Here is a 144,179-nt window from a genome sequence, read left to right as displayed (position 1 = left end):
TAGGTAAATGAGTCATCTGTTTGGATAAGGGAATTGTAAATATAAATGACACTTGTTTTACAAATGTATTAAGAGCGTGCATTTAGCCACACCTGCAGAGTGCGTTACGCGACTGAATAAGGTAAGTCTGAATACCAAATACTGAGTAGTGCGTAAGAAAGCCATACATTCCTATGTCGGAATCGGGCCCTTATTTAGAAATTGAACAAACAATGTTATTTAAAAAAAAATCTTATGGAGAACATCTCAGACGGTGGTTTATCCAGCAAGAGATTTACCTTTTCAGTTATCGTTTCAATGACCTGCTTTCCAAATGCAAATACTATTTTCTACATCGCAATAATCTTCAGTATGAAAGGGTGAGTCTTTATATTGTTGTTGGGAGGGAAATACACATTTTACTCGCAAATGTGAGCAAAACACCTCTGACACCAATATAATGACGGGAATTGGCATAACCAAGCAATTGCAACAAGTGTTTGCGCTTGTGCAAAATTGATTTGATTTGTATTCAAAAACATTTAAAAAGTAACAGGTGTAAACTTTGCTAAGTGTACATTCTCAGTAAATCGGGGGTATATATTCATTAGTCCAATATAAACTCTGGATTTCGCTTGGAGTAAACAGTTTCTGAAGCAAAACGTTTTGCAACAGAATCCGAATAATGAATACACCCTTGGTCATGACGCTGTTTGGACATTCTATATTTATGGTATTGTTTCAGACCTGCCAGCAGATGGTGCTGTCAGCTCGCAATAGTATACCTGTCTGAAATTGTCTGCTGTGAGGGGGGTTGTTTTTGCAATGAGTCTGTTTGAAGTGTAATCTCATTATTTTACTTCAAAGGTGCATTTCACAAGATTTGTTGCAGCTAATTGCGATAAATTAATACTTGTAAAAGATAAATCAATTGAACTTGAATGGGATGAATTTACAGTAGTGTATAGAACATTTTAGTTTTCGTTTTATTTGACAGGACCATTGAGTGAACACTGTTTTTAGTAATGCAATAAGGCAACGAGGGAGGTGACCTCCACCCACCCCAATTACTCTTGGCGGTTAGTTGTCAACTAAAATAGATTTTTGCACTGTGAAAGGCCAGGAGAAGGGGTTGATCACCTGCATGCCCAGAAGGACATCGGTAAAACATTTTCCCAAACAGTCCCTGGATACAATTATTTGAGTGGCAGGTGGTGAAGCGTTTGTTATGGCCGCAGGTTCTACATAGCTGGCAGCCGTTCTTTGTTAACGGTTATGACTTGGAGCTGGGCGGCAGGGTTCTAACTGTCTACCCTTAAGGTTAACTGTGTTTACCTCTAATTAGTGTTAACACCTGATGTTCTGTGATTTATAAAGGCTCTGATGCATTCCGGGTCTTCAGTGTAAGATATCCCACAATGGTCAAAACTGACTGAACCTGGGAGGGACTAATGAGTATGACCCAGTTCTTCACAATCACTCACCTTACCATGTGTTTACACCTTACTTTATTGATTTAGACACATACCAGTCAGATAGGTCATCGACAGACCAGGGACACCTACCCGTCAGACAGTGTGCCCCCAGTCTGTCGATGATCTACAATGTCTTTCATTTGTTTAGGCCTAAGAGGACACGATTGATGGGCAAGTGTACTGTACAGTCTTCATCTCACTTCTGCGAATGCAACAACATTACATTGTTAGCGATACAGTCAAGTGTCTATGTGTCTTTCTGTCAATGAATGCCTACCACCTTTTTTCTAATGTCTAGATGAGTGTTGAGGAGAAGAAGAACCTGATGGACAAACTCATTAACTCAAGCTTTGCTATCAGCACGATCACGCTTGAAGACCAAGACTTCTACAAAGTGAGTTATACATTTTTTTTTTGTATTATTTTCTACATTTTCTATTTTCTTTTTTTAATGCCAAATAATGGGAAACCGTATGAAAGAACTACTACATGGCATGTAACCTGTATGTAATGTGAGGACTATGGCATGTAATGTGAGGACTATGACATGTAACCTGTATGTAATGTGAGGACTATGACATGTAACCTGTATGTAATGTGAGGACTATGGCATGTAACCTGTATGTAATGTGAGGACTATGGCATGTAACCTGTATGTAATGTGAGGACTATGGCATGTAACCTGTATGTAATGTGAGGACTATGGCATGTAACCTGTATGTAATGTGAGGACTATGACATGTAACCTGTATGTAATGTGAATGACTATGGCATGTAACCTGTATGTAATGTGAGGACTATGACATGTAACCTGTATGTAATGTGAGGACTATGGCATGTAACCTGTATGTAATGTGAGGACTATGGCATGTAACCTGTATGTAATGTGAGGACTATGGCATGTAACCTGTATGTAATGTGAGGACTATGGCATGTAACCTGTATGTAATGTGAGGACTATGGCATGTAACCTGTATGTAATGTGAGGACTATGACATGTAACCTGTATTTAATGTGAGGACTATGACATGTAACCTGTATGTAATGTGAGGACTATGGCATGTAACCTGTATGTAATGTGAGGACTATGGCATGTAATGTGAGGACTATGACATGTAACCTGTATCTAATGTGAGGACTATGGCATGTAACCTGTATGTAATGTGAGGACTATGGCATGTCATGTGAGGACTATGACATGTAACCTGTATGTAATGTGATGACTATGGCATGTAACCTGTATGTAATGTGAGGACTATGGCATGTAATGTGAGGACTATGACATGTAACCTGTATGTAATGTGAGGACTATGGCATGTAACCTGTATGTAATGTGAGGACTATGACATGTAACCTGTATGTAATGTGATGACTATGGCATGTAACCTGTATGTAATGTGAGGACTATGACATGTAACCTGTATGTAATGTGAGGACTATGGCATGTAACCTGTATGTAATGTGAGGACTATGGCATGTAACCTGTATGTAATGTGAGGACTATGGCATGTAACCTGTATGTAATGTGAGGACTATGGCATGTAACCTGTATGTAATGTGAGGACTATGGCATGTAACCTGTATATAATGTGAGGACTATGGCATGTAACTTGTATGTAATGTGAGGACTATGACATGTAACCTGTATGTAATGTGAGGACTATGGCATGTAACCTGTACGTAATGTGAGGACTATGACATGTAACCTGTATGTAATGTGAGGACTATGACATGTAACTTGTATGTAATGTGAGGACTATGACATGTAACCTGTATGTAATGTGAGGACTATGGCATGTAACCTGTATGTAATGTGAGGACTATGACATGTAATGTGCGGACTATGACATGTAACCTGTATGTAATGTGCGGACTATGACATGTAACCTGTATGTAATGTGAGGACTATGGCATGTAATGTGAGGACTATGACATGTAACCTGTATGTAATGTGAGGACTATGGCATGTAACTTGTATGTAATGTGAGGACTATGGCATGTAATGTGAGGACTATGACATGTAACCTGTATGTAATGTGAGGACTATGGTATGTAACCTGTATGTAATGTGAGGACTATGACATGTAACCTGTATGTAATGTGAGGACTATGGCATGTAACCTGTATGTAATGTGAGGACTATGGCATGTAATGTGAGGACTATGACATGTAACCTGTATGTAATGTGAGGACTATGGCATGTAACTTGTATGTAATGTGAGGACTATGGCATGTAATGTGAGGACTATGACATTTAACCTGTATGTAATGTGAGGACTATGGTATGTAACCTGTATGTAATGTGAGGACTATGACATGTAACCTGTATGTAATGTGAGGACTATGGCATGTAACCTGTATATAATGTGAGGACTATGGCATGTAACATGTATGTAATGTGAGGACAATGACATGTAACCTGTATATAATGTGAGGACTATGGCATGTAACCTGTATGTAATGTGAGGACTATGACATGTAACCTGTATATAATGTGAGGACTATGGCATGTAACCTGTATGTAATGTGAGGACTATGGCATGTAATGTGAGGACTATGGCATGTAACCTGTATGTAATGTGAGGACTATGGCATGTAACCTGTATGTAATGTGAGGACTATGGCATGTAACCTGTATATAATGTGAGGACTATGGCATGTAACATGTATGTAATGTGAGGACTATGGTATGTAATGTGAGGACTATGGCATGTAACCTGTATGTAATGTGAGGACTATGGCATGTAACTTGTATGTAATGTGAGGACTATGACATGTAACCTGTATATAATGTGAGGACTATGACATGTAACCTGTATGTAATGTGAGGACTATGGCATGTAACCTGTATGTAATGTGAGGACTATGGCATGTCATGTGAGGACTATGACATGTAACCTGTATGTAATGTGAGGACTATGGCATGTAACCTGTATGTAATGTGAGGACTATGGCATGTCATGTGAGGACTATGACATGTAACCTGTATGTAATGTGATGACTATGGCATGTAACCTGTATGTAATGTGAGGACTATGGCATGTAATGTGAGGACTATGACATGTAACCTGTATGTAATGTGAGGACTATGGCATGTAACCTGTATGTAATGTGAGGAGTATGGCATGTAATGTGAGGACTATGACATGTAACCTGTATGTAATGTGATGACTATGGCATGTAACCTGTATGTAATGTGAGGACTATGACATGTAACCTGTATGTAATGTGAGGACTATGGCAAGTAACCTGTATGTAATGTGAGGACTATGGCATGTAACCTGTATGTAATGTGAGGACTATGACATGTAACCTGTATGTAATGTGAGGACTATGGCATGTAACCTGTATGTAATGTGAGGACTATGGCATGTAACCTGTATGTAATGTGAGGACTATGGCATGTAACCTGTATGTAATGTGAGGACTATGGCATGTAACTTGTATGTAATGTGAGGACTATGACATGTAACCTGTATGTAATGTGAGGACTATGACATGTAACCTGTATGTAATGTGATGACTATGGCATGTAACCTGTATGTAATGTGAGGACTATGACATGTAACCTGTATGTAATGTGAGGACTATGGCATGTAACCTGTATGTAATGTGAGGACTATGACATGTAACCTGTATGTAATGTGATGACTATGGCATGTAACCTGTATGTAATGTGAGGACTATGACATGTAACCTGTATGTAATGTGAGGACTATGGCATGTAACCTGTATGTAATGTGAGGACTATGGCATGTAACCTGTATGTAATGTGAGGACTATGGCATGTAACCTGTATGTAATGTGAGGACTATGGCATGTAACCTGTATGTAATGTGAGGACTATGGCATGTAACCTGTATATAATGTGAGGACTATGGCATGTAACTTGTATGTAATGTGAGGACTATGACATGTAACCTGTATGTAATGTGAGGACTATGGCATGTAACCTGTACGTAATGTGAGGACTATGACATGTAACCTGTATGTAATGTGAGGACTATGACATGTAACTTGTATGTAATGTGAGGACTATGACATGTAACCTGTATGTAATGTGAGGACTATGGCATGTAACCTGTATGTAATGTGAGGACTATGACATGTAATGTGCGGACTATGACATGTAACCTGTATGTAATGTGCGGACTATGACATGTAACCTGTATGTAATGTGAGGACTATGGCATGTAATGTGAGGACTATGACATGTAACCTGTATGTAATGTGAGGACTATGGCATGTAACTTGTATGTAATGTGAGGACTATGGCATGTAATGTGAGGACTATGACATGTAACCTGTATGTAATGTGAGGACTATGGTATGTAACCTGTATGTAATGTGAGGACTATGACATGTAACCTGTATGTAATGTGAGGACTATGGCATGTAACCTGTATGTAATGTGAGGACTATGGCATGTAATGTGAGGACTATGACATGTAACCTGTATGTAATGTGAGGACTATGGCATGTAACTTGTATGTAATGTGAGGACTATGGCATGTAATGTGAGGACTATGACATTTAACCTGTATGTAATGTGAGGACTATGGTATGTAACCTGTATGTAATGTGAGGACTATGACATGTAACCTGTATGTAATGTGAGGACTATGGCATGTAACCTGTATATAATGTGAGGACTATGGCATGTAACATGTATGTAATGTGAGGACAATGACATGTAACCTGTATATAATGTGAGGACTATGGCATGTAACCTGTATGTAATGTGAGGACTATGACATGTAACCTGTATATAATGTGAGGACTATGGCATGTAACCTGTATGTAATGTGAGGACTATGGCATGTAATGTGAGGACTATGGCATGTAACCTGTATGTAATGTGAGGACTATGGCATGTAACCTGTATGTAATGTGAGGACTATGGCATGTAACCTGTATATAATGTGAGGACTATGGCATGTAACATGTATGTAATGTGAGGACTATGGTATGTAATGTGAGGACTATGGCATGTAACCTGTATGTAATGTGAGGACTATGGCATGTAACTTGTATGTAATGTGAGGACTATGACATGTAACCTGTATATAATGTGAGGACTATGACATGTAACCTGTATGTAATGTGAGGACTATGGCATGTAACCTGTATGTAATGTGAGGACTATGGCATGTCATGTGAGGACTATGACATGTAACCTGTATGTAATGTGAGGACTATGGCATGTAACCTGTATGTAATGTGAGGACTATGGCATGTCATGTGAGGACTATGACATGTAACCTGTATGTAATGTGATGACTATGGCATGTAACCTGTATGTAATGTGAGGACTATGGCATGTAATGTGAGGACTATGACATGTAACCTGTATGTAATGTGAGGACTATGGCATGTAACCTGTATGTAATGTGAGGAGTATGGCATGTAATGTGAGGACTATGACATGTAACCTGTATGTAATGTGATGACTATGGCATGTAACCTGTATGTAATGTGAGGACTATGACATGTAACCTGTATGTAATGTGAGGACTATGGCAAGTAACCTGTATGTAATGTGAGGACTATGGCATGTAACCTGTATGTAATGTGAGGACTATGACATGTAACCTGTATGTAATGTGAGGACTATGGCATGTAACCTGTATGTAATGTGAGGACTATGGCATGTAACCTGTATGTAATGTGAGGACTATGGCATGTAACCTGTATGTAATGTGAGGACTATGGCATGTAACTTGTATGTAATGTGAGGACTATGACATGTAACCTGTATGTAATGTGAGGACTATGGCATGTAACCTGTACGTAATGTGAGGACTATGACATGTAACCTGTATGTAATGTGAGGACTATGACATGTAACTTGTATGTAATGTGAGGACTATGACATGTAACCTGTATGTAATGTGAGGACTATGGCATGTAACATGTATGTAATGTGAGGACTATGGTATGTAATGTGAGGACTATGGCATGTAACCTGTATGTAATGTGAGGACTATGGCATGTAACCTGTATGTAATGTGAGGACTATGGCATGTAACCTGTATATAATGTGAGGACTATGGCATGTAACTTGTATGTAATGTGAGGACTATGACATGTAACCTGTATGTAATGTGAGGACTATGGCATGTAACCTGTATGTAATGTGAGGACTATGACATGTAACTTGTATGTAATGTGAGGACTATGACATGTAACCTGTATGTAATGTGCGGACTATGACATGTAACCTGTATGTAATGTGAGGACTATGGCATGTAATGTGAGGACTATGACATGTAACCTGTATGTAATGTGAGGACTATGGCATGTAATGTGAGGACTATGACATGTAACCTGTATGTAATGTGAGGACTATGGTATGTAACCGGTATGTAATGTGAGGACTATGACATGTAACCTGTATGTAATGTGAGGACTATGGCATGTAACCTGTATGTAATGTGAGGACTATGGCATGTAACTTGTATGTAATGTGAGGACTATGACATGTAACCTGTATATAATGTGAGGACTATGACATGTAACCTGTATGTAATGTGAGGACTATGGCATGTAACCTGTATGTAATGTGAGGACTATGGCATGTCATGTGAGGACTATGACATGTAACCTGTATGTAATGTGAGGACTATGGCATGTAACCTGTATGTAATGTGAGGACTATGGCATGTCATGTGAGGACTATGACATGTAACCTGTATGTAATGTGATGACTATGGCATGTAACCTGTATGTAATGTGAGGACTATGGCATGTAATGTGAGGACTATGACATGTAACCTGTATGTAATGTGAGGACTATGGCATGTAACCTGTATGTAATGTGAGGAGTATGGCATGTAATGTGAGGACTATGACATGTAACCTGTATGTAATGTGATGACTATGGCATGTAACCTGTATGTAATGTGAGGACTATGACATGTAACCTGTATGTAATGTGAGGACTATGGCAAGTAACCTGTATGTAATGTGAGGACTATGGCATGTAACCTGTATGTAATGTGAGGACTATGACATGTAACCTGTATGTAATGTGAGGACTATGGCATGTAACCTGTATGTAATGTGAGGACTATGGCATGTAACCTGTATGTAATGTGAGGACTATGGCATGTAACCTGTATGTAATGTGAGGACTATGGCATGTAACTTGTATGTAATGTGAGGACTATGACATGTAACCTGTATGTAATGTGAGGACTATGGCATGTAACCTGTACGTAATGTGAGGACTATGACATGTAACCTGTATGTAATGTGAGGACTATGACATGTAACTTGTATGTAATGTGAGGACTATGACATGTAACCTGTATGTAATGTGAGGACTATGGCATGTAACATGTATGTAATGTGAGGACTATGGTATGTAATGTGAGGACTATGGCATGTAACCTGTATGTAATGTGAGGACTATGGCATGTAACCTGTATGTAATGTGAGGACTATGGCATGTAACCTGTATATAATGTGAGGACTATGGCATGTAACTTGTATGTAATGTGAGGACTATGACATGTAACCTGTATGTAATGTGAGGACTATGGCATGTAACCTGTATGTAATGTGAGGACTATGACATGTAACTTGTATGTAATGTGAGGACTATGACATGTAACCTGTATGTAATGTGCGGACTATGACATGTAACCTGTATGTAATGTGAGGACTATGGCATGTAATGTGAGGACTATGACATGTAACCTGTATGTAATGTGAGGACTATGGCATGTAATGTGAGGACTATGACATGTAACCTGTATGTAATGTGAGGACTATGGTATGTAACCGGTATGTAATGTGAGGACTATGACATGTAACCTGTATGTAATGTGAGGACTATGGCATGTAACCTGTATGTAATGTGAGGACTATGACATGTAATGTGCGGACTATGGCATGTAACCTGTATGTAATGTGAGGACTATGGCATGTAACCTGTATGTAATGTGAGGACTATGGCATGTAACCTGTATATAATGTGAGGACTATGGCATGTAACATGTATGTAATGTGAGGACAATGACATGTAACCTGTATATAATGTGAGGACTATGGCATGTAACCTGTATGTAATGTGAGGACTATGACATGTAACCTGTATATAATGTGAGGACTATGGCATGTAACCTGTATGTAATGTGAGGACTATGGCATGTAATGTGAGGACTATGGCATGTAACCTGTATGTAATGTGAGGACTATGGCATGTAACCTGTATGTAATGTGAGGACTATGGCATGTAACCTGTATATAATGTGAGGACTATGGCATGTAACATGTATGTAATGTGAGGACTATGGTATGTAATGTGAGGACTATGGCATGTAACCTGTATGTAATGTGAGGACTATGGCATGTAACTTGTATGTAATGTGAGGACTATGACATGTAACCTGTATATAATGTGAGGACTATGACATGTAACCTGTATGTAATGTGAGGACTATGGCATGTAACCTGTATGTAATGTGAGGACTATGGCATGTCATGTGAGGACTATGACATGTAACCTGTATGTAATGTGAGGACTATGGCATGTAACCTGTATGTAATGTGAGGACTATGGCATGTCATGTGAGGACTATGACATGTAACCTGTATGTAATGTGATGACTATGGCATGTAACCTGTATGTAATGTGAGGACTATGGCATGTAATGTGAGGACTATGACATGTAACCTGTATGTAATGTGAGGACTATGGCATGTAACCTGTATGTAATGTGAGGAGTATGGCATGTAATGTGAGGACTATGACATGTAACCTGTATGTAATGTGATGACTATGGCATGTAACCTGTATGTAATGTGAGGACTATGACATGTAACCTGTATGTAATGTGAGGACTATGGCAAGTAACCTGTATGTAATGTGAGGACTATGGCATGTAACCTGTATGTAATGTGAGGACTATGACATGTAACCTGTATGTAATGTGAGGACTATGGCATGTAACCTGTATGTAATGTGAGGACTATGGCATGTAACCTGTATGTAATGTGAGGACTATGGCATGTAACTTGTATGTAATGTGAGGACTATGACATGTAACCTGTATGTAATGTGAGGACTATGGCATGTAACCTGTACGTAATGTGAGGACTATGACATGTAACCTGTATGTAATGTGAGGACTATGACATGTAACTTGTATGTAATGTGAGGACTATGACATGTAACCTGTATGTAATGTGAGGACTATGGCATGTAACATGTATGTAATGTGAGGACTATGGTATGTAATGTGAGGACTATGGCATGTAACCTGTATGTAATGTGAGGACTATGGCATGTAACCTGTATGTAATGTGAGGACTATGGCATGTAACCTGTATATAATGTGAGGACTATGGCATGTAACTTGTATGTAATGTGAGGACTATGACATGTAACCTGTATGTAATGTGAGGACTATGGCATGTAACCTGTATGTAATGTGAGGACTATGACATGTAACTTGTATGTAATGTGAGGACTATGACATGTAACCTGTATGTAATGTGCGGACTATGACATGTAACCTGTATGTAATGTGAGGACTATGGCATGTAATGTGAGGACTATGACATGTAACCTGTATGTAATGTGAGGACTATGGCATGTAATGTGAGGACTATGACATGTAACCTGTATGTAATGTGAGGACTATGGTATGTAACCGGTATGTAATGTGAGGACTATGACATGTAACCTGTATGTAATGTGAGGACTATGGCATGTAACCTGTATGTAATGTGAGGACTATGGCATGTAACTTGTATGTAATGTGAGGACTATGACATGTAACCTGTATATAATGTGAGGACTATGACATGTAACCTGTATGTAATGTGAGGACTATGGCATGTAACCTGTATGTAATGTGAGGACTATGGCATGTCATGTGAGGACTATGACATGTAACCTGTATGTAATGTGAGGACTATGGCATGTAACCTGTATGTAATGTGAGGACTATGGCATGTCATGTGAGGACTATGACATGTAACCTGTATGTAATGTGATGACTATGGCATGTAACCTGTATGTAATGTGAGGACTATGGCATGTAATGTGAGGACTATGACATGTAACCTGTATGTAATGTGAGGACTATGGCATGTAACCTGTATGTAATGTGAGGAGTATGGCATGTAATGTGAGGACTATGACATGTAACCTGTATGTAATGTGATGACTATGGCATGTAACCTGTATGTAATGTGAGGGACTATGACATGTAACCTGTATGTAATGTGAGGACTATGGCAAGTAACCTGTATGTAATGTGAGGACTATGGCATGTAACCTGTATGTAATGTGAGGACTATGACATGTAACTTGTATGTAATGTGAGGACTATGACATGTAACCTGTATGTAATGTGCGGACTATGACATGTAACCTGTATGTAATGTGAGGACTATGGCATGTAATGTGAGGACTATGACATGTAACCTGTATGTAATGTGAGGACTATGGCATGTAATGTGAGGACTATGACATGTAACCTGTATGTAATGTGAGGACTATGGTATGTAACCGGTATGTAATGTGAGGACTATGACATGTAACCTGTATGTAATGTGAGGACTATGGCATGTAACCTGTATGTAATGTGAGGACTATGACATGTAATGTGCGGACTATGGCATGTAACCTGTATGTAATGTGAGGACTATGGCATGTAACCTGTATGTAATGTGAGGACTATGGCATGTAACCTGTATATAATGTGAGGACTATGGCATGTAACATGTATGTAATGTGAGGACAATGACATGTAACCTGTATATAATGTGAGGACTATGGCATGTAACCTGTATGTAATGTGAGGACTATGACATGTAACCTGTATATAATGTGAGGACTATGGCATGTAACCTGTATGTAATGTGAGGACTATGGCATGTAATGTGAGGACTATGGCATGTAACCTGTATGTAATGTGAGGACTATGGCATGTAACCTGTATATAATGTGAGGACTATGGCATGTAACATGTATGTAATGTGAGGACTATGGTATGTAACATGTATGTAATGTGAGGACTATGGTATGTAATGTGAGGACTATGGCATGTAACCTGTATGTAATGTGAGGACTATGGCATGTAACCTGTATATAATGTGAGGACTATGGCATGTAACTTGTATGTAATGTGAGGACTATGACATGTAACCTGTATTTAATGTGAGGACTATGACATGTAACCTGTATGTAATGTGAGGACTATGGCATGTAACCTGTATGTAATGTGAGGACTATGGCATGTAATGTGAGGACTATGACATGTAACCTGTATGTAATGTGAGGACTATGGCATGTAACCTGTATGTAATGTGAGGACTATGGCATGTCATGTGAGGACTATGACATGTAACCTGTATGTAATGTGAGGACTATGGCATGTAACCTGTATGTAATGTGAGGACTATGGCATGTAACCTGTATGTAATGTGAGGACTATGGCATGTAACCTGTATGTAATGTGAGGACTATGACAAGTAACCTGTATGTAATGTGAGGACTATGGCATGTAACCTGTATGTAATGTGAGGACTATGGCATGTAACCTGTATGTAATGTGAGGACTATGGCATGTAACCTGCATGTAATGTGAGGACTATGACATGTAACCTGTATGTAATGTGAGGACTATGGCATGTAACCTGTATGTAATGTGAGGACTATGGCATGTAACCTGTATGTAATGTGAGGACTATGACATGTAACCTGTATGTAATGTGAGGACTATGGCATGTAACCTGTATGTAATGTGAGGACTATGGCATGTAACCTGTATGTAATGTGAGGACTATGACATGTAACCTGTATGTAATGTGAGGACTATGGCATGTAACCTGTATGTAATGTGAGGACTATGGCATGTAACCTGTATGTAATGTGAGGACTATGGCATGTAACCTGTATATAATGTGAGGACTATGGCATGTAACCTGTATGTAATGTGAGGACTATGGCATGTAACCTGTATATAATGTGAGGACTATGGCATGTAACATGTATGTAATGTGAGGACTATGGTATGTAATGTGAGGACTATGGCATGTAACCTGTATGTAATGTGAGGACTATGGCATGTAACCTGTATGTAATGTGAGGACTATGGCATGTAACCTGTATGTAATGTGAGGACTATGGCATGTAACCTGTATATAATGTGAGGACTATGGCATGTAACTTGTATGTAATGTGAGTTCTATGACATGTAACCTGTATGTAATGTGAGGACTATGGCATGTAACCTGTATGTAATGTGAGGACTATGACATGTAACCTGTATGTAATGTGAGGACTATGGCATGTAATGTGAGGACTATGACATGTAACCTGTATGTAATGTGAGGACTATGGCATGTAACCTGTATGTAATGTTAGGACTATGGCATGTAATGTGAGGACTATGACATGTAACCTGTATGTAATGTGAGGACTATGACATGTAATGTGCGGACTATGACATGTAACCTGTATGTAATGTGCGGACTATGACATGTAACCTGTATGTAATGTGCGGACTATGACATGTAACCTGTATGTAATGTGAGGACTATGGCATGTAATGTGAGGACTATGACATGTAACCTGTATGTAATGTGAGGACTATGGCATGTAACCTGTATGTAATGTGAGGACTATGGCATGTAATGTGAGGACTATGACATGTAACCTGTATGTAATGTGAGGACTATGGTATGTAACCTGTATGTAATGTGAGGACTATGACATGTAACCTGTATGTAATGTGAGGACTATGGCATGTAACCTGTATGTAATGTGAGGACTATGACATGTAATGTGCGGACTATGGCATGTAACCTGTATGTAATGTGAGGACTATGGCATGTAACCTGTATGTAATGTGAGGACTATGGCATGTAACCTGTATATAATGTGAGGACTATGGCATGTAACATGTATGTAATGTGAGGACAATGACATGTAACCTGTATATAATGTGAGGACTATGGCATGTAACCTGTATGTAATGTGAGGACTATGACATGTAACCTGTATATAATGTGAGGACTATGGCATGTAACCTGTATGTAATGTGAGGACTATGGCATGTAATGTGAGGACTATGGCATGTAACCTGTATGTAATGTGAGGACTATGGCATGTAACCTGTATGTAATGTGAGGACTATGGCATGTAACCTGTATATAATGTGAGGACTATGGCATGTAACATGTATGTAATGTGAGGACTATGGTATGTAATGTGAGGACTATGGCATGTAACCTGTATGTAATGTGAGGACTATGGCATGTAACCTGTATGTAATGTGAGGACTATGGCATGTAACCTGTATATAATGTGAGGACTATGGCATGTAACTTGTATGTAATGTGAGGACTATGACATGTAACCTGTATTTAATGTGAGGACTATGACATGTAACCTGTATGTAATGTGAGGACTATGGCATGTAACCTGTATGTAATGTGAGGACTATGGCATGTCATGTGAGGACTATGACATGTAACCTGTATGTAATGTGATGACTATGGCATGTAACCTGTATGTAATGTGAGGACTATGGCATGTAATGTGAGGACTATGACATGTAACCTGTATGTAATGTGAGGACTATGGCATGTAACCTGTATGTAATGTGAGGACTATGGCATGTAATATGAGGACTATGACATGTAACCTGTATGTAATGTGATGACTATGGCATGTAACCTGTATGTAATGTGAGGACTATGACATGTAACCTGTATGTAATGTGAGGACTATGGCATGTAACCTGTATGTAATGTGAGGACTATGGCATGTAACCTGTATGTAATGTGAGGACTATGGCATGTAACCTGTATGTAATGTGAGGACTATGGCATGTAACCTGTATGTAATGTGAGGACTATGACATGTAACCTGTATGTAATGTGAGGACTATGGCATGTAACCTGTATGTAATGTGAGGACTATGGCATGTAACCTGTATGTAATGTGAGGACTATGGCATGTAACCTGTATGTAATGTGAGGACTATGACATGTAACCTGTATGTAATGTGAGGACTATGGCATGTAACCTGTATGTAATGTGAGGACTATGACATGTAACCTGTATGTAATGTGAGGACTATGGCATGTAACCTGTATGTAATGTGAGGACTATGGCATGTAACCTGTATGTAATGTGAGGACTATGGCATGTAACCTGTATGTAATGTGAGGACTATGACATGTAACCTGTATGTAATGTGAGGACTATGGCATGTAACCTGTATGTAATGTGAGGACTATGGCATGTAACCTGTATGTAATGTGAGGACTATGACATGTAACCTGTATATAATGTGAGGACTAGGGCATGTAACCTGTATGTAATGTGAGGACTATGGCATGTAATGTGAGGACTATGGCATGTAACCTGTATGTAATGTGAGGACTATGGCATGTAACATGCATGTAATGTGAGGACTATGGCATGTAACATGTATGTAATGTGAGGACTATGGTATGTAATGTGAGGACTATGGCATGTAACCTGTATGTAATGTGAGGACTATGGCATGTAACCTGTATGTAATGTGAGGACTATGGCATGTAACCTGTATGTAATGTGAGGACTATGGCATGTAACCTGTATATAATGTGAGGACTATGCCATGTAACTTGTATGTAATGTGAGGACTATGACATGTAACCTGTATGTAATGTGAGGACTATGGCATGTAACCTGTACGTAATGTGAGGACTATGACATGTAACTTGTATGTAATGTGAGGACTATGACATGTAACATGTATGTAATGTGAGGACTATGGTATGTAATGTGAGGACTATGGCATGTAACCTGTATGTAATGTGAGGACTATGGCATGTAACCTGTATGTAATGTGAGGACTATGGCATGTAACCTGTATATAATGTGAGGACTATGGCATGTAACTTGTATGTAATGTGAGGACTATGACATGTAACCTGTATGTAATGTGAGGACTATGGCATGTAACCTGTACGTAATGTGAGGACTATGACATGTAACCTGTATGTAATGTGAGGACTATGACATGTAACTTGTATGTAATGTGAGGACTATGACATGTAACCTGTATGTAATGTGAGGACTATGGCATGTAACCTGTATGTAATGTGAGGACTATGACATGTAATGTGCGGACTATGACATGTAACCTGTATGTAATGTGCGGACTATGACATGTAACCTGTATGTAATGTGAGGACTATGACATGTAATGTGCGGACTATGACATGTAACCTGTATGTAATGTGCGGACTATGACATGTAACCTGTATGTAATGTGAGGACTATGGCATGTAATGTGAGGACTATGACATGTAACCTGTATGTAATGTGAGGACTATGGCATGTAACCTGTATGTAATGTGAGGACTATGGCATGTAATGTGAGGACTATGACATGTAACCTGTATGTAATGTGAGGACTATGGTATGTAACATGTATGTAATGTGAGGACTATGACATGTAACCTGTATGTAATGTGCGGACTATGGCATGTAACCTGTATGTAATGTGAGGACTATGACATGTAACCTGTATGTAATGTGAGGACTATGGCATGTAACCTGTATATAATGTGAGGACTATGGCATGTAACATGTATGTAATGTGAGGACAATGACATGTAACCTGTATATAATGTGAGGACTATGGCATGTAACCTGTTTGTAATGTGAGGACTATGACATGTAACCTGTATGTAATGTGAGGACTATGGCATGTAACCTGTATGTAATGTGAGGACTATGGCATGTAACCTGTATGTAATGTGAGGACTATGGCATGTAACCTGTATATAATGTGAGGACTATGGCATGTAACATGTATGTAATGTGAGGACTATGGCATGTAACCTGTATATAATGTGAGGACTATGGCATGTAACTTGTATGTAATGTGAGGACTATGACATGTAACCTGTATGTAATGTGAGGACTATGGCATGTAACCTGTACGTAATGTGAGGACTATGACATGTAACCTGTATGTAATGTGAGGACTATGACATGTAATTTGTATGTAATGTGAGGACTATGACATGTAACCTGTATGTAATGTGAGGACTATGGCATGTAACATGTATGTAATGTGAGGACTATGGTATGTAATGTGAGGACTATGGCATGTAACCTGTATGTAATATGAGGACTATGGCATGTAACCTGTATGTAATGTGAGGACTATGGCATGTAACCTGTATATAATGTGAGGACTATGGCATGTAACTTGTATGTAATGTGAGGACTATGGCATGTAACCTGTACGTAATGTGAGGACTATGACATGTAACCTGTATGTAATGTGAGGACTATGACATGTAACTTGTATGTAATGTGAGGACTATGACATGTAACCTGTATGTAATGTGAGGACTATGGCATGTAACCTGTATGTAATGTGAGGACTATGACATGTAATGTGCGGACTATGACATGTAACCTGTATGTAATGTGCGGACTATGACATGTAACCTGTATGTAATGTGAGGACTATGACATGTAATGTGCGGACTATGACATGTAACCTGTATGTAATGTGCGGACTATGACATGTAACCTGTATGTAATGTGAGGACTATGGCATGTAATGTGAGGACTATGACATGTAACCTGTATGTAATGTGAGGACTATGGCATGTAACCTGTATGTAATGTGAGGACTATGGCATGTAATGTGAGGACTATGACATGTAACCTGTATGTAATGTGAGGACTATGGTATGTAACCTGTATGTAATGTGAGGACTATGACATGTAACCTGTATGTAATGTGAGGACTATGGCATGTAACCTGTATGTAATGTGAGGACTATGACATGTAATGTGAGGACTATGGCATGTAACCTGTACGTAATGTGAGGACTATGACATGTAACCTGTATGTAATGTGAGGACTATGACATGTAACCTGTATGTAATGTGAGGACTATGGCATGTAACCTGTATGTAATGTGAGGACTATGGCATGTAACCTGTATGTAATGTGAGGACTATGGCATGTAACCTGTATGTAATGTGAGGACTATGGCATGTAACCTGTACGTAATGTGAGGACTATGACATGTAACCTGTATGTAATGTGAGGACTATGACATGTAATTTGTATGTAATGTGAGGACTATGACATGTAACCTGTATGTAATGTGAGGACTATGGCATGTAACATGTATGTAATGTGAGGACTATGGTATGTAATGTGAGGACTATGGCATGTAACCTGTATGTAATATGAGGACTATGGCATGTAACCTGTATGTAATGTGAGGACTATGGCATGTAACCTGTATATAATGTGAGGACTATGGCATGTAACTTGTATGTAATGTGAGGACTATGACATGTAACCTGTATGTAATGTGAGGACTATGGCATGTAACCTGTACGTAATGTGAGGACTATGACATGTAACCTGTATGTAATGTGAGGACTATGACATGTAACTTGTATGTAATGTGAGGACTATGACATGTAACCTGTATGTAATGTGAGGACTATGGCATGTAACCTGTATGTAATGTGAGGACTATGACATGTAATGTGCGGACTATGACATGTAACCTGTATGTAATGTGCGGACTATGACATGTAACCTGTATGTAATGTGAGGACTATGACATGTAATGTGCGGACTATGACATGTAACCTGTATGTAATGTGCGGACTATGACATGTAACCTGTATGTAATGTGAGGACTATGGCATGTAATGTGAGGACTATGACATGTAACCTGTATGTAATGTGAGGACTATGGCATGTAACCTGTATGTAATGTGAGGACTATGGCATGTAATGTGAGGACTATGACATGTAACCTGTATGTAATGTGAGGACTATGGTATGTAACCTGTATGTAATGTGAGGACTATGACATGTAACCTGTATGTAATGTGAGGACTATGGCATGTAACCTGTATGTAATGTGAGGACTATGACATGTAATGTGAGGACTATGGCATGTAACCTGTACGTAATGTGATTACTATGACATGTAACCTGTATGTAATGTGAGGACTATGGCATGTAACCTGTATGTAATGTGAGGACTATGGCATGTAACCTGTATGTAATGTGAGGACTATGACATGTAATGTGAGGACTATGGCATGTAACCTGTACGTAATGTGATTACTATGACATGTAACCTGTATGTAATGTGAGGACTATGACATGTAACCTGTATGTAATGTGAGGACTATGGCATGTAACCTGTATGTAATGTGAGGACTATGGCATGTAACCTGTATGTAATGTGAGGACTATGGCATGTAACCTGTATGTAATGTGAGGACTATGGCATGTAACCTGTATGTAATGTGAGGACTATGACATGTAAACTGTATGTAATGTGAGGACTATGGCATTTAACCTGTATGTAATGTGAGGACTATGGCATGTAACCTGTATGTCATGTGAGGACTATGGCATGTAACCTGTATGTAATGTGAGGACTATGACATGGGTTTAAACGTGTTCACATTACATCATTCCCAGCCTGACTCAAATTGTTCCTATAGGACTTCATGGAGGTAACTTCATATTATCCTTCATACTAGTAAGGACATATCTACTGATGGATATTCCTTCTCTGCAGGTGGAGGGCTCTAACAATGATACCAAAATCAATAGGAATAACACAGTAAATTAAACTGTGCATGTGTAGGTCTCACAATGCCATTATCACACTAGCTCACAGGGAAAAAGGGATCTCAAATGTGTGTATATCCACCAAAGCCCTGTGTTATGGAGCACATTGAAATGCCAATGCCTTCTCTGAATAGTAGAACATGAGTCTGAACAAAAGCTTTGGTTCAGTAAATATAAGCAGTTTATGAATGAAATGCATATTTAACATAGTATATTAGAAGATAATGGTCGGCGTGCTTTGGTTAAATGACCATTCATGCGTTTAGCTGTTATGTTGTAAGACAGGCCATATCAAACTAGCACGTCTTTGGAAAGCACCAGCATTAAACCCCCAGCCCTGACGAGAAAACTATGAATTCCATTGTCAAGGTCCATTGGTCAGACAGTCCGATCAGTCATACATACTTAAACAAGGCAATCTAAGATGTCTGCAGCTCATTGTGATTTGCCTGCAATGGAGTAATTACCTGCATGGATGTCAGTGAGCAATGAGTGGGATGTCTGATGAGATGATGGTGTGTATGTTGGGATGAGGTGGTTGTGTGAGAGATTGGAAGGCAGGGGGACTGGATTGCTTTTTCAGGCCGTTGACGGCAGTAGGTGGGAAAGATGATGGTTTCTTGAGGCCCGGCTGAGAACGGATGACAACGTACACTTGTGTAGGAGTTATAGATCATTCCTGCAAGCCTCCATCCTCCCCTCCACGGACCAGGCTGAGATTAAAACCAGGCTGGGATTAGAGAGATGTTCCAAGGTTGGCACTTGATGTTCCAAGGTTGAGAAAGCAGAAACACTGTGTTATAGGCTAGATAGCAAGGCTTTTCTCCCAAAGATTGGCCTAGGCCTCTTTGTTGGAGCCCCATTCTCCTTGGCCTATATCATTACATAATTGTTTATTGTGCTCCTTGTGTAGGCTACAGGTATAGTAGGACCTATTTGGCCATTTGTAAGTTTCCCTTGGAAAAAAATATTTGCTGTTGCGGTAATATGAATATGCCCCAGAGACTTCTGTGAGAGATGATTTATTAAATGGGAAAGTGACATGATTACTTACACCAACATGTGTTGATCTGAGCTCTGGCGATATACAACACTTTATATACGGCTATCTGGAGCTGAGAAATATTAACACCTGTCACCTGTGTTACCAGTAAGCTTCTTTGCTTTACGATACATCATGTAGGTTGGGCTGTTGCAATTAAAGACAGTCAGTGCTTAGAGCGGGTCTTTAGATACTGTCAAATATATACACTACCGTTCAAAAGTTTGGGGTCACTTAGACATTTCCTTGTTTTTGAAAGAAATGCACTTTTTTTGTCCATTAAAATAACATCAAATTGATCAGAAATACAGTGTGGACATTGTTAATGTTGTAAATGACTATTGTAGTTGGAAACGGATTCATTTCTAATGGAATATCTACATAGGGGTAAAGAGGCGCATTATCAGCAACTGTCACTCCTGTGTTCAAATGGCACGTTGTGTTAGCTAATCCAAGTTTATGTTAGCACAGCTGAAAACTGTTGTACTGATTTAAAGAATCAATAAAACTGGCCTTCTTTAGACTAGTTGAGTTTCTGGAGAATCAGCATTTGTGGGTTCGATTACAGGCTCAACATGGCCAGAAACAAAGAACTTGATTCTGAAATTAAGGCTATTCTATGTGAGAAATTGCCAAGAAACTGAATATCTCGTACAACGCTGTGTACTACTCCCTTCACAGAACAGCGCAAACTGGCTCTAACTAGAATAGAAAGAGGAGTGGGAGGCCCCAGTGCACAACTGGGCAAGAGGACAAGTACATTAGATGGACTAGTTTGAGAAACAGACGCCTCAAGTCTTCAACTGGCAGCTTCATTAAATAGTACCCACAAAACACGTCTCAACGGCAACAGTGAAGAGATGACTCCGGGAGTTCCTCTGTCCAGTGTCTGTTTTCTTTTGCCCATCTTAATATTTTCTTTTTATTGGCCAGTCTGAGATATGGCTTTTTCTTTGCAACTCTGCCTAGAAGGCCAGCATCCCGGAGTCGCCTTTACACTGTTGACGTTGTGACTGGTGTGATGGTTGATGATAATGGGCCTCTGTACACCTATGTAGATATTCCGTTCATCCCCCTTGGCATTTTTCCTATTTTGTTGCCTTACAATCTGGAATTAAAATGTTTTTTTGGGGGGGGGTTTGTATCATTTGATTTACACAACATGCCTACCACTTTGAAGATGCAAAATATTATTTTGTGAAATAAACAGGAAGTAAGACAAAAAAAAACAGAACTTGAGCGTGCTTAACTATTCACCCCCGCAAAGTCAATACTTTTTAGAGCCACCTTTTACAGCAATTACAGCTGTAAGTCTCTTGGGGTATGTCTCTATAAGCTTGGCACATCTAGCCACTGGGAGTTTTGCCCATGCTCCAGCTCCTTCAAGTTGGATGGGTTCCACTGGTGTACTGAAATCTTTAAGTCATACAACAGATTCTCAATTGGATTGAGGTCTGGGCTTTGACTAGGCCATTCCAAGACATTTAAATGTTCCCCCACTTGAATGTTGCTTTAGCAGTATGCTTAGTGTTATTGCCTTGCTGAAGATGAACCTCCGTCCCCGTCTCAAATCTCTGGAAGACTGAAATAGTTTTTCCTCAAGAATTTCCTTCAATTCTGACCAGTTTCCCAGTCCCTGCCGATGGAAAAACATCCCCACAGCATGATTTTGTCACCACCATGCTTCACTGTGAGGATGGTGTTCTCAGAGTGATAAGGTGTTGGGTTTGCACCAGACATAGCGTTTTCCTTGATGACCAAAAAGCTACATTTTAAGTCTCATCTCACCAGAGTACCTTCTTCCATATGTTTGGGGAATCTCCCACATGCCTTTTTGTGAACACCAAATGTGTTTGCTTTTTTGTTTGCTTACTTTTTTTCTGGCCACACTTCTGTGAAGCCCAGCTCTGTGGAGTGTATGGCTTGAAGTGGTCCTATGGACAGATACTCCCATCTCCGCTGTGGAGCTTTGCAGCTCCTTCAGGGTTATCTTTGGTCTCTTTGTTGACTCTCTGATTAATGCCTTCCTTGCCTGGTCCATGCTTTTTGGTGGGCGGCCCTCTCTTGGCAGGTTTGTTGTGGTGCCACATTCTTTCCATTTTTTAGTAATGGATTTAATGGTGCTCCGTGGGATGTTAAAAGTTGGTTTGGGATGAGTTGGACTGCAGAGTGAAGGAAAATAATCCAACAAGTGCTCAGCATATGTGGGAACTCCTTCAAGACTGTTGGAAAAGCATTCCAGGTGAAGCATGTTGAGAGTGCCAATAGTGTGCAAAGCTGTCATCCAGGCAAAGGGTGGCTACGTATATATTGATTTGTTTAACACTTTTTTTTGGTTACTACATGTTCCATATGTGTTATTTCATAGTTTTGATGTCTTTTATTCTACAATGTAAAAATAAAGAAGAAACCCTGGAATGAGTAGGTGTGTCCAAACTTTTGACTAGTACTGTATATAGAATAATATTATAGGAAGGTGTTCTTAATGTTTGTTATACTCAGTATGTATGACAAGTGCATTCGGAAAGTATTCAGACCAGTTGACTTTTTCTACATTTTATTATGTTAGTATTACTCTGATTTTTTTTTTTTAAGAATCCACATCAATCTACACACAAAAAAAACATTTTTGCAAACGTATTAAAAACAAACTGAAATGTCACATTCACGTAAGTGGTCAGACCATTTCATCAGAACTTTGCTGAAGCATCTTTGGCAGCGATGACAGCCTTGATTCTTCTTGAGTATGACGCTACAAGCTTGGCACACCTGTATTTGGGGAGTTTCTCCCATTTTTGTCTGCAGATCCTTTCAAGCTCTGTCAGGTTGGATGGGGAGCGTCGCTGCACAGTTATTTTTAGGTCTCTCCAGAGATGTTAGATTAGTTTCAAGTCCGGGTTCTGGCTGGGCCACTCAAGGACATTCAGAGACTTGTCCCGAAGCCATGCCTGCGTTGCCTTGGCTGTGTGCTTAGGGTCGTTGTCTTATTGGAAGGTGAGCCTTTGCCCCTGTGTGAGAACCTGTTCCAGAGCGCCCAGGACTTCACCAAGGATCTCTCTGTACTTTGCTCCGTTCATCTTTTCCTCGATCCTGACTAGTTTACCAGTCCCTGCCACTGAAAAACATCCCCAGAGAATATTGTTTCTCATGGTCTGGGAGTCCTTTAGGTACCTTTTGGCAAACTCATAGCGGGCTGTCATGTGCCTTTTTTTCTGAGGAGTGGCTTCCGTCTGGCCACTCCACCATAAAGGCCTGATTGGTGGAGTGCTGCAGAGATGGTGTTCTTTCTGGAAGGTTCTCCTATCTCCAAAGACAAACTCTGAAGCTCTGTTAGAGTGACCATCAGGTACTTGTTCACCTCCCTGACCAAGGCCCTTCTCCCCTTATTGCTCAGTTTGGCCAGGCAGACAGCTCTAGGAAGAGTCTTGGTGGTTTCAAACTTCTTCCATTTAAGAATGATGGAGGCCATTTTGTTCTTGGGGACCTTCAATGTTGCAGACATGTTTTGGTACCCTTCTCCAGATCTATGCCTCAACACAATCCTGTCTCGGAGCTCTACGGACAATTCCTTTGACCTCATGGCTTGGTTTTTGCTCTGACATGTACTGTCAACTGTGGGACCTTATATAAACAGGTGTGTGTCTTTCCAAATCATGTCCAATCAATTGAATTTACCACAAGTGGCCTCCAATCCAGTTGTAGAAACATCAAGGATGATCAATGGAAACAGGAGTCTCATAGCAAAGGGTCTGAATACTTATGTAAATAAGGAATTTCTGATATTTTATTTTAAATACATTTGCAAACATTTCTAAAAACAAAACAAAAAAAACTGTTTTTGCGTTGTCATTCTGGGGTAGTGTGTGTAGAAAGATGAGGAAAACTATTTATTTAATCCATTTTAGAATAAGGCTGTAACAGGTAACAAAATGTGGAAAAAGTCAAGGGGTCTGAATACTTTCAGTATGTGTGTGTGTGTGTGTATGCATGTAAAAACAAATACTGAGCTATATTGTATGCTCAAATAAAGATTGTTATAATACAATTGCTCAGAGAAAGAGCTTTTGTTTAACAAATAATAAAATATAATGTGTTTTGTTTATGAGACTATGCTTTTATTTTGGAATCCACAGCCCCTTATTGGAAAGTACACTGGAGTTGCACACATGTTATGTGTCTCTGTGTGAAACATGGCTCACGTTACGTGTCTCTGTGTGAAACATGGCTCACATGTTACATGTCTCTGTGTGAAACATGGCTCACGTTACGTGTCTCTGTGTGAAACATGACTCACATGTTACGTGTCTCTGTGTGAAACATGGCTCACGTTACGTGTCTCTGTGTGAAACATGACTCACATGTTACGTGTCTCTGTGTGAAACATGACTCACATGTTACGTGTCTCTGTGTGAAACATGACTCATGTTACGTGTCTCTGTGTGAAACATGACTCATGTTACGTGTCTCTGTGTGAAACATGACTCACATGTTACGTGTCTCTGTGTGAAACATGACTCACATGTTACGTGTCTCTGTGTGAAACATGACTCATGTTACGTGTCTCTGTGTGAAACATGACTCATGTTACGTGTCTCTGTGTGAAACATGACTCACATGTTACGTGTCTCTGTGTGAAACATGGCACACATGTTACGTGTCTCTGTGTGAAACATGACTCACATGTTACGTGTCTCTGTGTGAAACATGGCGCACATGTTACGTGTCTCTGTGTGAAACATGACTCACATGTTACGTGTCTCTGTGTGAAACATGACTCACATGTAACATGTCTCTGTGTGAAACATGGCGCACATGTTACGTGTCTCTGTGTGAAACATGACTCACATGTTACGTGTCTCTGTGTGAAACATGACTCACATGTTTATCTGGACTAATTTATTTCTATTCAACATACAAGTAGTTTGCATCTTGGTTTTAAAGGTTGGTTAGATTAAGGCTACATGACCAATTTTCCTTTCCAAGTTAGACAAGTTTGTCTCGCTATTACTACTTTCCTATTCTTGGCTTGCATTATTTATGTTTTCTATTTATGTACTCTGTACCATACCTCTCTCTATGTAATAGGGCGGTCCCCGACCAAAAAATTATTGGTCGACCAAGTCGTCTGTGATTACGACCAAACTTGTATTTTTCCATGTATAGACACATCATATGTGTTAATGAACTACATATATACACTGAGCTTGTCTGATTTTTAAAATTTATTTTTTAAGCAAACTGATTAAATAATTAAGACAAACGACTAGAGGGATTTCAAACCGCTACTGATTTCATTTTGTCGGGCCTGGCTTAGACATCACTTTTCAGTCAGAAATGGCTGAGAGAGACAGCAAGGGACTGTGTGACTAGCACCTGTTGTCTTTTTATATTTAGACTCTGCAAATAAAGAAACGTCCTCTCACTGTCAACTGCCTTTATTTTCAGCAAACTTAACATGTGTAAATATTTCTATGAACATAACAAGATTCAGCAACTGAGACATAAACTGAACAAGTTCCACAGACATGTGACTAACAGAAATGGAATAATGTGTCCCTGAAAAAAGGGGGGGGGGTCAAAATCAAAAGTAACAGTCAGTATCTGGTGTGGCCACCAGCTGCATTAAGTACTGCAGTGCATCTCCTCCTCATGAACTGCATCAGATTTGCCAGTTATTGCTGTGAGATGTTATCCCACTCTTCCACCAAGGCGCCCTAGCTCTCACCCTCTGATCCAACAGGTCCCAGACGTGCTCAATGGGATTGAGATCCTGGCTTTTTGCTGGCTATGGCAGAACACTAACATTCCTGTATTGCAGGAAATCACGCACAGAATGAGCAGTATGGCTGGTGGCATTGTCATGCTGGAGGGTCATGTCAGGATGAGCCTGGAGGAAGGGTACCACATGAGGGAGGAGGATGTCTTCCCTGTAACGCACAGCATTGAGATTGCCTGCAATGACAACAAGCTCAGTCTGATGATGCTGTGACACACCACCCCAGATCATGACGGACCACCTGCAAATCGATCCCGCTCCAGAGTACAGGCCTCGGTGTAACGCTCATTCCTTCGATGATAAATGCGAATCCGACCATCACCCCTGCCTGGTAGGACAAAACCGCGACACGTCAGTGAAGAGCACTTTTTGCCAGTCCTGTCTGGTCCCGCGACGGTGGGTTTGTGCCCATAGGCAACGTTGTTGTCGGTGATGTCTGGTGAGGACCTGCCTTACAACAGGCCTACAAGCTCTGTCCAGCCTCTCTCAGCCTATTGCAGACAGGTGGGGACTGATGGAGGGATTGTACATTCCTGGTGTAATTCGGGCAGTTGTTGTTGCCATCCTGTACCTGTCCTGCAGGTGTGATGTTCGAATGTACCGATCCTGTGCAGGTGTTGTTACACGTGGTCTGCCACTGCGAGGATGATCAGCTGTCCGTCCCGTCTCCCTGTAGCGCTGTCTTGGGTGTCTCACAGTATGGACATTGCAATTTATTGCCCTGGCCACATCTGCAGTCCTCACGCGTCCTTGCAGCATGCCAAAGGCATGTTCAGGCAGATGAGCAGGGACCCTGGGCATCTTTCTTTTTGTTTTTTTCATTGTCAGTAGAAAGACCTCTTTTAGTGTCCTAAGTTTTCATAACTGTGACCTTAATAGCCTACCATCTGTAAGCTGTTAGTGTCTTAACGACCGTTCCACAGGTGCATGTTTATTAATTGTTTATGGTTCATTGAACAAGCATGGGAAATATTGTTTAAACCCTTTACAATGAAGGTCTGTGAAGTTATTTGGATTTTTACTAATTATCTTTGAAAGACAGGGTCCTGAAAAATTGACGTTTCTTTTTTTGCTGAGCACCTGTTGTCTCTCTCTCTATTTTACCGAACTCCCTCATTTGTTTAATAAAAACATTCCCTATTCCCTCAACCCTCGTTCTTTTTACGTGACACATGTATGCATCGCATGCACATGACCAATAGGGCCTGACCTATAGAATATCACAATCACATCAATAAAACACCGTAACACAAGTGACAGCAAAATGGATGCAGAGGACATGACAAACTGGAAACGGGGGAATGTTTACTGGTTACACAGAAGGTAAAGGGAAAGTCAGATGTGTGGAATAAATGTGACTAGTTGTGGAAAATACTGGAGATCAAGAAAAAGAAGGTATGGCGCAAGCGCTGCATGCATATAATGTGTGCCAAACAGGTGCTGTTCTATTACAATAGAATTATTCTGATCGTTTGGAACAATGTAAACAACACTAAATAAATTAAGCATACAAGAGTAATTTTTTTGTTGTTCTTTTTGTTGTTGTTGTAAAGCCTTTATTACAGCAAAGACTAAAAACAGTTGCATTCATTGGTGAATGAACAGTTTAGGCCTGTTTATCATTAACGCTAATTATTCAATGGTTGCTTTTTTATTTTAAATCTAAAATGCTTGATTGCATTTCACATCATGAATGTCTTGTATGCTGTGTGACAGCATGAATGAATGAATGAAATCAATGTAGAAATATATCTCAATATAGAAATATAGGCCTAAGTTAGGGTATTAAGACTAAACAGGATGTGCTCTTAGTCCTACAGCTCGATGGTGGTTACACAAGGTTTCTATACTAAGCCTACTAATGACATTACTTATTATTATAGTGATGATTATCATAATAATAACAACAATAAAGAAATCAAGGAAAAGGGACGGTTATTATTATAAATATAATTTTTCTGACAGTTTGGAACAGTGTAAACGACACTATATAAATTTAAAAATAATGCCAGAGAGACTGGTATAACACAAAATAAGTCTACAGCCTATTACAGCATAGCAAAGATTTGAAGATTAGATTTCGTGAAATTGTTGTGTGAGGCTTGGTGCTCACAGAATCAGTAGGCTGTTAAACTAACACTCAAACAGGCAACAAAAGCAGGATCTGTCTTATTTCTGTAGTGTGTGTGTGTGTATGTACGTGTGTATATATATATATATATATATATATATATATATATATAGCTATATATATATATATATGGATGACTTATAAAGCCAGGCACAATTAAGTTAGGCTATTGATTATTGACTCAATTAAGTTGGTTTCTTCTCTCACTTTTCTTAGACAATTAAGGCAAGTGCTGTTGTCTCGTCTCCTAACTCTGCTGCTGCCTCCGCCACATTGTTCTCAACACCAATATGCTGGTTAACGTCGCTATTATGCACATAGCTAGGAAAAGGCACCAATTCAATAGCGCACTGTGTATCAGAACCACGGTCACCGACCGCTGTCCAACGTGGGAGAAAGCACGTTTGTTATAATATAATTTGTATTTGTGTTGCAGCATTGTTCTTACATAATGTAACCATATACAATTTCAGTAGCACAAGTCTTAGAGTGATGGCCTGTGCCATCCCAACGGCATCCACAATGGATCAGTCCACTCAGACAGGCGGGAATCTTGTACACCATGAATATTTTTGTATTTATTATTATTTAGCTTGCTACGGTTCGACTAAATGCATTTCAGTTGACCAACAGCCGACCAAACAATCGACCAGTCGACTAAATGTGCTCAGCCCTACTATCTAACTAGATTGGGCTATTGCCACTGCAGTATTAGGCCTAAATCACGAACCACTACACAGAAGGTCTTGGCAAGATTGTTGGAATCTGTATAATTATTATTATATATTTAATTGAACCTTTATTAAAAAATGTACCAGGCAAGTCAGTTAAGAACACATTCTTAATTACAATGACGGCCTAGGAACAGTGGGTTAACTGCCTTGTTCTGCCCCTGAACAACATACTTTTACCTTGTCAGCTCGGGGATTTGATCTAGCAACCTTTCGGTTACTGGCACAACGATCTGACCACTAGGCTACCTGCCACCCCAGGCAGGCAAGTCACTTAAGAACAAATTCTTATTTACAATGACGGCCAAACCCAGACGATGCTGGGCCAATTGTGCGCTGCCTTATGGGACTCCCAATCACGGCCGGATTCTAACCAGGGACTGTAGTGACGCCTCTTGCACTGAGATGCAGTGACTTATACCGATGCACCACTCAGAAGCACTTGAACTTATTGCCAGTAGCATACCACCTTGCATCCCACTGCTGGCTTGCTTATGAAGCTAAGCAGGGTTGGTCCCGGTCAGTCCCTGGATGGGAAACCAAATGCTGCTTGAAGTGTTGTTGGAGGGCCAGTAAGAGGCACCCTTTCCTTTGGTCTAAACAAATATCCCAATGCCCCAGGGCAGTGATTGGGGACATTGCTTTGTGTAGGGTGCTGTCTTTCGGATGGGACGTTAAACGAGTGTCCTGACTCTGTGGTCACTAAAGATCCCATGACACTTATCGTAAGAGTAGGGGTGCTAACCCCGGTGTCCAGGCTTAATTCTCAATCTGGTCTTCATACTGTATCATCATGGCCACCTAATCATCCCCATCTTACAATTGACTCATTCCTCTCCCCTGTAACTATTCCCCAGGTTGTTGCTGTAAATGAGTGTGTTTTCAGTCAACGTACCTGATAAAATGAGAGTTAAATAAAAAGTGCTTGTATGCCATCTGGCTCGTATATGTACATGCTTCAGTATACCCTTCACATTTCTCTTCAGATGTGCCATCATTGCACATGATCTTTTTCTTAACTGACTTGCCTAGTTAAATAAAGGTTAAATAAAAATGTGCAGCATGACATTTTTTCCCTGTGGCACATCCTCAATGAGATCTCACACCGTCTCTGGTGTTATTAGAGCCCAATGTCTCTGGTCTTATTAGAGCCCAAGGGGCCGTTTCCACTGGGAGTGACCATAAAAAGCCTATTGTAAGGAGTGTCCTGGTGTCATTTGATCTAGGGGATTATTCATGCAGAGACACGACACGGCCATTACTGTCTCCTTCCTCTCTAGTGGAGGAGAACAGAGGAGCTTGAGGCTGCTGCCATTGTGTGAAGTAACAAAAGCTGCCAAATCTGTCAAACAGAGGACCTGAGGTTTCATCTGGGAGAGGAACCTTTAGTTTGTGTGGAAATTACATTACATGTTCCCAACTGTATTTTTTAGATAGAGCTTCTACAGTACTCAACACATGGTCCTTTACACACTATCAGATCACATCATCTAATTTAAAGTGTAGGCTATGGAGTATGGATCTGCTCTTGAATACAAGCAACAAATGTTCTACAAATGTCAATTTACAAATTAAGAAGGAAACGGTAAATTAACTATTTAAATGATTACTGTAAATTGTGTTAAGTTTTACATTTAACTGTACATTGCAGCTGCAGCAAGTGTTCGCTTAGTTGGACATGTAGCTACCTCCTCATTATTATGCAAACGTTTAGATACGATGTGTGACTAAGTGTATGACATGGTGGGTTCTGTGGTGGTAATCTGTGGTAATTCAAGGTACAGTTTTATGACCTCTAAAATTCTAAATAGAAACTCTGTCATAGTAGACAATGTGGCAGAGGATTTAACTGCTGCTATAACCAGGGATATTAAAATGCGCGCATGATATGCAAAATAATAATAAATCTCATGGCTTTGGGAACAGAAAGTACTTTGTCCTGAAATTGCCCACCCAAAGCCTGATTAATTAAAAAGCTCAAAGTCTGGAAACAGTACTTAAAGTTTTCATCCAAAGTCAATCATCAGACAAAGTAGTAGCTGAGGTTTCGCTCAATTAGGATTTGCTGAGAGATTCAAAGGAAGTCGCTCTGTGTTCATTACTCAAAGGTTTTAGCTAGATGCAGTGCTGTTCAATGTCGGTCCTGGAGGGAAAGAAATGATTCTAGTTTTCATCCTCCCCCTCCAATAAAGCCAAAATTGCACAGAGACGCAGTCAACATTTGCATGCGAGAGTGTCAATTCACATTACACTACGTAGTGTATACCAACTTAATTGTCATGAGAATACATAATAAACAGTTGTATTTGTTATGTTTGCTTTGTATCCCTTGGGAATTATTGTTGTGTTCCTTTTGACTCACTTTATTTCCTACGGGAGCCACCATACCGGCCTGCGCTAAACAGTTATGTTAGTTTACGAATGTGAGGAGGGTTGTAGCTAGTGCACCCAAGCTGTATATAAAGAATTTAGCTAGTCTCATTCATCTACATAACAGGTATCTTGATATCAGAGTTCTTCGAGTCCCAGCCGTAGCCTACTTACATGATGACCAGACCGCACGCATGTTGATTTTGTCACCAACACCAGACGTGATCAGGACACGCAGGTTGAAATATCAAAACAAACTCTGAGCCAACTATATTCATTTGGGGACAGGTCGAAAAGCATTAGACATTAATGGCAATTTATCTAGCTAGCTTACTGTTGCTATATAATTTTGTCCCGGGATATAAATATTGAGTTGTTATTTTACCTGAAATGCACAAGGTCCTCTACTCCAACAATTAGTCCGCAGATAAAAGGGTAAAAGTTTGTTTCTAGTAATCTCTCCTCCTCCAGGCTTCTCCTTCTTCTTTGGACGTTATATGGCAGTTGGCAACCAACTTTAAGTTGCATTACCACTACCGACTGGACTGGAGTGTGGACCTCAGTTCATCTTTCAATCACCCACGTGGATATATGCTCCTAAAAACGAATGGGGAGATGGTAGAGGTGGGACTTGCGGCGCGTCAAGTGTCACAAATAGTACCAAGTTCTATTTTAGCGCCTGGCTATGCAGAAGTGTGCAAGTAGTGTGCAATGATTGCAATGATTGAATAACATGTGTAGCATGTTAGGCTGCGTAGCATGTTAGGCTATATGCCTATGATCGAAATCAACACCTGGACTACTGTTCAGTCGTGTAGTCAGGTGCCACAAAGAATGACTTAGCAAATAAAACATTTCCTCCGAACTTGGCAGCACGGCTGGCCCTTAAATGTATACGAAGAGCTAACAATGATATGCATGTCAATCTCTCATGGCTCAAAGTGGAGGAGAGATTGACTTCATCACTACTTGTTTTAGTAAGAAGTGTTGACAAGCCCGAATGCACCGGAAGTGTTTGTTTTCACAGCTCGGACACCTATGCATACCCAACAAGACATGTCACTAGAGGTCTCTTCACAGTCCCCAAGTTCAGAACAGACTATGGGAGGCACACAGTACTACATAGAGCCATGGCTACATGGCACTCTATTCCACAGTACTACATAGAGCCATGGCTACATGTAACTCTATTCCGCAGTACTACATAGAGCCATGGCTACATGTAACTCTATTCCGCAGTACTACATAGAGCCATGGCTACATGTAACTCTATTCCGCAGTACTACATAGAGCCATGGCTACATGTAACTCTATTCCGCAGTACTACATAGAGCCATGACTACATGGAACTCTATTCCACATTACTACATAGAGCCATGACTACATGGAACTCTATTCCACAGTACTACATAGAGCCATGGCTACATGTAACTCTATTCCGCAGTACTACATAGAGCCATGACTACATGGAACTCTATTCCACAGTACTACATAGAGCCATGACTACATGGAACTCTATTCCACATCAAGTAACTGATGCAAACAGTAGAATCAGATTGAAAACAAATGAAGATAAAAAATACACCTTATGGAACCGCGTGGACTGTGAAGAGACCCACAACCAGGTACAAACACACACATGCGGGCGCTAACATACGCACTCTACACAAACATACATGGTTGTATGGTATTGATGTGGATATGTAGTGTTGTATGATGTACTGTTTTATCTTTTGTTTTGAGTGTAATGTAAGTATATTGGTGTGTTTGGACACCAGGAAGAGTAGCTGCTGCCTAAAGGTAGGCTGCGATTGTTTTCAAATATGTAGCCTATTTGACTGATAAACCTTAGCTTATAGCCCAATACATTTTAAACTACATCTTTACTCTACTTAGCATAGGAAAGATCGTAAAAATTATTCTAATTCCTTTTCTACAAATGACCCACGCAATCTGCTTATTTTACCAGCATTGCTCCGCATAGACTTGCTTTCTAATTTGACGTGCTATGACACTGTTGAAGCTTGCGGCCCATCTGTTTTCGCAAGTTCACTCCTGTGCATTCTAATTCCAGCATGTACACAAAACTCTTCAGTGACTCATTCAGACCTGGGGCACCAGCTGAGTGCAATTAACTACCAGGTAGAAACAAAAACCAGAAATGTTTTGGTCCTCCAGGACCTTAATTGAACAGCCCTGATAGGACTAGGTCTCTCTCTTCCCAAACTGTAGTGCCCTCAAACTCAACTTTGGACCTCCAAAGCTTGTTCCACTTCTTTTCAATTGTTTTAGGGACTGATTTAGACCTGGGACACCAGGTGGGTGCAATTCATTATCAGGTAGAACAGAATACCAGCAGGCTCCGGACCTCGTAGGGTCAGAGTTGAACACCCCTGCTGTAGTGTAAACCTCTTTCTAAAATAAGACTTTATGAATCTGCCTAGTCTGTTAATTAAGGAGGCCTATGTCATATTTAAAGGTGCCTTTTGGTAGATGGCAAACCAGTATTTGCCTCTACCAGCCTCCATGTTACGCAAGCCTCGTTTGCATTCCTGCCAGACGTATTGTGACAGCTAAGGAATGAATTTCATTTCTGGACAGTATTCCTGCTCTTCTGTCAATCAAAGAAGTCATCTAAATGATTATTTCAGTAAACTAGTGTCTGCGGCGGACGGATACAGACATTGCCACTCAGGAATTGCCAGTCATGCAGTGCATCAAGAAGCTGTGTGCTGGCTGTATGAGGGATCACTGTAATCCATCTCTCCAAATGAAAACATATGCTGCCTGTACGTTGTCTATACGACGGCATTCAGAATATCGGCCACTGGAAGAAAAATGAAACGTGTCAATCTCCATATGGCAGAGACCCGGCCATAAATCAAACCCAGAATGAGACTTTTTATGAGACTCAATGGTTTTCCATAGAGTAATGTTGAAATCAATTGGCAGGTTAAATCGCACTAGACACTTGGGGTGAGTTTTTCCTCCCGTTATCGTCTCACTGTTTGATGGATGAAAATCATATTGGAAGAAGTGTCAGACAGTGAACTTGTACTGTGTAGATATCTGGAACAGCCCAAAGCAAGTGTGAAAAATAACACCTTGAGACCGTTCTCAGAAAAAGAGGTTCCTTAATTTAAAAAAATATAGATATAGAACAAAAATCTAAATGCAACATGTAAAGTGTTGGTCCCATGTTTCATGACCTGAAATAAAAGATCCCAGAAATGTTCCAAATGCACAAAAAGCTTTTTTCTCTCAAATTTTGTGCAAAAATGTGTTTACATCCCTGTTAGGGAGCATTTCTCAAGATAATCCATCCACCTGACAGGTGTGGCATATGACAGGTGTGGAATCAAGAAGCAGATTAAACAGCATGATCATTACACAGGCACACCTTGTACTGGGGAAAATAAAAGGCCACTCTAAAATGTCCAGTTTTGTCAAACAACACAATGCCACAGATGTCTCAAGTTTTGAGGGAGTGTGCAATTGGCATACTGACTGCAGGAATGTCCATCAGAGCTGTTGCCAGAGAATTGAATGTTCATTTCTCTACCATAAACTACTTCCAATGTAGTTTTAGAGAATTTAGCAGTATGTCCAACCGGCCTCACAATCGCAGACCACGTGTAACCACGCCAGCCCAGGACGGATCTCCCCAGTGGGTGGGTCTGGCTCCCCAGTGGGTGGGTCTGGCTCCCCAGTGGGTGGGTCTGCCTCCCCAGTGGGTGGGTCTGGCTCCCCAGTGGGTGGGTCTGCCTCCCCAGTGGGTGGGTCTGGCTCCCCAGTGGGTGGATCTGCCTCCCCAGTGGGTGGGTCTGGCTGCACTCCTGCCCAGTCATAGAAAATCCATAGAAAATCAATATATATAAAATATATAAAATCAATTTCATAAAATGTTAGGTTCACTCTAAGACCATGGTGATTGGAAGATTGGGTGATTGGTAGATTGGGTGATTGGTCGATTGGAAGATTGCGTGACTGGTAGATTGGTTGATTGGTAGATTGGTAGATTGATTGACTGGTTGATTGGTAGATTAGTAGATTGGAAGATTGTTTAATTGGTTGTTTGGTGGATTGGAAGTTTGGTGGGTTGATTGATTGATTGATTGATTGGTTGGTTGATTGGTAAATTGGAAGACTGAAATATTGACTGATCTGTTTGGAAGATTAGTTGATCGATAGATTGGATGATTGGTTGATTGATAGATTGATTGATTGGAAGATTGCTTAATTGGTAGATTAAACGATTGGTTTGTTGATTTATTGGTTGATTGGTAGGTTGATTGAATTATTAATTGAATGTTTAATTGATTGGATTTATCAATGCATTCATTTGAACATACATTTACAGCCATGTCACTTAGATATTACATCAGACATGTGATAAAGACAGTTCTTCCATTCTCAAAATATCCAATATAAAACCCAAATCAGCAACCATTTTGGTTCTCTAACTGGCAAAAAGGCCAAGGCCTAGTTCATTTACTTCAATTGGCTGATTTCCTTATATAAATTATAACTCAGTAAAATTGTTGCATGTTGCATTTATATTTTTGTTCAGGGTGTGTGTGTGTATATATATTTCCCAAAAATATAGCACATTTTTGGTATTGTCAGTCTTTCTTCACCATACTCTTCTTGGAGTATTTGGGGATTTTGAGGTGGTAGGAAGCCTAGTGGTGAGAGGCAAGGCAGCCACTGAAGGGTTGCCCATTCCAATCCTCAGTCTGATGGGAAAAAGCTGTCAAGAAGTGAGCTGGCAGCTGGATGGTTGCTGGTATCAAATCCTACATGCTGTTTCGCCCTTGAGCAAGGCACTTAACCCCCCACAATAACTGTTCCACGGGCACCCAGTGTGACAGCCCCCTGCTCTAACCTTTCCAACCTGTATATGTATCTAACAGCCCCCTGCTCTAACCTTTCCAACCTGTATATGTATCTAATAGCCCCCTGCTCTAACCTCTCCAACCTGTATATGTATCTAACCTTTCCAACCTGTATATGTATCTAACAGCCCCCTGGTCTAACCTTTCCAACCTGTATATGTATCTAACAGCCCCCTGCTCTAACCTTTCCAACCTGTATATGTATCTATCAGCCCCCTGCTCCAACCTCTCCAACCTGTATATGTATCTATCAGCCCCCTGCACCAACCTTTCTAACCTCTCCAACCTGTATATGTATCTAACAGCCCCCTGCTCTAACCTCTCCAACCTGTATATGTATCTAACCACCCCCTGCTCTAACCTTTCCAACCTGTATATGTATCTAACAGCCCCCTGCTCCAACCTCTCCAACCTGTATATGTATCTATCAGCCCCCTGCACCAACCTTTCTAACCTCTCCAACCTGTATATGTATCTATCAGCCCCCTGCTCTAACCTCTCCAACCTGTATATGTATCTAACAGTCCCCTGCTCTAACCTTTCTAACCTGTATATGTATCTATCAGCCCCCTGCACCAACCTTTCTAACCTCTCCAACCTGTATATGTATCTAACAGCCACCTGCTCTAAACTTTCTAACCTTTCTAACCTGTATATGTATCTATCAGCCCCCTGCTCTAACCTCTCCAACCTGTATATGTATCTAACAGCCCCCTGCTCCAACCTTTCTAACCTGTATATGTATCTAACAGCCCCCTGCTCTAACCTTTCTAACCTTTCTAACCTGTATATGTATCTAACCACCCCCTGCTCTAACCTCTCCAACCTGTATATGTATCTAACAGCCCCCTGCTCTAACCTCTCCAACCTGTATATGTATCTAACAGCCCCCTGCTCTAACCTCTCCAACCTGTATATGTATCTAACAGCCCCCTGCTCTAACCTCTCCAACCTGTATATGTATCTAACAGCCCCCTGCTCTAACCTTTCTAACCTGTATATGTATCTAACAGCCCCCTGCTCTAACCTTTCTAACCTGTATATGTATCTAACAGCCCCCTGCTCTAACCTCTCCAACCTGTATATGTATCTAACAGCCCCCTGCTCTAACCTCTCCAACCTGTATATGTATCTAACAGCCCCCTGCTCTAACCTCTCCAACCTGTATATGTATCAAACAGCCCCCTGCTCTAAACTCTCCAACCTGTATATGTATCTAACCGCCCCCTGCTCCAACCTCTCCAACCTGTATATGTATCTATCAGCCCCCTGCTCCAACCTCTCCAACCAGTATATGTATCTAACAGCCCCCTGCTCTAACCTCTCCAACCTGTATATGTATCAAACAGCCCCCTGCTCTAAACTCTCCAACCTGTATATGTATCTAACCGCCCCCTGCTCCAACCTCTCCAACCTGTATATGTATCTATCAGCCCCCTGCTCCAACCTCTCCAACCTGTATATGTATCTAACAGCCCCCTGCTCTAACCTCTCCAAACTGTATATGTATCTATCAGCCCCCTGCTCTAACCTTTCCAACCTGTATATGTATCTAACAGCCCCCTGCTCTAACCTCTCCATCTATATATGTATCGAACAGCCCCCTGCTCTAACCTTTCTAACCTTTCTAACCTGTATATGTATCTAACAGCCCCCTGCTCTAACCTCTCCAACCTGTATATGTATCTAACAGCCCCCTGCTCCAACCTTTCTAACCTGTATATGTATCTAACAGCCCCCTGCTCTAACCTCTCCAACCTGTATATGTATCTATCAGCCCCCTGCTCTAACCTTTCCAACCTGTATATGTATCTAACAGCCCCCTGCTCTAACCTTTCCAACCTGTATATGTATCTAACAGCCCCCTGCTCCAACCTCTCCAACCTGTATATGTATCTATCAGCCCCCTGCTCTAACCTCTCCAACCTGTATATGTATCTAACAGCCCCCTGCTCTAACCTTTCTAACCGGTATATGTATCTAACAGCCCCCTGCTCCAACCTTTCTAACCTGTATATGTATCTAACAGCCCCCTGCTCTAACCTTTCTAACCGGTATATGTATCTAACAGCCCCCTGCTCCAACCTTTCCAACCTGTATATGTATCTAACAGCCCCCTGCTCTAACCTCTCCAACCTGTATATGTATCTAACAGCCCCCTGCTCCAACCTCTCCAACCTGTATATGTATCTAACAGCCCCCTGCTCCAACCTCTCCAACCTGTATATGTATCTAACAGCCCCCTGCTCCAACCTCTCTAACCTGTATATGTATCAAACAGCCCCCTGCTCTAACCTCTCCAACCTGTATATGTATCTAACAGCCCCCTGCTCCAACCTCTCCAACCTGTATATGTATCAAACAGCCCCCTGCTCTAACCTCTCCAACCTGTATATGTATCTAACAGCCCCCTGCTCTAACCTCTCCAACCTGTATATGTATCTAACAGCCCCCTGCTCCAACCTCTCCAACCTGTATATGTATCTAACAGCCCCCTGCTCTAACCTCTCCAACCTGTATATGTATCTAACAGCCCCCTGCTCCAACCTCTCCAACCGGTATATGTATCTAACAGCCCCCTGCTCTAACCTTTCTAACCTCCCCAACCTGTATATGTATCTAACAGCCCCCTGCTCTAACCTTTCTAACCTCCCCAACCTGTATATGTATGTAACAGCCCCCTGCTCCAACCTTTCTAACCTGTATATGTATCTAACAGTCCCCTGCTCCAACCTCTCCAACCGGTATATGTATCTAACAGCCCCCTGCTCTAACCTTTCTAACCTCCCCAACCTGTATATGTATGTAACAGCCCCCTGCTCTAACCTCTCCAACCTGTATATGTATCTAACCGCCCCCTGCTCCAACCTCTCCAACCTGTATATGTATCTAACAGCCCCCTGCTCCAACCTCTCCAACCTGTATATGTATCTAACCGCCCCCTGCTCCAACCTCTCCAACCTGTATATGTATCTATCAGCCCCCTGCTCTAACCTTTCCAACCTGTATATGTATCTAACAGCCCCCTGCTCTAACCTTTCTAACCTCCCCAACCTGTATATGTATCTAACAGCCCCCTGCTCTAACCTCTCCAACCAGTATATGTATCTAACAGCCCCCTGCTCTAACCTCTCCAACCTGTATATGTATCTAACAGCCCCCTGCTCTAACCTCTCCAACCTGTATATGTATCAAACAGCCCCCTGCTCTAACCTTTCCAACCTGTATATGTATCAAACAGCCCCCTGCTCTAACCTTTCCAACCTGTATATGTATCTAACAGCCCCCTGCTCCAACCTCTCCAACCTGTATATGTATCAAACAGCCCCCTGCTCTAACCTTTCCAACCTGTATATGTATCTAACAGCCCCCTGCTCCAACCTCTCCAACCTGTATATGTATCTAACAGCCCCCTGCTCTAACCTCTCCAACCTGTATATGTATCTATCAGCCCCCTGCTCCAACCTCTCCAACCGGTATATGTATCTAACAGCCCCCTGCTCTAACCTCTCCAACCTGTATATGTATCTAACAGCCCCCTGCTCCAACCTCTCTAACCTGTATATGTATCAAACAGCCCCCTGCTCTAACCTTTCTAACCTGTATATGTATCTAACAGCCCCCTGCTCCAACCTCTCCAACCTGTATATGTATCTAACAGCCCCCTGCTCCAACCTCTCTAACCTGTATATGTATCAAACAGCCCCCTGCTCTAACCTTTCTAACCTGTATATGTATCAAACAGCCCCCTGCTCCAACCTCTCTAACCTGTATATGTATCAAACAGCCCCTGCTCTAACCTTTCTAACCTGTATATGTATCTAACAGCCCCCTGCTCTAACCTTTCTAACCTGTATATGTATCTAACAGCCCCCTGCTCTAACCTTTCCAACCTGTATATGTATCTAACAGCCCCCTGCTCTAACCTCTCCAACCTGTATATGTATCTAACAGCCCCCTGCTCCAACCTCTCCAACCTGTATATGTATCTAACAGCCCCCTGCTCTAACCTCTCCAACCTGTATATGTATCTAACAGCCCCCTGCTCTAACCTTTCTAACCTCTCCAACCTGTATATGTCATTGCTCATCCATTGACTAATAAAGTGGTCTTGATCTGAAAAGGAATTTTAACAAATTTAACTGCAAACATTTCCTGCACTGTCAATGTTTTTATTTGTGCACATCATGACCCTGCACTGTTCCCAGTTCTTCAGCTTCACTTTGAATGTTTTTACTCTCTTGAGTCTCTGAAGCCATAAACGATTTATCTTTGGATGTCTGTCAGAAGGTTCTGCACGGCACTGATCTGGACCTTTTTTTTCCCAAACTCATTGTTTTGTGCAGCCGTTTGGTTAGGGCACAGGCTGAAGTGTTTTCTTATGTAGCCTGTGACCCTGTGCTCTGTGGTGCAATGTGAGGAATTTCAATGAAGCCGGCTTGTTCAACACGAAGAGAAAAGAATGGAAGCAATACAACTTTGGAACCGAAACTTTACCCAATCAAACTTAAGTCCTGTTTCCTTTTCAGGGATGGCTGGAGGAACCCTGTGGCTTGTCTTGCTTGTTTTTCCTGCTCCCTGGCAAGTCAGACTTTGGGTTCAATTGATTCACATACTTGCCCACTGTAGGGTGCCAATTACTATGTGAAAGCACTGTTTCATCATTGGATTCCGGGTCATTCTATTGTGCACATTTATCAGAGGGTGGAATTTTGGATTTTGTCCTGTTGAACTTGTGCCCTTGATGAACAAATAGCCTATGAAAACGGACGTCCGTTTTCTTTTAAGAGATGGTGGTACTTCCATTAAGTTGTGTAATTCTCGGCTCTATTAGGCCCAGCTGATTAGACTATTCACTAAGGAGACATTTACCATTTTTCTGAAAATGACCATTGATTTGGTTTAGAGGAAATGAAACATTCCACAAGGCTTGTGCCAGCAGTGAGTATGGCTGTGTGTGTGATTGGTTGATACTGGATTGAGATCCATCAATACAAGTTGGTATTCATAGTCCCAGCATTAATTTTGATGAACCCCAGCTAACGTTGGCTCATAACAATGGTGTTGATCTGGATAATCATACTTTTTATCTGCCGCAATGCAAAGCGCATCAAGAGACAAATGGTGATGAGCACAAATCACTCTGACCTTATTAGTGTGCACCCTTTTCTTGTACAGTATAGATTGCTTGTGCTACTAGGAAATAATTATTTAATGTGTCAGGTTGAGCTAATGGCTGTATATATGAATGGACAAAACCATTGATCACGTGACACCATTCATTCCTATGTGAAGACTCAATAGTGCATTGAAGCCAAATGAAGTTGTATAAGATGGCGTCTCATGGCGACATAACGTACAGTTTGAGCTACTCCAGGACGTGACGTTCAAGGCTACCCCAGTGCTGTCCCAAGTCGAGGGCTGACCAGGGTACTGCAGTCTACCTACAGCAACGAAATTATCCTTAAAGGAAAACTCAACCCAAAAACTTTTGGTATTTGTTGCATCAGTCCATTGTTGACATAGTCCCAAAATTGTCAGCAATCAATTATTCAAGATATGCAACTTTCAAAATATAGAAATCATCCCCGTATGATTGGATGCAAAACGCAGCATCATTTCTGCATTTTGAAAGTTACATATCTTGAATACTTGATTGCTGACAAGCAAAATTGTTTCAAGGACATGCATCTGGTGTATTAGAACCAATTATTGGTACCATGATTGTCTTCTACATTTTTAAAATTTACATGAAGATTGACCACAAAGATTGCCATTTTTCCATTCACTATAATGGGGGATCCTGTTTTCTGCTAACAATGCCTGCAGTATCGCGGTCGACCTTGAACTTCTGTGGCTTCAATGATGGGGGCAGTCTTTCAACGCCTTGATTTGTGCCAGGTACACTTCAGACTGAAATCCTCTTCCACAGGAGGTAGCTGGAGAGAACATTACTAAATCATGTCGCTCTCCACTCGCATGGTGACGTGTTAATTCCTCACAAATGATGTGCAGTCACCGTCACGAGAGGCCAAAATATGCTACTTCAGCCAACACCTCTCAAGGGCTTAATGTAATGTTGTCATCTCTTAAAGCTATTGATTGGGCCTTACTACTGATGTCAAGCACCAACATGCCAAGCACCATTTAAAAGTTCCACTGGATTATCAAATGCAACTCATTTGTTCTCAGATTGTCTAGCTTTGTGCCACCTCTTCTTTGTACTGTTAGTGCTCTTGAATATTCCAACAAATATGTTTTGTGTTGCTTAGACTTTATGAAACAAGTATTATCAATTCTAAATATATGTACACTTACCTGGAATAGTTGTAGGATATCCGTTACCCTCACTAGTGAATGGCATGATCTTGAGGACAAGTTCCCCACACGGCCCCAGTTGTTTTATTATGTGGAAAAGTAGAAGCCTCATCGAAGAGCTTGGAAATGGGTAATGTGAAATTGGAACATGCATGACATGTTCAAGGCAGATTGATGAGTTTGATTCAAGTACTTGTGTTTTATTCTTTGGGAAAACCCATTCACACAAAAACCTACAGATATCTTTGCTGAATTTGACTTCTGTCTTCAGTGTTTTGTCCTTAGAACAATCACTTTAATACATTCTTCACAAACGTGATGCAAGTTAAAGGAAAATGTTCACCCATTTGGAATGTTATTGTTTTTGTGCATCTCTGAGTGGTGTTCTATGGATTCCCTGGGTCATTTCATGTCTTCAGTGTATCTAAGTTATTGGCGTTCAAGCAGGCAGAAATGTGATAAAGTTGCTCTCACTACACTGGAAGTTATTAATAGAAATACGACTTTTAGATTGTGAAAACGTCAATCATTACATGTCAGATTCTAATACTGGCCATAACTCAGAAAGATGTCTCCTCTCGAATGAGCCATTGATCATATTTTTGCAATATTCCTTGTGTAATTTAACTAGCACATATTTCCTATTTGTCTGCCTATTTAGTCCTGGGTGCATTGCATGGTGCCGTTGCCAGATATATTATAGAAAAGAGATAGGATTCCCATGAATGAAGGAACATAACGGCCCAACCAGCAGACTGTCGACCAATTGCGTTCACGTTGTCATGCTGCGTCACGCGATTCCAAAGCTAATCGTCACACAGTCCCTTCTCAAAGTGTGTAGCAAGATAGATTTGTAATGTTGTACTTCTTGTTGACGAAATTTGTGCTAATGTTGAGTTTTTGGCTAGTGCCCAATAGACTCCCATTCACTCCTTGAAGGAGAGCACTATTTGTCCTAGAGTCACCCAGAATGCAACGCGTGGGTCAAAGACAAAGCATGGGCAATGTTTCCCATCTCCTCTAAAGTATATCTGCTGTTGCAAATCTCAAATATTGATCTGCAGGTTGAATATAGTGAGATTTTAGACCCATGAAATTGATAGTGCAGTTTTTTTTGTGCCGATTTTACAGCTAACTAGCTACTTTACATGCTGATGTTGTCTTTGGTATTATTGTGTGTAGCTACGTTTGCTAGCCAGCCAGCCAGCCCATAGAGAGAGCATTGCATTGTGGATAACGCCAAAATGAAACGTTTGCTCACCAAAAATATTGTTCTGACACATTAGTGTTATTTAACACTGTAAATGAAAGGAATGTGTGGTTTTGGGTGTATTTTCTTTTAAATCTTGTGAATAATTAAAAGTGGCTAAAAACAAGTGAGGATTCCCTTCCCTCCATTCTTTGTGGTGTTCTGTTTGTCACAGTTGTAGCCTAGAGCTCACACAGAAACTGTAAAAAAAAAAAACAGTACAGATGTAGGATCTTAATTTAAAAAAGGTTTAAAAGGCTTCAAAAGTTTGTAATTAACAATAAAAAATGTCAGACTTGAGTTGCCCTAACAAAATATGTATCAACTCCTTCAAAAATGTATATTTAAAAATAATCCACACAATAACTCACATTTCTTGTTGCTGCAGGATTATCTTCCTGCTGTGGAGAAACTGGTCAAATTAAATACAACTATTTTCCCTAGATAAATGATTAGACTACTAAATATAGGCAATGTGGTGATGGGGAAATTAGAAAAGCCACATCACGTGATGTCTTGAATGAGACTTGTTAATTGTCTAGTAACACAACCTAGTTAAGCCATGTTAGTTTGTTATTCTGATTCACTACTACACCATACTCGCGTTCTCCTTTCTCAGAGCACTGTCATTTACACACTTTCTTTGTTCTTTCTCCATCACCCATCCACCTCCTGCAAGCATCCTCTTTGAACTGGCCTATTTAAAATGATGAAATTGTCTGATTTATCTTGCCTGGCTCCCGGCGAAGGTGACCTTGAGCTGCTCCACAGTGGGGAGTTAGTTTAACGGGCATCCTGTGGAGACATGGATATAAAGTATCACTGAGTCTATTATCGCTGCCCACCGTCCGGGCAGCCCTAACCACTTATTCCAGTGCATTTGAATATTTAGTCAAGCTTTGGTTTTGGGAGCTGCTGAAAGTCAAATGTATTTGTGTGAAGAAGTTGGCCTGGTACTGGGTTTATGGCCAGAAATATGCAATGAAGATATTAGACTAGAGGGAGGCTTGAGTTGACACCCTACTTGTATTTGAATCAGTCTCAAATCCTATGTAAAGCTTCTATATCTAGGCCTATTCACTGTTCTTTCATCGATAAGTGGCATGCCACAATATGAGACTTACTCTTATGTTCTCAGTGAAGCTAATCAAATTCCTCTCATTTTACAAACCATATATACAAAAACAGTTATGTTTTTGTTTTGTACATTTAAAGTATTCCGTTAAAGCACACCTAGGAGTCAACAACAATTTAATTGAATGTCACCATTGGGAGGGGGGAAATGTTTCCAGTTTTTTTCGTTTAAAGTTCCAACAATCCAATTTGACCTGTCAGTCCAGATTCCAATTTAAGATGCACTGACTCTTGTGTTGACGCCTCTGCTTGGGGCACGGAGCTGGAGGGTGCTAGGATGGATGTTTCACGATGGAGACTGAAGATAGATTCTCCATCAGGGTTGCCCCTCTTTGACAGCGAGAGAAAAGCCATCCTGAGAAGTTGAAGGTTTATTTTACTCGCTGTTTGTGTGATTAATGGGTTTGCATCTGTGACGTGGCTGTATGTCTAGGCGTCAAGAGGGTACCCGTTGGTGACAGGCCAGTAAGAAGGCAAATGTCATTTTAGCCAATGACAGCTCTCGTATTGCAGCGGTCACAAAGCCTGGGACAAACTCAACTGACAGGTTAACATGGCAGTCATTATTATAAAGGGGCAGTCAACGGTGTCCTGTCTGCAAACTCAACCGACAGATTAATATGACAGTCATTATTAGGGGCCAGTCAATATTGGGAGTCACTCAGTTAGTAAGCCTCTGATTTCATTGTGCTGTCAGGCACTGTATTTTGTGGTGGGGATGACTGTTTTATTGCACCATATAATAAAGCCTGGTGATGATGACAACCCTTCTTGTTTTTAGGCCTATGTTGTGACTAGGAGTGCTGAATAGGAGTTTAAATTTGAAGGTCTGATAAGATAGAATTTCCACGTTGTCTGTCCACTTGCCCATGAAGTAGCTAGCCTATATTAACGCATTATGTAGTGACAATTCAACATTACAAATGTTAGTCATGTAGCAGACGCTCTTTCCCAGAGCGACTTTGTGCATTCATCTAAAGATAGCTAGACGATGTAACCAGAAACATCCATGCAGGTTACTTAGGGACTATTCTCACTGAATATAGTTATCGGGCCCACATTTACATACAGTACCAGTCAAACGTTCAGACACACCTACTCATTCCAGGGTTTTTCTTTCCTTTTTATTATTTTCTACATTGTAGAATAATAGTGAAGACATCAAAACTATGAGATAACACATATGGAGTCACGTAGTAACCCCCAGGAAACAAAATGTTGACTTTCATATCCTACATTTTTTACTTACATACGGTTTAATCAGAAGTTTACATACACCTTACCCAAATACATTTAAACTGACATTTAATCCTAGTAAAAATTCCCTGTCTTAGGTCAGTTAGGATCACCACTTTATTTTAAGAATATGAAATGTCAGAATAATAGTGCTTCTACACCTGCATTGCTTGCTGTTTGGGGTTTTAGGCTGGGTTTCTGTACAGCACTTTGAGATATCAGCTGATGTACGAAGGGCTATATAAATACATTTGATTTGATTTGATTTGATTTGATTAGTAGAGAGAATGATTTATTTCAGCTTTTATTTCTTCCATCGCATTCCCAGTGGGTCAGAAGTTTACATACACTCAATTAGTATTTGGTAGCATTGCCTTTAAATGGTTTAACTTGGGATAAACATTTCTGGTAGCCTTCCACAAGCTTCCCACAATAAGTTGGGTGAATTTTGGCCCATTCCTCCTGACAGAGCTGGTGTAACTGAGTCAGGTTTGTTGGCCTCCTTGCTCAAACATGCTTTTTCACTTCTGCACACACAGATTTCTATGGGATTGAGGTCAGGACTTTGTGATGGCCACTCCAATACCTTAACGTTGTTGTCCTGTAGCCATTTTGCCGCAACTTTGGAAGTATGCTTGGGGTCATTGTCCATTTGGAAGACCCATTTGCGACCAAGCTTTAACTTCCTGACTGATGTCTTGAGATGTTGCTTCAATATATCCACATAATTTACCTACCTCATGATGCCATCTATTTTGTGAAGTGCACCAGACCCTCCTGCAGCAAAGCACCCCCACAACATGATGCTGCCACCCCCGTGCTTCACGGTTGGGATGGTGTTCTTTGGCTTGCAAGCCTCACCCCTTTCCCTCCCAACATAACAATGGTCATTATGGCCAAACAGTTCTATGTTTGGTTCATCAGACTGGAGGACATTTCTCCAAAAAGTACGATCTTTGTCCTCATGTGCAGTTGCAAACTATAGTCTGGCTATTTTATGGCGGTTTTGAGCAGTGGCTTCTTCCTTGCTGAGTGGCCTTTCAGGTTATGTCGATATAGGACTCGTTTTACTGTGGATATAGATACTTTTGTACCTGTTTCCTCCAGCATCTTCACAAGGTCCTTTGCTGTTGTTCTGGGATTGATTTGCCCTTTTCGCACCAAATAACGTTCATCTCTAGGAGACAGAATACTTCTCCTTCCTGACAAGTTTGACGGCTGCGTGGTCCCATGGTGTTTATACTTGCATACTATTGTTTGTACAGATGAACGTGGTACCTTCAGGCGTTTGGAAAATGCTCCCCTGGATGAACCAGACTTGTGGAGGTCAACAATTTTTTTTCCTGAGGTCTTGGCTAATTTTCTTTTGATTTTCCCATGATGTCAAGCAAAGAGGCACTGCATTTGAAGGTAGGCCTTGAAATACATCCACAGGTACACCTCCAATTGAGTCAAATGATATCAATTAGCCAATCAGAAGCTTCTAAAGCCATGACATAATTTCTTAGTGTATGTAAACTTCTGACCTACTGGAATTGTGATACAGTGAATTATAAGTGACATAAAGTCTCTAAACAATTGTTGGAAAAATTACTTGTGTCATGCATAAGGTAGATGTCCTATCCGACTTGCTAAAACTATAGTTTGTTAACAAGAAATTTGTGGAGTGGTTTAAAAACAAGTTTTAATAACTCCAACCTAAGTGTATGTAAACCTCCGACTTCAACTGTATGTCAACATTTTGAAATTAGTGTCGACATAAAAATGTATATACAGTGGTGCAAAAAAGTATTTAGTCAGCCACCAATTGTGCACGTTCTCCCACTTAAAAAGATGAGAGAGGCCTGTAATTTTCATCATAGGTACACTTCAACTATGACAGACAAAATGAGAAAAAAAATCCAGAAAATCACATTGTAGGATTTTTAATGAATTTATTTGCAAGTTATGGTGGAAAATAAGTATTTGGTCAATAACAAAATTTTATCTCAATACTTTGTTATATACCCTTTGTTGGCAATGACAGAGGTCAATCGTTTTCTGTAAGTCTTCACAAGGTTTTCACACACTGTTGCTGTTATTTTGGCCCATTCCTCCATGCAGATCTCCTCTAGAGCAATGATGTTTTGGAGCTGTTGCTGGGTAAAACGGACTTTCAACTCCCCCAAAGATTTTCTATGGGGTTGAGATCACCGTTCTTGTGATCATTTTGACCCCACTGGGTGAGATCTTGCGTGGAGCCCCAGATCGAGGGAGATTATCAGTGGTCTTGTATGTCTTCCATTTCCTAATAATTGCTCCCACAGTTGATTTCTTCAAACCAAGCTGCTTACCTATTGCAGATTCAGTCTTCCCAGCCTGGTGCAGGTCTACAATTTTGTTTCTGGTGTCCTTTGACAGCTCTTTGGTCTTGGCCATAGTGGAGTTTGGAGTGTGACTGTTTGATGTTGTGGACAGGTGTCTTTTATACTGATAACAAGTTCAAACAGGTGCCATTAATACAGGTAACGAGTGCAGGACAGAGGAGCATCTTAAAGAAGAAGTTACAGGTCTGTGAGAGACAGAAATCTTGCTTGTTTGTAGGTGACCAAATACTTATTTTCCACCATAATTTGCAAATAAATAAATAAAAAATCCTACAATGTGATTTTCTGGATTTTTTTTCTTCTAATTTTGTCTGTCATAGTTGAAGTGTACCTGATGGAAATTACAGGCCTCTCTCATCGTTTTAAGTGGGAGAACTTGCACAATTGGTGGCTGACTAAATACTTTTTTGCCCCACTGTATGGAGGCGGGAATGGACTTTAGTAGTTTCTGGCTCAGTGCATCTGGCAGGCGGCAGCTACTGCCACAATTTCACAATGTAACCAGCTGTTAATGCAATTTAATGTAACCTCAATAAATCCAGTCTCAAATATAAGGAAAATATCTGTACTTTTTCAGCTGTTTAAAAAAAAATGTGATCTGCCATTACGATTAGTACTGTAGGAGTGAGTTCAATGAGACAATTCTGTTTCCAGCGCTCTGTTGGGTGGGGGGGGGTGAACTCCAGAGGTAGAGCTCAAGACGTAATCATTTTGCAAGTTTACGCAACAGTGTTGTCTCTTCAATATATACCTCTCGAGAACCTCTCAAATGTCCCTTTGCTATCGTCAATGTGAAAACAGCCCTGGAAGCTCAATTTGAGTGAACATTATCACAGCCAAAGCTAAACTACTCACTTTGAGAATAATTGGGATTGTATGTCTCTAACGTACATGGCCGTCACTAGGATGTGTAACCTGAAATAATTACTATTAGAGATGATGGCAGGTTTGTAGTTATTTCAGGTGTATTTAAGGGTAGTCACCAATTGATTTGCAGCATCAAGGCTGTTACTTTCAGCCTGCTTCTGTTTCCTGATGTATGTTGAGTGAAGTAGCCTAGAGGACCTCCTTGAGGACCACTAGCAACAACAGGCGCTGATTCATTTGGCTCTACTCGCCAGGCATGCCACGCCAGGGATATAACACTCTGGCCCCGTCTAAACATTTATCAAGCCTCCTCTGCCATCTCTGCCTCCTATCCTTCCTCAGTGTCTGCTCACTCATTGAAATGCAGAACAACGATCGCTTTGTTCAAAAATAATTTGCCCATGCTCTTGTAAGAGGCATGCCTTGGGGGACATGGGGGTGAGAATGGTCTTTTCCGGTGTCTAAATGAATCGTCTTGATGTCTGCACTGGACAGGTAGTCATCAGTTTGGGTAATATACCCCTACAGAGTGTGAGATGGTGTTGATTAGGAGGAGACTGATGGTTTACGTGATATTTGTTGTGTTGTGGAAGTCCAGGCAGGGGCTAGGAATGCTGCACTGCTGCCTCATCGCAATTAACTGCAAGGTTATCATAGGCCTCAAATGTGAGTTGCTTTTTGACATTTGATATATAATGATGTACTTTGTTTGTGTTTTAATGATGGGACTGTTTCTAGGTGGTGTAAAAGGAACACTAAGTAACCCCCTACTGGGTTCTTATTCCAAAGTGAGGTCACCAGAAAGACTGCACTGGCCAGTCTGTGATACCCTATTCCAACTGCAAAAAATACCCCCTGGGCTGCGGCTGAAGACTAAGTTACTTGAATTTCATTTAGTAAATTTTTTTGTGAGCCCAAAGCGCCATCTCTCTAGAGAGAAATCAAATCATTCCAGAAAGAAATCCAGTGAAGAACTATGTGGGACGCTGGGCTGAAGGGCGATGTAGTTTTTATTGAGCAAATATTCAACATAGTTTAGTAGAGAAATGTGGTAATTAACTACAATGACCATAATCCACTGCACCATTTCCCCCCAGTTTAGACGGATCAGAGAGGAAGAGACGATGCGAGAGGTTTCACTCTCGCCAAAATCTGTCCAAACTAAGCCCAATAACGTTTCTATGGGCTTATTTTGGACCTAAGTTTGTCGCCTGCCTTCCCACATTTGGGGCAATGACTTCCATCATTAGGGGGAGGCGGGAGCATCTCATCAATATACAGTATACAGATCTCTGGACGGATACACTTGTACGCCTGCTACGTTAGGTTAGATACATATAGACAACATGAGAGAGGAATGTGCACAACGACGGGAGTGACAAAGACAGTTCGTGAAAGTATGCCTTATGTACTTTGAAGAAGTAGTAAAATGATTTTGTAAGACAACTCTGCAGCATACTGAGTAAGGCTAGCTAAATAGGATGACTAAAGACAGTACATGGAGAGTACATCATGTTAGATGGCCTAGCTGGCTGACTGCTACTGCCTGATCAGAGATGACATACAGTATATGTTTTATTATTTCATAGTCATTTCCTATTTGTCTATTAATGCCTACCCAATGTGGACCTGATCAGAGACCTAATGGAATATTTTCAATGTTTTGGCAATTGTATGTTCACTATTTTTGACTTTGGAATTCCCATTAAAAAGCTCCAAAATCATTGAAACTTCATTATTTCATATTGCATTACATGCTTAAAAAACATCATCCATCGAACCGACCTCAGAAAGCACTAATCACTCAGCGCTATTACACCTTGATAAGGGCTTTTGTGGACAGAAGCTACCCTGATAAATATTTCCAAATTCAAATGATTTGTGGTTAAGAGGGGATGTTTAAATATGAAAGGCTTGGTCTCCACTCCCAGAGCAGTGAGGGTGAAAATCTTCACAAAGAGAGGCTGTGTCACATGAACAAGCAGGTTCCGTTACGCCTTGGAGTCACTGTTATGGCATCCCATTACTCTTCTTCTCTCTTTAAGACAAATTGCTTATTGAACTTTTCAACGGTGTCCCATTTTTTTTTACTGTACATTAACCTCAGTGTACTTGTGTGAAGCGCCATGTTGCCAATGCGTAGCTTGTGTGCTTGTGCACAATGTACTTGGGGAAACATATTGGTTTGCAATTTTCAGATGTTGTGCTTCTCAATGTATTTTTTTTTGCAATTGACAAACTAGGCCCTGGAAGTAAGCATTTTTTTCTGAAATGGAATTGTTGTAGCGGTTTATTCAGTGTATAGGTACATACAGCTTGAATTAGGCTAAAGGGGATTTTTTGCGAGTAGCATGTACCAAATTATCAGGAATCAAGTTAAGACCCAAGTGCAGACTGTGTGAAGTAACAATGTTTATTGTAACCACAGGGGCAGGCAGGAGTCGATAATCCAGAGTAGAGGCCAAGGTACAGGACGGCAGGCTCAGTTCAGCCAGAGGTCGGTAATTCAGGGGTGGAGCAAAGGTACAGGACGGCAGGCAGGCTCAGAGGCAGGCAGTGGTCAGGGGGACGGGTACAGGGTCAGGACAGGCAAAGGTACAGGACGGCAGGCAGGCTCAGAGGCAGGCAGTGGTCAGGGGGGCGGGTACAGGGTCAGGACAGGCAAAGGTACAGGACGGCAGGCAGGCTCAGAGGCAGGCAGTGGTCAGGGGGGCGGGTACAGGGTCAGGACAGGCAAAGGTACAGGACGGCAGGCAGGCTCAGAGGCAGGCAGTAGTCAGGGGGGCGGGTACAGGGTCAGGACAGGCAAAGGTACAGGACGCAGGCAGGCTCAGAGGCAGGCAGTGGTCAGGGGACGGGTACAGGGTCAGGACAGGCAAAGGTACAGGACGGCAGGCAGGCTCAGAGGCAGGCAGTGGTCAGGGGACGGGTACAGGGTCAGGACAGGCAAAGGTACAGGACGGCAGGCAGGCTCAGAGGCAGGCAGTGGTCAGGGGGACGGGTACAGGGTCAGGACAGGCAAAGGACAAAAATCAGGAGGACAAGAAAAAGAGTGACTAGGGAAAACCAGGAGCTGAGACAAACTGCTGGTAGGCTTGAACAAACAAAACGACCTGGCAGCAGACAGAAAACACAGGTATAAATACACAGGGGAAAATGGGGAAGATGGATGACACCTGGAGGGAAGTGGAGACAAGCACAAAGACAGGTGAAACAGATCAGGGCGTGACACCATATGTGTTGGAGGGTTTAACACCCAAACAGAAACATTCAATTAATTGTATGTTATTGGTGTAGTTTATCCAAATATTAGGCCTAATTAATTTCTGGAAAGAAAATGTACGGCTGTCATTAAAGTTGCAATATGTAATTTTTTGGGCGACCCGACCACATTAAAGTGTGTATTTATAGATCTTTCGTTCTCATTGAAAGCAAGCAGTAGTTATATGTGCGCTATTTCTATGCTTCCCGTTCTTACGTTAAGTTTGTGCATCTTTTACTTTAGGTTTTGTACACCTGCTTCAAACAGCTGAAACTACAATATTTGTATTTATTTTATTTTACCTTTATTTAACTAGGCAAGTCAGTTAACCTTTTGTGACTAGGGGGCAGTATTTTCATTTTTGGAAAAAATAACGTTCCTGTAGTAAACAGGATATTTTGTCAGGACAAGATGCTAGAATATGCATATAATTGACAGCTTAGGATAGAAAACATTCTAAAGTTTCCAAAACTGTAAAAATATTGTCTGTGAGTATAACAGAACTGATGTTGCAGGCGAAAACCTGAGAAAAATCCAATCCGGAAGTGCCTCATGTTTTGAAAGCGCTGCGTTCCTATTGAGCAGTGAATGGGCTATCAACCAGATTACTTTTTCTCCGTAATCCCCAAGGTGTCTACAGCATTGTGACGTAGTTTTACGCATTTATGTTGAAGAATACCCGTAAGCGGCTACATTGCGCAAGTGGTCATCTGATGCTCCCAGAGTGATTCTCGCATAAAATACAGAGGTAGCCATTATTCCAATCGGTCCTACTGAAAAACGAATTGTCCTGGTGGATATATTATCGAATAGATATTTGAAAAACACCTTGAGGATTGATTATAAACAACGTTTGCCATGTTTCTGTCGATATTATGGAGCTAATTTGGAATATTTTTCGCCGTTTTCGTGACTGCAATTTCCGGGCGATTTCTCTGCCAAACGTGAAGAACAGAAGGAGCTATTTCGCCTACAAAAATAATATTTTTGGAAAAAAGGAACATTGGCTATCTAACTGGGAGTCTCGTGAGTGAAAACATCCGAAGCTAATCAAAGGTAAACGATTTAATTTGATTGCTTTTCTGATTTCCGTGACCAAGTTAGCTGCTGCTAGCTGGACAAAATGCTATGCTAGGCTATCGATAAACTTACACAAATGCTTGTCTAGCTTTGGCTATAAAGCATATTTTGAAAATCTGAGATGACAGGGTGATTAACAAAGGTGTGCGTGTCTCAATATATTTCACCTGTGATTTTCATGAATAGGAATATTTATGTCTTTGCGTTATGCTAATTAGTGTCAGTCGATGATTACGCTCCCTCATGCGGGATGGGGAGTCACTAATTAAGAACAAATTCTTAATTTCAACGACGGCCTAGAAACAGTGGGTTAACTGCCTTGTCAGGGGCAGAACTCCAGATGATTTTTACCTTGTCAGCTCAGGGGTTTGATCTTGCAACCTTCCAGTTATTTGTTCAATGCTCTAACCACTAGGCTACCTGCCGGAGCAATTTATGGAAAAGATATTTCAGTGGTTTAGATGGTACAATAATGCTCTACACTGTACTTGCTTGTTTTGTCACAAACTGAAATTAGGCAAACTATTTAGCAACCAAGAAAAAGCGGAGCGATTTCTGCGTAGTGCATCTTTAAATGTGGTTGATTTGAATAGACACTTATTGCATCGTTTTTTTATTGAAGTTTCTGTTGAAGATATAGCGTCATTACAGTCATTGTAATTTCCCAAAAATATTACAATTAATTTGGTGACCGGCCCATTTGTGTGCATTAGTGACTGTCTAAACAACTGAAACTGAGTTTAGGCCATACTTTACACTGATATGACAACAAATGATGGGTGTCCTTTGAAGCTTGTGGATGCAGAACTTCCAAAGCAATTCAGGCACTTTCAGTGACTGAATATCTTCCTGCTCTCAACCTCTTTCCCTAGAGCTCTCCAGGCCGTTAGCCTGTCCCCAGACCCACCAACATGTGGAAACAGCAGACCTCCATTATGAAGTGTTGAGAGGTCCCTATGCCCTCAGAGACATAACCTTCATTTGGCGTCAAATCACTATTCTCTGTGCCTTGGCCTTCTCTTCGCTTTTATTGTTGTACTGCACATTGTCTCCCAGGCCACACCTTGCCTGTGTGTCTGACATGAAGTGCAAATGACATATAAAATGTGCATATATATATATATATATATATATATATATATATGTATATAATAATGTAATAGTGCACATTTTAGGCTGTCTATCGTTGGGGTGAAAATATGGAAACGCATTACTTTTCTTTGCCATTTGTCCTTCAAGATATGAAATGTTTTTTTTGTTTTTTTAAAATCTATTTTTCAGCACTTTTAGTACAGCACTTTGTAGATGGGAGTACTGTCGCAACCTGACATGGCATTTTGTCAGTGTGTTAAGGCCTCTTGCTGGTCGTTAGAAGCAGGAGAGGTGTGTTTGGAGGCAGACCGTTTTTTCCCTTCTAAGATAGGTGACCTTCAACTCACTGTTGATCGAGGGAAGAAAGTGCTTCTGTGATATTTCTGGCTGAAAAAATAAAGGATTGTTTTATAATTATCCCCTACTACTTCTTTCTCGGCTGAGTTCTAACAATCTGTTAAATGCACTATACAGACTTTTTGTAGGGTGACTGTAATTCAATAATGTGATTTGGGTTTATATAGACTTGAAATGGTATTGAAGGGCTTGTTTTTTGCTGATATGCATTTTTACTGTGAGAAATGAGTGAAATTAAAATAAGTATTGAATGATTGAATTCCTTATTGTTCTCAATGGTAAATGCATGTAGATGAGAGGTGACACTTTGGAATGACTTCAAATGCTAACCTTTTGTACAGTTCGTACATAATGGTGTTTGTAAACAAAACAATTAGCTGCCCTTTTCTATTTCCAGGAGTGAAAGACAATCTAAGACATGCATACAGTACCAGTCAAAAGTTTGGACACATCTACTCACTTAAAGGGTTTTTCTTTATTTTGACTGTTTTCTACATTGTAGGATAATAGTGAAGACATCAAAACTATGTAATAACACACGTGCAAAGCTGTCATCAAAGCAAAGGGTGACTACTTTGAAGAATCTCAAACATAAAATATATTTTGATTTGTTTAACACTTTTTTTGGCTACTGTATGATTCCATATGTGTTATTTCATAGTTTTGATGTCTTCACTATTATTCTACAATGTAGAAAATAGTACAAATAAAGAACAACCCTGGAATGAGTAGGTGTCCACATTTTTGACTTGTACTGTAGATGTTCTGATTCCATGTCCACTTTCATACCTTTTGGGTAGATGGTTGCATGAAAATCTCAGTAGATCTATTTGTTTAAGTGTTCAGACTTCAAAAAGGTCATGCAGCTCTCATCAATTCGTATGTCAGCTGTCTACATGATCTGTCTGACAAGCTTTAATGCCAACTCTGCACTTTCACTGCTGACTCCCTGAATTGGCATAAAATGAACATTTTCTGTAACTCTAACAAGACACCTGGTGTTCATTCAATCAGCTCCTGAAGTCTCCTTTGTTCTGAGTGCCATCATGGGGCTTTGTGGCTGAAATAAAATAAATAATTTCTCATGCAGCAGGCTTGTGACTGCTCACCAAGGCCACCATGTGATTCATAATGACAGTTATTTTCAATAGTCTGTGAAAGTAGGGAGCTGAAGACCCTTATTACTCCTGCTGTAGGTTGATTTAACTCCTTAATATCACCTGCTGGCAACACAACATATCTAACAACATTAATTGAGTTATTCACAATCCTGTTGGCAGTATTGTTGAGACTCCCGAAACGAATTAGTTTGCATTGTGTTAGGCATCCTGACCGAGTCTTTGTAGTAGAATAATTCCTCACCTGTATTAATTTTCCTCCAAGGTGGTAGTGTTGATGCTCATGGCTTGAAGTGAGCGTTTCTTAGCAACCACTGCTCAGCGCACCTGTCATTGCAGGCTTTAAACTAGTGCCCTCAGAGACCTATACCCCCAGATCTATTCTAAATGAATTGAATTTAGAATAGAGATCAGTGTCATTGTTAAATTAACAATGTCAGTTATTTGTACACAAACAATACATGTGTGACGCCGTCATTGTTGGGGTGTGTTTTTAAAGAGTTTGGTGTAATCATGCTACCGCAGGGCTCGATTAACCACTAACCCACATTGAGGTAGTCTCTATTCACTGATCATGAAAAACATTTCCCCATTCTATAAAACCAATTCTAAATTAACTTGATTGTCCAAAATATTTATTTGCTAGCTCTCTGATAACCATCAAAGCTGGTGAAATGAACGTGCACAGAAATAGCCAATATTGTTGATCTCTTGCAGTGGAGCAATTTCACAACACATCTACTCAATCTCTTTTGCCACAGGATCCATATCTTTGTTGGACAGACACACTTTGACGGTTCCAGATGGTTAATCTTGTTAAATTGACTCAATTTACGTATTACTGTTTGCTTATCGAGATTCTGATGTCTCTGTCAACAAGGGGAAGATGACTTTCCATCTTATATCCAGACCATTCTAATCCAATATCCAATAGAGAGTGACCTTTTGGGATTTGCAACAGCATTGGCAATCGTCCTGCTTACAGCATTTCTAGCCCCTAGAATTCAATAAGGTTAACGTCAAGTCTAGATTGATGTCACAAAACGATATGAAGTGTAAATACCTAAGATGATTCGATGGGGAGATATCAAACCGTGGGAATGTCTGTCCTGCTTGAGAATGAAATTATTCATAGATATCCCCAAGGTCTAAAATTCACTCTGGAGTTAGTGGCACATTTCGTTTGTTCTTGCATGTTATCAATGTCAGTTTTTCATTTTCTTTTTTTCCTTTAACGGACTGACCTTTAAGTTTGCCACACCATTTGCAAATTTTGCAACATGTAATTGCTAGAGCAGATAATTGGCTCATGTTGAATTGATTTGCATAATAATTAACACTTGTCTTTTGACCCTAATACTGTATTTTGGGGACCAGTACCCATCACTGTCCCATGTTCTTTGCCTGTCATTTTGCCAAACGAGTAAAGGTCCTCACTGAAGGTTTCTTGACTGAAAAATATATCTTTACTCCTCTCTTCCCAGATCTTCTGAGCCCAGATCTTCTCCAAAGGGATCTGGTGTTTCTTGTCTTGACACAGGTAACCATTTCTCTGCCATCGTAATATTTGAGAAATCTTTCAAACTTGCAGAACTGCTGACTCGGGAACCATTTTAGATGCATGCAAATGAGCCGTATGTGAATTTAATGTGATTCCAACCTTTGCCAACGTAGGCTGCTGGGATGTCACAAAGTTCCCTCAGACGCTCTTTATTGACCAACGTTAACTAGAACACTGACTGCCCCAACTCTCTCCCCTCCTCCTCACCCTCTCCTCCACATTCTCCCTCTCTTCTTCTTCTTCTCCAAGGCCTCCGCCTCCGCCTCCTCCCCTTTTCCTTCTCCACTCCTCCGCCTCCTCACCCATCTCCTCCGCCTCTTCCCTCTCTCCTCCGCTTCCTCCCCATCTCCTTTCCTCTCCTCTTCACCCCTCTCCTACATCTCCCGCTCTCCTTCTACTCTCATCTGCCTCCTCCCACTCACCCCTCTCCTCTGCCTCTGCCTCCTACCCCTCCCCCCTCTCCTCTGCCTCCTCCCCCTCTCCTCCTCCTCACCCCTCTCCTCTGCCTCTCCCCCTCTCCTCCTCCTCCTCACCCTTCTCTCCTACTGCCTTCTCCTCCCTCTCCTCTCCTCCTCCTCCTCCCCTTCTCTCCTCTTCCTCCTACCCCTCTCCTCCTCCTACACCCCTCTCCTCTGCCTCCTCCCCTCTCCTCCTCCTCACCCCTCTCCTCTGCCTTACTCCCCCTCTCCTCCTCCTCCTCACCCTTCTCTCCTCTGCCTAATCCCCCTCTCCTCCTCCTCCCCCTCACCCCTCTCCTCTGCCTCCTCCCCCTCTCCTCCTCCTCCTCCTCCTCCTCCTCCTCCTCCTCCTCCTCCTCCTCCTCCTCCTCCTCACCCCTCTCCTCTCCATACTCCCCCTCTCCACCTCCTCCTCCTCCTCACCCTTCTCTCCTCTGCCTACTCCCCCTCTCCTCCTCCTCCCCCTCACCCCTCTCCTCTGCCTCCTCCCCCTCTCCTCCTCCTCCTCCTCCTCACCCCTCTCCTCGGCCTACTCCCCCTCTCCTCCTCCTCCTCCTCCTCCTCCTCCTCCTCACCCTTCTCCTCTGCCTACTCCCCCTCTCCTCCTCCTCCTCCTCCTCCTCACGCTTCTCTCCTCTGCCTCCTTCCCCTCTCGCTACATGCTCAGGCTTGGCAAGGCATTTCCATGGAGCTCCAGTCCAAGGTATAATGACCCAGGCTGATGAAGACATGGAGCCAGGACTAGTGGTGGCTTCCTTATCTATGCAGCATGAAGTTTTTCACTGTGCCACTGAAGTGTCAACTTTGACATCACTGTGGTACTTCTTTATTTTCCTGTAGTGCTCTTGGCTGGTTTAGGAATCTCAGCAGTCAGCACCATAGGTCTGAGGATAGTTTAACTTCCCTCAGTGTTGCATTACGCTTTAATCACCATCTGGCCGTCTGTGCGTGAGCTCATTAAGATCTCCAACTGATTTTATTTGCTTTCAGATACATGACCCCAGTAAGTCTGAGAAGGACAACTGTTGGATTCTAGTTTGTATCAGGATGTCCATCAAATCAAATGTTATTGGTCACATACAGATGTTTAGCAGATATTATTGCGGGTTGTGCGAAATTGTGTTTCTAGCTCCAACAGTGCAGTACAATCTAGCAATGCACACAATACACACAAACCTAAAAGTAAAATAATGGAATTAAGGAAAATATAAATATCAGGATGAGCAATGTCAGAGTGGCATAGACTAAAATACAGTAGAATATAATACAGTATATACATGAGATAAGTAAAGCAAAAATATGTAAACATTATTAAAGTGACTAGTGTTCCATTATTAAAGTAGCCAGTGATTTCAAGTCTATGTACAGTGGGGAGAACAAGTATTTGATACATTGCCGATTTTGCAGGTTTTCCTACTTACCAAGCATGTAGAGGTCTGTCATTTTTATCATAGGTACACTTCAACTGTGAGAGGCAGAATCTAAAACAAAAATCCAGAAAATCACATTGTATGATTTTTAAGTCATTCATTTGCATTTTGGGAAGCAGCCTCTAAGGTGCAGGGTTACGTAACCGGGTCGAAGCTGCCTAGTGATGGCTATTTAACAGTCTAATGGCCTTGAGAGAGACTGAAAAACAGCTTCTTTCGGTCCCAGCTTTGATGCACCTGTGCTGACGTCACCTTCTGGATGATAGTAGGGTGAACAGGCAGTGGCTTGGGTCGTTGTTGTCCTTGATGATCTTTTTGGCCTTCCTGTGACATTGGGTGCTGTAGGTGTCCTGGAGGGCAGGTAGTTTCCCCCCGGTGTGTTGTGCAAACCGCACCACCATCTGGAGAGCCCTGTGGGTGGTGCAGTTGTCTTACCAGGCGGTGATACAGCCCGACAGAATGCTCTCAAATGTGCATCTTTAAAGGTTTGTGAGGGTTTTTGGTGCCAAAACAAATTTCTTCAGCCTCCTGTGTGGATGGACCATTTCAGATCGTCAGTGTTGTGTATGCCGAGGAACTTGAAGCTTTCCACCTGCTCCACTGCGGTTTCATCGGTGTGGATAGGGGCGTATTCCCTCTGCTGTTTCCTGAAGTCCACAATCAGCTCCTTTGTTTTGTCGACATTGAGTGAGAGGTTATTTTCCTGGCATCACACTCCCAGGGCCTTCACCTCCTCCCTGTAGGCTGTCATCATGGTTGGTAATCAGGCCTACTACTGTTGTGTCATCTGCAAACTTGATGATTGAGTTGGTTTGCTTGGTCACGCAGTCATAGGTGAACAGGGAGTACAGGAGGGGACTGAGCACGCACCCTTGTGGGGCTCCTGTGTTGAGGATCAGTGAAAGGGTGTTGTTTCCTACCTTCACCACCTGGGGGTGACCCATCAGGAAGTCCAATGGCACACTGGGGAACAGTTACTATGCTCAAGCATTGTGGTCTCTAATACTAATAGTCACCGACCACCATACTGAACTGGTGGACCACGGTCTGGATCCGGAACCAGAATGGTGTCAATATGGGTCCCGACTAGAAAAAAATTGGTCGGGCTTCAACTCCTTATCATATGAACACACAGAAGACATGGATAAATGTGTAGAGTTGAAGGAAATTAGCTTTTGCTTGTTGTTGGAGCTATTTTATTTGTACAGTTTGGCCTGTTGGTGGCGCTGTTTTATTTGTACAGTTTGGCCTGTTGGTGGAGCTGTTTTTATTCTACAGTTTGGCCTGTTGGTGGAGCTGTCTTTTCATTCTACAGTTTGGCCTGTTGGTGGAGCTGTTTTATTTATACAGTTTGGCCTGTTGGTGGAGCTGTTTTAATTTATACAGTTTGGCCTGTTGGTGGAGCTGTTTTAATTTATACAGTTTGGCCTGTTGGTGGAGCTGTTTTAATTTATACAGTTTGGCCTGTTGGTGGAGCTGTTTTATTTGTACAGTTTGGCCTGTTGGTGGAGCTGTTTTATGTGTACAGTTTGGCCTGTTGGTGGCACTGTCTTTACATTCTACAGTTTGGCCTGTTGGTGGAGCTGTCTTTTCATTCTACAGTTTGGCCTGTTGGTGGAGCTGTCTTTTTATTCTACAGTTTGGCTTGTTGGTGGAGCTGTCTTATTTATACAGTTTGGCCTGTTGGTGGAGCTGTTTTATTTATACAGTTTGGCCTGTTGGTGGAGCTGTTTTATTCTACAGTTTGGCCTGTTGGTGGAGCTGTCTTTATTCTACAGTTTGGCCTGTTGGTGGAGCTGTCTTTATTCTACAGTTTGGCCTGTTGGTGGAGCTGTCTTTTCATTCTACAGTTTGGCCTGTTGGTGGAGCTGTCTTTTCATTCTACAGTTTGCCCTGTTGGTGGAGCTGTCTTTTCATTCTACAGTTTGGCCTGTTGGTGGAGCTGTCTTTATTCTACAGTTTGGCCTGTTGGTGGAGCTGTCTTTTCATTCTACAGTTTGGCCTGTTGGTGGAGCTGTCTTTATTATACAGTTTGGCCTGTTGGTGGAGCTGTCTTTTCATTCTACAGTTTGGCCTGTTGGTGGAGCTGTCTTTATTCTACAGTTTGGCCTGTTGATTCGAGCTGTCTTTTCATTCTACAGTTTGGCCTGTTGGTGGAGCTGTCTTTTCATTCTACAGTTTGGCCTGTTGGTGGAGCTGTCTTTTCATCCTACAGTTTGGCCTGTTGGTGGAGCTGTCTTTTCATTCTACAGTTTGGCCTGTTGGTGGAGCTGTCTTTATTCTACAGTTTGGCCTGTTGGTGGAGCTGTCTTTATTCTACAGTTTGGCCTGTTGGTGGAGCTGTCTTTTCATTCTACAGTTTGGCCTGTTGGTGGAGCTGTCTTTTCATTCTACAGTTTGGCCTGTTGGTAGAGCTGTCTTTTCATTCTACAGTTTGGCCTGTTGGTGGAGCTGTCTTTTCATTCTACAGTTTGGCCTGTTGGTGGAGCTGTCTTTTCAGTATGCAGTCCATTTTCTTTCCAGTGAAACATGTTCATTTGTGAAAGGCATTTTCTCACATGTTCTCTCTCACGTACTTATAAACTTCCGAAAGCAACCTATTTACCCCAATTAAAGTGAGTGATTATAGATGATGAAATGTAGAAACAAGATGTTCCATGTGTTTTTCTTCATTTTGCTGAGGTTATTATGACCTGACCTTTTTACAAAGACTGAAATGTTTTCCATGAAACAGTCAATACAATTACAATTCAGTTACTAACAGTCTAGGCAGCAGGAAGAAAGACTGATAATAGTTTTTATTTTCCACATTTTTTACATTGGATGCACTGAAAAGACATGGTCATTTAATAGTCTCTGAGTCATATAATAACTATTGTGAGCCACAGGAAGGGGGCCGCCAGGGATTTTGGGCCCCATGAAAGATATCACTTTGGGCACCACCACCACCACAGGCCACACCAACCCTGCGCAATTGCTGTAACCACACACCTCCAGAACCCAATCGACCCATTCAAAGCTTTAAATAACTCTACCTTTGCAGGCTTGCAACTCTCTTGTAGTCCAATATTTACTGTACGATATTTACTGACAGTGAGCTGTGAAACTATAACTCTGTGCAACATTCTGCATACAGTGGAATATTAAATGGCAAAATTATTGAATGGAAAATCTCTTAACATTAATGAATAACTTAAAATAAATATACCTTAAATATACATTAACCTCTTCGATTAAAATAAATGAACATTATCATCTATAGAATGATATAACAAACAAAATAATAAAATCAGCAGCAGATTTTTGAACTAAGTATACACACCAACTAGACAATAAGCAGCTGTAAAAGTGAAAATGGAAATGAAAAGGCCTGATGGTGGCGCTAGAGGAAAGGTCAAGAGGTCACCAAATCAATCGGTTTCTTCCACTTGGGGTCTTGATTGTGCACAACCAATTTTATGGCAATCCAGCCATTACTTTGGAAGATATCTTGTTCTCAGTCTTGTTCTCAGCCTGTGGGCATCATGTGTGTAGTGATCCAATATCCACAGCCATGCCATTTAATAGTTATCACTGGCCCTTGCTCAGCCTTACTCACCAAGAGCCCAGCGCCGAGCCTTCTTACTAGCAAAGTCACTGATCAAGTCTTTGAAGTCCAGCTTTCTAGCTAACTGACTTTCAATGGACAGCATGGCAAGAATGCAAAGCCTGTCCTGGGATATAGTGGACCTCAAACTGTTTTTTTAATCAGTTTTAGCTTTCTGAAAGCTCTCTCACCACCAGCAACAGTCACAGGCATTGTGCAAAAATATACGTAAAGCAATGCACACTTCTACAAAAATACTTTGCAGCTTCGTCTTACAAATTGCATTCAGGAGAGGGGACAAGTTAGGGGGGAAAGTGGCAGCATATACAGTGTTCAGGTGTCAGGAGACCGAGAGGGGACAAGTTAGGGGGGAAAGTGGCAGCATATACAGTGTTCAGGTGTCAGGAGACCAAGAGGGGACAAGTTAGGGGGGAAAGTGGCAGCATATACAGTGTTCAGGTGTCAGGAGACCAAGAGGGGACAAGTTAGGGAGGGAAGTAGCAGCATATACAGTGTTCAGGTGTCAGGAGACCAAGAGGGGACAAGTTAGGGAGGGAAGTAGCAGCATATACAGTGTTCAGGTGTTTTACTTCATGTTGAAACTCAGGTGTCAGATCTCTGGAATACTCCATGATCAGTGGTTGGCACACAGAAGGGACTTTATCCCCACTAATCTGCCCAACTTTCAGAACAGCAGAAAATTCTTCTTCTTTTTTTGCAGTGTTGAGGAACCTAGTGTCCAAGTCACTTATGATGTTGTCCATAGCAGTAAAAAACACTGTGTTCTGAAACACCGTTGCTGCGGTATTAAATTAGGATTGGCTTGTGGGGGGAGGGGGGACGTGTCAAATCTCAGAAGGACGGACCCATGTATAGGGACTAAATGGCTGTCTGGGAAGACTGTGGGAAACATCAGTGCAACATGCTATAGTCCTGAAGAACTCTGTATTGTCACTAACAACACAGAGAGGCATATGAATTGGTGTGCGTTAGAAGTGAGTTGCCAAATGTTCTTAAAGGCTCACCACAGTTATTTGCCAGTAATGTGTAAACATGCACCATAAAGTGCTCTTGTGATGTGCAAACCAAATGTATGTTTTTTTATTTGATTATTATTCATGTGATTTCCTTCCCCCCATCATTTTCTGCCAATAGGATGCAGGAACCTTTCATATTGGTATGAAACTTCTATGTTAAGATTCTCTTCAAGTTTAAGACTACGTTAAACAGATAGAATACTGAAATACTCTGGTTGTCCTCTTTCCTTTATGCAAATTGCTCACCTAGTGTTGTTGTTCTCCACTTGTAGATTTGGGATATTCACACTTTACAGAAATTGTCATTGTTACACAGCCAAGTCCTCTTCCACTTTGGCTTCATGAAGATGTCTATTTTGTAAATATGAAGTGTCAGGGAGGCTTTGCAAAAAAAGAGATCAGAATCCAATCCAGTATCCAATCAGGATCAAATAGCCATATGAAGCCAGTACAGCAGAAAGTGATTGCCATGGTAATGAAGTTGGGGAGGGAGGACACTCACTGGCCTCAGGTCAGCCTATGAGATTTCTCAATATGTCTGGCTCCTCCACAACGGGACAGGCTGACCCCACTCTGCTAGACTTCCAAAAGCATTCGTCGTCCACCTATTTCATGGCAATTATCCGGATCACCAACCGCTGGAATGGAGAATTGGCCCTTTTCATTCTACCCCTATAAGTGCGCCATTGTGGCTGTTGTGTGCTATTATAATGGCGATTCTCTTTCGTCGAGGTCAGTGAGGAGACATCACAGGAAGTGTAATTTAAAGAGCGTGAAATTCAAAGCTGCTTCCCCATCGGACTAGATTTCCCCACTCTGGAATTTTGATGTCTAGAGACAAATATTTACCTTCCTGTTATCAGTTGGTCATTTTCCACTCTTGCATCTGCAGATGTTAGGATGAAGTAACACTGTCTGGCATCAACGCATGGCTGAGGTTTCAAACAGGCCCAATTGTTATGTTCTGATAAGCCTTTTGGATCGAGAAAATAATGAGCTGAAAAAAATAATGAGATTTAAAAAAAAATGGCTAACTAAACTTTACCCGTTTTTTTTTACTATAGTCTTTGTTGATTGCAGAAACCCCATATGATGGTTGAATTAGTAATATATGCTTAAACTGTACCTGCACAACAAGGCCTAAGTTTAAATGCTTATAATTAATGCCAGCATGCAGGTGATCAATAAACATGAAAAATTAGGCAATCAATGGGTCGAGCAGCTGTTGTAGCTAGAGGGAGGGAGGGGAACACCGACTCAGAACAGAGGGAGGGGAACACCGACTCAGAACAGAGGGAGGGGAACACCGACCCAGAACAGAGGGATGGGAACACCGACCCAGAACAGAGGGAGGGGAACACCGACCCAGAACAGAGGGAGGGGAACACCGACCCAGAACAGAGGGAGGGGAACACCGACCCAGAACAAAGGGATGGGAACACCGACCCAGAACAGAGGGAGGGGAACACCGACCCAGAACAGAGGGAGGGGAACACCGACCCAGAACAGAGGGAGGGGAACACCGACCCAGAACAGAGGGATGGGAACACCGACTCAGAACAGAGGGAGGGGAACACCGACCCAGAACAGAGGGAGGGGAACACCGACCCAGAACAGAGGGAGGGGAACACCGACCCAGAACAGAGGGATGGGAACACCGACCCAGAACAGAGGGAGGGGAACACCGACTCAGAACAGCGGGAGGGGAACACCGACCCAGAACAGAGGGAGGGGAACACCGACTCAGAACAGCGGGAGGGGAACACCGACTCAGAACAGCGGGAGGGGAACACCGACTCAGAACAGAGGGAGGGGAACACCGACCCAGAACAGAGGGAGGGGAACACCGACTCAGAACAGAGGGAGGGGAATACCGACTCAGAACAGAGGGAGGGGAACACCGACCCAGAACAGAGGGAGGGGAACACCGACTCAGAACAGAGGGAGGAGAACACCGACTCTTGTGTCAGTAAATCTGGCTCTAGCTCCATGAGACAAGACATCATTTACAGTTTTTCAGCATCGGGATTTTTTGGACGTCTGGCTCTTAATTTCTGAAAGGTGTTCTGATCTGGGTGGCGATGAAAAGTGCACAGTGGTCTGGCCACAATATCCAATTTGTTGTCGCTTCAAAAGCTCCCAAAGCCACATCTCTTTAAAAGAATGGGTCTTTCTATAAATAATGGAGCCAATGTGTGACATTGGGATCAAAATTTAAAATGGTTTTAAATAAAAAGGATTTTCATGCAATTCCACATGTGTACTTAGAGGAATTAAAGTGAATACATGCAAACTGGCCCATAATTCCACCTCTACAACAACATCCTTTACGCAGGGTTCATACAGACATTGGCTAGTCACATTCAAACACTTAATTGTAATTGTCAAGGACCTCAGTGTTATACAATAGTATAATTTATATAATTGTGTATATGTAGGGCCTAATATAGAGCCCCCCCCCCCGAAAAAAAGTATGCAACAACTGTCCAAAAAAAGTAGCCCATTTACCACTTCAAGAATAATACATTTTGTAGGCCTTGCCAATGCAATGATATATAAGGAAATATGTAACAATAATGTGGACATGGTGACTAAGTAGATTGGGTGCATGGAGATTTTTCTGTACCCTATGTGGCTGACGCAGGCACACATGATAAAGCCAGGAATCTCACCATCACTGTTTTTATAATGAGAAAGTGACCAAACACCATGTTCCTTTTTTAATGGAAGGATTTGTATGGAAAGCCAAGTTGAAGCCAGCATTAGATGTTGTCATCTTCATAATAACCGCACATGGTTTTACTGCAGCAGAGTAGCACAACACCCTTCAATTGAAGCTGCGGAAAACAAACGAAAGTGGCCACATCTGTCACAAAAACAGATAAAAAATGAAATCACGGATAATTATAAGGGAGCAGGAGAACTTGTAATTTTTGCAGCCAATTTATAATAACTTTTCAAGCACCAAATTGAGGAAATGTCCGATTTTCAAGGTAGGCCTATTCAACTACTTGAATTTCTGAGCTTCAAATTCAAGTAGGCTATTTCAAGCCCCTTGTAGTATTGTTTAAAATTGCAAGTGTGACATGGAAAACAAAATGTATTTGTCATGTTATATCATTACCAGATGATGTTTTGAATAAGACCACTGGGCTATGTAATTTGTCATTCTATCCAGAATAATCAATAGGAATTGGGTTGGGTGCTGTTGTCACGTTCTGACCTTAGTTCCTTTGTTTTGTCTTTGTTTTAGTATGGTCAGGGCGTGAGTTGGGGTGGGCAGTCTGTTTGTTTTTCTATGTTGGTTTATGTGTTCGGCCTAGTATGGTTCTCAATCAGAGGCAGGTGTCGTTAGTTGTCTCTGATGGAGAATCATACTTAGGTAGCCTTTTTCCACCTGGGTTTCGTGGGTGTTTATTTTCTGTTCAGTGTTTTTCAGGCACCATTCAGGACTGTTTGTTTGTCGTTTTCGTTATTGTTTCAGTGTTCAATTACTTTATTAAAGAATATGGACACTTACCACGCTGCACCTTGGTCCTCACCTCCTTCCACCTACGACGATGCTCGTTACAGTTGTGCAATAGTCTATTTTACACAATTGTGCACAATAGGACAGAGTCTGAGGAACAAAATCATCTGAAAACATGAACTCATTACTTTGATGCTTTCTCTGTTAAATCTAATGAGACCCTGTTGTAAAATCAAGCAGAAAACAACAGATCAGCGTCAATTCGCTATGGATATTAGATCCAACATGGATCCAGGTACAACTGTCTTCACCAGAGACACCAACATATTCTGGACATTCCTCGGAAACACCTTTTTTCCAGCATTTGTTGCATCCGATGTGCTATCACAGCAACTATTTGTCGCTTGACTGTCATTCGGGTGAAATTCCTTCCTGGATCAGATGAGGATGATGTGAAAATATCAGGGCGTAACTAATCAGCTGAACACCAAATGCACATCAACAAGTATTATGCATAATTATTGAAGCACCACATTTAATGACAGTATGAATTTAGGTTTTAAGTGTCAAGGTGAGGTGACTCTTCCGGTTCAAGCATTTTATTTTGCAATGCATACATTATTTTGGATTTGTGTGTCCATAAACTGTTTTCACCCTGTAACATAAGGAGACATGATGTTGCACTGCATTTCTGAGACCTCTATACAACCATGGTCTGATAGATCCAGGATTCTTACAAGGTTCCAGTTCAGTATCTAATTTAACTGATTAATGCTTAATACATGATATAGTAACTTACACTACCATATAAAAACTTACATGGTTTAATTTCACACACTTTTGTTAATGCAGATCTGTCAAGACATTAACCAGGATAAAAGGTTAAAAGGGTTTTAAATCAACCTGTGAATTTGATTGAATATAGCTATGATCCCTTATATCTTAATGTAATGACATGACCATTTTTGGCTGATTTATTATCAATGACTTATCAACAGCTGTAACAAGTTGTCAAGTGTAGGAAATCCTCACTGGTGCCCTAGTTTATAGAATGACCCATATCCTGTCATGCTGGCTTTAGCATGATGTCCCTTGAAAGATCCTCATCAAATCAAGCTTTTATTTATACAGCACATTTCAGACATGGATTGCAACACAATGTGATTAACAGGAAAAAACAAATACAAGTAATGGAAATAATATTTACTACACAACAAACATAAGAGGATAAAAACAAAAGAATAACAATAAAAACGAAACTTCTAATAATCACCCTAAGGAAAAGCAAAGCTAAAAAGGTGTGTTTTAAGATCTCTTTTAAATATGTCCACAGTTTCGGCCCCCCTCAGGTTCTCTGGCAGGCTATTCCAGAGGCTGGGGGCATAATAACTAAAGGCTGCCTCTCCATGCCTCTTGGTCTTAAGCTTTGGGATAGTTAAAAGGCCAGTGCCAGAGGTCCTGAGGGACCTACTGGGTACATAAATTACCTTTTAAAAGCATGTTTGACCATGTATTGGAGTGCACAATCATGGATTGATTTAAAAACCAATAGAAGAATCTGAAAATGAATTCTAAACTCACAGGCAGCCAGTGCAGAGACTTTAAAACCGCTGTAATGTGTGCTGTCTGTCTGGTCTTGGTCAGTACCTGTGCTGCAGTATTCTATATGTTTTGCAGTTGACCAATGGCTTTCTTGGGTAGACCAGGCAGGAGAGTGTTACAGTAGTCATGCCTGCCTGTAGTAAAAGCATGGATGAGTCTCTGTATCAGCCTGAGAGAGAAATGGCTGTACCTTGGCAAAGCTCCTCTCGTGGTTAAAAAGCTTCTCATGTGCTTTAATTGCTTCAGTGGCCATTTTGGACCTCAAGTCAGATCCATATATATCTCAAAAGTTTAGAATCTCTGCATCTTTTCTGACAGCCTGGGGAATTTTCAGACTTTCTTGGGATTTCTTTCATGTTAAATTTTACAAACACAATTTAACAATGACTGAATCGTGTTAGAGCTTGGGGGGCGGAAACGTCCAAGTGGAAGCTTCCCCAAGTCAGATGCTTATTGGATATTCGTAAAAGAAATTAGAGGCTGTGAATTGTGGAATTTGTGCAGACAGGAATAAAAGGCTCTTCACGGTTGAGTTTAATAACATCTCTTGTGTAAAACATTAATCACATAGCTGGGTTGGCGTACCATTTCTTCCAACTGGCAAAGATAAGAAAAACACTAACTCTCCATAAGCCACCAAGTGACATCATTTCAATGAGGATGTTCAACTTTGTAAGACCTCAGCCAGCCTGTGTCCTATGCTTTTAGGTTGCAGTATTGTTACAGTAACATTGAATTATTTCTGAAACTTTCAGCAAAGTTCACTGATTCTTTCTTAACCAGTTGATGTGCTGCTGTAGCTTGGACCTCTTTACCGCTTTTGTCACACCCTGATCTGTTCACATGTCTTTGTGGCTGTCTCCACCCTTTGTGGCTGTTTTTTTAGTCCTTCCCAGTTTTGACCGTTCTGCCTGCCCTGACCCTGAGCCTGCCATTCTATACCTTGCCCCACCTCACAGGATTATTGACCCCTGCCTGCCCTGACCCTGAGACTGCCTGCCGTTCTGGACCCTTTGCATCCTCTCTGTATTATTGACCCCATTTGACCTGTCCTTTGCCCGCCTCTATATTAGAAATAAACTTTTGTTTATTCGACACTGTCTGCATCTTTGTCATACCTGAAACCTGATAGTCTGAACGGGCCATGACTGACCCAGCAGACTCGGACTAGCTCCGCAACACCCTCTCCTCCCAAGGAGCCACCATTGTCTCATAGAAGGGTTCCAGACCTTAGCCAAACGCCATAACCAAGCGTTTAACACATTTCTGGAGCAATTCCGTGGGTCGTCTGTTTGGCAGTCTACCACAATGGTGATCTCCTAGCGTACCACAGTGTCCTGAGAACCCTGCTTACCTCCTCCGGAGCGCTATGCTGGAGATTCCAGAACCTGCCGGGCTTTTCTCTCCCAGTGCTCCCTCATTTTCAAGCTGCAGCCTACTTCATTCCCCGCGGGCCGCTCGAGGATAATGTACATCATAACATTGATGTCCAGGAAGGCACTCGCCTTGGCCACGGCGGTGTGGGAGCAACAATCTGCCGTCTGCCTCAGTCTGGAGGAGATCGTGGAGGAGGTTCGGAAGGTGTTTGACTCTCTGTTGTTCGCAAGCTGCTCCAGCTACGTCAAAACTCCCATAGTGTGGCAGGCTATGCAGTGGATTTCCACACGTTGGCAGCGGAGAGTGCTTGGAACACGGAAGGGCTGTTCGACATGTTACTACACAGAATATCAGAAGAAGTAAAGGACGAGTTTGTAGCCCGGAACTACCGACGGATCTTGACTCATTCATCGACCATTCGGATCGATGGGCGACTATGGGAACGAAGGAAGGAGAGGAGATTCCACCTCACCTCCGATGTATCCCGGAAGTCCCCAACGGCTCCATTGCCGAGAGAACCCGAGGCTACCAGAGTTCCCCGAGAGCCTCCAAAGACTGCCGATTTACCTCTTCCCGAGCCCCTATAACTAGGCAGAGCATGGCTGTCTCCAGCTGAACGGCTATACATGCTTCACACTAAGAGCATCCTGTATTGCGGGACTGCTGGTCATTTCATCTCCACATGTCCACTAAAAGACCAGGCTCACCGGTAGGTGCTAGTACTCTGGTGGGCCATACAGAGAACCTTTCCTTTCCCCTTACTCACATCCCTTTTCATGCCATGTTGCTGTGGGAGAACCAGTAAAAATCTCTCCGGGTACTCATTGACTCTGGGACAGATGAGAGCTTTATGGACGCTACCCTGGCTACCGAGCTGGATATCCTCACTCAGCCCTTCTCCATTCCCATGGACGTTAGAGCACTGGACGAGCGCTCTATAGGCTGGGTCATCCACAATACCACCCCCATCAAACTACGTGTCAGGGAACCACAGCGATACGATCTAGTTCCTGCTCATTAAGTCTCCTCAGGTTCCCGTGGTATTGGGATTCACCTGGCTCCAGCGACACATTCCCCTCATTGACCGCTCTGCCACACCCATTGCCTGAAGTCAGCGCAGCCTGCCCCGAGACGTCTTCCTGGGGGCTCGGAAGTTGCCCCGTACCTCTCCGCCATTCCAGCAGAGTGCCAGAACGGTGTTCAGTAAGGCTCCGGCCACTTGGCTGCTGCCGTACCGACCTTATGACTATGGGATTGACCTTCTCCCAGGCACCATTACGCTCCGGGGATGACTGTACTCTCTGTCGGGTCCGGAGACCAAGGCTATGGAGACCTACATTGAGGACTTCAACCATCCTTCTACCTCCCCGCCCGGTGCAGGGTTCTTCTTTGTGGAGAAGGACAAAACCCTGCGCCCGTGCATCAACTACCGGGGTCTCAACAACATAACAATGAAGAACTGCTACCCGCTACCTCTCATCTCCTCTGTCTTCGAGCCACTCCAGGGAGCCACCGTGTTCTCCAAGCTGGGTATACGGAATGCCTACCACCTGGTGCGGATACTGGAAGGGGACATGTGGAAGAGTGCCTTCAACACTGCCAGCAGGCACTACGAGTACCTGGTCATGCCCTTCGGCCTTACCAACACCCCTGCTGTGTTCCAGGCTCTGGTTAATGATGTTCTCCGCGACATGTTGAACCAGTTCGTCTTCATCTACCTCGATGACATCCTCTTCTTCTCCCACTCCACCTAAGAACACATGCTCCACTTCCGACAGGTTCTCCAACACCTCCTGGAGAACCAGATTTTTGTAAAGCAGAGAAGTGCAAATTCCACCGCTCCACCTTCTCCTTTCTGGATTACATCATTGTTGCAGGGACCATACAGATGGATCCCGGGAAGGTGAGAGCGGTGGTGGTTTGGCCCCAGCCTACGTCCAGAGTACAACTGCAGCGTTTCCTGGGATTCACCAACTTTTATCACCTCTTTATCTGGGGCTACAGCACCCTGGCTTCCCCCTTGTCTGCACTCATCTCTCCCAAGGTTCCGTTCACGTGGTCCCCAGCTGCGTTCCGGTATCTCAAATACCGCTTCACCACAGCTCCCATGTTGGTTCATCCTGACCCGTCCCGTCAGTTCGTGGTGGAGGCCGATAGCATTTCCCATGTGCTGTCCTTTTTTTCAGCTGACAGCCCGCTCTCTACCGGCAGTGCAGTCTGATGAATGACTCCAACTTTTGCTTAACCACCTCAGGTAATTGGCATATTGATTCCTCTGCTGATGCTTTAGGTCATTCATTATGACAATATAGTCATTATGCACTCCCAAAAAATAATGCTTGTCAAAACCAACAGGCCATGTAGGAACCCAAGTGTAAGGGTACTGAAAGAACTGTGGTCTACATTCTGGGGTTTGATTGCAGGCTGTGTCACAGCTGGCTGTGACTAGGAGCCCTGCTTGGTGGTGCACAATTGGCCCAGCAACATCCGGGTTAGGAGAGGGTCTGGCCAGTGGGGCTTTCCTTTGCTTATCACGCTCTGGGGACTCCTTGTGGTGGGCTAGGTAACTGCAAGCTGACAACGGTCAGCAGTCTTACAATGTTTCCTCAGACACATTGGTACAGCTGACTTCTGGGTTAAGTGAGCAGTGTGTTAAGGAACAGCGCAGCTTGGCGGGTCATGTTTTGGAGGATCCCTCTCCCGAACCCGTTGGGAAGTTAAAGAGATGAGACAAGGTCGTAACTACCAATTTGATATCACGAGAATGGGATAAAAAATAGCTTGTGAATTCACACCTTGATTAGAGGTTCAAACAAATAGCAGTGAGAAACGCTCCTCAAACCATCAATGCAGATGTTTTTACATCAAATAATTTCTGCGTAACAATGAAGTACCTTTATGTAATTGATTTCCATGACAATTGGCAAAAATACATTTTTAGCAAAAAACTATTTCTCAAGCAAGAATTTTGCTTGGACTGTCCGGGAGTGGTTTGAGTGGGGATTTACCGAATCGCCCTCCCATGCAAACCTGCTGATTAAAAGGTCCTATGTAGATTGTATTTTCAACCAGCAACTATCAGGAAATAACACTGATCAAATGTTGTCACACTTTTACAGTGTTGGTTTCATCAGCTGTTGTACAATATGATATAAAACTGAGAAAACATCTTAAAGTCCCAGTGCAGTCAAAAATGTGATTGTCCTGTGTTTTTATATACGCTTCCACACTGAGGTTGAAATAATACTTTGAAAATGATGATAAATACCCTTTTAGAGTAAAAGCTGTTTAATAAAACAATTTGCCTGAGTTGTGGCCTGCCTCGTGACATTTACCAGGCGCTAAATTGGTTAATAGACCATAATAAAGAGTTCCAAACCTCTCTGCCAATAACAGCTAGTTTTCTTTTTTCCCTTCCCCACTCAGACCACTGCCAGACAGTCCTAGCAAGGTTCTTGCTTGAGAAAATACTCTTTGCTAAGAGCTATTTTTGTTACTTTGTTTTAAATTATAGTAGAAATGTTACCCAGGAATGATTTGATATTGAGATAAAAACAGTTCCATTGGACCTTTCAAAAAAAACATATTTTTAAGTACATTTCTAGGGCACATTTCACAAATGCTCCCAAATCCTCTTTGCGCCACTTTTCCCAGAAATGGCCTAACGTTCCAAACACCAGATTCCCTTTGAGAAAGTGTCTCCTCTGCCTCCAAACACTGTGATAATGGAACACAAACTCCAAACCTAATGTGTCAACTGGAAGCCAGAGCATTTATTTTTATAGCCAGGCCCCGAGAGCGCCCACCCACCCATGACCCACAGACTGCCTGAGCAAAATAAAGCCAAGGAAAGCCCTTTGTACCACCACGACCTCTCTGAAGATTACTTGACTCTACTCCTGGGGTAGGCAACTAGGTTCAGCCGCAGGCCGAATTTTGACGGAACAAATGGTAGGGGGGATGGAAAATAATAATAATAATTAGTACACTGCAAATTGACTACAACCTAAGCCTAAAAAGGGATTATATTTTAAAATAAAACTATTTAGTGGGATTGCTTGAACAGATTTCCTAAATGAAAGCCATTGTTAGCTGAATTCCTGGTGACTTTTGTATTTTGACACAAAACTAAAATCCTTAAAATCCCCCTCACTGTCTTACTCTTTAACCCCCCCGCCACGGTCTTACTCTTTAACCCCCCCCCCCCGCCACGGTCTTACACTTTAACCCCCCCCCCCCCCCCCCGACATGGTCTTACTCTAAACCCCCCCCCACCACTGTCTTACACTTTAACCCCCTCACTGTCTTACACTTTAACCCCCTCACTGTCTTACACTTTAACCCCCCGCCACGGTCTTGCTCTTTAACTCCTCCCCACTGTCTTACTCCACTACATCCCTCTCTCTACATTCTGCATTCTCTTTCTTCCTCTTTCGAACTCTTCTACACATGCTATCTTTCAATGGCTTTCTGAAATCGCCTCTGGCGTAGTCCCCTGCTCTGTGTTGGAATGATCCAACCTGGGCTCTACAAGTGTAAGCCTGTCCTGGCTTTCAGGAAAGGACCCACCAGGGAGTCCTGGTTTAGATTAAAGCCCCTCCACCTGCCTCTCACTGGCCATCTAGCCCTCCTGTTGCCTTCCTGCACCTGCCAATGATTGTAAAGGAGAGCTGAACAACGGAGGCTTTCCCCAAAGGCAACTCTACCAACCAGCTGTGTCTATTGGTTTTTAACGGAGCCCGATTGAGGCCTCTTTTAATTGGATGCGTCATTGCAGACATAGAGGTGTTTGACTGCAGAAAGGTTCCCACTGTGTTCCAATGAAAGGCTATGCATGCTGGGGCAGTCAGATAAGGTAGTGTCATGGGGCCAGCTTGTGCACTAGAAACAAACCTGTGTCCTCAAGCAAACCAGCTGTTGAATTGAAACGAATAAACAAGGGGACTTGGACGCAGAAGCGATAGCTGGCAGGGCAACACTCCATCAGAATTGAGCAGGCAACATAAGCCCAAAGCCCGTGCTTCAGTATTCAGTGGGCCGTCGGTCGCTAGGTCCCACAGCTGATTCCCTTTCACTTTGAGACTTTCTGTGGTAAATGCTAGATTACCAGTGAAGGGTCCGGTTTCATCCGCGGCCAAGGCTTAACAGATTTCAAAGGCAGCTTCTATAGTGTATCATTGATCCCCCTTTACAATATTTTGATCGTAATGTGCACCACCTCTCCTTTTGAATTGTAAGGCACACTAGGAAAACTCAATACATGAATAGAGCATATATATATATATATATATATATATACACACACAGTGGGGCAAAAAAGTATTTAGTCAGCCACCAATTGTGCAAGTTCTCCCACTTAAAAAGATGAGAGAGGCCTGTAATTTTCATCATAGGTACACTTCAACTATGACAGACAAAATGAGAAAAAAAATCCAGAAAATCACACTGTAGGATTTTAAATGAATTTATTTGCAAATTATGGTGCAAAATAAGTATTTGGTCAATAACAAAAGTTTATCTCAATACTTTGTTATATACCCTTTGTTGGCAATGACAGAGGTCAAACGTTTTCTGTAAGTCTTCACAAGGTTTTCACACACTGTTGCTGGTATTTTGGCCCATTCCTCCATGCATATCTCCTCTAGAGCAGTGATGTTTTGGAGCTGTTGCTGGGCAACACAGACTTTCAACTCCCTCCAAAGATTTTCTATGGGGTTGAGATCTGGAGACTGGCTAGGTCACTCCAGGACCTTGAAATGGTTCTTACGAAGCCACTCCTTCGTTGCCCGGGCGGTGTGTTTGGGATCATTGTCATGCTGAAAGACCCAGCCACGTTTCATCTTCAATGCCCTTGCCCTATCTCACGATACATGGCTCCATTCATTCTTTCCTTTACACGGATCAGTCGTCCTGGTCCCTTTGCAGAAAAACAGCCCCAAAGCATGATGTTTCCACCCCCATGCTTCACAGTAGGTATGGTGTTCTTTGGACGCAACTCAGCATTCTTTGTCCTCCAAACACGAGGAGTTGAGTTTTTACCAAAAAGTTATATTTTGGTTTCATCTGACCATATGACATTCTCCCAATCTTCTTCTGGATCATCCAAATGCTCTCTAGCAAACTTCAGATAGGCCCGGACATGTACTGGCTTAAGCAGGGGGACACGTCTGGCACTGCAGGATTTGAGTCCCTGGCGGCGTAGTGTGTTACTGATGGTAGGCTTTGTTACTTTGGTCCCAGCTCTCTGCAGGTCATTCACTAGGTCCCCCCGTGTGGTTCTGGGATTTTTGCTCACCGTTCTTGTGATCATTTTGACCCCACGGGGTGAGATCTTGCGTGGAGCCCCAGATCGAGGGAGATTATCAGTGGTCTTGTATGTCTTTCATTTCCTAATAATTTCTCCCACAGTTGATTTCTTCAAACCAAGCTGCTTACCTATTGCAAATTCAGTCTTCCCAGCCTGGTGGAGGTCTACAATTTTGTTTCTGGTGTCCTTTGATAGCTCTTTGGTCTTGGCCATAGTGGAGTTTGGAGTGTGACTCTTTGAGCTTGTGGACAGGTGTCTTTTATACTGATAACAAGTTCAAACAGGTGCCATTAATATAGGTAACGAGTGCAGGACAGAGGAGCCTCTTAAAGAAGAAGTTACAGGTCTGTGAGAGCCAGAAACCTTGCTTGTATGTAGGTGACCAAATATTTATTTTCCACCATAATTGTTACAACTTCTAACAATGGTGAGTGGAGGAGTCAGGCGCAGAGAGCAGGTAATTCAGTTCGTGGATATTTTATTCCATAGACTGAGGCGCCACGACATGCAAAACACCAGGGCGCATGAAACAACCCGTCCCAAAATACAACGGACTAAACTGTCCGGAAAAAATACTGAATACACTCATACACCAGATAACAGAAAACAAGCCCGCACAAATACCCAGCGGGCCTAGTGCCCTTAAATAGCCTACAAACAAACACTAACTCAAAACAGGTGTACCCAATTACCCAATAAACAGAAACAAACGGAAAGGGAATCGATGGCAGCTAATAGGCCGGCGACGACGACCGCCGAGCGCCGCCCGAACAGGAAGCGGCACCATCTTCGGCGAGATTCGTGACAATAATTTGCAAATAAATTCATAAAAAATCCTACAATGTGATTTTCTCTCATTTTGTCTGTCATAGTTGAAGTGTACCTATGATGAAAATTACAGGCCTCTCTCATCTTTTTAAGTGGGAGAACTTGCACAATTGGTGGCTGACTAAATACTTTTTTGCCCCACTGTATATGTTCTGAATGATTTCTGTATCATATTTTATTAAATATACAGTATTATAATTCACTATAATTTTCCATGAAGTGACAAAGCTATATAGATATTGGCCTAAGTCAACATGATAAATCAATGAGATTAAATGTCCTCATCTAAGTAGTGTGGCAATATGATTTGGAAGCTTGTGTTTGAGAGGCAATGGCACTGAGCTTTTAGCCCTACTCAGCTTTGCACTGTTTTAGTGATGCTTAAATGACCTTGTTTAATCACACTTTATTTCACTAGGCAAGTAATTTAAGAACAAATTCTTATTTACAATGACGGCCTATACCAGCCAAACCAGGACGACGCTGGACCAATTGAGTGCCACCCTATGGGACTTCCAATCACAGCCAGTTGTGATACAGCCTGGATTCAAACCACTGAGATGTAATGCCTTAGACCGCTGTGCCACTTGGGAGCCACTATGACCCAATATATTTTGTAATTGTTGCCTCATGAGCAATTAGGTGGTCAAGGCCTCTAATCAAAGTCACACAGGCTATGGTTTTAGAAACCTGATTAGCCTGTAACCTGGCTGTTTGTGCTCCATTACTCCAATGGCCTTTCAAATGGCATTTAGTCTAAATGTCTGGGTCACCTGGATTACTTCAGTGCCATAAGGTAAGGGCTGTGTGATCAAAGGGTGAGAAAATGCACCTGACATGTATAAAGCTTTGGGAGGATAATTATGATGTTGACCTTTACCCATCAATCCAAGAGGCCCAAATTAGGCCATGAGACATTGCAGAAAAAGCATTTTGCAGCAATATTTTGTGTGTAAATTTGAATATCTTCCAGCAGTTTTTAGCCAGTTAGGTAACCCCATTTGTTTTGTTGACAGAGTCCGATTTGAGCTTGTATACTGTTAGGGGACTGTCGGAGCATCTTCATTGGTCAGTTTATTCTTCGGTAAGGCACACTAACGTTGCACAAAGACAAGTCAGTTAATTTATGGAGGGCTCCTGCTCAAATGCTAGGCACTGAGAAAATCAATAACACAGACATCGATCAGTGGGATTGATCTTAACATTTTGCTGGGAGGGACAATAAAAATGGAAACAACTGGAAAACGTGCAGGATCAATGCTACATTTGATTTATTCCAGAAACCTGGTCACTGGTTTTTATTCAGTGGCACTTTAGCCACTTAAAACACATTAAAACATATTTGTCTTGCTCCCCGGTATGCACCACTTAAAACACATTAAAACATATTTGTCTTGCTCCCCGGTATGCACCACTTAAAACACATTAAAACATATTTGTCTTGCTCCCCGGTATGCACCACTTAAAACACATTAAAACATATTTGTCTTGCTCCCCGGTATGCACCACTTAAAACACATTAAAACATATTTGTCTTGCTCCCCGGTATGCACCCCTTAAAACACATTAAAACATATTTGTCTTGCTCCCCGGTATGCACCACTTAAAACACATTAAAATATATTTGTCTTGCTCCCCGGTATGCACCACTTAAAACACATTAAAACATATTTGTCTTGCTCCCCGGTATGCACCACTTAAAACACATTAAAACATATTTGTCTAGCTCCCCGGTATGCACCACTTAAAACACATTAAAACATATTAGTCTTGCTCCCCGGTATGCACCACTTAAAACACATTAAAACATATTTGTCTTGCTCCCCGGTATGCACCACTTAAAACACATTAAAACATATTTGTCTTGCTCCCCGGTATGCACCACTTAAAACACATTAAAACATATTTGTCTTGCTCCCCGGTATGCACCACTTAAAACACATTAAAACATATTTGTCTTGCTCCCCGGTATGCACCCCTTAAAACACATTAAAACATATTTGTCTTGCTCCCCGGTATGCACCACTTAAAACACATTAAAACATATTTGTCTTGCTCCCCGGTATGCACCACTTAAAACACATTAAAACATATTTGTCTTGCTCCCCGGTATGCACCACTTAAAACACATTAAAACATATTTGTCTTGCTCCCCGGTATGCACCACTTAAAACACATTAAAACATATTTGTCTAGCTCCCCGGTATGCACCACTTAAAACACATTAAAACATATTAGTCTTGCTCCCCGGTATGCACCACTTAAAACACATTAAAACATATTTGTCTTGCTCCCCGGTATGCACCACTTAAAACACATTAAAACATATTTGTCTTGCTCCCCGGTATGCACCACTTAAAACACATTAAAACATATTTGTCTTGCTCCCCGGTATGCACCCCTTAAAACACATTAAAACATATTTGTCTTGCTCCCCGGTATGCACCACTTAAAACACATTAAAACATATTTGTCTAGCTCCCCGGTATGCACCACTTAAAACACATTAAAACATATTAGTCTTGCTCCCCGGTATGCACCACTTAAAACACATTAAAACATATTTGTCTTGCTCCCCGGTATGCACCACTTAAAACACATTAAAACATATTAGTCTTGCTCCCCGGTATGCACCACTTAAAACACATTAAAACATATTTGTCTTGCTCCCCGGTATGCACCACTTAAAACACATTAAAACATATTTGTCTTGCTCCCCGGTATGCACCACTTAAAACACATTAAAATATATTTGTCTTGCTCCCCGGTATGCACCAAATCTACTTCTCTATAGAATATGTGCAAAAAGCTGCCATTCAATGAATATGTCAGACTGTATTTCTGTATAGTGCAACAATAGCTTTCTATGAGGCACAATTACCTTTCTGTATAATACAATTACATGTTTTGTACAAAGATTGTTGAGAGTAAGCTGTTATTATCATAGCCCCAGGTAATGGAGCCAGTGGACCCAAAGTCCTAAATGGACCCTGAGACCGAACCATGTCCTGCTGTAGCACTTTGTAGACTAATGATGACAATGTGTTCTTTCTCTGGAACTGTTGTGATAGACTGCTGTAATTTATTTTCTCTTTCTCTGCCTCTCTCTTGTTGGTCCATTGCTGTCCTTGTAGCCATGGCTACGTGGATCAGGACTACAGCATACAGAAGAGTATTGGGAACATGTCTTTGGAGCAGATCGATCCGGTGAGTATGCATTGAAACACAAAGGACACATTCATACTAGGGAGGACAAGGAAGATGTAGAGGACACTGGTTATATCAGAACAGAAATGTACAGTCAATGCAGCAGTTTTCTGTCCACCTATCTCAGTATTGGTTCATACTGTATGTTTCCATCAGTGGTGAAGTGGTAAATGTCTTCAGTGTCTTCAGTGTTCACAAGAATTACTGCTTGAAACTTAACTTTTGAGGCAATAGTCCTCGCATTTCATGCCCAATGTCTTGCCCAATGTCATGCCCAATGTCTTGCCCAATGTCATGCCCAATGTCATACCCAATGCGTTAGCGAGACAGAGTTCTCTACATTGACATTCAGAAGGGATTCCGAAGGGGTTTTAATGAACCATTGTGGTCTCTGTGAGGGGAATTAAACTGATCGAGGCCACAGCTCAGCTCAGACTCGCTGTGCATTCTTCACTTTCTCCATTTCAGAGACCACTGCTGTTCCAATTAAGTGGCCCGTCAGCAAATGCTAATTTCGTCCTTCAGATTTACCCACTCTCAAACAGAAGTCATGGATCCACTTGTAAATAGTAGCCCCTTTGAAGCAAGATCTGGCACATAAACAAGAACATTTCTGTTCAATCAAATGACTCTATCTCCAACAGGAAATGTCACCCACAATGATTTAAATGTTCACTTTTAGTATTTAGTACTCAATTTCTCAATATCACACAGCATTTTTTCTAAGTGTGTTGACGCAAGCAAGCCATGCTAGGAGTCGATCAGGGAAGCAGCTTTGTCGTCTCTACTGGCGAGACATTCCTCTACTACTTGGTCATGGGAGAACGAATGAGACCGAGAGGGCTTTAATTTGAGCTGTTTGTGATGTGGTGCTCAACAGATGGAAAAGGCTGGCTGTGGGTCTAGTTTTTTTCTCTCTCTCTCTATTCGGCACCTGTAGAGTTGGCTTTGGGCTCCGAGTGGCTAAACCAGAACCTTGTGATCACCAGACGACTGGGCTAGACGATCACCGCCATTCTCCTGCAGCTCTACTAAATAAGCTTTCCTCTTATGAGCCATTTAATAATGAGGTGTGTGTGTGTGTGTGTGTTTGTGTGTGTGTGCTTTACATGATATTGAGCTGTATTAACAGTACCACCACACCTTTAAATGATAAGGATGCCTGGCCTAGATAAAATCAGGAGGACATTTTAGCATAGTCTGGATTGTGATATTGCGGGCCATGTAACAAACTGACTGCATATCGATGCGTTCAGAGAGAAAATATGGAAATATGGAGTCATTGGTGGATGAAACGGATCATTCCATGCAGCTTTTTGATTGCATTGCTGCCATGGTAAAGTTAGGCAGTTGACTTTTGCCTGCATATCTAAATGTGTCCTCTCTTCCTTCAGCTATCTCTCAGCTCCACCGGTTGCTGAGAGAAAGCCACCACCTCCGCCGGTGGGAGCATGCAGTACAAACTGTTCCTCAAGGGCATAGGCCTCACTCTGGACCAGGCCCTGCAGTTCTGGAGGTCCGAGTTCGTCAAGGGCATAGGCCTCACTCTGGACCAGGCCCTGCAGTTCTGGAGGTTCGAGTTCGTCAAGGGCATAGGCCTCACTCTGGACCTGGCCCTGCAGTTCTGGAGGTCCGAGTTCGTCAAGGGCATAGGCCTCACTCTGGACCAGGCCCTGCAGTTCTGGAGGTCTGAGTTCGTCAAGGGCATAGGCCTCACTCTGGACCTGGCCCTGCAGTTCTGGAGGTCAGAGTTCGTCAAGGGCATAGGCCTCACTCTGGACCAGGCCCTGCAGTTCTGGAGGTCCGAGTTCGTCAAGGGCATAGGCCTCACTCTGGACCTGGTCCTGCAGTTCTGGAGGTCAGAGTTCGTCAAGGGCATAGGCCTCACTCTGGACCAGGCCCTGCAGTTCTGGAGGTCCGAGTTCCTCAAGGGCATAGGCCTCACTCTGGACCAGGTCCTGCAGTTCTGGAGGTCCGAGTTCATCAAGGGCAAAGTGGACGCAGCCAAGGTAAACTTCTTGGACGTGAATAATTGAAAGACATAGACAGCAGCTTGAGGGAGAGACAACAGTATAGTACATACAAGGACATTATTGAGGTGGTCCTCTTGGCTGGGCAACAATATTTCTATTTCAATTTCTATACTAGCTATATTTTGAAGTAGGAAGGCAATGACTCCTGACCTACATGACACAAGGTATTCATAAAGAAAGGCTCAGTTCCTCAGCGGTTGATTGTATGGCCTAGAGGTCTCCAGATATTTGTATTGATGGTGGAGTTGACCTTTCATTCCTCCAGGATCTTAATGATATAGTTGTGAGCGAATGCACCTCGGTTATGACTCCATCTTATTTTCATGTCTACGGTACGTTCAACAAGAAAATGACTGTCCTCAGCGGGACTAGTCTCTCCATGTCTCCACTTCTCTTTTCTGCATCTGAACGGTTGTTTCCAATTGATCCTCAATCACCAGAACCCTGATGAGGTTCCCATCTCTACCGGAGGGGAGGTGTCTGAAGGCTGAGACATTTGAATATAATCGCCTCTGTCAACAGATTCAAGTGCTCATTCACGCTGTTCAGTTGTAAATTCCTTTATCGTTCAAGTGGAATTTCACCTCGGTTAGGCTCAACTGGAGAATGACACAACCCCCCTCCACTCTCGTCTTGGCCACTCACCCAGATAGTGTTTCCCTTTGCTAGGACAAGTGTAGTGGTTTCTATGTTCTAGTTGCGTTATGGTCATAATGTTAGTGGCTATTTCAGGTAAGAACTTCAGTTTGCGGGACTATGGTAAGCGTGTTGAGTGGCTGATTGTGCAAACCTGTTATGTCATCAGTTATGGGTGGTAAGAAGAAGAAAGTAAAAGCAGCAGTTTTTAAGAACTTTGGAATTGTAGAATGACAAACGTAATTAGCATGTCTTTGAGAAAGTTTGCTCTGTCTCTTTAGACACTCATTTTCAGGAAGATAGTGAATTCATACCATGGGTGAGGGGTAGATTTTCAAATCTGCATTAACAACATGCATATGAGGATTCTGCCAAGTGTTATTCCCGGGGTTTATGCATTGTCTTGAATGTATCAACAGCACAGGCGTTATGCTGCAAGAGAAGCATCATTAATTTACAGGGACCTTTTGTTCATTCTATATATGTGCTTTAATATTCAGTAGAGCATGAATATGGAAAATGAATTTCTGGTTTAAGAAAACATGATTTGGTACATTGTCACAATGTAACACCTTTATTTCTAGGCATCCGTTGTTCAATATATTCTCTGCAGTCAAAGCACTTAAAAAGCATAAATAATTCATTTTGTGGTATATTCTTCTCATTTGCAAGATAACACAGGTCACGAAGAAACAAACACATAGCCTTCCAGAGGTATGCTATTGGTGGGGGATGGATAAGGTGTGTCTATATGCACCTCGGATAATGTAAAATGAGGTAAAACACAATGCTTTCCTTTCTACAGATACGGCATTTTTGCTGATTATTTTTTAAATGGTGTGTATTTTTCTGTGACAACAGCGCAGAGAAAATAGGTGCCTGTGCCACTTTCAAGGAAATAATATGTCACTTTGTAAGGGCAATAAATGAAGATATAGCAGAATAGTTTTCGGACAATAATTGTTTTGAAACACCACCTGACAAAATTAAAATTGACCACTGATTTCAGTTTCACAATATAAACTGACTGGCCCAACAAAGGTAGCTAGAATAAATGTAAATTTAATGTAAATGTAAATTTCGGTGTTCCTCAAGGTTCCGTTTTAGGACCACTATTGTTTTCACTATATATTTTACCTCTTGGGGATGTTATTCGAAAACATAATGTAAACTTTCACTGCTATGCGGATGACACACAGCTGTACATTTCAATGAAACATGGTGAAGCCCCAAAATTGCCCTCGCTAGAAGCATGTGTTTCAGACATAAGGAAGTGGATGGCTGCAAACTTTCTACTATTAAACTCGGACAAAACAGAGATGCTTGTTCTAGGTCCCAAGAAACAAAGAGATCTTCTGTTGAATCTGACAATTAATCTTAATGGTTGTACAGTCGTCTCAAATAAAACTGTGAAGGACCTCGGTGTTACTCTGGACCCTGATCTCTCTTTTGAAGAACATATCAAGACCATTTCGAGGACAGCTTTTTTCCATCTACGTAACATTGCAAAAATCAGAAACTTTCTGTCCAAAAATGATGCAGAAAAATGTATCCATGCTTTTGTCACTTCTAGGTTAGACTACTGCAATGCTCTATTTTCCGGCTACCCGGATAAAGCACTAAATAAACTTCAGTTAGTGCTAAATACGGCTGCTAGAATCCTGACTAGAACCAAAAAATTTGATCATATTACTCCAGTGCTAGCCTCTCTACACTGGCTTCCTGTCAAAGCAAGGGCTGATTTCAAGGTTTTACTGCTAACCTACAAAGCATTACATGGGCTTGCTCCTACCTATCTCTCTGATTTGGTCCTGCCGTACATACCTACACGTACGCTACGGTCACAAGACGCAGGCCTCCTAATTGTCCCTAGAATTTCTAAGCAAACAGCTGGAGGCAGGGCTTTCTCCTATAGAGCTCCATTTTTATGGAACGGTCTGCCTACCCATGTCAGAGACGCAAACTCGGTCTCAACCTTTAAGTCTTTACTGAAGACTCATCTCTTCAGTGGGTCATATGATTGAGTGTAGTCTGGCCCAGGAGTGGGAAGGTGAACGGAAAGGCTCTGGAGCAACGAACCGCCCTTGCTGTCTCTGCCTGGCCGGTTCCCCTCTTTCCACTGGGATTCTCTGCCTCTAACCCTATTACAGGGGCTGAGTCACTGGCTTGCTGGGGCTCTCTCATGCCGTCCCTGGAGGGGGTGCGTCACCTGAGTGGGTTGATTCACTGTTGTGGTCATCCTGTCTGGGTTGGCGCCCCCCCCCCCTTGGGTTGTGCCGTAGCGGAGATCTTTGTGGGCTATACTCAGCCTTGTCTCAGGATGGTAAGTTGGTGGTTGAAGATATCCCTCTAGTGGTGTGGGGGCTGTGCTTTGGCAAAGTGGGTGGGGTTATATCCTTCCTGTTTGGCCCTGTCCGGGGGTGTCCTCGGATGGGGCCACAGTGTCTCCTGACCCCTCCTGTCTCAGCCTCCAGTATTTATGCTGCAGTAGTTTATGTGTCGGGGGGCTGGGGTCAGTTTGTTATATCTGGAGTACTTCTCCTGTCCTATTCGGTGTCCTGTGTGAATCTAAGTGTGCGTTCTCTAATTCTCTCCTTCTCTCTTTCTTTCTCTCTCTCGGAGGACCTTAGCCCTAGGACCATGCCCCAGGACTACCTGACATGATGAATCCTTGCTGTCCCCAGTCCACCTGGCCATGCTGCTGCTCCAGTTTCAACTTCCACCTGACTGTGCTGCTGCTCTAGTTTCAACTGTTCTGCCTTATTATTATTCGACCATGCTGGTCATTTATGAACATTTGAACATCTTGGCCATGTTCTGTTATAATCTCCACCCGGCACAGCCAGAAGAGGACTGGCCACCCCACATAGCCTGGTTCCTCTCTAGGTTTCTTCCTAGGTATTGGCCTTTCTAGGGAGTTTTTCCTAGCCACCGTGCTTCTACACCTGCATTGCTTGCTGTTTGGGGTTTTAGGCTGGGTTTCTGTACAGCACTTTGAGATATCAGCTGATGTACGAAGGGCTATATAAATACATTTGATTTGATTTGATTTGATTTAGAATCAAACAGGGTTTTAGAAACTGGAATTGTCATATAGGTTTTGATCAGAATAAGACTAGATACAAGTTAGACTAGATAATTATAGATATTAACATTAGTCTTCCATGTACATGGCTAGATTTACACTGTGGTCAGTGTAAAACCGCATGAACCAGTGACACAATTTGACTGGCACTTTCACACTGCAGTGTATGCTTACTGAGCTGCCCTTTTGATTTTCACATTTACACAAAGTTGGGAGGGAAAAGGCAGGTGAAATATGTCAATACTGTATATTTTGTCAGAAAAATAGCAGCACTCGGCTTAAACACCTGGAATAAAATCATTTCTGTGCACACTTCTCTGTGAACACTTCTCAACTTTCTTTGGAACTCATTTAGGCATCCAGTTGATTTAGGTAAATTTTAAGAGCAGTTAAGATTGGCCTTTTCCACTGAGAACCAAACCTTTGCCAAGCTGTACTGGCTTCTATGGAGACACGCCACAGTTCAAAGAGTTGCTGGCTTCTATGGAGACACGCCACAGTTCAAAGAGTTGCTGGCTTCTATGGAGACACGCCACAGTTCAAAGAGTTGCTTGTGCTTTGACTACTGCTAAGCCACTTTCACACACTCTCAAAAGCAATAAGAGGATGTATTTTTTCCTATTCCTCCAGCTTCACTTCTTCCTGCTCCACTAGTCTCCCGCCATTTATTGTGTAAGCGGCTTGTAGCCCGGTCAGGCGTACACATTCTCTGCCAGTCATGGAATGCCACTCTTCAAAGTGCCCTACTTCCAGAGTGGCTTGGTCTCCTCGGTCTGCTCCCCTCAGGTGTAACCTGGACGGCCGCGCACATGAACTAATGTGTGTAAGTTCCATTATTGATTTAAGTTCAGCATGAAGCTGATCGGTGTAAATAAATCATGGCAAGAAGCCCCTTAGCCCTCTCAAAGCTCCTTCCCAGCCCTCTCCATGCTCCTGGAACATGACTACATCCTCAGAGAACCCTCATCCATATTGCACTGTCTCACGCCTCTGCACTCTAACCACATACGCTTCATATCAATAGCCTGGACCATGGTAACCTTTTCTTCTTTGTGGTTGGAGGCCAGGGGCCGAATGGCCTGGGATCCTCTGACTGGCTCTCGTGGCCCTCAGGTCTCCACTGTTGCTAAGCGGACAGTGTTAACATTTATTCCGGAGCATGGACAATGTGGGGTGCATCAGGGTGAAACTCATTAGACTGGCTCACTGGCGGACCAATCTGCAGAGGAGCTAATCCTCCTGACTGGCCAGGGAGGGACACTCCATGCCCAATCTACATGAGTGATTCCCATTTCATTTCCGAATTGTATTCCATCTAAAGATGAAAGCAGCAAGTCTGAACCAAAGTGCATTTTTATGTGCTGCCGTTCTCTTCTTCTTGTTTTTTTTTTACAGTCTAGCAGGTGTTAGTAGCTTATGTAGCAGCTGCATGTTGGAGCATCTTTTATAGCTCCAGTGGGTGACATGAGCCTATAAAGCACAGGCATACGGACCTGTGTAGGTGTACTGTTGACCTCAGGAAGCTGACATCAACACAGATATTATGTTTGATGTATATCCAGGTCTACCTAAAGGCAATAAAAAATGGCAACAGCTAGATATAGTCAGAGTAAAATTGTACATCATAAAACCATAGTTTCCTTATTTCCTGCTCACCTGAATTAGACACAAGTTTACTTTGCTGTTGCCTCCCAAATCAAATATTGTTTTGTTAGATTTGGAATTCTCTAGTTTGTTTGTTTCAAGGGATCATTCACTGGAAGTGTAATGAAATTGGTTTGAAATGAGATGAGCATAGATAATCAACTGGCATGCTAATGCCAAGCTAGACCCTAATGACTGTTTATTACTGTTTTGAAGCTCATCAATTAAGCAGAATAAAAGGTGCGTGCGTTGTCACAAGGCCTGGATAACAATTACTTAATCAGGTTTACAAATGTCAGTGCTTTAGCAATTTGACAGTTACACTAATTAGGAACTCCAACAACCAACATCGAAGCCAAACACTTAAAAAAATAAAATAATGAATGCAATTATTTTACGGAGTCCAAGGATATTCAAAACTAAGTCAGTTGAAAGGGGGGATCCAAAGACCTTTTTGCTTGTCACCTTATTTGATCTTGGGGTTGAGAGGGAAAAACGGTGTTTCAAGATTATAAAGAGAGTCTCTTTGTTTCAGAGGCTCCTAATCCAGTCATTATTACTGCAGTCTTTATCATTTGTGCTCTGGCTCTGAGATAATGCCTGTGGAATGAATTAGCGGTGTGTTGTTTTAAGACAAGGTGAGACCTAGGGAGCACGCTGGCTAATTACATAGTTGGTCAACTTCTCTCCTAGTTTTATTAGCTCTGAGCTTCAGATAGCCTTGTTTTATTCGCTCTGAATAGAAATATTGACTTTTTAATGAATCCGTAAAACTGTTTCATTCTACACTTGTCTTTTCTTTGTATTTGTGTAGTGAATTTAGGGTTGAGTGTTTGCTCATGAACAGCTGTTTTGATAGGCAGACGACAGTGGATGGTTTCACAGGTGAGGTGTGGAAATTGCAGTTCTGCTGTCGTCACAAAGCTTGTCAACATTGCCAGTGTCTTTTCTACTCTAGCAATGTAACCTTCAAAAACAAATGCATCACTCGCAATAGGCTTTGTTCTGTGGGGGCTGTTGAAGGATGACCACTGAGACTCAGAGGGCTGAGGGAGGAGTAGCAGCTCCCTTAACAACCAGCCTAAGGAGTCCACCAGGAGAGGGGCATCAGGATTCTTAATGCTCTCTACTGGTGAGCGGCAACGGCCCAGCGTGGCCTGATTCTGCCTAGGCTGCTGCTGCTTCCTACCGCAGTGTATCCTGGGATGGTCTCCAGATTTCACTCGAAGCCTGACAGGATGTTTGAGAGCTAGGCCTCGTGCAGGAATTGCACTCCCAACAGTTTAGCTGAATTGATCAGCTCCCGCAGTGAAAGAAATACCCTTGCTAACTTTCTCTGCGAGTGTGTGTGTCTGGGGGGGGGGGGGGGGGGGGTCAGACGAGTTAATGTTCAGACCGCATCTGTAATTGAGAAGCATATCAAATATTTAGACATCACTCTTGGTATGAGGATGATAATTCATGCCTATTGCAGCGTAAAATTGCATCAGCCCAATACTTGTAATGCAAATTCTAATATTTTGTTCACGTATGCATATAGCAGTATTTTAAATAAAGGTGTTTGTTCTGTGCCTATAGTGCCAAGATATTCTACAACTACTGTGCAGAATAGCTGTGCTTAGTAACAGGGCAGTCCTCTCAATCCTTCTTTATTGCTCTACTGTCTACCAAAGTCTACTTTACTGAACAGTGTATCTTGATGTGTTATCTTCAGGCAGGAAGTGGTGCATCATTTATGGTAAAAACACTGTCCCCTTTCCAATGTCAAAGGTAAGTGGTGTTCAGCAAGCACTGGATTGGTCCAGAGATAATGGACCCAGTTGGGTAGTATAGCATCTCCATTCCTTGACACACAAACGCACATACACACCACACACACACTGGCAAAGCAGCTGCCTGTTTAATTAGTGAACTCTCCTCCTCCTGAGGCATCAGCCCACAGCACCAACGTGGCCTCGTCCATCAAGCAGCCCTAACTGCCTGGCCTAGATGCTGTTTACTCAGCAAAACCCACCTGCACGTCCATGACTTCCCACCACTAATTGACAGAGAGAGGAGACAATCAAGGGTGGTAGGGTGTGAAGTGGGTGGGATACACCACTGCTATTTCTGTGGAGTTTTCAAGCAGGTTAGGACACTGACGAAATGTGCCCTTGACTGAAGTAAATGCCTTACTTGAGTTGCTCCAGTGGAAACTTAATCATTTCTTTCTAAGTGATCCCTGGTCATGACCCCACTCTCCGAGGATGTCTCTGGGGGTAGTGGGATATGCAAAAAACAAAAAATCCCTCCACACACTTTATGTGTGAAACAGGACAAATATACTCACCCCCCTAGTTGACCTTTTGAAGTCATTATGTGTCCAAAGCTTGGTTCAATATATTTATGCAGCAAGATCAAGATAGTGGGATTGTTGAAGTTGGTTTATCTGATCAGAGTCATGTTATCGGATTATTTCACTGATAGCTGTCAAGGATGCATCTCAACTCTTGTGGCATCCTCTTGTCATTGTCTCCGTTCCTTAATCTCTCCACTCATCTGAAAACAGGCCTTGGATATGCTGCTTTCACCTATCAGACATCTGCAATGTGTTGTCCTCAAAACTTCTGAAAATGCCTGTTGGGTTCTAAAATCTTTCCAAAATGAAGACTTGGATTATTGACATTTTGTGCGTTGTTTTGCATCACTAATAACGTTGGGATCATTGGGCAACACATTGATAGTTCGTGCTCATTAAAGTTTGGGTTGAGAGTGAGAAATGAACACATGAAGCCAATTTGAACCACCAGGAAGGGTGTACTTGCTAGGAGTGTTGATGTTTCCGCCTGGATTAGCCTATAAAACGTACTAATTGGATATGTTAACAGTTTCAGATTATTTATTTTTCACCTACAAAATAGTTAATTCTGTATTTGTGTGATGAGCAGTAGAACCAACATAGTTTTGGACTTTTGGTTTATTATGTCAGTGTGCTTGCTTATTTCAATGATGTAGTCTTTCTACTTTGTTTCAACATCATGTACCTGCCTATAAACCCATGCATGACAGAGGCGGAACAGTGTATTCTGTTCTCCAGTTCTTCAACTGTATACCTGTAGTGAATAAACGCCAGTGTTCGCTAAAATATAATTATGCTCAATGTTATGGTATTTATTATGTAGGTATTTGTTTATTCTCATTATATCCTACAGTGAGACTAAAGACCCTTTTTAACAAAGCCCTGTTTGTTTCTCCCTGGACTCCTATTCATGACTCAGTCCTCCATAAATCCACTTTGTTTTCCTGTCATCTGATACTTTCTCATTCACTGCCCTTGATTGAAACCGGGTAATTAGGTAATTGACCCAGGAACCTTGAGTGTGTCTGGCGACGCCGTACGTGGCTGCGTGCAAAATCCTTCCGAACTTCAATTCCTCCTTGAAGGAGCTACAGGTTTTTATTATTCAAGTCACTCCCAGGATGTAATCTCTGTTTCCGTCTAGTTCTGTGCTTAATGTCTCTGCCGAGGCATTAGTCTTTGGAGCTCTCTTGCTTTTGCTGTCTGCTCTTGATACATTTCACACAGCCAGAGGAGAAAGGCAGGGGAGCTGTCTATTCTGTTCACACCCTGGAAGCCTGAAAGAAAAAACTTCCTGGATTGGAAAAACAAAGCTTCTGAACATAGGTGATGATTGCGAAGAGTCTGGTGCCTCAAAATAACCTACACTATAGGCTTGGATTCTCTGAAGGAACTTTGCCAAAGTTGGATTAAAACTGGATGGATTTGAAGAAGACGTTACATATTAATATGGCCAATATCCTCCGTGCTTTTCACCTTAATCCACAGACAGGTTATATCCTACAGTTCTCAAAATGTAAGCCCACATTTATTTATTATCCATAAAGGCATGAAGTGCCAAACAACTACACTGAGTCTACCAAACATTAGGAACACCTTTCTAATATTGAGTTGCACCAACACGCCCCTACCTTTTGCCCTCAGAACAGCCTCAATTTGTTGGGGCAAAGTGTCGAAAGCGTTCCTCAGGGATGCTGGCCCATGTTGACGCCAATGCTTCCCACAGTTGTCAAGTTGGCTGGATGTCCTTTGGGTGGTGGACTATTCTTGATACACACGGAAACTGTTAAGCATGAAAACCTCAGTAGTTCTTGACACAAACTGGTGCTCCTAACATCTACTACCATGTCCTGTTCAAAGGCACTTAAATATTTTGTAATGCACATTCAACCTCTGAATTGCACACACACAATCCACATCTCAATTGTATCGAGGCTTAAAAATCCTTTAACTTGTCTCCTCCCCTTCATCTACACTAGGGTTGAATGGAGGGAACCCGGTTACCGAGATTTACCGCCCAAAACCACTCCGTTTTCCCGGGATAAATAACTGCCAGATACTGGTAAATTATAATAAATTATTTTTATGAACAGCATGGCGTGAAATGAAACTGCTAAATTATATGAGATGTCTAAATCTGCCTTCTCTATGGCCTCTGATGATGAATCAACCCTCAGGGTGGGGACAGACAGCCCATCTCAGTATGGAGCGCAGTTCACAATGCATGTAGACTTATCATCTCACCATGCTAACTTTTTTCCCCCTTCTGACAGGTACATTTGCTGTAGCATAGCCTATGATACAGTAATATATAGAATGAATGTGCATCTAATTTACCATCTCCATCTGGCTTTCGAGGGTCACCTTGTTTTTTCATTGCCAAGATGTATTTTTTAATTGCAACTGCAGTTTTAAACCATCACTTGAATATTGTTGCTTTAAATCAGTGCACGCGCGAACACTCTTGCACTCGCTCACAACCACAACCTACCTGCCAGTGATTGAGAGTATCTGCATAGAAGAATGGGAGAAACTCCCCAAAATACAGGTATGCCAAGCTTGTAGCGTCATACCCAAGAAGACTCAAGACTGTATTCACTGCCAAAGGTGCTTCAACAAAGTACTGATTAAAGGGTCTGACAACATTTATAAATGTGATATTCAAGCTTTTAATTTTTAAAAATAAATTTGCTAAATTTCGAAAAACCTGATTTTGCTTTGTCATTACAGGGTATTGTGTGTAGATTGATGAGGAAACATATTCATTTAATATATTTTAGACTAAAGCTGTACCGTAACAAAATGTGGAGAACGGGAAGGGGTCTGAATACTTTCCGAATGTAGCGTAGATGTCCGAGCCTACCTCTTTCAGGTAATAAATTCAGTGCATTATTAGCCTTATGCCTTACATTTAGCTAATTAATGATGGGGTATGGATAATAAACTTCTAATTTATACCCTTTGTCTCTTGCTCAATACACAAGGACCTGTTCTCCGCTGGCCTCTCCTTAAAAACCACTCCTTAGCTCTTGGAGTCCCAAGCAGGAAAAAGCTAGACTTGAATAACTTGCTGGACATTATTTATTTTAGCATTATACCAATAGACTCTACGAAGAGGGATGCAATCTCTTTTTTGCTGAATGTTAAATTCAGCAGCCAATAGAACTCTCAGGTACTTTGAAAGAAGAGTGAATGCGCGATGGCGGTATGCTATAGCAGTTATTCATTCAGAACCAGAACCATTCAATCTTCTTGAAGAGACGTGAAAGCCTTCTGCATCTAATTCTATTCAAGGACATCAATAGAATGATGACGATAAGGACAACAAAATGTATTTCATTTAGCTGTTGAAAGGAAGGAAGGAATGATGTAATACTAGAGAAAGAGGAGTTAGGCTAATAACATTAGGGGAAATATTATGTATATATGAGTCAGCCTACTAATTTTACATAAAGGCCCTATTATATTTCAAAATCAAATTCGCTAGCCTACAGTGCTTTCGGTAAGTATTCAGACCCCTTGACCTTTGCCAAATTTTGTAATGCTACAGCCTTATTCTAAAACGGATTTGGGGAGTTTCTTCCATTCTTCTTTGCAGATCCTCTCAAGCTCTGTCAGGTTGGATGGGGAGCGGCGCTGCACAGCTATTTTCAGGTCTCTCCTGAGATGTTCGATCGGGTTCAAGTCTGGAATCTGGCTGGGCCACTCAAGGACAATCAGAGATTTGTCCAGAGATTTGTCCCAAAGCCACTCCTGCATAGTCTTGGCTGTGTGCTTAGGGTCGTTGTCCTGTTGAAAGCTGAACCTTTGCCCCAGTCAGGTACTGAGCGCTCTGGAGCAGGTTTTCATCAACAATCTCGTTTGTCCTTTGCTCATTTCATCTTTCCCTCGATCCTGACTAGTCTCCCAGTCCCTGCCACTGAAAAACATCCCCACAGAAGGATGCTGCCACCACCATGCTTCACCGTATGGATGGTGCCAGGTTTCCTCCAAATGCGATGCTTGGCATTCAGGCCAAATAGTTTAATATTGGTTTCATCAGACCAGAGAATCTTCTTTCTCATGGTTTGAGAGTCCTTTAGGTGCCTTTGGGCATACTCCAAGTGTGCTGTCAGGTGCCTTTTACTGAGAAGTGGCTTCCGTCTGGCCAGTCTACCATAAAGGCCTGATTGGTGGAGTACTGAAGAGAAGGTTGTCCTTCTGGAAGGTTCTATCTCAACAGAGGACCTCTAGAGCTATGTCAGAGTAATCTTTGGGTTGTTGGAGCTCTACGGACAATTCCTTCAACCTGATGGCTTGATTTTTGCTCTGACATGCACCAATCAACTCTTGGACCCTATATAGACAGGTGTGTGCCTTTCCAAATCATGTCCAATCAATTGAATTAACCACAGGTGAACTACAAGTTGTAGATTTGTTTCACCTGTTCCTGTTATTGTCTCCACCCCCTCCAGGTGTCGCTTATTTTCCCTGGTGTATTTATACCTGTGTTTCTTGTCTCTCTGTGCCAGTTCGTTGTGTATGTTAGTCAAGTCAACCAGTGTGTTTTTCCCATACTCCTTTTGATATTCTCTTTTTGATAGTCCTTCACGGTTTTGACCCCTGCCTGACTCTGGACTACATTCCCGCCTGCCTGATCATCCTGCCTGCCCTGACCTTGATTCTGCCTGCCCTTCGGTACCTTTTGAAGTCTGAACTGGTTTTGACCCTTTTTCCTGTCCACAACCATCCTATTGGATGTATAAATATTGTAAGACTCCAACCATCTGCCTCCTGTGTCTGCATCTGGGTCTCACCTTGTCATAATAGATCAATGGAAAAAGGATGCACCTGGGTCTCACCTTGTCATGATAGATCAATGGAAAATGGATGCATCTGGGTCTCACCTTGTCATGATAGATCAATGGAAAATGGATGCATCTGGGTCTCACCTTGTCATGATAGATCAATGGAAAATGGATGCATCTGGGTCTCACCTTGTCATGATAGATCAATGGAAAATGGATGCACCTGGGTCTCACCTTGTCATGATAGATCAATGGAAAATGGATGCATCTGGGTCTCACCTTGTCATGATAGATCAATGGAAAATGGATGCACCTGGGTCTCACCTTGTCATGATAGATCAATGGAAAATGGATGCACCTGGGTCTCACCTTGTCATGATAGATCAATGGAAAATGGATGCACCTGGGTCTCACCTTGTCATGATAGATCAATGGAAAATGGATGCACATGGGTCTCACCTTGTCATGATAGATCAATGGAAAATGGATGCATCTGGGTCTCACCTTGTCATGATAGATCAATGGAAAATGGATGCATCTGGGTCTCACCTTGTCATGATAGATCAATGGAAAATGGATGCACCTGGGTCTCACCTTGTCATGATAGATCAATGGAAAATGGATGCATCTGGGTCTCACCTTGTCATGATAGATCAATGGAAAATGGATGCACCTGGGTCTCACCTTGTCATGATAGATCAATGGAAAATGGATGCACCTGGGTCTCACCTTGTCATGATAGATCAATGGAAAATGGATGCACCTGGGTCTCACCTTGTCATGATAGATCAATGGAAAATGGATGCACATGGGTCTCACCTTGTCATGATAGATCAATGGAAAATGGATGCATCTGGGTCTCACCTTGTCATGATAGATCAATGGAAAATGGATGCACCTGGGTCTCACCTTGTCATGATAGATCAATGGAAAATGGATGCACCTGGGTCTCACCTTGTCATGATAGATCAATGGAAAATGGATGCACCTGGGTCTCACCTTGTCATGATAGATCAATGGAAAATGGATGCATCTGGGTCTCACCTTGTCATGATAGATCAATGGAAAATGGATGCATCTGGGTCTCACCTTGTCATGATAGATCAATGGAAAATGGATGCATCTGGGTCTCACCTTGTCATGATAGATCAATGGAAAATGGATGCATCTGGGTCTCACCTTGTCATGATAGATCAATGGAAAATGGATGCATCTGGGTCTCACCTTGTCATGATAGATCAATGGAAAATGGATGCACCTGGGTCTCACCTTGTCATGATAGATCAATGGAAAATGGATGCACCTGGGTCTCACCTTGTCATGATAGATCAATGGAAAATGGATGCATCTGGGTCTCACCTTGTCATGATAGATCAATGGAAAATGGATGCACCTGGGTCTCACCTTGTCATGATAGATCAATGGAAAATGGATGCACCTGGGTCTCACCTTGTCATGATAGATCAATGGAAAATGGATGCATCTGGGTCTCACCTTGTCATGATAGATCAATGGAAAATGGATGCATCTGGGTCTCACCTTGTCATGATAGATCAATGGAAAATGGATGCATCTGGGTCTCACCTTGTCATGATAGATCAATGGAAAATGGATGCACCTGGGTCTCACCTTGTCATGATAGATCAATGGAAAATGGATGCACCTGGGTCTCACCTTGTCATGATAGATCAATGGAAAATGGATGCACCTGGGTCTCACCTTGTCATGATAGATCAATGGAAAATGGATGCATCTGGGTCTCACCTTGTCATGATAGATCAATGGAAAATGGATGCATCTGGGTCTCACCTTGTCATGATAGATCAATGGAAAATGGATGCACCTGGGTCTCACCTTGTCATGATAGATCAATGGAAAATGGATGCATCTGGGTCTCACCTTGTCATGATAGATCAATGGAAAATGGATGCACCTGGGTCTCACCTTGTCATGATAGATCAATGGAAAATGGATGCACATGGGTCTCACCTTGTCATGATAGATCAATGGAAAATGGATGCACCTGGGTCTCACCTTGTCATGATAGATCAATGGAAAATGGATGCATCTGGGTCTCACCTTGTCATGATAGATCAATGGAAAATGGATGCACCTGGGTCTCACCTTGTCATGATAGATCAATGGAAAATGGATGCACCTGGGTCTCACCTTGTCATGATAGATCAATGGAAAATGGATGCACCTGGGTCTCACCTTGTCATGATAGATCAATGGAAAATGGATGCACCTGGGTCTCACCTTGTCATGATAGATCAATGGAAAATGGATGCACATGGGTCTCACCTTGTCATGATAGATCAATGGAAAATGGATGCACCTGGGTCTCACCTTGTCATGATAGATCAATGGAAAATGGATGCACCTGGGTCTCACCTTGTCATGATAGATCAATGGAAAATGGATGCACCTGGGTCTCACCTTGTCATGATAGATCAATGGAAAATGGATGCACCTGGGTCTCACCTTGTCATGATAGATCAATGGAAAATGGATGCACCTGGGTCTCACCTTGTCATGATAGATCAATGGAAAATGGATGCACATGGGTCTCACCTTGTCATGATAGATCAATGGAAAATGGATGCACCTGGGTCTCACCTTGTCATGATAGATCAATGGAAAATGGATGCATCTGGGTCTCACCTTGTCATGATAGATCAATGGAAAATGGATGCACCTGGGTCTCACCTTGTCATGATAGATCAATGGAAAATGGATGCATCTGGGTCTCACCTTGTCATGATAGATCAATGGAAAATGGATGCACCTGGGTCTCACCTTGTCATGATAGATCAATGGAAAATGGATGCACCTGGGTCTCACCTTGTCATGATAGATCAATGGAAAATGGATGCACCTGGGTCTCACCTTGTCATGATAGATCAATGGAAAATGGATGCACCTGGGTCTCACCTTGTCATGATAGATCAATGGAAAATGGATGCACCTGGGTCTCACCTTGTCATGATAGATCAATGGAAAATGGATGCATCTGGGTCTCACCTTGTCATGATAGATCAATGGAAAATGGATGCATCTGGGTCTCACCTTGTCATGATAGATCAATGGAAAATGGATGCACCTGGGTCTCACCTTGTCATGATAGATCAATGGAAAATGGATGCACCTGGGTCTCACCTTGTCATGATAGATCAATGGAAAATGGATGCACCTGGGTCTCACCTTGTCATGATAGATCAATGGAAAATGGATGCACCTGGGTCTCACCTTGTCATGATAGATCAATGGAAAATGGATGCATCTGGGTCTCACCTTGTCATGATAGATCAATGGAAAATGGATGCATCTGGGTCTCACCTTGTCATGATAGATCAATGGAAAATGGATGCACCTGGGTCTCACCTTGTCATGATAGATCAATGGAAAATGGATGCACCTGGGTCTCACCTTGTCATGATAGATCAATGGAAAATGGATGCATCTGGGTCTCACCTTGTCATGATAGATCAATGGAAAATGGATGCACCTGGGTCTCACCTTGTCATGATAGATCAATGGAAAATGGATGCACCTGGGTCTCACCTTGTCATGATAGATCAATGGAAAATGGATGCACCTGGGTCTCACCTTGTCATGATAGATCAATGGAAAATGGATGCACCTGGGTCTCACCTTGTCATGATAGATCAATGGAAAATGGATGCATCTGGGTCTCACCTTGTCATGATAGATCAATGGAAAATGGATGCACCTGGGTCTCACCTTGTCATGATAGATCAATGGAAAATGGATGCACCTGGGTCTCACCTTGTCATGATAGATCAATGGAAAATGGATGCACCTGGGTCTCACCTTGTCATGATAGATCAATGGAAAATGGATGCACCTGGGTCTCACCTTGTCATGATAGATCAATGGAAAATGGATGCACCTGGGTCTCACCTTGTCATGATAGATCAATGGAAAATGGATGCACCTGGGTCTCACCTTGTCATGATAGATCAATGGAAAATGGATGCATCTGGGTCTCACCTTGTCATGATAGATCAATGGAAAATGGATGCACCTGGGTCTCACCTTGTCATGATAGATCAATGGAAAATGGATGCACCTGGGTCTCACCTTGTCATGATAGATCAATGGAAAATGGATGCACCTGGGTCTCACCTTGTCATGATAGATCAATGGAAAATGGATGCACCTGGGTCTCACCTTGTCATGATAGATCAATGGAAAATGGATGCACCTGGGTCTCACCTTGTCATGATAGATCAATGGAAAATGGATGCATCTGGGTCTCACCTTGTCATGATAGATCAATGGAAAATGGATGCATCTGGGTCTCACCTTGTCATGATAGATCAATGGAAAATGGATGCATCTGGGTCTCACCTTGTCATGATAGATCAATGGAAAATGGATGCATCTGGGTCTCACCTTGTCATGATAGATCAATGGAAAATGGATGCACCTGGGTCTCACCTTGTCATGATAGATCAATGGAAAATGGATGCATCTGGGTCTCACCTTGTCATGATAGATCAATGGAAAATGGATGCACCTGGGTCTCACCTTGTCATGATAGATCAATGGAAAATGGATGCATCTGGGTCTCACCTTGTCATGATAGATCAATGGAAAATGGATGCACCTGGGTCTCACCTTGTCATGATAGATCAATGGAAAATGGATGCATCTGGGTCTCACCTTGTCATGATAGATCAATGGAAAATGGATGCACCTGGGTCTCACCTTGTCATGATAGATCAATGGAAAATGGATGCATCTGGGTCTCACCTTGTCATGATAGATCAATGGAAAATGGATGCATCTGGGTCTCACCTTGTCATGATAGATCAATGGAAAATGGATGCACCTGGGTCTCACCTTGTCATGATAGATCAATGGAAAATGGATGCATCTGGGTCTCACCTTGTCATGATAGATCAATGGAAAATGGATGCACCTGGGTCTCACCTTGTCATGATAGATCAATGGAAAATGGATGCATCTGGGTCTCACCTTGTCATGATAGATCAATGGAAAATGGATGCATCTGGGTCTCACCTTGTCATGATAGATCAATGGAAAATGGATGCACATGGGTCTCACCTTGTCATGATAGATCAATGGAAAATGGATGCACCTGGGTCTCACCTTGTCATGATAGATCAATGGAAAATGGATGCACATGGGTCTCACCTTGTCATGATAGATCAATGGAAAATGGATGCACCTGGGTCTCACCTTGTCATGATAGATCAATGGAAAATGGATGCATCTGGGTCTCACCTTGTCATGATAGATCAATGGAAAATGGATGCACCTGGGTCTCACCTTGTCATGATAGATCAATGGAAAATGGATGCATCTGGGTCTCACCTTGTCATGATAGATCAATGGAAAATGGATGCACCTGGGTCTCACCTTGTCATGATAGATCAATGGAAAATGGATGCACCTGGGTCTCACCTTGTCATGATAGATCAATGGAAAATGGATGCACATGGGTCTCACCTTGTCATGATAGATCAATGGAAAATGGATGCACCTGGGTCTCACCTTGTCATGATAGATCAATGGAAAATGGATGCATCTGGGTCTCACCTTGTCATGATAGATCAATGGAAAATGGATGCATCTGGGTCTCACCTTGTCATGATAGATCAATGGAAAATGGATGCATCTGGGTCTCACCTTGTCATGATAGATCAATGGAAAATGGATGCATCTGGGTCTCACCTTGTCATGATAGATCAATGGAAAATGGATGCATCTGGGTCTCACCTTGTCATGATAGATCAATGGAAAATGGATGCACATGGGTCTCACCTTGTCATGATAGATCAATGGAAAATGGATGCACCTGGGTCTCACCTTGTCATGATAGATCAATGGAAAATGGATGCACCTGGGTCTCACCTTGTCATGATAGATCAATGGAAAATGGATGCATCTGGGTCTCACCTTGTCATGATAGATCAATGGGAAATGGATGCACCTGGGTCTCACCTTGTCATGATAGATCAATGGAAAATGGATGCACCTGGGTCTCACCTTGTCATGATAGATCAATGAAAATGGATGCACATGGGTCTCACCTTGTCATGATAGATCAATGGAAAATGGATGCACCTGGGTCTCACCTTGTCATGATAGATCAATGAAAATGGATGCATCTGGGTCTCACCTTGTCATGATAGATCAATGAAAATGGATGCATCTGAGCTCATTTTCGAAATTCTCATAATAAAGTGTTCTAATACTTTTTTAAATGAGGTTTTTCTGTTTATTTTTTAAAAACATTTGCAAAAATATAAAAACCTGTTTTCGCTTTGTCATTATGGGATGTTGAGTGTAGGTTCCTGAGGATGTTTTTGATTTAATCCATTTTAATCCATTTCCCAAAAAATCAAGGGGTCTGAATACTTCCCGAAGGCACTGTATATCTACTTAATATATATATTAGTATATTTGTATACTCAGTGTATGTAGCTTGTATCGTCAAGCTTTTTACCCAAACCACTAATATAGAGCAAAAAGCTGCACTTTTACTAACTTGAAAAGCAGACAAATTGATGTGCATTTTGGGAAGAGCCATGATGTATTGTGGAGTCCCTCACCTTCAATGTTGTACTGTTTATTTTACAAGGTGTTCGTTGTTATGAGGCTTGTAGCAGTGATTACAATGAAACATGTTTTAATGGCATTACACAAGATGGATTAGGGCTAGTTACACATCCGTCACAATGGACTGTCTCTGAGGAGCCATGGCAAGTCTTACACACACACTTCTAATTCCTTCTATTTCAGGTTTCTCTGTCGCCGTTGCCAAAGTGTGTTGGACTGGAGATGTTAATAGCCTGTACAGTAAGCCCCCAGGGTAGACACTGCATTAACTAACAGGCTGTACAGTAAGCCCCCAGGGTAGACACTGCATTAACTAACAGGCTGTACAGTAAGCCCCCAGGGTAGACACTGCATTAACTAACAGGCTGTACAGTAAGCTCCCAGGGTAGACACTGCATTAACTAACAGGCTGTACAGTAAGCCCCCAGGGTAGACACTGCATTAACTAACAGGCTGTACAGTAAGCCCCCAGGGTAGACACTGCATTAACTAACAGGCTGTACAGTAAGCTTCCAGGGTAGACACTGCATTAACTAACAGGCTGTACAGTAAGCCCCCTGGGTAGACACTGCATTAACTAACAGGCTGTACAGTAAGCCCCCAGGGTAGACACTGCATTAACTAACAGGCTGTACAGTAAGCTCCCAGGGTAGACACTGCATTAACTAACAGGCTGTACAGTAAGCCCCCAGGGTAGACACTGCATTAACTAACAGGCTGTACAGTAAGCCCCCAGGGTAGACACTGCATTAACTAACAGGCTGTACAGTAAGCCCCCAGGGTAGACACTGCATTAACTAACAGGCTGTACAGTAAGCCCCCAGGGTAGACACTGCATTAACTAACAGGCTGTACAGTAAGCCCCAGGGTAGACACTGCATTAACTAACAGGCTGTACAGTAAGCCCCCAGGGTAGACACTGCATTAACTAACAGGCTGTACAGTAAGCCCCCAGGGTAGACACTGCATTAACTAACAGGCTATACAGTAAGCCCCCAGTGTAGACACTGCATTAACTAACAGGCTGTACAGTAAGCCCCCAGGGTAGACACTGCATTAACTAACAGGCTGTACAGTAAGCCCCCAGGGTAGACACTGCATTAACTAACAGGCTGTACAGTAAGCCCCCAGGGCAGACAATGCATTAACTAACAGGCTGTACAGTAAGCCCCCAGGGTAGACACTGCATTAACGAACAGGCTGTACAGCCTCCAGGGTAGACACTGCATTAACTAACAGGCTGTACAGTAAGCCCCCAGGGTAGACAATGCATTAACTAACAGGCTGTACAGCCTCCAGGGCAGACGATGCATTAACTAACAGGCTGTACAGTAAGCCCCCAGGGCAGACAATGCATTAACTAACAGGCTGTACAGCCTCCAGGGTAGACGATGCATTAACTAACAGGCTGTACAGCCCCCAGGGCAGAAAATGCATTAACTAACAGGCTGTACAGTAAGCCCCCAGGGCAGACAATGCATTAACTAACAGGCTGTACAGTAAGCTCCCAGGGCAGACAATGCATTAACTAACAGGCTGTACAGTAAGCCCCCAGGGGAGACGACGCATTAACTAACAGGCTGTACAGTAAGCCCCCAGGGTAGACACTGCCTTAACTAACAGGCTGTACAGTAAGCCTCCAGGGTAGACACTGCATTAACTAACAGGCTGTACAGTAAGCCCCCAGGGCAGACACGGCATTTACCAACAGCTATGTCAACATCTCCTCAGTAAAATGGGTAGAGGACTGTTTGGGTTCAATTTAAATCAAGTTAAACCAGATTCACGCTAATATGACTTGCATGGTTTTTTCTCCCTTTTGTCATATTGAAGCCAACTTCTTAGGAACAGTTTCCCCTGGGGATGTTTGATAAGGCTTTGAAATGAGAGCCTCATTGTTCGACTGCATTAGTTTTTTTGTTGTTTTTGGTGGTATGCTTATGAGGCATTTTTTGGTATTGAATGAATTAGTTTTGTAGATGAATGAAATGGACAAATGTTCACATTGTGATTCATCATTGGATTAGCTAGCTTTTCAGTTATGATTACAGTTTAGAGTCAAGGCGTGTCTTTTGATCAGTCTCACTACAACTAACCTACATGTTGCATTCAAACATGGGAAAGAAGAGCAGGTCTCAGGATTTGATGTCTTGAAATAACCTTTCCAAAAGAAAAGCTTGAAATTACAAATAAGAGCCTATTTATTTCAGCTGGCATCTTTCAGGCTCGGTCATGAAATAGCAATGCACTTCCTCCAATGAGCATTTGCATACATTACATTGGAACTAGTTGACATTATTACAGTAATTAGTTAGTGTTATAAAAGTAAGTGGGGTATGCAGTGGAAGAATGACAGGCTTTGTGTGTGGCAGGCTTTCAGTGGAGCACTGAATGCATGAATGGTTGGCATTTCTGACACTCAATAGCTACGTCTCTGTATAATTAGACTGGCTTCATTTAGCTAATGCCATTGTTGTCCTTGGAGCTAAGCTCCTTGTGAGAAGCTCTTATGACTGAATGGACCAGTAGGTTGAGGGGGGGGTTGATAGTTACATATCGCGATTATTATTTTGGACAATATTTTCATCCTATAGCTGGCTCTCCATCTTCTTTTTATAGAGCCAACATGTTATCAGCACTTATTTCCATGAATTATCCAAATATATTTGCTCCTGCTCTCTTTTGTGTCTCTGCGGCAGACATACACTGAGTGTACAAAACATTAAGAACACCTGCTCTATCCATGAGACTGAACAAGTGAATCCAGGTCAAAGCTGATGTCCCTTCTTGATGTCACCTGTTAAATCCACTTTAATCAGTGTAGATGAAGGGGAGGAGACGGGTTAAAGAAGTGTTTTTAAGCCTTGAGACAATTGAAACATGGATTGTGATGTTACGTTACAGTCTTATTCTAAAATGGATTTAGTTGATGAGGGGAAAAAGACATCTACAGTGCTTTCGAAAAGTATTCAGACCCCTTCCCTTTCAACACATTTTGTTACGTTACAGCTTTAGTCTAAAATGTATTCAATTCATGTTTTTCCTCATCAATCGTCACACAATACCCTGTAATGACAAAACAAAACAGATTTTTAGACATTTGTTCAGATGTATTAAAAATAAAAATACAACAACGGGAGCGGTGTACGATGTGCACCTCCTACGGAGCCTGACCAGGAGGCCACTCCGTCTGCCAACCCTTTGTTTTGGGTCGGCTTCTGGGATTAGATCCATTGTCCTGGGTGGTGGTCCAAACAGAGGATCCGCTTCAGGAAAGTCGTATTCCTGGTCATAGTGTTGGTAAGTTGACTTCGCTCTTATATCCAATAGTTCCTCCCGGCTGTAATAATGTATGTAATGTAAGTAATAATACATTTAAAAAAATTACTGCATAGTTTTCTAAGGCGACATCTCTGTCGGCACCATCTTGTAAATGATGTCCAAATCAATTGAATTTACCACAGGTGGACTCCAATCAAGTTGTAGAAACATCTCAAGGATGGTCATTGGAAACAAGATGCACCTGAGCTCAATTTTGAGCCTCATAGCAAAGGGTCTGAATTCTTATGTAAATAAGGTATTTCTGTTTTTTATTTTGAATAAATTTGCAAACATTTCTAAATACCACTTTTTGCCAAGTCATTATGGAGTATTGCGTGTAGATTGAGGGGAAAACATTTAATTTAATCCATTTTAGAATAACGTGGCAACATAACAAAATGTAGAAAAGGGGAAGGGGTCTGAGAATGCACTGTATTTCCCTTGTGCATCACAAGAATGGTCCACCACCCAAAGGACATCCAGCCAACGTGACACAACTGTGGGTAGCACTGGAGTCAACATCAGCCAGCGTCCCTGTGGAACACTTTCAACTTATTGTAGAGTCCATGCCCCCAACGAATTGAGACTGTTCTGTGTCAAACAAGTGGGGGTGTTATCATATCGTGAGGTCCCTGGCAAGTCCCACCTGTAGATATCTGGAAGGCACCATGGGAATTGACAAAGTACAGATGTGGCTTGTGACCTTTCAATCAAAGTTATCAACGTCTCAGTGTGTTTGTGTGGTTTCTTATACAGTATGTACCCGTCAAAGATCCTTTATCTGTTCTCGATGTTCAAAGATCAGTGTAAAACTCTTCATTGTGCACTGTCACTCATGAATATGCATGAATTGCAGTTAAGTCGTAACGGAGGAAACTTATACACAAATGTCTACGCACTGACAGAGCTCCTAGAACGATTTTAATACAGTAGGCTGTGATCTTTAAACTGGAAATGGCTTGCGAAATCCTTAAAAGCACCATATAATTAATATATGATCGGTGAGTAGTTTTATTACTCCTTATATTGCCACTATGTAGCTAGTCACCTTGTCAAGTTCGGGGGTTTTATTACAACTTTAATGGATTATGATGAGTACAATTGTGATTAATGTTTTCTCGCTCTCCCACAGCCCACTGTTGATTTTACCATCAGGGGGAGGCTGTATTTCCCTTTTGAGCAGCTACAGGAGTACATATGATTGGTAAATTGAGTTCACTGCTGAGATTGAATGCAGTGACCCCCATCGAACTCAAACAGTGTAATGGTTTCTTAAGCACACGCCATATATTTTGGAGCAGGACCGGAGGCGGAGGCGGCGGCATGGACAGTAGGTCTGTCTGCAGCGACAAGAGCTGTGGCTATGGAATGCAAAGATGAGAATCGGATGGTTTAGAGGCTCTGCCTTCACTGTTGAAAGTGCTTCTCAGGGTTCTCTAATTATACTCATCATAATCCATTGAAGTTGCAATAGAAACCCTGAACTTCATGAGCTAGCCGCATAGTGGCAATATAGGTCTATGTGCCTTTTTTCTACAAGGGTTGATTATTTTGATTGTGTAATCTGCCACAACAATGGGTCCACAATTCAGTGGGGACTTTCCAACAATAGCTTGTCTGTAGTGTACAGTATGTGCCTATAATGTGGCTCTGTGATTGGCGTTTTTACTAATTCCAATCGGTCTCCTTCATGTTAACGCATCTGACAAATGTCGACACTTGTCCGCGTTCATTCCTAGGGGTGAGTGACAGATCACAGCATGTATGTGAAGAGGTGTGCAGCCAAGAACAGGGAGACGATGGAGGGGGGAAAGAGACGGAGGGAGGAAATGGGCCACATTATCCATAATCCAGTCACAGCTGTCTTGAGTTTGGTGATACCTCTACCGCAGTTTCCCTCTAATAGCTCGATTTTTCATGGCGGAAAACACCCTGCCACCACCGACATGATGTACGACAACGTCTCTGTTTTCACCCCCAACCTCCCGTCGTGCTGTTCCTGATCCCTTTTTTCACTACAACCCCATGTCTCACATCTCTCTCGCTTTCTCGCTCTCTCTCCAACTCTCACACCTTTCTCACACCTCTCTCTTTCTCTCACATCTCTCTCACATCTCTCTTTCTCGCTCTCACACTTTTCTCACACCTTTCTCTCACACACTTTTCTCACACCTCTCTCTCTCTCTCAATCTTTTGCGTTCTAGTTTGACAAAGCATATGCCTACAGCATCTGCCACATGTTTGGGAAGGAAGGCAAGCGCACAGACTACACCCCCTGCAGTTGCATGAAGGTGATTTTGTCAAACCCACCCAGCCAAGGCGACCAGCACGGTGAGGCATGGGCCTGGAGACGTGCTGCTTGAAAAGGGTTATGTTTGCATGCAATACAGTTTTCCTATGAACCCAGTCATAGCAAATGCAAGACAGTGTTTTGAGTTCAATGTCTAATAATTTGAAGCATGCAACAATTCTATTGTCCTGGCATAGGAACGGGTCCCTCTGTTACGATGTTCATCTGACAAACCAATGTGGTTCATGTTATTGATAATATTATTTTAGCAGGTCTTGTGAATCTGCCATCCCCTCAGTTGTAATTTCTCTCTCTCTCCCCCTGTCTAACCCCCACCCCCTCTCTCTCCCTATTCCGTCTCACTCTATGACATGGTGGTTGCAGGGTGTCCATTCTGACGCAGTGACCCAGAGCTGCTGAAGCAGAAGCTGCGGTCTTATAAGGTCTCGCCCAGCGGCATCAGTCAGGTAGGTTTGGCTCAGAACACAACACCCTCTAAAACCTCTGTTGTTAACCCATGACACAATGCAACATCAGCTCACTGCAGTTGTCACTAATATGCTCAGACAATCCCATCGACCATATTTCCTTTGTAATAACTAATCTAATTTAACCTGGTGGTTTTATTGACATTTAGATATAGATATAAACTCTGCAAATAAAGAAACCTCTCACTGTCAACTGTGTTTATTTTCAGCAAACTTAACATGTGTAAATATTTGTATGAACATAACAAGATTCAACAACTGAGACATAAACTGAACAAGTTCCACAGACGTGACTAATAGAAATTGAATAATGTATCCCTGAACAAAGGTAACAGTCAGTATCTCATCCTCATGGACTGCACCAGATTTGCCAGTTCTTGCTGTGAGATACCCCAGTCTTACCCCAGTCTTCCATAAAGGCACCTGCAAGTTCCCGGACATTTCTGTGAGGAATGGCCCTAGCCCCCCCCCCCCCCCCCCTTCCAATCCAACAGGTCCCAGGCGTGATCAATAGGATTGACATCTGGGCTCTTCGCTGGCCGTGACAGAACACCGAAATTCCTGTCTTGCAGGAAATCAAGCACAGAACGAGCACTATAGCTGGTGGCATTGTCATGCTGGAGGGTCATGTCAGGATGAGCCTGCAGGAAGGGTACCACATGAGGGAGGAGGATGTCTTCCCTGTAACGCACAGCGTTGAGATTGCCTGCAATGACAACAAGCTCAGTCCGATGATGCTGTGACACACTGCCCCAGATCATGACGGACCCTCCACCTCCAAATCAATCCCGCTCCAGAGTACAGGCCTCGGTGTTACGCTCATTCCTTCGATGATAAACGCGAATCTGACCATCAACCCTGGTGAGACAAAACCACAACTCGTTAGCGAAGAGCACTTTTTGCTAGTCCTGTCTGGTCCAGCGATGGTGGGTTTGTGCCCATAGGCAACGTTGTTGCCGGTGATGTCTTTTTCTTAGGTCTTGGCTGATTTCTTTTGATTTTCCCATGATGTCAAGCAAAGAGGCACTGAATTTGAAGGTAGGCCTTGAAATACATCCACAGGTATACCGCCAATTGACTCAGGCTAATTAACATAATTTATCAGAGGCTTCTATAGCCATGACATCATTTTCTGGAATTTTCCAAGCTGTTTATAGGCACAGTCAACTTAGTGTATGTAAACTTCTGACCCACTGGAATTGTGATACGGTGAAATAATCTGTCTGTAAACAATTGTTGGAAAAATGACTTGTCATGCACAAAGTAGATGTCCTAACCGACTTGCCAAAACTATAGTTTGTTAAGAAGAAATTTGTATAGTGGTTGTAAAACGAGTTTTAATGACTCCAACCTAAGAGTATGTAAACTTCCGACTTCAACTGTATAGACCAGTTGGCAAAAAACAATGGCAAAAAATTGCAAAAAACAAACACACATTACGGACATAACGTGAAAACTATAAACTCACCAAAACTCAGGCTTACATAAGTCTGACTCAAGTTGCTCCCCATGACAATACCAGAAAAAGTGGAAAGGAAGAAAGTTTCGTTCTCTAAAAGTTAGGTGTACTATAGATTAGAATATGTATTCTGTACAGCACAAAATGTAGATTGTCATCACACTTTCTACAAGGTTGACTGATTTGTATTACACTAGGGAAAGTGAGGAATTAATGACTTCTTCCCAGATCTTAGTAAAACAATACAGTTTTAATGTTTATGCACCAGAAGCTGTTATCTGTTAACCATATTTTTATCAAGTGTTTATTTAATACAGGTTTAACCAATTTTCTGAAATCAAATTAGTTTCAGTTGACTTCAGATGCAATTTTCCTCAGGGATTGTTAGCCTCGTCAGTTGTGTTTGGGTAGTTTTAGCATTGATATCCTGTGTGCAGTTGAAACCTACAGTGCTCCAGCTTAGAGCCCAGCTTTTATATATGAGCAGCTCAGCTTAGTGAGATTACAGCTTTGACCGCCTCAGCATTCGTGTCTTTTAAAATGAATCGAGGCATATTTTCAACTGCACTTTTTAAGCACTTTCGATGTGTTCTCTCAACACATTAAACTGGGTTCAATGGTGCATGTAATGAAATAAAGTTCTAAGGCCTTGCTGTTACGTTCTCATGGAGTTATGGACCTTTAGGATGTTCATTTAATTCATGGTCCCCTTTTTAATTGGGCCATAAAGTTCACTGTTTAAAGTCTGGTATGAAGAACATATACACGCAGCCTAACATCCCACAGTATACTCGAGAAATATAATGTTTCAAAGTCGTTTTGAATGTTCTGATGGGCAATGACATCTAGCAAAGGTTTCAAAAAGAAGAAAGTGTTTTTTGTGGTAATGATTTCCTATTCTACCTTGACTAACACAATGCAGTATGGGAGGGCAACCTGAATTGGCAATATATTTTAATTAGAGTCTAGTAATCATGTTATTGTGTATTCTCTGTGGAGATCTAATATTGCATGGTATAGTACAAGATCAGTAATGTTAAGTCTAACTGTGCTACTTCATGTATTAAAAGTGCAAGATTGCTCCTTTTAATAGTGCTTTTAATATGGCTCCCAAGTGGTGCAGCGGTCTAAGGCACTGCATCTCAGTGCAAGAGGTGTCACTATAGTCCCTGGTTTGAATCCAGGCTGTATCACATCTGGCCGTGATTGGGAGTCCCATTGGGCGGCGCACAATAGGCTGTCATTGTAAATAAGAATTTGTTCTTAGCTGACTTGCCTAGTAAAATAAAGGATAAAATAGTTGTAGGCTATATTTTTATTGGCTTGTCATCAAAAGCACTCACTAACTTTTACACTCACAAACTTTTACAGACGGATCAGTTGCCGCCTGGTACGGCAACTGATCCGCCCACAACCGTAAGGCTCTCCAGAGGGTAGTGAGGTCTGCACAATGCATCACCGGGAGCAAACTACCTGCCCTCCAGGACACCTACACCACCCGATGTCACAGGAAGGCCATAAAGATCATCAAGGACAACAACCACCCGAGCCACTGCCTGTTCACCACGCTATCATCCAGAAGGCGAGGTCAGTACAGGTGCATCAAAGCAGGGACCAAGAGATTGAAAAACAGCTTCTAACTCGGGGCCATCAGACTGTTAAACAGCCACCACTAACATTGAGTGGCTGCTGCCAACATACTGACTCAACTCCAGCCACTTTAATAACGTAAAATTGATGTAAAAATTTATCACTAGCCACTTTCAACAATGTCACTTAATATAATGTTTACATACCCTACATTACTCATGTCATATGTATTGTCATGACATTGGCCTGTGAGTAGGTTTATGACAGTCATAAATACCTCTTCCCCCCCTTTTCTTCTCTCCACCCTCCTGATGTTACATTTGAAAACCCTTTGGTTAACATTGAGATTCTGGGAACATCAGAATGTGGGGGGAAATTAACTATATTCTGGTAATCCAACCAATTGAACATATGCGGTGGTACTTAATGAATATGATGTCAGTTCGGTTGTCATATGAGACATTCTCATCAATGATAAGATGACATAAACTCTGCAGTGGAAAGTCTACACATCAGAGTTATCGGATTCACATGGAATTGTTGTTCCAATTAAATGTTTGAATATGAAATTATTTGTGATGGGATGAAATGTGATTTTAGCTTCTAAAATGTGAGAATTGGGTTTTCATAAGGTTAGGGCTCTGCTCAATCAGTGGCCCGCCCCTGTGAAGCGTCATGGGTTATAAAACTTTTCAAACACGCCCTCCTCTCCCTTCCCATATAAAGCCTTGAAGACAATATAACCTTCTGTTCTGAGGATGTGAGGACGACGGTCCAATGTCAGAATGGTTCAGATAATAACTACAGAGTGAAGCCAACATCAGCGTGAGTTTTGGTTGCGAATGGTATTAACTTTGAACTCTTATTCACTACAGAAGTGATACCTCCTAGCCGTTGAGTTAGCAACAGCAGCTGCAAACGAGGTTAGGAAGGAACAGACAGAGTATCCCGTCTATCACACAACGACGTTACTACAACTTATCCAATTGACCACCAGAGACATTCTTCAAAGGACTCGGTTTGGCAACACGGCCTTCCATCTACCACCAACCTACCGAAGTGCAGCTCAGAGTAAATATTTATTTAATTTTCCTTTTCCAAATGGGTGGTAATTTAGAATGCATAAGATACTGTATTTACGATAGCACAGCTTCTTCCTTTGTTACTCAGTCTTCCTGCTCTTTCACTCAAACCCAGCCCTTTTCTTTTGTGTAACAATCTGTCATATCTGTTCCGCCCGCTAGGAACGATTTCCTTTATGACGTAATTTGTAATCAAGTTATGATTATATATGTGTTTGTGTAATTCTGTGTGATTAATTAGGTATTTAGTAAATGAATAATTTAACCCAATTTTGTATTCAAATCAAATCAAATCAAATATATTTATATAGCCCTTCGTACATCAGCTGATATCTCAAAGTGCTGTACAGAAACCCAGCCTAAAACCCCAAACAGCAAGCAATGCAGGTGTAGAAGCACGATTTGATTTGATTTGATTTGAAATTTGTATTGCTGATTCAACTTGTTAGCCAGGGTTTGTGAAGATATCCAAGAATTTACAACTTTCAGATGAGACTGAATTAAGGTGACAATTAATATTGACTGTTATTGATGTAAAATATTTCTAGGTCCTTAAAGAGTTTATTCGGAAGTTTATTCGGAAGCTCTATAAATATTATTTTGTGGTGCCCCGACTCTCTAGTTAATTACATGATTAGCTCAATCAAGTAACATTAATTACGGAGAAATTATTGTATGAATAGCATGTCATATCACTTAATCCGGCATAGCCAAAGACACAACAGTATATACTGTACTCTATACCATCTACTGCATCTTGCCATCTTTATGTAATACATGTATCACTAGCCACTTTAAACAATGCCATTTTTATGTTTACATACCCTACATTACTCATCTCATATGTATATACTGTACTCAATACCATCTACTGCATCTTGCCTATGCCGTTCTAGCCTTTTGTACCATTTTGCACGCCCAATTTTTCAGTTTTTGATTTGTTAAAAAAGTTTGAAATATCCAATAAATGTCGTTCCACTTCATTATTGTGTCCCACTTGTTGTTGATTCTTCACAAAAAAATACAGTTTTATATCTTTATGTTTGAAGCCTGAAATGTGGCAAAGGTCGCAAAGTTCAAGGGGGCCGAATACTTTCGCAAGGCACTGTATAGATGACAAAGCAAAATGACAAAGCAAAAACCGTGCCTTCGCAAAGTATTCAGACCCCTTCACTTTTTCCAATTTTATTTAGGTTACAGCCTTATTCTAAAATGTATGAAATAGTTTTTTTTCCTCATCAATCTACACACAATACCCCATAATGACAAAGTCTTCTTGGGAATGATGCTACAAGCTAGGCACACCTGTATTTGGGGAGTTTCCCCCATTCTTCTCTGCAGAACCTCTCAAGCTCTGTCAGGTTGGATGGGTATCGATGCTGCACGGCTATTTTCAGGTCTCTCCAGAGATGTTCGATCGGGTTCAAGTCTGGGCTCTTGCTGGGCCACTCAAGGACATTCGGAGACTGTCCTTGACTCCTGTGTTGTCTTGCTTAAAACTTGCTGTATGCTTAGGCCCATTGTCCTGTTGGAAGGTGAACATTCGCTTGAGTCTGACGTCTGGAGCAAGTTTTCATCAAGGATCTCTCTGTACTTTGCTCCGTTCATCTTTGACTCGATCCCGACTAGTCTCCCAGTCCCTGCTGCTGAAAAGCATCCCCACATCATGATGCTGCCACCACCATGCTTCACCATAGGGATGGTGCCAGGTTTCCTCCAGACGTGACGCTTGGCGTTCAGGCCCAAGAGTTCAATCTTGGTTTCATCACTAGAGAATCTGGTTTCTCATGGTCTGAGAATCTTTAGGTGCCTTTTGGCAAACTCCAAGCGGACTGTCATGCGCTTTTTACTGAGGAGTGGCTTCCGTCTGGTCACTCTGTCATAAAGGCCTGATTGGTGGAGTACTGCAGAGATGCTTGTCCTTCTGGAAGGTTCTTCCATCTTCACAAAGGAACTCTAGAGCTCTGTCAGTGACCATAGGGTTCTTGGTCACCTCCCTGACCAAGACCCTTCTCCCCTGATTGCTCAGTTTGGCCGGGCTGCCAGCTTTAGGAAGAGTCTTGGTGGTTCCAAACTTCTTCCATTTAAGAATGATGGAGGCCTCTGTGTTCTTGGGGACCTTCAATGTTTGAATTATTTGATTGAACCTTTTACCGTGTAAGTTGACTGAGAACAACTTTTTTTGTTACCCTTCCCCAGATCTGTTCCTCAACACAATCCTGTCTCAGAGCTCTACGTACAAGTCCTTCAACCTCATGGCTTAGTTTTTGCTTTGACATGCATTGTCAACTGTGGGACATTATATAGACAAGTGTGTGCCTTTCCAAATTATGTACCACAGGTAGACTCCATTTAAGTTGCAGAAACATCTCAACGATGTTCAATGGAAACAGGATGCACCTGAGCTCAATTTTGAGACTCATAGCAAAGGGTCTGGATACTTATGTCAATAAGGTATTTCAAATTTTTATTTGTTATAAATTTGCAAAAACAATAATAAACGTGTTTTTGCTTTCTCATTATGGGGTATTTTGTGTAGATTGCTGAGGAATAATTTTTATTTAATCATTTTTAGAACAAGGCTGTAATGTAACAAAATGTGTAATAAGTCAAGGGTTTCTGAATGATGTCTGAAGGCACGGTATATACAGTTTAAAGTAAAGTATAAAGTTTGGACACACCTACTCATTCAAGGGTTTTTCTTTATTTTTACTATTTTCTACAACTATGAAATAACACATAAGGAATCATGTAGGGACCAAAAAAAGTGTGAAACAAATCCAAATATATTTTAGATTATTCAAAGAAGCCACCCTTTGCTTTGATGACTGCTTTGCACACTCTTGGCATTCTCTCAACCAGCTTCACCTGGAATGCTTTTCCAACAGTCTTGAAGGAGTTTCCACATATACTGAGCACTTGTTGACTGCTTTTCCTTCACTCTGCGGTCCAACTCATCCCAAACCATCTCAATTGGGTTGAGGTTGGGTGATTGTGGAGGCCAGGTCATCTGATGCATTACTCCATCACTCTCCTTTGTGGACAAATAGCCCTTACACAGCCTGGAGGTGTGTTGCGTCATTGTCCTGTTGAAAACAAATTATAGTCCCACTAAGTGCAAACCAGATGTGATGGTGTATCCCTGCAGAAATGCTGTGGTAGCCATGCTGGTTAACTGTGCCTTGAATTCTAAATAAATCACTAATAGTGTCACCAGCACAGCACCATCACATGTCTTCCTCCAATCTTCATGGTGGGAAACACATGCCAAGATCATCCGTTCACCTACTCTGCGTCACACAAAGACATGGCGGTTTGAACCTAAAATCTCTCATTTGGACTCATCAGACCAAAGGACAGATTTTCACTGGTCTAATGTCCATTGCTCATGTTTCTTGGCCCAAGCAAGTATCTTCTTCTTATTGCTGTCCTTTATTAGTGGTTTATTTGCAGCAATTCAACCATGATTCACCTGATTCACGCAGTCTCCTCTGAACACCTGATGTTGAGAAGTGCCTGTTACTTAAACTCTGTGAAACATTTATTTGGGCTGCAATCTGAGGTGCAGTTAACTCTAATGAACTTATCCTCTGCAGCAGAGGTAACTCTGGGTTTTCCTTTCCTGTGGCGGACCTCATGAGAGCCAGTTTCATTCATCATTTTGACTGGTACTGTATGTGTGTATATATTATTATTTTTTTATACATATTTAACCCATATTTTTTATACATATTTGTTTAGATAGGCACAAAACTACCTCCATAATTCCATTCATGAAGACAACAACAAAAAATCTCTCTCTAGCTAACCTGATGGATTTTGATGGCAATTTGTTTTATGTTACTTAGATTGATGCGCCGGTCGGTCCATAGACTAGGAGATTTTAAGATGCTTTTGAGAAACCAGGCCCTGGTCGATAGCTTAAGGAAGAAAATAAAAAAAGTTAGTTGGGATTTTGTGCTTCACATTATTGCAACACAAACCCTGTTAATCACTTATTTTAGTTTGATAACTTCAAGTTATCGCCCTGTTTTTATCTGTGCTGTATTTAAGGGTCATGGAAAGTATCATTTACGGTAACACTTTGAGCCTCACGTTAATGCCATGCTGTGACATTTCTCCATAATTAGCAACTGCAAAAAACAAGGGCCTTAACACAAACGCTCCATCTATAATAGCAATTTATATTATTTTTTATTATTATTTACTTTAGTTTATTTGGTAAATATTTTCTTAACTCTACAGTGTTGGTTAAAAGGGCTTGTAGTAAGTAAGCATTTCACAGCAAGGTCTACACCTGTTGTATTTGGCGCATGTGACAAATAACATTTGATTTGATTTTGATTAGAATTATTCCTGCAACTGCTTATAGCGTCTAGCCAATGCTATTGGTTAACGTCAAATCGTCTCTTACGCAACATTCCTGTTCTATACAAATAATAATTGAAGATCTCTTTATAACTCTCAACACCTCTCATCTCTGTTTTCGCTCTACTTTCCTTTCTTGTTTTCAGATCCTGGAGTTTCGAGGGAATGCACTGACCTGCCAGAAGTACTCTGAGCTGTCACACAGTGTAAGGACGCCTTTCATTCGGGGCCGGATGTAATTGGGGCGGCCTGCCCGCCTTTGTGAGGGCCTTGGGGAGTACCCTGCAGCTCATGCATGAAGTCTCTGGAGGAGCACCAAACTCACATCCATCATTAGTCGTCATAGCCGTTTAAATTGTATGGGTTTATTATGAGATTTTTAGATTAATTTAGCCCTTAATAAGTATTTATTTGATCTAATGTATTTTAGTGGTGGACCTTTGGATAAGCAGTTTCAGTCACGTTCAAGGTTATTAATATCCCTATTTAAGACGGAGAATGTAAAAAAAATGTGGGGCAACGTTTTCATTGTTCTTTATGTCTGTGCTGTTATGTACGTTGATCATAGCGATTTCTCTGACATACCCCGGGGTTTGGTAATGTGTTCTTTTCGGGAAGCCATTAAAGCGGCAGTTTGGGAAGTTGGTCTCTCCAATGCATGTTGACAATATCCGTCAGATTTTCCGTGCTACACTGTTAATTCTATTCAAATTGGACGCTCTGCAAACTGACAGGTGGTGTTTTAAACGTTTCGGTGAGAAGGCAATAATCTAGAGATGTCAGTCAGGATTATTTCTTTATCACGTGCCCCTGTCCCTCAGCATTCAACGCAGTTGAAGTGCCAGAATCCCGGTGAGAATGTGGGAATGTAGCACCAAGATATAAATGTTGACTATCTGCTATGTGACAGGTTCATTTGAGTCTGAGAAGGAGAGAAGGGAGCGGTCTTTGATGTGATGTATTTGCCATCGCTCCGGTGCAAAGTTTATTCAGATGCAGCTAATATCCTCAATCACATTTCAATCTGATAACCCAGTGAGAGTACATGTTTAAGACTGTATACCTTAATCCCCAATATGTTTTAATGGGACAGATTTCTGATCAATCTTATTCAATAAGGTTTTAGACTACCTAGCCTTTATTGGTTACTTGAGAGTAAGTCACGATGAAAGTCGGTCCCGATGAAAGCCACTTTGCTCCTTGAAGAGAGGACAGGCAAAGGACACTGTCTGTTGTGACCTAGCGACACCCTTGGGGGGGGGGGTCACATTGTTCCTGGTTACCAGCCTAAATTATTGTTATTGGCCTCCTACTGGCTTCAGCTATATGTAACTTCTTTACAACAAAAGTTGCCTGAATTTATGAAATTCATGACAAATTTTTTGGTGCTGTCGTCCGTACTGCACGTTTGTGACATTAATGCGCAAAGCATAGCTGTTTTGTGAGGTGGGTCTGGGCCATCCCCCAAATCTACAGCCACTCATCTCTAAGTCATCATGGGACACAAAGACGACCAACTCATTTCTCCCTTACCTGCGACTGGGAGAATTCAAACTCTGCCACATGTCCTACCTGGCTCCAGATCTGTGGGTTTGTACAGATAGATCGCAGTCGTTTCTCCGTCCTTGGCAGTGTTTATTAAAGGTCAAAATATAATACTTAAATGATTAAATATTTACACTGATGATAAATCAAACAATAGAAAGAGTAATGAAATAGTGTCCAGTGGAGCGCTCTGATATGCTTCACCTCGGATTAGGGGAGGGGGCAGAAGGGGCGGGGGCTGCAGCAAAATCATTCAAAGATTGATTTGTTTCTGATCTCTGTTTCGGATTGTTTCATGTTTATGCATTTTGTCATTTTTCACAGCCAGAAGGCCAAGTGCCATTTGCTGTAATGTGGTGAAACTGAGACCGATCAGGGTGTAATGGAAAGCTCTCTACTCAGCAACCTGTTGCTCTGAGATTTTTCCCCCATTCCTAAAAAAAAACTTTAAAAAAAGTTTGCTGGACAGACCGTGAACAGAGACAGTATAGTAAGCAGGAGAGATAATGTTTTTTTCTTAGATCAGTACTGAACTTCTTTCTTTGATTCTTGTTTTTGTAGAGAAGTCTATTTCTATCGAAATGCTGCTGAGATATGTAGGCGTACCTAGCCCCCATGCTTGTTCCAATACAGTCTAGTAGTTAGCTAGCATTTTCCTAGCTAGACAAAGGAACTGGACAATGATCAAGATGATGGCAGGAGAGAGACTAATCAGGTAGACTTCAAAGCTGGTTTGTTCTATCCCAATCACACAGCCAGGCTTGAAGATGAGGGAGGAATTGCAGCAGTTCATTACACCAGTACAATGAAAATGGTAAAATAACTGAAGCAGAGTTTTCTTCTTTCTAACATGTCTGTCAAAGCTGACCATCGCTACTCTTTCTAGCTCATTAACATTTGAACCGGTATTCTTTTTACTGTCTGACACCTTACACACGTTTTTCTGTTTTGTGTTGTCAGATTGAGGACTCTGGGCTCTCGCTCAATCACCCCAACCAGTACTGCATGGAGAGCCAGAAGCTGTTAGGTGGTCCTGTGGCTGGGGTGAAGGTGGAGGTGAAGCGGCAGGACAACCCCCCAACACGCCCCCTCGCCAGACACCAGGACCAGGGAACCTGTCTCAGGAGGTGCCAGCAGAAATGACAAAGAACCTGGATTCTTTCTTCCAAGATGCCTGATATTGTCTCACTTATCCCTGATCACATTTCCCCACTGTCATTTTAAATAAAGCTCCCATCCAATATAACTTTTTTTTACAAAGAGTAATACTTTTCTATACTTCTCTAAAACGTTTTGTTTAGCTCCTGTTTTACCTCCACATGTACGTACAGTGGGCTCCAACATTACTGGCACCCCTGACTGGCAATGAACAAACAATACTTAAAAAAATATAAACAATATAATTATAGAGATATACTCAAAATACCAACATGTGAGAAATACTGTACTTTTTAAAATTTTCAATGGAACCCACCACAATCTGGCAACGAACAAACAATACTTAAAAAAATATTTATTATATAATTATAGAGATATAGTCAATTTTTCATTTTTTTTTTCAATTTTTCAATTCTTTAATACAAAATCAAGTTTTCATAATCATTGGCACTCCTCATTTAGTACTTCGTGCCACCACCTCTGGCCACCACCTCTGGCAAGAACAGCAGGGTCTTTTCCTGTAATGTTTGACAACACAAATGTGTCGGAAGAAACACCGTACACTGTGGCGACTGCTTCTTGACACAATGCACATCCAACCCAGAAGTCACCAATCTGTCAGAGGAGACACTGTACACCTGGTCAGTGTGCACTGTGCCTGGCCCACCACAGGAGTCGCTAGTGCACAATGAAACAAGGATATCCTTGCTGGGCAAACCCTCCCTAACCTGGATGACGCTGGACCAGTTGTGCGTCTCCCCATGGGCCTCCCGTTCGCGGCCGGCTGCAACAGAGCCTGGACTCGAACATAGAATTTCTGGAGGCACAGCTAGCACTGCGATGCAGTGCATTAGACCACAGTGCCACCCGGGAGGCTCCCACAGAACCATTTCTGTGTGGATCTTGAGGTCTGTTTTGGGTTATTGTCTTGTTGGAAAGTCCACATACGGCCAAGTCCCAGCCTTCTGGCAGAGGCAACCAAATTGTCAGCCAAAATTGCCTGATACTTGGTGGAATTCATTATGCCATCATTCTTTACCAGTGCCCCTGGACCTCTGGAATTAAAACATCACTGACCCACCACCATATTTCACCATGGGTATGAGGTGCCTCTCCTTGTATGTATCTCTGTTTCAACGCCAAACATGCCAATGCTGTATCTGACCAAAATGTTCAATTTTGGTCTCATCTGACCAGAGCACCTTCTTCCAGTCGTAATTTCAATTATGTTTGGCAAACTCCAAGCGCTTGTGTCTGTGGCTTGGGGTCATTAAGGGCTTTTTTTCTGGCAACCCTTCCAAAGAGACTGGTTGTTGAGGTGGCGTCTGATGGTGCTTTTTTAAACCTGGTGACCCCAAGACGAAACCAAGGCCTGCAATTCTTTCACAGTGATTCTTGGGGATTTTGTTGCTTCTCTCACGATCCTCCTCCCTATCCCAGGGGGGCAAAATGCATTTGTGTCCTCTACCCGTGAGGTTTTCAACTGTTCCATATCTTTTGAATGTTCTAATAATTGCCCTGACAATGCTCAGTGGTATATTCAATCATTTGTGGATCTTCTTGTAGCCATTACCAGATTTATGAAGGTCTACGACCATCTGTCTCTTTGAACTGCCAGTTCTATTCTTTTCTTCATGGTGTTGGATGACAAAGGTATATTGCATGTGTGTTACCTAATTTTTATACTCTAGTGAAAAGGGAAGTGATGTCATGGCTCAATATAGTTCCTTTACACTTAGATAAACTTAAATAAGTGGAATATAATTCATGGTTTAATTTTGGTAGATGTAATTTACAATAATATTTAAGGGTGCCATTAATTGTGAAACCTTAATTTGGAGTACATTGATTTTTAATTAAATAAATAAATGATTTTGGAGGGTTACATTGAAACATTAATAAAGTACAGTATTTTTCACATGTTGGTATTTTGAGTTTGTCTCTATAATTATAATGTTTATATTTGAAGTATTGTTTGTGCATTGCCAGTAATTTTGGAGCCCACTGTAGTCATAAAATGTGATAATATGAAGATCTTCTCTTTTGTGGTTATTTGTTGGTTGACAAATGCAATACAAAAAAGCTGAATCTTGACCTCAACCAAAATCTTGGGATTTACCGACAGTAGAACTACAATCGTCAAACCTAAAACACATTGGAGCGGTTGGATTTACTGAGAGTAGAATTACAATCCTCAAAGCTAAAACACATTGGAGCGGTTGGATTTACTGAGAGTAGAATTACAATCCTCAAAGCTAAAACACATTGGAGCGGTTGGATTTACTGAGAGTAGAATTACAATCCTCAAATCTAAAACACATTGGAGCGGTTGGATTTACCGACAGTAGAACTACAATCCTCAAACCTAAAACACATTGGAGCAGTTGGATTGCTGTGATGGATCTTCATTTTCTCTCCTTGTTAAAACTTGACTTTGGTACAATTCGTTTTTTAAATATAATCTGTTTGGGAATGGTATTGCCTCAGTTTCTCTTCTTCGTGGCCTAGCCAGGTTTAAAAAACGATGGCTTATCGCCAGTCTCCACACTCTGGTGAGGATTTGCCTGCTCATTGGGCTATAACCAGAAAATATCCCAGCTGCCCCAGAAGCATAATCATTGTTTTTGTTCACAAGGGTTGGATAAAAGTAAATACATTTCCCACTGTTGTATTGCAATAGCTTGGAATACTCTTGTTGATGCAATTTAACCAAAACCCACCCTGTCAGGAAATATTAGCATTCTTGTAAGGTCTCTTGGCCGAATTACATATTGGGTGCCAATAACTCAAGTGGTGTTGTGAACTTGTAATATTTTAAAATGTTTCTCACATACTTACTCCATTGGTTATTCAATTCACATCAGCCCCCAGAAAATCATTCAATATTAATGAATTCTGCAAAGTGTAACTAGTAAAATTTGATCAATGAAGTTACAGTATCGGGTATAGGGAATGAAATGTGCTCATTGTTGAGAGATTTAAATACATTTTAGTTAATGTTGAGTTGACACGCTATGGCTACTCCTTGTAGCAGTCAAGACAAACCTGGTGCGACTATCTACTCAAAATAGCCCAGAGATCTTTACCAGTTATGGGTTGCACTGTTAGGCAAACCCCTTTATGACATGCTTTCCATGGTGGAGTCATTTATTTAAACCCGTGTGTGAAGAAGGCTTGGGTAAGCAAGGTCGACGTGTTCAAGGTCAGTGTTCATGCAGTTTATTTTGGTCTGTCCTGGAAGTTTTCCACAGCCCACACTGCCAGCTATACAATGTCAAGCTTGTTTCACCTCTTACCGTGTCAGCCGTTTTCTTGCTGATATCTACTTGGTTAGAAAAATCTATTTACTATGATTGTGATATGTGGTTGTCTCACCTATTTATCTTAAGATGAATGCCCAAACTATTTTTCTCTCAGTAAGATGGTTTAATTTGAAAAATATCAAGTATTTATGGATAGATTGGTCGGTAATTAATGTACAAACTAGTCAAGATGGCCTGTATTTAAAGTTGCAATCTAACTTTTTGGGTGATCTGACCTATAGAAATGTCCTCTATTTTTGATTATGGAATATATATTTCACAGCAGTTTAGATGGTACAATGAATTTTAGCAACCGGAGCAATTTCTACATAGTGCATCTTTAATGCTTGATCAAATTGGATAATAGCTTATGGTAATGCATTCAAATATAAATGCAGCACGATATGAATTATAATTACAGTAGGTGCCTTGCGATTCCTTCCTTTTAGGATTTACTTCTACCCACGCCATGTCCACACTACCTAGGTGCTTCAGTAATGGCATTGTGCTCTCCTCCATCCTTCTCACTGTGCCCTACACAAGCTCTCCTCTCTCTCACTCATTCACTCTGCCCTGGCCTGTACAAGCTCCTCACCCCTCCCTCTGTGCTCTGTAACAAGCTCTGCTGGCTAAATTTAGAGACCCAGACGAGAGGGACCTGCATTGTGAATGTAAATGGTTCCCCTGGTAGGCCAGGAAAGTAATGGGGCCATTAAGGGACAAATTGAGCTAGTAAATGCTTACACCTTTGTGTAAATGTATACTTCTCAGAACATTTTTTGCAGCAGTGTGCTGTGTCTAAAGAACTTATGCAATTCAGTTGAAGTCATGGAACGTTCAAGGACTAATGGTAAATAGTACAATGAGATCATACTTACTTGACTTTTATTTTTGATAGCAGATGCTGTGCCTCTGGGTATTTTTTATTTCGCCTTTATTTAACCAGGTAGGCTAGTTGAAAACAAGTTCTCATTTATAACTGCGACCTGGCCAAGATATAGCATAGCAGTGTGAACAGACAACAACACAGAGTTACACATGGAGTAAACAATAAACAAGTCAACAACACAGTAGAAAAAAAAGAAAAAGAGTCTATATACAATGTGTGCAAAAGGCATGAGGAGGTAGGCGAATAATTACAATTTTGCAGATTAACACTGGAGTGATAAATGATCAGATGGTCATGTGCAGGTAGAGATACTGGTGTGCAAAAGAGCAGAAAAGTAAATAAATAAAAACAGTATGGGGATGAGGTAGGTAAATTGGGTGGGCTATATACCGATGGACTATGTACAGCTGCTGTATAAAGTTGGGAGTTAGGTGCAATGTTTTGTGGTAGACTGTTGCTTTTCACTTTGGTATCGCTATGCAGAAAAATCTAAATGTATTTTTGTTTTTCAATTGTTATTATAATGGTATATAAAAGCCTCAGTAACACTTTATTTGGATAGTCTGTAGAGCATCTACAGATAGACTATCAGTAACATTTAAACTATCTACTAACCCTAACCCTTGCTCTATCCCTAACCTTAACCCTTATCCTAACCCTAAACTTAACTCAAACCTTTACCCTTACCCTAACCCTTAATCTAAACCTAACCTTCACAAGCAGTTGCCTATCAACATATTGTTTGTTGATAGTATGACCATCTGTCATACTCCGGACTATCCAAATAAAGTGTGACCAAAGTGCCACTTAAATTTGGACTTAAAAGTGTTTGTCTACCTGGGCCCGGTTTCCCAAAAGCATCTTAAGGCTAAATCCATGATTAGAACCTCCGTAGGAGCATCGTTAAATCTCAGAGCTGTTTCCCAAAACCATCGATATTAGCGTTGCACTTGAAAACGCTCGTAATCTAACACCTGCCACGTAGAAGTGCATCGTTAGACGCTTTTACATCCTTTTACATCTCCGCTAAACATAGAATAATATGGTTTATCCGTCTCTCTGTGACGTACGATAAGTTGACTATGAAGTTGCCAATGTCTTTGCAATTGATACAAACAACCAATGTATAAAAAAATGGTTAAAATGAAAAACCAGGAAGACTGTATTAATATAGAGATACAGTAGGCTATAGGCCTATTTTATTCATATTGAAATACATTTCATGTTCAATAAATGTAGTCTTATTTTGCTACTAGTAATGCTAATTAGCTAAATGCTAAAGCTGTCCGGGATGAGATTCGAACTCGCAAACCTTTGGGTTGCTAGACGTTGACATTAAATGCACATCCATCCATCCTGACCAACCACCCTACTTTAGTTTTTTCCCTTAATTAACCATCTGTCATATGGAACCATACCGAACGTAACACATTGTACTAATTTGAGTGTCCCAGATTTGAATTTACTGTGTTACGTCTAGTCTGAGACCAGGCTGCTCTGTGTGGTGTTTTGGAAAATGCATTATACATCTTGGGCCGTTGTGGGAAAGATGCATCGTTAAAACACTCATAAGCCTAAGTTCCATTGCTGTCAGGAAACCAGGCCCTGGTTGTTTTATGAACCCATAGTTGAAGGGAGCTGTGTCTCATCAGGCTACTGTGCATCGCTGTCTCACGTTTAATGCTGGAGCATTAACGTTTGGCTTGCTAGGAGCCTGCCTGCACCCTGCCACATAGCTGGAATTAAATTAGTTTTTGGAATCCGAGCATGGCGCTTGACAGAGAGGATTTAAGCACAAATAATAAGGCGAGCAGATATGAACAGTGCACAGCCAGACTACTGTCAGCAAAAGACCTTGATGTTTCATATTTGGTGGAGCTTGACTGCTGCTTTTGACAAAGCTGTCCCCTTCTCTACCGGCTTGGACCAGTTCACCAGGGCAGCGTTCCCCTCGACAAATGGATTTACAATCATTAGCCATATTATAAACTTCACTGGTTCACAGAGTGATTAGTTCACTTCCATTAGTCAATACATGAACTAGAAGCCTAGTGGGGATGGTTGAATGGGTGCATTCACTACAAAAGGCTGATGGGTCTTGGTGTACAAAATTACATTTTCCAAAATAGGTTTCATTTGAGGCTTTAATATTGTCTGGTTCCCCAGCAAATCCCAGTGCTGACGTTGTACACCATTCAAAACCCATTTGCAATGTACAGTATATGCCGGTACACACATTCCCTTGTATAAGGGTGCACTTCTAACAGGATAGAGCTGCTGAACGTACCCTTGGACCTCACTTCATGATACAAAAAGTTGGCGTAGTATGGCTACAGTACATGAAATATCCTGATTCATCAGTAAAGGCCCACACTATCGATTTACTATAAGTTTACCTCGATTTATTACTAGCCTATTTGTAAAACATGGCTTCTTAGTTTGCTTCAAAGGATGAATATTTGTGGGAGGAAATGAAGTAGGCTACATGGAAGGATGTCCTGTGAAAGCAGGTCCTGTTTCTGTGTCCGCTGTGAAGTCTCAAGCTTATGGTTGGTAATGAGTTCCATTTGTCAGTCTTTCATGAGGTTAATACTGTATGGAGTTGGACGACTTGGGAAGATTAATTGGTATGCGTTTGGTTCTATTATTCTTTATGCTTATGGGATTTTAGGTAATGTTATAGGTAATGTTAATGCTTGCCATGTTCAGTGGTAGAGAAAGTACCCAATTGTCAAAGTATAGATACCGTAATAGAAAATGACTCAATGACAAAAAGTGTAAAAGTATTTGGTTTTAAATATACTTAAGTATCTTAAGTCAATGTAATTGCTAAAATATACTTAAGTATCAAACATATTAATTATTTCTAATTACTTATATTAAGCAAACCAGACGTCACAATTTTCTTGTTTTCATTTATTTATCGATAGCCAGGCGGACACTCCAACACTGACATAATTTACAAACTAAGCATTTGTGTTTAGTGAGTCTGCCAGATCAGAGGCCGTAGAGATGACCACGGTTGTTCTCTTGATAAGTGTGTGAATTAGACCATTTTCCTGTTCTGCTAAGCATTCAAAATGTAATGAGTACTTGTGGGTGTCAAGGAAAATGTATGGAGTAAAAAGTACATTCTTGTTTTTAGGAATGTAGTCAAGTAAAAGTTGTCAAAAAATATAAATAGTGGAGTACAGATACCACAAAAAAACGACTTAAGTAGTACTTTCAATAATGTTCACTTCACACCACTGAACATGTTGGTCTATCTTCTATGCAATGTTGGCCTCTGTTTTTATAGTTACACACTGTGGTTTGGGGTGGGAGGGCTTTCTGCTCTTTAGCCATGTCAGTACCAGACTCTGTTATCTTGATTAAAATATTATCTTGTGGACGCTTTTATCGACTCTTGGCATAATTCCTCCTCTAATCGTGCAGAGAGTACACTGGAAGTGCCAGTTGTTTTGGTTCCACGGGGAATCATTTTGCACTTTGAAACACTTTAGTGTTGAACAGAGAGCCGTATTCCTCACTGAAACAAGTGTTGTGTCCATTTTAAGACTTCTTCCCTTCCTCTGCATCAAATGTATGTATCTGCAAAGTACAAAGCGTATCGTGATATTGTACATTGCTGTGAAATTGCTCCTTTTACCTGACACTGAAAGTCATAGTGATTGAACCCCATCCAGCCAGAGCCCAACACCCGCTCCCTCTCTTAATGTGTCCTGACGTTGACTAATTAACAGGGGCTACCAGTGCACACGCTGGCCTGCTGAGGATTCAATTCATCTCCTGCTGCCTGGCCGCTTCCTCGTCCTTTTTCTCTTCCCCCTCTCCTTTTCTTCTTCTCACCGCCTTCCCACCTAACCTCGGATTTCCTGCAGAGGAATGAGGGGAGAAGTAATGAATGCGTCAATGTTGTTGTTAACTAATGTGTGGGTCTCTGTTAGTGAGTTTTGTTTGTTGTGTGTTGACGTGAGGAGGGATAGTTAGAGGTTGGTGAGGAGGAGGAAGTCGGAATAGATTAGACTGTGCAGCACAGAACTGGTGAAAGTGAAAGATGCACTTGCAGGGTGCTCATAGCTGATGGGGAGAGGAAATGGAGAGACTGACAGACACACACAGAGAGACAGAATATGTGCCAGGGGACTTGCTAATTTCAACATGACGGTGTTCCATTATCATACGATCGACATAGTCCTAAGAGGCCTGCTGATGCTTGGGAGTAGAACCATACATATTTTTTGTCTCCCTATAAGAACCTGTGGTTTCAGAGTAATCAAACATGCTGCTAGAAAGTTTTGCGATTGGGAGAATAGGATGATTCAGAATGGTTTCTTCTTGTGCCTGGAGATAAGATGTCAGTTCAGTATCCGAGTGTAAACAGTGACCTATTCCCCTGATATATCAAGCAAATAAACAACTTACCCATGGAAATGAATTTGTTCCTTGAAGCCCAGAATGTCTGATCTCCTCACCCTCAAACCAAGGGAGAATAACAAAGGACTTGTAATGTTTACAGGCATAGAAAGATCACAGAGGTCTAATCTCACTGCTGAACAAAAGGAGATTTGAGGGATGCTACTGTATTGCTACTCACCCAACATTATTCATCAAAGAGCCTCTACCCACCAGTGATTCAAGGTCAGGGATATGACAAGAAATATGTTCCCAAAACACCAAAACTGTCCAGTTGTGCTGACATTGTATCAGGTTGCACAACACATTCCTTTGATGACACAAGAATGTTGACAGGACAGCCTTTCTGAGTTCTTTAATGGTTCCCAGAACATTTAATTTGGTTGTTGGAAGAGTGTGGCTTGTCCCATGTGGCTCACATGGTAGAGCATGGCAATTTCAACACCAGGGTTGTGGGTTCAATTCCCATGGGGGGGACCAGTATGAAAATGTATGCACTCAGTACTGTAAGTTGCTCTGGATAAGAGCATCTGCTAAATTAATCAAATGTGAAATTACAGGAGATGGGTTCACAAAACACAAACTATGCTCAGTTGTGATGACATTTATACACTGTATAAGTTAGGTTGCACAGTACATTCCCTTAATGTTGTAAGAATTAAATGTCAGTTTTTATGATGTTCATATCGTATTTGTTTTAGGCTTAACATAATATTCCATTGTTCACACTATACATTTGACCTCATCTTTGAATTCCTTAGAACATTGCAAGAACATTTAGAAAATGTTATATTTAAGTTTTACCGAATAACATTTTCGAAATGTTCTTGAAATGTTTTTACCACAACATTCCCAGCATGAAAATCCCCATTAAGTTTCTCTCCAGATGTAATGGCAATTCACATTTGAGGACTGTATTGTAGGTGACAGAGACAACTAGCATTTTAATTTCATATGGTCAATCAGCACACAGAATACAGAAGTTATTCAAATGCTCCCATCCTCTTCCTAAGCTGTGTACTTGTAAAAATGTATTTTACCACCATATCTAGTCTATGCTTTCAGCTATGCATTTAACTGATCTTACTCGATTTTCTTCTTAATAGTGTATATGTTTTGGCAAACAATTATGAATGAACTGTGTGTGTGTGTATGAGAAATGAATTTAATATTTATGTTCCTAACCCGCAAATAGGCCGAAAATTGGACGGGGTGCAAGATTTTTTTTTACTTTTCTCATCACGTGTTGAAAGTCTTATGAAATGTGATTTTGAAGTTTTCACAGAGAGTTAATTATCTGGCTTTTCATGTACATTCCCTTATGTCTACGCTTCTAAAGTGACTCAGGCTTTACTAATTCCTGTGAAGTGTATCAGTGAACTGTATTCTGTAATTAGTTACAAAACAATAGAAATGTGTGTTGCTGCTGTTTGTCTGATATCCAACAGTCCATGATCAGCTCTGTTGACCATGAGAGCATTTTGCAGAGAAAATGGGTTGAGGTATACTACAGTATTTAGGCTCAGAATGACATGTGGCTCATTGTTTACCTGGCAACGCCTGTCAATCAAGGCAAGCTCATGAATGGATATAAGCTCCCAGTCTACTGAGCCCGTTCTTTCAGGCTTGTAATAGTCAATACTATAGTGGACAACATCATAAATACTATAGTGGACAACATTGCTTTGTGTCAGCTGTGTGCTGGCAGTTCTCAGACTCAATGTTAGGGAATTTAGGGATGGAAGAACAACAACAGCCACCATGTCAGACTCACCAAACTCTGATATTTACATTTCTTTATGGTCAGCGCTTCCAAGATGCACTGATCCACTGTTGATGACGGTACAGCAGCCGGCATAACGCGGAAGACAGCAATGTGTCGGAGGATGTGCGGGGCCCTATGGGACTCCCAGTCACTGTCAGTTGTGACACAGCCTGGGATCGAACATGGGTCTGTACTGACGACTCAAGCACTGCAATGTAGTGTCTTAGGGCCTCCTGAGTGGTGCAGTGGTCTATCTTCATTTTTTTTAAACAAAGCCATTTGATGCACACGCAATGACAGTTTTAAGCAGCACCAGCCGTTTAAATGAGTTAAAATTATAAGATGCAACCATTGGTGTAAAAAATGTCCGGCATTATGTACAGTTGAAGTCGGAAGTTTACATACACCTTAGCCAAATACATTTAAACTAAGTTTTTCACAATTCTGTCTTAGGTCAGTTAGGATCACCACTTTATTTTAAGAATGTGTAATGTCAGAATAATAATAGAGAGAATGAATTATTTCAGCGTTTATTTCTTTCATCACATTCCCAGTGGATCACAAGTTTACATACACTCAATTAGTATTTGGTAGCATTGCCTTTAAATTGTTTAACTTGGGTCAAACGCTTTGGGTAGCCTTCCATAAGCTTCCCACAATAGGTTGGGTGAATTTTGTCCCATTCCTCCTGACAGAGCTGGTGTAACTGAGTCAGGTTTGTAGGCCTCCTTGCCCGCACATGCTTTTCAGTTCTGCCCACACATTTTCTATAGGATTGAGGTCAGGGCTTTGTGATGGCCACTTCAATACCTTGACTTTGTTGTCCTTAAGACATTTTGCCACAACTTTGGAAGTATGCTTGGGGTCATTGTCCATTTGGAAGACCCATTTGCAACCAAGCTTTAACTTCCTGACTGATGTCTTGAGATGTTGCTTCAATATATCCACATCATTTCCCTACCTCATGATGCCATCTATTTTGTGAAGTGCACCAGTTCCTCCTGCAGCAAAGCACCCCCACAACATGATGCTGCCACCCCCGTGCCTCATGGTTGGGATGGTGTTCTTCGGCTTGCAAGTCTCCCCCTTTTTCCTCCAAACATAACAATGATCATTATGGCCAAACGGTTCTATTTTTGTTTCATCAGACCAGAGGACATTTCTTAAAGTTCGATCTTTGTCCTCATGTGCAGTTGCAAACTGTAGTCTGACTTTTTGATGGTGGTTTTGGAGCAGTTGATTCTTCCTTGCTGAGCGGCCTTTCAGGTTATGTCAATATACAACTCGTTTTACAGTGGATATAGATACTTTTGCACCTGTTTCCTCCAGCATCTTCACAAGGTCCTTTGCTCTTGTTCTGGGATTGTTTCGCACTTTTCGCACTAAAGTGCGTTCTGTCTCCTAGAGATGAACGTGTCTCTTTCCTGAACGGTATGATGGCTATGTGGTCCCATGGTGTTTATACTTGCATACTATTGTTTGTATAGATGAACATGGTACCTTCAGGCACTTGGAAATTGCTCCCAAGGATAAACCAGACTTGTGGAGGTCTACAATTTTGATTCTAGGCCTTGAAATACATCCACAGATACACCTCCAATTGACTAAAATTATGTCAATTAGCCTATCAAAAGCTTCTAAAGCCATGATATCATTTTCTGGAATTTTCCAAGCTGTTTAAAGGCACAGTTAACTTAGTGTATGTAACCTTCTGACCAAATGGAATTGTGGTACAGTGAGTTATAAGCAGTAACCTTATGTTCAACTTTGTCAATGTACCAGCTAAAATAATTGTTCATACTTGGGTCAAACTACTATGAAATGATTTCATCCAAATATCATACAATTTGATGAAAAACATCAATCAATCAATCAAATGTATTTATAAAGCTTGTTTTACATCAGCCAGTGTCACAAAGTGCTGTACAGAAACCCAGCCTAAAACCCCAAACTGCAAGAGACCTAATGAAACGTTCTGGGAACCTTTAAAGAACAGATGAAATGTGTTATAGGAATGTTCTTGCAACATCAGGCAAATATTTTATGCAAAAATACAACCTTTTGGGGAATGTTCTGAGGTGGTTGTTGCAGATGTTGTGTGTAACATTTGAGTGAATGTTAGAACACAATTATATTTCATCTAAAACATTTTTTGATAAATATATGGATTTTATCCAAAATATTCTCTGAATGTTTTTTGGATGTTATCATCATAATGTTACATTAAAGCCTAAATAGAATGTAATGGGAATCTTAGGTAATGTTATTAGAATGTTCCCGGTTTGCTGGGCTCTGTGTTTTGAAGGAAAGCCACACATTAACCAAGTGGCTATCGAAGGCAAGGGGCCTGCTGTCATTTCACATGACTCTTAATGACCCTTAAAAGGTCTCAGACTGACTCTGTCAAGTGTATGGAGGAAAAGATGCCAAAAATAATGAATAGCGGTGCTAGCAATAAGGCAACCAATAAGATCCCTTTTAATGTTTCACATAGGCCTAAGTAGAACAACATGTTAGAGCATTGTGTTTCATGTGCTTTTTATTTTTCTCAAAAAGTAGCTTTGTCTGAAACATAAGCCAGTAATAAATCATGAGGCTCGTACCTTTAGTAGCGAATTCCCTCGTGATCAGCTGGTAAAACTCCATGGAGGATAAACAGTCCAAATACTCAACTGCCCCAATTTATTCATTGCACAAATGTTTGGACTATTCCAACTGCCAAAGTGCTTACTACAAACATACAGTCTAAGATAATACACATTTGGTTATGACTTTTTCATACAGTCACACTGGAGAAACTGAGAAACTCCTGACAGAATGGTGCACGCTTGTTTGGAAAGGCAATGAGTAGCCTCCTTAAAACAATTGTAGAACAATTTCCGCATATCGCAATAATTATGGGTGAAAAAAGAGAGTAAAGAAGCAGTTATTACGTTGAGTTGATTCATGCATAATAAAATACAGTTATCTTTGTCAGTCCCTTTGTGTTAAACCTTTTCTGTGCCCAGTGCAGCAGAATGGGAGGAATCACAGTATGTCTGTTTCTCTGCAAATCAGCCATTTCCCTAAGTGTCGGAGAAAAAACAAGTGAATTCTTCAGCCCTTGACCCCACACCTGTTCAAGGCAGTAGCCTTCATGGCAGGCTCAGAGCACAGGAAGTGGGCCATCAGGGCAGTTAGCATATTTTCGTGACAAAAGGAGGCCAGAGGGAGTTGAGAGCCTTAATAATACTTTGGATCGCTGGCATCTCTTGAAGTTTATAACCTGGCCCAGAAATGCAAATTAGCCTACTCTCTGAGGTTGAAAGGAATTGATTAACGGGTTGATCTTTCCCTCTGCCACCCAACTGTGAGAGGACCTTTTTCCCCTATAACCAACTTTGAGAGGGGTTTTTTACCATATACCCTACTGTTTTCCACTCCCTTCAACAAGAGTGAGTGCAAAACTGTTGTTACTTTTTGTCTGTTTTTATCATCAAAACAACATGTACTAAATTACACAATACCCAGATGGCAAAATGCCATTAAGTTATCTTGTGCTAAATCTTCTGATGAAGTAAATGGCAAGTTTGTTGCAAGGCTCTGTTAACAACACCATAAGAGTACAGTTTGAAAGCAGAGTAATTATCAAATGCCTCCTTACAATGGTTAATAGGGAAATTAGTTGACCCTTGAATGTCTCTCAAGAAAGCATTATTACATTTTTATCCTCTGGGTCTAGTTAAAAATGTTCACTGATTGTTCAACATTCTAGTACTCTGTCCCCACTTGCTATTTCTCCTGCTCTACTTCCTTAGCAAACCATATTATACAAGTGCTGCATATAAACAATTGACAGTTTAATTGCATTTGCTATAAATAAATAGATTGATCAAATCACTGTCTTAGCTTGCCTCAGGGACAGATGACAAGTGCTGTTTTAATTTTGAATGTGAGTGAGCCTATTGAAGCTGGTTAAATTACAGATACTAATTTGTTCCCTAGTGTACAAGTCCTCAACATTGACAGAAGCATCTCTAGCTACTTGATACCAAATTTCATCTCAAGCTACTTGATACCAAATTTCATCTCAAGCTACTTGAAACCACATCTTCTTTCCATTAACTTTCAACACTTAAAATGAAGGGACCAAGACAACATAGCGCTGATTTTAAGTCCTTGTTACACTGTTCTTTTAAACATACAGTGTGTTTGCATAGACCCAGGAAGTTTAGTCCCATTGGACCAATATTTATTTTAATAAACAACATTCCTCTTAATAGTTTTACATTTGAAACAAATCCAGCAACCTAGTGACACACGGAGAGAAGATTTTAAAAGATGTTGGAAAGAACATGAATAGCTGGTGTTTTAGAAAATGTGACGATACACATTTGTACAATGACGAATAAGTGAGGGCAAGCATAGAGCAGAGCTGTGTCCTACCCTGAACAACATTCACACATTCTAAAGGTGGTTCCTTTCTTTACCTACTTTTCCATTTCCAGTATGAATCACCCAGTCCACCCATCCACATTTTCAATATTTCTAACAGTCAATCCAGAAACACATGTTGTGCTTAGGAGCATCTTCTATGTTCTTCTAGTAATGTGAAATAGTCGCTGGGTCATGTTCTGAATTTGAGAAAAACGACCTCCCCATTAATGACAAGGAATTTGTGAATTATGGAAATGTTCCATCGCAATCACTGCAGTTGGTTAGCCCATAAATCTGTATGCAATTGCTCTGTGTAAAGATCACATAGTATCCCACAGGACATGTCATCACTCTCTTTTGTGTAATAAAATGGCCTCAGTTTACCAGATAATAGTCTCCTTCCTCATTTCAGATCCGATTTATGAAAGTCATTGTCTGGCAGAGATGAAACATGTCTGTTTTTTTTTGTTTGAATGCTGCTTATGAAAAGTGAGAGACGTAAATCCTGTGGTTATTTTTCACCATGGAATAACTGATTGTGTGCATGCAGGAAGCTTAATGAGCAATTGAAATTCAATTAAAATTCCAAGCTACAGTAATGACAGAGTAATGTATCTTACAATGGGAGGAAAGAAGAGATTATTCAGGTCTTCAGGGGATTCCAATCAAATCTACAGTGTGACCCCACCTCTCCCGCCCACATTTAAATGACCTCTCATCTAAAGGGGACAATTCATGAACCAAAAGTTACAAAATGTTTGTGGCACAGAAAGTGTAGGTCTGTCTCCCACATGGATCTCCTATTTGTGCCAGACTGGATTCAAATGCCTTCTGTTTAAATTTTCTGCATTTATAATTATTGTTATTATAATTATTATTTACTATTTATTTTGTATTGATTTTGATTTTATTTTTACTCTTCATGCGATGCACACTGCAGAGAACACTGGAGGAAGAGTTACCACTGAATTACACAGTGAATTATTATGTTTGTTTGTGTCAATAAATCACATAAGGGATGGGTTGCCAATTGACGATCTGACCAGATGTTTTTTTTCATTCATTCATATTTTTTTTTAAATAAACATTAATTCGAAAGAATTTACAGTAAACAGAGTATAAATATTGAATACTTGACTTTCTCCGAAGTTTGACACATGCTTCTTTTCATGTTAGGATTTGGTCCGTAGTGCATTCCTCCACAGAGAAGATACCTTCAGTATATCAGGTGCTGATCACCTACAGTATCCTATGATACCCTCAGCAATCCCACCTTTACTCTGTGACTCAGAATAAACTACTCTAAGGCTGCATTTACACAGGAAGCCCAATTCTGACCTTTTGCCTCTAATTGTTCTTTTGGCCAATTAGATCAGATAATTTGTCAATAATTGGGCAAAAGATCAGAATTGGGTTGCCTGTGTGAACACAGCCTAATTGTTTAGACTGGGACTATATTATTAGGAACAAATAAGCCGTGATAAGTTAGTGTAGTTGTGTGTTGGAGGTGTCAGTGGGTGAAGCGATAGCAGGATAACAGGATTGACTGGGAGGGAGGTGGTTGCAGCCTGCAGTCGGTCTCCAGTGGTTCCCTTCTGTGGCAACACAGCAGGAAAACAAATGAGCTGCTCCCTTTCTGCTCATTCATCAGCGGGGAAGCTAGCGTTCCTCTCTCCCACGAGGCCTGCCCCCCCCTCCTGTCTGACAAACCCCCATCCTGGTTGGCTCTCCTCTTCTCATGGTGTAACCCCCATCTCCCACAAACCCCCTCTCACATCTAAGAAAAAGGAATACTTATTTTTCTGTTTTTTTGGAGGGTAAAATGAACAGTAGGAAGACATACAGGTATCTGCCAAAATAAATGAAACACTTGAGTAAATAAGGGATACAAAGTATATTGAAACCACCAGGTGTGGTTCCTGAGTTAATTAAGCACCCATTCTGCCAGTCACATTCTGTTAAAGGTCCCCAAAGCACACACATCCCTGGGTCGCTTGTCTTTTCAGTTCGCTGCAGCTAGCGACTGGAATGAGCTGCAACAAACACTCAAACTGGACAGTTTATCTCAATCTCTTCATTCAAAGATTCGATCATGGACACTCTTACTGACAGTTGTAGCTGCTTTACGTGATGTATTGTTGTCTCTACCTTCTTGCCCTTGGTGCTGTTGTCTGTGCCCACTAATGTTTGTACCATGTTTTGTGCTGCTACCATGTTGTGCTGCTGCCGTGTTATGTTGCTACCATGTTGTTGTCATGTTGTGTTGCTACCATGTTGTTGTCATGTTGTGTTGCTACCATGCTGTGTTGTCATGTGCTGCTGCCTTGCTATGTTGTTGTCTCTCTTTATGTAGTGTTGTCTCTCTTGTCGTGATGTGTTTTTCCTATATATACACTACCGTTCAAAAGTTTGGGGTCACTTAGAAATGTCCTTGTTTTTGAAAGAAAACCACGTTTGTCCATTAAAATAACATCAAATTGATCAGAAATACAGTGTATACTTTGTTAATGTTGAAATGACTATTGTAGCTGGAAACGGCTGATTTTTAATGGAATATCTACATAGGAGTACAGAGGCCCATTATCAGCAACCATCCCCCTGTGTTCCAATGGAACGTTGTGTTGGCTAATCCAAGTTTATCATTTTAAAAGGCTAATTAATCATTAGAAAACCCTATTGCAATTATGTTAGTACAGCTGAAAACTGTTGTTCTGATTTAAAGAAGCAATCAAACTGGCCTTCTTTAGACTAGTTGAGTATCTGGAGCATCAGCATTTGTTGTTTTGATTACATGCTCAAAATGGCCAGAAACGAGACCTTTCTTCTGAAACTCGTCAGTCTACTCTTGTTCTGATAAATCAAGGTTATTCCATGTGAGATATTGCCAAGAAACTAAAGATCTTGTACAACGTGGTGTACTACTCCCTTCACAGAACAGCACAAACTGGCACTAACCAGAATAGAAAGAGTGGGAGGCTTCGGTGCATAACTGGATAAGAGGACAGGTATCAGTGACTTTGAAAAAGGGGTCTCAAAGGACCATAGGGTGTTTAAAGTGTGGGTGTGTGTTTGTGTGTGTGTCAGTCACCATATCTCAACTCAATTGAACACTTATGGGAGATTCTGCAGCGGTGCCTGAGTCAGTGTTTCCCACCACCATCAACAAAACACCAAATTATGAAATTTCTCGTGGAAGAATGGTGTTCACATCCCTCCAATAGAGTTCCAGACACTTGTAGAATCTATTCCAAGGCGCATGAAGCTGTTATTGCTGTTCGTGGTGGCTCCCCGTTAAGACACTTTGTGTTGATGTTGGCAGTTACCTGTTGTTTTAAGCTCTGAAAGTACAACCTCTGGGGTTGCAGCCAATCTACACCAGAGAGTGAATAACAAGGACTCTGGTTTGAGGTGATTGGAGTCTGTGGTGTTATTATTACATGACATACTGATTTCTGTATGTATGACTTTATGGTGTAAATGGATGGGCACTGAGAATCTGATTTAAAAATAGGAATGTAACCTGCAGGAAGAATCATCCTCAGCATGTTTCAAAATCATCTCCTCTGACCTAGTCTTACTGCCTTCACGGCAAGGTACATTTTCTGCTCACTCAATTTGATGATTAAAAATGTACTCCTTTGTGGAGTTTGATTTGTGAATGATTGTCTTCTGATACGCATCTCTCCTTGTCCCTCAACACAGAATTTAGAGGCTATGTTTGGATCTGTTTAACATCAATAATACAATTTTCACGAGAGCGTGGCAACCTGTCTCCTAAGTAGGGGTGCCTTTAGGACATTTTGACTGTATATCATTAGAGGTAAGAATCAATATGAAACAACGGTGTCATCAGTGTTGTAGGTCTTCCAAGTTGTTTACCGTCAAAAAATATCTTGAAATAATGCAGAACATTGTTTTGTTCATTACTCCATTTCTCATGCTAGGGTTAATTTGTTCAGGATGGTTACAGAGTAAGATCAAGACCATGCACTGAACCTGGGGTGTATTTACACTTGAACTGAAACTGGGAATATAATCAAAATGCACTCTACCTAACTTTTCCAACACATTCTATTCCCCAACTGGCACAAATAAAGGTATGTTGGGTGCACACCTGTCAAAAAGTTGTGCAAAAAAGGTGTCTCTCTTTTCTGTGTAAGTGATGCTCCATTTGACAATTCAATTCTCAGGAAAATGTGAGTGAGTCTGACACCATGAACTATGACCTCGAAGTGAGTTTTACACCATGAACTCAGAATAGAGACAAAGAAAGTATGCGGTACAATGAAGAAGACAGAGCTGGAAACTTTGATACACTTACGCCATGTTATTGTACCTACAACAGGACAAAGTGGAGTATGTGAACTACATCAATTTGTGTTTATCTTAAAACTGTTCCAGTTCATGTATTTAAAACAATTCCTTGTAGTGACAGTAGTGACTGTGCATGTTGTGAAGTCACTGTAATTTTCCAAACCTTACATTTTATTTTCTGAATATCACAACTGACAAACATCCAAGGGATATATCTACAATGACCTTAAAACCAAGCCTGTGAAAGTGTATTCAATATTGTATTGAGCTTCAAGGGGAGACAATAAAGACGTTACTTGTTATTCACTAGGAATACCTGTATTGCACCAGTAGTGTTTCTGAGCGTTTCGGAGTTTCAGGGTCTCATTTTTTTGCAGGCTAAACTAAAGAGTCTCATTTATCAACCGTCGGTACATTTCTTATAAAATTCTGGCTTACAGCGGATTGCGAAAGTACTCACCCCCCTTGGCATTTTTCCTATTTTGTTGACTTACAACCAGGAATTAAAATATATATTTTGGGGGGGTTTGTATCATTTGATTTACACAACATGCCTACCACTTTGAAGATGCAAAATATGTTTATTGTGAAACAAACAAGAAATAATACAAAAAAACAGAAAACTTGAGCGTGTATAACTATTCACCCCCCCAAAGTCAATACTTGGTAGAGACATCTTTTGCAACAATTACAGCTGCAAGTTTCTTGGTGTATGTCTCCATAAGCTTGGCACATCTATCCACTGGGATTTTTTAAAGCTCTTCAAGTCAAAACTGCTCCAGCTCCTTCAAGTTGGATGAGTTCCACTGATATACTGCAATCTTTAAGACATACCACAGATTCTCAGTTGAATTGAGGTCTGGGCTTTGACAAGGCCATTTCAAGACATTTAAATGTTTCCCCTTAAACCACTCAAGTGTTACTTTAGCAGTATGCTTAGGGTCATTGTCCTGCTGGAAGGTGAACCTCCGTCCCAGTCTCAAATCTCTTGAGGACTGAAACAGGTTTCCCTCAAGAATTTCACTGTATTTAGCACCATCCATCATTCCTTCAATTCTGATCAGTTTCCCAGAGCATGATGCTGCCACCACCATGCTTCACTGTGGGGATGGTGTTCTCAGGGTGATGAGAGGTGTTGGGTTTCCGCCAGACATAGCGTTTTCCTTGATGTCCATAAAGCAACATTTTAGTTTCATATGACCAGAGTACCTTCTTCCATGTGTTTGGGGAGTCTCCCACATGCCTTTTGGCAAACAGAAAACATGTTTTTCTTTAAGCAATGGCTTTTTCTAGCCACTCTTCTGTAAAGCCCAGCTCTGTGGAGTATACGGCTTGAAGTGGTCCTATGGACAAATACTCCCATCTCTGCTCAATTTTAGTCTCATATGTGATAATGTGATTATGATTTAGGCTTATATAATAAACTTACCACCAAGTGAAGTTGTGTGTACGCATGGTTTGAGATTTGTGTGGATATACACACACTTTCCCATTAAGTCCAAATGGATAAATGCCAACATTTGTGGGAAAACTGGCAAATGCAAGGTTTAGAGTACTTCCTGTGCGAACGCATCTTGATAAATGAGGCTCCTGGTATGTAATGTTAGTCACAGCAGCACACCAACAATGAAATACAGACACTCCACTCTACAGTCAATTTTTCATGCAGTGTTGTCATACAGTATTGTTGAACTGTTCATTGGTGGCTGTCATCAGGTGAATATCATGTTCCATGGTCAGCCACTTACTCCAGCTTGGTTAGCTACAGTTGCTATCCACTGGAGCACTGCGATGGGCTCATCAGCAAGTCAATAAAATGCTCAAAATTCTATAGCGGGGCTTGACATTGAGTCAATTGGACCATTGTGCCGTTTGAAAATATATTGTATGGCACTGCATATCATCTGAAAAATTCCAAACTCTACTAACATCGCATTAGCATGTCTGTGAATTAGTGTAATAACAGTGATATAAAGACAGGGATCTGAGTAGGCCCCATGAGTGCATTGAGGATGATTACTTTGACATTATTCAATGGAATTGAAATTGGGTGACCAGGCCTATTACTGCTCTCAATTGTGTATTTATTGGATTGATTGCAAAAACATCATGTACAGTATGCTCTCATCAGCATTTTAACCTTGTATTGGTTCTCACGTATGTCACCTAAAATATATATATTAATTTACATGTTGCTGGGTCGATTAAACCACTAGGCGATGTACATAATCTCTACAAGAGAGTAATGTATGTTTTTGTCATCTTCAAAATGAAATAACAGTGGCATTTAGCATCAAAGTCCTTCTTCCTGGGACAGAAATAGCCTGGGCTGTGTGAAAACCCTGCTGGGTGTAAAATTGGATGTGGACTTCCTGGGGCTGTATGTAAACTTGTCATTATTCTGTCTGGTTTAACTTCATTAACCTGGCAGGCACGTGAAACTATTGCACATCTGATGAACTCCATTCCCTAACTCACTACTCTTTCTGTAAACTCCACCTGCAGACATGCTGTCACTTCACATTATAGGGAGAGACACGTCACAACGAAATGACTAAAGGTCTCTTAAACAACCACCCCCACCACCACCACCACTATCACCACCATCACTAACCCTACCACTATACCTACCACCAGCACCAACACCACCACCATCACTACTACCTCCACCACCACCACTACTACCTCCACCATCACCATCACCCCCACCACCACTACTACCACTACAACCACCACTACTACCTCTACCATCACCACCACTACTATCTCCTCCACCACCACCACTACTATCTCTACCATCACCACCACTACTACCTCCACCATCACCATCACCCCCACCACCACTACTACCTCTACCATCACCACCACTACTATCTCCTTCACCACCACCACTACTATCTCTACCATCACCACCACTACTATCTCTACCATCACCACCACTACTATCTCCTCCACCACCACCACCACTACTATCTCCTCCACCACCACCACCACCACTACTATCTCTACCATCACCACCACTACTACCTCCACCATCACCATCACCCCCACCACTACTACTACCTCTACCATCACCACCACTACTATCTCCTTCACCAACACCACTACTACCTCTGCCATCACCACCACTACTATCTCCTTCACCACCACCACTACTATCTCTACCATCACCACCACTACTATCTCTACCACCACCACCACCACTACTATCTCTACCATCACCACCACTACTATCTCTACCATCACCACCACTACTATCTCCACCATCACCACCACTACTATCTCTACCATCACCACCACTACTATCTCTACCATCACCACCACTACTATCTCCACCCTTACCATCCATATCTATCTCTACCATCACCACCACTACTATCTCTACCATCACCACTACCACTATACCTACCACCAGCAACAACACCACCACCATCACTACTACCTCCACCACCACCATTACTACCTCCTCCACCACCACCACTACTACCATCACCACCACCACCACTACTATCTCCACCATCACCACCACTACTGTCTCCACCATCACCACCACTACTACCTCTACCATCACCACCACTACAACGACCATCACCACCACTACCACCACCACTTCCACCATCACCACTACTACCTCCACCAATAATATTACCACCACCACCTCCACTACTACCACCATCACTACCACCACCACCACCAGCACCACCACCACTACTACTACTACTACCTCCAACCCTACCACCATCACTACCACCACCACCACCACTACTACTACTACCACCATCACTACCACCACCACCAACCCCACCACTACTACTACTACTACCTCCAACCCTACCACCATCACTTCCACCACCACCACTACTACCACCACCATCACTACCATCACCACCACCACCACCACTACTACTACTACAACCTCCAACCCTACCACCATCACTACCACCACCACCACTACTACCACCACCACCACTACTACTACTACAACCTCCAACCCTACCACCATCACTACCACCAACACCACTACTACCACCACCACCACTACTACTACTACAACCTCCAACCCTACCACCATCACTACCACAACCACCACCACTACTACCACCACCACTACTACTACTACAACCTCCAACCCTACCACCATCACTACCACCACCACCACCACTACTACCACCACCACTACTACTACTACAACCTCCAACCCTACCACCATCACTACCACCACCACTACTACTACTACTACTACCTCCAACCCTACCACCATCACTTCCACCACCACCACTACTACCACCACCATCACTACCATCACCACCACCACCACCACTACTACTACTACAACCTCCAACCCTACCACCATCACTACCACCACCACCACTACTACCACCACCACCACTACTACTACTACAACCTCCAACCCTACCACCATCACTACCACCACCACCACCACTACTACCACCACCACTACTACTACTACAACCTCCAACCCTACCACCATCACTACCACCACCACCACCACTACTACCACCACCACTACTACTACTACAACCTCCAACCCTACCACCATTACTATCACCACCACCACTACTACCACCACCACCACTACTACTACTACAACCTCCAACCCTACCACCATCACTACCACCACCACCACCAC

The 144,179-nt window shown here is 41.8% G+C and overlaps 1 pseudogene; it reads left to right on the top strand.

The window, feature by feature from the left end:
• The first annotated feature begins 73,536 nt into the window (after positions 1-73,536).
• Positions 73,537-120,446, top strand: LOC109870035 (DNA primase large subunit-like; annotated as a pseudogene).
• The last annotated feature ends 23,733 nt before the right edge of the window (positions 120,447-144,179 follow it).

This window comes from Oncorhynchus kisutch, linkage group LG25 (genome assembly GCF_002021735.2).
Source record: "Oncorhynchus kisutch isolate 150728-3 linkage group LG25, Okis_V2, whole genome shotgun sequence".
Classification (NCBI taxonomy): domain Eukaryota; kingdom Metazoa; phylum Chordata; class Actinopteri; order Salmoniformes; family Salmonidae; genus Oncorhynchus; species Oncorhynchus kisutch.
Note: the sequence above shows the minus strand (reverse complement) of the source record. Positions and strands in the feature narration are given on the sequence as shown.